Genomic DNA, 144,179 nt, shown 5'->3' with positions numbered 1-144,179 from the left:
TTTGCATTAACCTAACACATGCAATACCTGAATACATTTGAACTTGTATTCTATTTCTGCCCAGAAACCTGGCAGCGTTTCTGCTCACACAGCCTTGCCACATTTGCCCTAAAGGAGTTTACGGTGGAAACTTGAGTACAGCTTCAAGATTAGCATCAGTAAACCTACACCTGTACTTGCATTTATTAAAGTTCATAGCTGAGAAAAGTTCCTCACACAGATATGTGCTTCCAAAAAGGCACATTACCTGACTGAACACTTAGGACAGCTCTGGAAAGGATGGAGGTAATTGTCTCAAACTGTCCAGGCAAGTCGGTTTTTCCCTGTGCCTCTATGAACTTAGGTTTTATCTCACCATTGCACTGCAAGTCAATAACAAGCTTGGAACACTCGCCATATCAGCTGGAAGGTGTTGCGATGTGACCTAAATTTAGCAACACGGTGATCCCTGCAGTAGGTTTTCAATAGCAGATGGATATGTATCACTCCTGAATGCTGTCCCATCCTCCACAAAAGATCTACGTGTTGGTAAATAAATGAGATTTTTGGCAGAAAGCTGTGTTTTCCATAATTTCAATTTTGAGGTGAAGGCTTTCACACTTTCATAAGCTGCTGTGATGAGCCGACCAGGGCCGAGGAGCTCCAGGTTAAGTATGTTCAGCTCCTGTGTAATGTCCACTAAGAAAGCAAGGTCCATGACCCATTGTGGATCTTCCAACTCAAAAACATCCATTCTGCCATCTGCCATGAAAGTTTTCACTTCTGTTCTCAACACAAAAAATCTCTTCAGGATGTTTCTGCTGCTGTGCCAGCACACCTCAGTAAAGTGAAGTACATCACCTTAAGTTGACTCTAAATTTCTTCTAAAAAGGCTCTGAAGTGGTGATGCTGTAAACTCCATGACCTGATGTAATTGATGCATCAGGCCTGAACCTAGGAAATTCTGGGCCCCAAGCAGCTGACAGAGTTCGGGCCCCTTTTGTGTTTCAAATATGTGCGTATATTTTAAAACGCCACTTAATTTCGAAAACCTGGTTTTTGACGAAGGGTTTTGAAAGTCAATGGTTAACTAGGAATAGTTTATTCTGAAAAACTCATTCTGAATATAAAATATCTCTCCATATTGTGTAAACATCATGGTAATCAGCAGTTACTGGCTGGTGGGTTAACCCCTTAATGCTTTGCTGACCATTTTCTAATTTTAATATTTGAAAAATCATCAATGACTTTATCAAAGCTTATGGTATTTGCAAGTTCATGTTCAATGGATAACGTTGCAAGACCATTCAGCCTCTGCTGGGTCATAGTCGACCGCAAATGATTATTTATAATTGCAAGTTTGCTGAATGATCTTTCCCTTTGTGCCACAGAGCCAGGGAGACAACAAAATATCCTCAACGCTATGCATAGTTCTGGATATATGCCTTCAAGTCCAAGCTCAAATATCGAGTTTAGTAAATCAAGACAACTGTTACCGCAATCTTTGAAAGTCGCATCATATACATTTTTAATGTGAAGCAACTGTCCTTTCAAGTCAGTAGTCAGATCACTTGGGTATCTGGCAATCAAAATTCCGCAGGACTCGGATATTTCGTTGGAGCTCATATTCTTAAAATCTAAAACTGGGTGAAAAAGTTTGCATATATTGTTTAAAGTTGTGAAACGCCGGGATAGTTCAATAATTACAGAATCCATAACAGAGTAGAATGGGCCATTCCTAAATGTCTCCTCCGGTCCTTGTTCTTGATCATGATCATCAGATGCATCCAAATCAGCTATATAGCATCTTGGTCGTTTGTGATGCCTTGAAGTCTTGAATTCTGCCAGAATTGCCATTTCATTTGCCACATGCTTTGCTTCAGATAAAATTGCTTGCCAATGCTCTCTAAGACTTGTCATTTTGTTGCCCAGATCTTCGATATTTCATGCTGCAATTTCCAAAGATATAGACTGTGTCTGCAAGATCACACTTCTTTGATTGATGGATTGCAAAACCTTCAATCAAAATGTTGACATAAAAATTGCAACAAATGAAGAAAAATACGTTTCCAGACCTCCTGCTTCTGATCGAATTTCATGTGTATATTTTTGTGATATTATTACTTCATCTAAAGCTTGCAGAATGCTGGGCAACTTTCAAGCAATAGGCCGCACTACGTTGACCCTTGCGCTCCAGCGTGTGTCACTTAACCTGTGTAACGAGCAACCTGTCTTTTGCAGCAAAAATTCCCATCTTTCATGAACTGAAAAGAACGTAGATACGGTTGACGCATCCAAAGAAAGTAATAGCATCTTTGCAACACGAAGCGGTGTTTATGCCGAAAAGATTCATTGTGTGCGCCGCACATGGAGAAAAGAGGGCAGCCTCGTTTTGCTGTAAGATGCGTGCCGCTTTTGGCACCCAATTGTATCCGGCTGCAGGTCGCAGACTCGGCCTTCCACGCCCCCAGCCTTCCACACCTCCAGCCTTCCACACCACGCCCCCAGCATTCGCGTCCGTCCTCTGTTGCATCGCTTTCGTTGAAAAACTAGTAACGTTGATTTACCCTATAACCCTAAACGACGATATTAATATGACTTCCTGCAATCACGAGTTTCTCTTTAATATTATTCTCGTATTTACTTTTAGAAACAAAAACAGTTTTATAATTTTTGAGTCAGGATTCGATATAGTTAAAAGAAAGAGAGCATAACATATTTTTAGATTAAGGAAACACCATAGTAAATACTAATGTGGTTGCTCTAACTGCTATTATAGTGAATTCTATCTTTCAAAATATTTGAAGTTATTTTTACGGTACTTTTGTACTAAACGGAATGTCTGACATTATTTCTGGAACCTCGTTCAATAAAGGTAAATTCCGTTAATGACATTAGTTTATTAGTCTATGTTACAAAATAAATGATGATCAATAACACAACATAACAATCAACAGGCATGAAAATCAAGGTCTAAACTTTGGAGTTCTCAGTAAAAGAAACTTTTAGAATTGTTTGTATTGAACAATTTTTTTTAAATGATCCAGCTTATTATACAGTTCATACCTTCATTTCCATTGTCTGTCTTGAATTGTGTTTTCTTAATTTTGTTCTACGCTGCTTCTGTAATGTTGATAAATTTCAAGTGGAGTTATTAAACTTTCAAACGTTTACCTGGTTTTTAATTTTAATGCATAATTGTTCTCCCTGGGACCCTAACTTATAAGTATGTACTTATCAAACAAAGTGAAGCAAATCTCTTAAATTGCTTAATAGATATTATATCAATTGTTTTTCTAAAGAAATGTAAACATTTGCATCATGGAAAGTTGCACTTCCATTAACCGTCTTTTTTATTTATTTTGGAACTGAACTAACAGATTTTAAACTTAACTTTAAAAATGTTTTGTTTGGGTCGATGCAATAATTACAAGTCAATTTTTAGTGATTTTAAATCCTTTAATCGCCATATACCATTTCTTGTACTGCATTAGGAATTTGTCATTTGTCGCATACCCCAACTTACTCTCCAAATGGTGATATACTTTTTTGGAAATAAGATTACTTTTATTAGGTCATCGGTTTCACTGCTTGCTAAGGATTCATCTCTTCCCATAGTGCGTTCAGCTGTCTTTGACCACTATGAGCTGCATGTGTCATCGTTTCTGTTGTCTGATTTGGTGCAATGCCAGAATCCTACAAATTGCCCCCTGAACTGTGTCCTCTCTTGATTAGCTAAGGGTTTTTTTGATTCTGTCAGACCAAGTATTGTTACCTTAATAAATGCTAGCTTGATTTTTGGTTGTGTTCTTGCTGCCGTGAAACACGCTGTGGTGCAGAAATGTATTATAATAAAACAAAATAAGGACCCTCTAATGTGTCTCATTTCAGGCCAATTTCTAAACTGCCTTTTTTATTTAAAGTCTTAGAAAAAGTTGTCATAACTCAAACATTTCTAGATGAAAATAGTATTCTGGAAAATTTCCAATCCAGATACAGATGTTCTTGCAGCACTGAAACATCCTTGTTAAAGGTTAACAGTGACCTCTTCCCAATTACTAATGCTGGAGATTCTGCCATTCTTGTACTGCTAGATCTTACCTCAGCTTTTGATGTTGTGGATCTTATGATTCTTGTATCCTGCCTTGAACAGTATGTAGGCATCCAAGGTAATGCCCTGAAATGGTTTAAATCTTATCTAAGAAATAGGAGCATTTCTATTCATTTGGGTGAGTTCTCATCCTCTGTAGCTCCTCTTACTTGTGTTGTTCCATCCTTGGACCAGTTCTCTTTTTGATAGGCATGTTACCTTTAGGCTACATTGTTAACAAATATGGCTTCTCTATACTGATGACACTAAAATATATTTGCCACTAAAATCAAAGCGAGAAAATACAGACCCTCCATGCGTGCTTGAATGATATAAAAACTTGGATGGCAATGCATCTTCTTAAACTAAATGATAATAAAACTGTGATCATGGTTTCCAAAAGTTAAGAAAGTTTGAGTGTCTCTGATGTTGCTCTTGGACCCCTTGCCATATACAGTATGTATCATAAAGCTTCAGTTAGCCCAGGTGTGATCTGTGACAGCTCATGGACTGTAAAGATGAAGTTGGTTTGCAACATTTATTACAAACAGTTAAAGAATATATAAAATATAGAAAAAGAGTTGTAGGTTGTAACTGAACAATGTACGTTTGTTACATTTTCTGACAAAACAGTCATTTTCCTTTTTCCTCTCACATTATCTAAAAACAGATGCATGTCTTCCATATGTGAAATAAAGGATGATGAAGGGTCTAAGGACATATTCCCTCTCGTCTTCTTCTGGAAATTCAGATAGCAAATCAAATTTCTGAAGGGCCTCCTCAATGTCATCTTTGTCCATTGACAGTAATGAAGGGAGTGAGATGTGCCCCCTGAAATGTTCTCAGCACACCACTTCTCTGCCTCGGTAAGATGCTGAAGGATTCTGTGTTGCTGTAATACGTTTTATTAAAAAAAAATTCTTTAAATGGTCACCATAAAGCTTATAGCCTTTTCCTCCACATTTACAAGAAATGTAAGGAAAGTAAAAAAAAAAAATAATGTACGGTATATTTAATTTGTTATACATTATTAACATTACTGCTTTCGATCACAGATTCTACAAGTCTTCAATGTTTCTTACCATACACTATTATTAACATATACAGCACACAATGCATTTCAAACGTTTTAAGGCCTTTAAGAGTTGTACTAGTACTCCAGTTTTCAGAAGATGTAAAACAGGCTTTTAGTCTTTTGGGCTTTGACTCCTACTGCTTAATGATTAACAGTCGGCATCTGAGACAAGCATGAAGTCTTTTCATGCACTTTATTCACTACACCATAGGCATTGTAAGCCAGCATCAACAAAATGTAATTCATCTTTCTTATGGAAGTTTATAAAATGAGGTGTCTGTACCTTCTCATCAGTCCCTGTGCTGGATGTTGGAGAAGGGAGGCTGACGTTTCTTCTAAAAGAAAAAATCTGAAACCTGCAGAACGCAGTGCTATGGAACAGAATAGCAAGACATTTTTTTTTTCATTTCAGACGTAGTGCCAAGTCTTTACTCTATTGAGCCATTAATGAGAAGACAAAGTCTAAACCTGAAAACAGAGAAAATAACTTTTACCTAAGGAAATGTTAAAAAAGAACCAAAAGAATAAGCACAATAAATGACCCTGTCCTGGCTGTCCATTATTTCTGTACCTCCTAATTTTTTGTTTGGTTCTTGGCCTTCATTTAGAAGGGCGTTTACTCGCTCAGTCCGATGTGAGCAGTTACTTCAGTGATTACAAAAAGAAGCACTAAGTTTATAATGGGAAACATTAGGACTATTTGTCTTTGATTTACAATATGAGTAAGTTTATTTGCCATATTACCACAGAAGTGAATAAAAGTTATTAAATGAAATTTAAATGTCATTTACCCCTTGAGGCTGGAATTCTCAAGTAACATACTAGAGCAGCACTTCCTCAAAGCTGGCATGTCATTCTAAAGAGAACTGAGCAGAGTCACGTTGTTAAAAGGAATTTAATGTTACAAAAATATTTATGCAAACCATTATAAACATACATTTAAAATATCTGGATTTTGAAAGGTAGGCGTTTCTGGAACTTCAAAAACATTATGGACAGTATGCTGAAATTAAAAAAAAATAATAAAATATAATAAATTAAACATAACACAAATATCCAGCACAAATTGTAGAAAGTGACAAAAATGAGAACCAGCAACCAGATATAATCCTCCCTGTATAAATACTACAATGAAAGAAGAGAGGACTAAAGTTTAGACACACCTTATTAAAATTGAAGGGGGCCTCGAGGATGAAATACAGAGACACCATTAAATGGTCCTTTGGAAACCTGGACACAACATTAAATACAGAAATACACAAAATGATAGTTACAATATGAAATGGTCACACCATCATCATGGAAATTCCACAATAATGGCTATTCATCTGACTTGGAAGGCCCTAATACATCCATCCATCCATCCATCCATCCATTATCCAACCCGCTATATCCTAACTACAGGGTCAGCCAACACAGGGCTCAAGGTAGGAAACAAACCCCAGGCAGGGCGCCAGCCCACTGCAGGGCACACACACACACCCACACACAACAAGCACACACTAGGGAGGCCCTAATACAAGGGGTAAAAAAAATTAATCAAACAAAAATATTAAATACTGACATACAGTAAACTGTTGATAATGCATTTTAAACAAAAACAACAATAGAACTGCCCACTTGTTACACACCCTGTGTTACATCTGTAAATAGTAAAACCTGCCAAACAACAGAAAGTGCTCAGGTTTTTAATCTGTATTTAAAAAAGTTCCAGTTCAGAAATCTAAACGTCAGTATTGTTTGCAAGCACACACTCCTGGCATACACACACTACCTGCATACTTGACAATGTGGACTTCATGACTCTGAAGGCAGGCAACAGGTTTCTGTGGTCTCTTTGCTTTTTACAAAGAGGGCACTTGGATTCATTTGGATATTTAATCAATGTAATCAAAGTTGTTTTTATATTCTCTGCCTTTATGGAGAAATGTGACTGTGGAAATCAAGACAAATATAATATGTAATACTAAATTGGCAGAAAGCGCTATTGTGCTTTTATAAATAGCTAACTTAACTACAGAAAATCAAGTTAAATAAGATATTTAACACACGTTAATGACGACGATAAACAAATACCTTTTATATTGTACACTAACATTTCAGATTCTCTACATAACATCTCATAAATAAGTGAAAAAGTTAATATAGATTAAATAATATGGCAAATATTAAAAAGAAATAATACAAGAGGTAAAAAATAATTAAAACGATATGCATAAAAATAGGATATGTCAGTAATGACGATAAACAGAGAACACTTGGATTTGTTATACAATATATAATCGTACATCTTATTAGTTTTGTTTAATGAATCTAAAGTTTCTTTAAATATACTGAGCTTTTTATTCTGTGAGTCCATACCTGGCTCTGTTGTGCCATTGTTCCGTGTCGGAAAACGTTTTCAGCTCCTTTTCTTTTTCGTATTGGAAAAACTACAGCAGCTCTCCTCCTTCTCTTTCTACGGACTGTAGGCGGTTGTGGGGCGGACTGTGCAAGGCAGGAAGGCGTGGAAGGCCAAGTCTGCGACCTGCAGCCGGACCCTTCTCTTTGGCACCCAGATTTATGTTGGTAGGGCATACTGTACTTTTTACGATCTGGATCCTATATGTAAAATAACGATAAGCGATGGTGCTATTAGAAATATATTGTAAACAAAACACGCTAGTTCAATTTATATCATGTCCGTGTTACTGGACTGGTGAACTAAACAAAATTAAATTACAATGCATGTATTGTCCAATAGCGCGTGTACCTGTCCCTGACTGCTGAGTGAGTCTGATGACAGCCGCTGTTAAGACCAAAAGTCCAAATACAAAATTAACGCAGATAGGCGCTTCTCTTCACTGTTCACATAATAATGAAATAATGCCAAATTATAAGCTTTTGTAAAGTCTAACTCTAAGCGTGCACGGAACAGTAGGCCCTAACTCTTAATACTCACACGACTGCGAGTGCGACTGCCCAGCATTGAATGAATAACTTCCGCAATTCGCTAAGGCAAAAGGTGGAGACTAAACATAAACATTGCCGCACCGCCACCGGCACTCATTCCGTCTTGCATATGTTATCTTGATGATGGACACTGGACAGTCTTTATGAGAATGCCGCTGAAGCTCTCGGTCTTGCATTTTCCCACGGTTCAACGGACGAAATGGAGTTCAAACTCCAAGCAGCTAGATCCGAGATCGTACCCACCGGCGACCGCTGTATGATGTCGATGCGCCCTTCTTGATAATAAAGGACTTTTTGAGAAAAAAAAACAAACTCGAAAAAGAGCGGGTCCCTGACAAGTGTCATGGTTGTCCCCCACCAGGTGCGGGCCTGGATGCATTTCTGAACAACAGACATGACATGTTCAGATTTTATGCATTTGATGCACAGTGCTCGTTGATGAATAATGCAGTGTAAAACTACTGCTGGATCAGCTATTTCCTCTTCTAATTTTTTTTAACCATTTTGTTTGCCTGTTATTGATGGGGCTACATTTGCAGTGATGCCTACCAGTTTGTTCCATGGCAAACCCGCATGCTCAATCGCGTCACAGAGAAGCTGATATACTGTATATCATTGCCTGTGGTGGATCGGACATAAACATAACAATCCTTCAGTCACATCAAAGTGGAAATTAAAACCCGTAATGAAATCGCTAGTTGAGCAGTGTCGGTTTTGTCGGTGCTTTCGTCCTGCACCACGGAGTATGCAGTAAAAACTTTAGCTTTCTCATGTAACTGATAATAAATGTCATTTGATAACTCGCCTATTCGCTGTACCACAGTGTTTGCTGATAAGGAGATATTTTTGAACAAGCTCATCTTTTCTGGATAAAATATTACAGCAACTTTTTAACATACAGTCCTTAAAAAAAGTGCCCCCTGTGAATGGCTTTCCTGCCTTAGTGATTACCGTTTTTTTCCGAATTGCTAAAACACTAAACCCCATTCTCTGAACCAAAAGCTCAGTGGTCTGAACTCATTTATTGAATCATTCACTCTTTTGACAATACTATAAATAATTTTCAACTTGTGAAAAACAATTTGCAGATCTCACTGACTCTTTTTGCAATACTCTAAACACTTTCTCACGCAATCAAACACGTTTCGCACTACATTGCACTTGTGATGTTTAATGGTAACCCCAAGTAGCAAAAGGTAAACACAAATAAAGCACAACTGCCATTAATTAAACACTATGACTCCAAATTGGTAACGCTTATTTCAAATGATGTGCCATAACCAATATAAGCCAGTACAGAGTGCACACAAGTTGTTGAAGGTTCAGATCAACAATGGACAGAAACAATCAGAGTGGCAGAGGACGAGTGAGTGTAAGAGGTGGGGTACGTGGAGGAAGAGGAGACCAAGGAGGAGCAAGACAAAGGGTAGTAATTTCTGATGCATGGCAGAGTTCTCATCCATTCCAAAAAGGATCCCAATGCCCCATACATCTATACACTTCTATCCTGCACCAAGATTTGAGGCACGCATTAAGTCTTCTAATCTCTTCAGTCTTACCTGGACTGGCGCGTGGCACAGGCAGAACTTTGGAGAAGACTACCTCGTCAGTTCTGCTCCTCAGTCTGGAACCATACTCCTTAAATTTAGATCACAGAACTGAAAGAGATCCCTTATGTATGTCATTTGTTTCAACATTGACAATGACAACTGCATTGAGTAGCATTGAGACAATGATTTTGGAAGCTCAACTTTGCCCTACTGGCCATCTGATTTGCAAGGACGGCTATCATATGCCATGCTAAATACTCTATGGAGTTCTGGCACAGGGTGATAGAAAGACAGGATGTCCAAAGAAGGATTAGAAGGACTTTATCAAAGACTTTATCTGAAATATATCAAAATGACTATAAAAGAGCTTGAACCCTGGGCTGAGAACAGAATTACGTGCTTGCCGCTGAAGACCCCGGGGTCGAATCATCATTCGCCACACGCCGAGGAATCACGGTGAGGTTGTTCCAAACGCCGGGAAATACAAACATTACAATTGCCGCTAATCAGTACCCGTATTCAGGACATTTATTCACGTTCGGACTCAAGTTCACGATCATTCTGTTTGCTAGTCATTTGTCGTTTGTGTGGTGTGTGTTTATATGTTACGTGGACAAGGGAGGGGATTTGTATATACATGTATATATTTTCAGTTTTGCTTTGGGATTGTTGGGGTGGAGGAATATTTGAGTGTGCATTTGTCTTGTGGCGTGTCTTGTCTCATTTAATACATTTATTCCTGTTTAATTTTACATTCTGCCTACCGTGTCTTTGCCTTTCAAACCGTCGATTGTGGGGAAAGTTTATCTGTGTAGGAGTACGGCTTGACAGGAAAGGTTTCTCAGTAAATTATCCAGGCCACAGGTCTTGGAGGTGTAGCTGCCGGCTGGGAATAAGGGGTCGGCCGTTACAACCTTCTCTTAGGCCTTCCTCTTTTTCTCTTGCCTGGGAATTCTATCCTTAGAATCCTTCTCCCAATATACTCAGCATCTCTCCTCTGCACATGTCCAAACCAAAGCAATCTGCCTCTCTGACTTTGTCTCCCAACCATCCAACCTGAGCTGACCCTCTAATGTACTCATTTATAATCTGTTCATCCTCGTCACAACCAATGCAAATCTTAACAACTTTAACTGTCACCTCCAGCTCTGTCTCCTGTTTTTTGCTCAGTATAACAAAGCTTGTCTCACTACCATTCTGTAGACTTTCCCTTTCACTCTTGCTGGTACTCCGTCTGTCACAAATCACTCCTGACTTCTCCGCCCACTCCAGCCTGCCTGCACTCTCTTTTTCACCTCTCTTCCACAATCCCCTTTACTCTGTACTGTTGACCCCAAGCATTTAAACTCATCCATCTTCACCAACTCTACTCCTTGCATCCTCACCATTCCACTGACCTCCCTCTCATTTACACACATGTATTCTGTCTTGTTCCTACTGACCTTCATTCCTCTCCTCTCTAGAGCATATGTACACCTCCCCAGGGTCTACTCTTGCTACAGATCACAATGCCATCTGCAAACATCATAGTCCATGAGGACTCCTGTCTAATCTCATCTGTTAACCTGTCCATCACCACTGCAAACAATAAAGGGCACAGAACCAATCCCTGATGTAATCCCACCTCTACCTTGAATGCATCGGTCACTCCTACTGCAGACCTCACCACTGTGGCACTTCTCTCAGACATAGCATATTGCAGAGTGTCTAGAGAAGAGCTGTGGTATTATATGAGGAAGTCTGGAGTGGCAGAGAAGTATGTAAGAATGGTAAAGGATATGTATAAGTCCACAAAGACACAATGCAACTCCTTCTGTCCTTCTCTCTACTTTTCCATTAACACCCTTAGAGCAAGCATTGCATTTGTAATGCTTTTTCCTGGCATGAAACTGCTCACTAATCATCACCTCACATCTTAAACGAGCTTCCACTACTCTTTCCCATAACTTCATGCTGTGGCTCATCAATTTTATTCCCCTGTAGTTACTGCACTCCTGCGCATCCCCCTTATTCTTAAATATTGACACCAGTACACTTCTTCTCCACTACTCAGGGCATCCTCTCACTTTCCAACATTCCATTAAACAATCTGGTTAAAAACTCCACTACCATCTCTCCTAAACACCTCCATGCTTCCACAGATATGTCATCTGGACCAACAACCTTCCCATTCTTCATCCTCTTCACAGCTGTCCTTACTCCCTCCTTGCTAATACATTTCACTTCCTGATTCACTATCTCCACATCATCCAACCGTCTCTCTCATTCTCTTCATTCAAAAGGGTTTCAAAGTACTCTCTCCATCTGCTCAACACTCCCCTCGCTTGCAAAAATGTTTCTTTTATCACCCTAACCTGCTGCACATCTTTCCTAGCTTGGTCCCTCTGCCTAGCCAATCGGTACAGGTCCTTTTCTCCCTCCTTAGTATCCAACCTCTCATACACCTTTTCTTTAGCCTTCGCCACCTCTCTCTTCACCTTGCGCCTTATCTCCTTGTACTCTTGTCTACTTTCTGTATCTCTCTGACTCTCCCACTTCTTCTTTGACAACTCTCTCTTCCTCTGTATACTCTCCTGTACTTCTCCATTCCACCACCAGGTTTCTTTCTCCTCCTTTCTCTGTCCAGATGTCACACTAAGCACCCTTCTAGTCGTCTCCCTTTCCACTTCTTCTGTAGTTGCCCAACTATCTGGTAACTTTTCACTGCCACCCAGTACCTGTCTTACCTCCTCCCTGAACTCAACCTTACAGTCTTCATTTTTCAACTTCCACCATTTGATCCTTGGCTCTGACCTCACTCTTCTCTTGTTGATATCCAACATCATATCCAACATCATACAGATCACCATCCTAAGCTGCCTAAATATGCTTTTCCCTGCTACTACTTTTCTGTCCTCTATCCTCAGTCATCTCCTTCAGACTGATATATTGACTGACAGATTATATCCTGCAGAGGATATAATCTACCTGTGTGCATCATCCTCCACTCTTGTTATGTTCCACCCTGTTCTTAAAATACATCCATGTCCATCATTTTCACAAAATTCACTACCATCTGATCTTTTTCATTCCCCTCTTTGACACCATACCTACCCATCACCTCCTTATCTCCTCTGTTCCCTTCACCAACACGTCCACTGAAACCTGTTCCAATCATCACTCTCTCTCCCTTGGGGACACTCTCCACCACTTCAGCCAACTCACTCCAGAAACCTTCTTTCTCATTCATCACACATCCAACTTGTGGGGCATATGCACCAACAACATTCATCATCACACCTTCAATTTCCAGCTTCTTAATCATTACTCTGTCCGACACTCTTTTCACCTCCAAAACACTCTCTTGACACACTGTTCCTTCAGGACAACCCCTACTCCATTTCTCTCTTCCCATTCACACCATAGATTGAAATTAAACCTGCCTTCGATGCACCTGGCCTTACTCCCCTTCCATCTGTCTCTTGCACACACAATGTATCAGCCTTCCTTCTCTCCATCATATCAGCTAACTCTCTCTCCCTTTATCAGCCATACTACCAACATTCAAAGTTCCTACTCTCACTTCCACTCTCTTTACCTTCTTCTTCTCCTACTGCCTCCAGACATGACTTCCCTCTCTTCTTCTTCTTTGGCCAACAGTAGCCCAATTTCCACCAGCACCCTGTTGGTTAAAAGTACTGGTGGTGGGGCCTCAACAGATCAGGTATGGAAATCTGTATTGTTGCAGGTTAGGTGCATTGGCAATCCTAAATTGTCCTTAGTGTGTGTGTGTGTGTGCGCCCAGTGGTGGGCTGGCGCCATGCCCGGGGTTTGTTTCCTGCCTTGCACTCTGTGTTGGCTGGGATTGGCTCCAGCAGACCCCCATGACCCTGTAGTTAGAATATAGCAGGTTGGATAATGGATGGATGGATATTTAACTGGCATAATTTTACACCCGATACCCTTCCTGACATAATCCACCCCATTTATCTGGGCTTGGGTCTGGCACGAAGAAGAACACTTGTTTGTGCATCCTCTGTTGCTGGGTTGACAACAGTCCCCACAAATACACACTAGAACTGATAAAAAGAAAGAAAATATCTGACATGGCTAAAGATAAAGAGAGTAGTCAGCATCCATGGAAAGGATTATTAAAGGAGCCTCAGTAGTGCTTCCTGACACACTTGTGCTGAATAATTCACTGGCAGGAAGTACTCAGTGATAGTGTGTCATAAAGCGAATGTGCATTGTTCATAATGGCACAGTTTTGTCTTCATTCTTTTTTCTGCTACTACCTCCAGCCGGTCAACAATGCATCCCATAACTGAGCCAGCCTTTTCAATCAGTTTGATTTGGTGGACCTCTCCTCAAGTGATATTACCAACACACAATGATGTATAAAATCACAGTGGCCATCATAGATTTGTAGAATATGTGAAGGATGTCAGTAACCACATTAAAGGAATCCAGTCTCCTAAGAAAAAGGAGTCTGCTCTTCTCTTTTTTTTATATGACTCCTCTGTGTCACTAGACCTGTAGAGCCTGTCATAGATCTGGACACTGAAATTCTTTTACCAGTGCTGCACCTCCATATTCACTCCTTGAAAAGTGACCGGGCGTTGAGGCTCTTTGGTGTGGTGAAAGTCAATAGTCAATAACTGGTTCCTTGGTTTTGCTGATGTTAAGCTGCAGACAATTCTCTTTGCACCAAAGGTGGAAACAAAGCTCTCCACCTTACTCATATACTCTTTATATCAATACACCCTGTAAATTCAGAATCACCTGTGAATTACTGCAACTGACATGACCTGGTATGTTTATAGTCTGAAGCATGCTGGGTAAAGGGAAAAAGAGAAGAGACTATTCCTGCTACTGCTCACATCCACATCAATACACAGTGCTTGAGCCTCACAAAATGCAGCCTGCACAATAGACAGATCATTATCTAGAACACTATTGCCTCTCCCACCAGCCTACTTCTGAGCTTACCCCTTAACAGGGATGGATAGATGACATTGAAGGCACTGAAGAAATCAGAAAGTACAAGCCTCACAGTTTTGTCCACGTAGCAATAGGTCATATGGAGCAGATTGAAATGGAAGGTGCAATTATCTATCTTTGTCTAATTTTTTTTCCACAGCTGCAGCACTTTTTGGGACATTAGAGACAGACTGGAGAGGTAACAGACCATACCACAGAGTTGGTCAGCACAGCCTTAAGAATTCAAGGTCTTATTCCATATAATCCTGCAGTTTTCTTGTTTGAACCCTCCTCAGGTATCTCTTCAAATGGTCATCAGTTATGAACAGTCCATAATGATGAATAGAGGTTTACTGATCACTTGCCATACTAACTGAAGGGGTAGTAATTGTTGATGAAGTATTTATGACATGTTCAAGCTAGGACAGAGCTGAGATATATAAATAAATCACAAGTTTGAGTGAAATCCAATTGCCCATTTTTGGCAAATAGTGCTAAGAGCAACTCTGTGAGAAAGTGGGGCACAAATCTCTGTGATACAATGGAGGTCAATGTTTGATAAAAACTTTTTAATTTTTTCATGGGTCAAAGTATATTCCGATTAAAATAATTGGAGTAGTAGGACCAAAACTTGGACTAGTTCAAAGCATCTTAAAGAAATCAACTCTATTTACAGTTTTCCACAATTGCTTTGATGCAATTCTCACATCAGTAACATCATTCTTCTTCTTACTTTTAATGCAGTTCTCAAATCCGTAACACATTTCCCCACCCGCATTAGCATTTCTCATTGTTTCTATACACATACTTCACTACTAAAGTTGTTTTGTCATTGTGTCGATGCGTCTCTCTTCTCACAACTCATCAAAACAGTTTGTACTTAAGTCAGTCAGTACTGCAGATGTTTCACTCTCCTTAATACTGTCCAGCATTAATGGATACCAAATTAGACATTACTGTTCAAGGATTGTGCACATTGCTAAAAGACTTGCGCTTAATGCAGTGAAATGTAACGTGTAATTTGTAAGCTTTTGTTAAAATTGTTTTGTATATTTTAATATCACTGTGACTATTCAGTCTCGGTTTCCTATAGAATGTAATTTAATGCCTCCCAGATTATCATCTATCTTGCCTTTCACTTAACCTTCTCATTTTTGGCAATGAGTCCTTTGGGTTTGGTGATCACAGTAGATCTTTTCTTCAAAGGGCATACATGCTAGGTGGCATTTTTGATCACTCAAGATGACTTCTACTCAGTTCCACTCCTCAATTATCTATCCATCCATTTTCCAAATATGCTGTATCCTTAACAAGGTGCAAGGCAGGACTGATCCCCAGACAGGGCGCCAGTCCATCGTAGGGTGAACATACACACCATACTCGCATACACTAGGACCAATGCAGCATCGGCAGTCCACCTAACTTGCATGACTTTGGACTGTGGGAGGAAACTGTAGCACACTAAGGAAACCCATCCAGGCACAGCGAGAACATATAAACTCCATGAAGGGAAGACCAGGGACATGAAGCATGGTCTCCTTACTCCTTACTGCCCTACTCCTAAACTATTACATTAAATGGTTAATAATAATGCTAATGTCAATTTATTTATACAAGACATTTTAAACAACATCAGTAATGCTGTAGCCAAAGTGCTTTACAATGAAACATACAATAAACATAAATAAAATAAATAGAATAAAATACAATAAAACACAATACGACCAGCAGTAAACTGAAGCAAACCAATGACTAAGAGGAGGGCAACTTCATGGAAAGCGAGGGACTAGTAATGCATCTTCAATGCAGTTTTAAAGAGTTTAAATGAAGGCGACTCCTTAATGTAATTAGGTAACGAATTCCACAGATGAGGTGCACAAGATGCTAAAGCCCCGCCCCCTCAGTTTCACATGCAGTATGAGGACAACAAGAAACACCTGACTAATAAGAATAAAAATAAAAATACATTTTATTTAAAAGCACCTTTCAAGTAACCCAAGAACACTGTACAAAGGATCAAGAAAAAAAAACACCAAAGAGTAGGAACAAAAGCAATACATAAAAAATAAATGCATATATGTGTATAAATATTTACAAAACATACATATATAAATACCATAAAGCTTACAAAGATCGCTATATAAAAAATCTGGACAATTGCATAAAAATTACAACTTTGAAGGTAAATAGAAATTGAGCTTAAAAGTATGTATGTTTTTAGTTGTACTTTAAACGATGTTAAAGTTGCAGATGCCTGCAAACTAAAAGGCAAAGCACTCGAGAGTTTTTGACCAGCAAACTAATTGCTCAGCCACCCGCAGTGTGAAGCTTGGCGGAAGGAATAGAAAGAAAGCAAGACTCGGTGGAACAGGCAGAACATTGTGGCTTATATAACTGAGGGAGACCGCTGAGAAATGTATGGGCTACACTGTGGATAGACTTGAAAATAAGCAGAAGAATCTGATACGGAATCTAAAATATAAAGGGTAGCCAATGAAGCTGTTTAAGTATGGGAATAAAATATTCCCAGGATCTAGTACAACAATGAAAAACTTTGGTAGTTAAATTTTGTACATACTAATAACTCTTAAATCCCTGGGAATAAGCACCATTGCAGAACAGCATTACAGTAGTCCAGAGCAGATGTGATAAAATAATCAAAAAATAATCAAAAAGTGCGTCAACAGCACTGTACTAGGAAATGTTTTATTTATAAAACAATGCTGTCTTAGTAATACTCTTTATATGGGACTCAAATAAGTGTGGGGAACCTAAGAGAACCCCAAGAATCCTCACGTTTGTAAAGGAGGATGTAATAAAACCAGCAACACACAAACTAAAACATTCACTCTTCCTCTGGACACTAGAACTGGCAGAAAAGAGCATCTTAGTTTTATGACCATTTAGCTTTAAAGAATTAAACACCTTCTAGCTGTTCATGTACTTTAGAGAGAAAATCATGTTAAGGGGTAATGTATGGAAGGATTTGGCTTGAATACAGATGTGTGTATACTACAAATGATCTGACCAAGAGGAAACATAAATATTAAACAATAAGAGACCTACCACGATGCTCTGTGGAATACCCTGAGTGACTGAGGCAGGTCTGTGCCAAAGACATCTATTGAATGACATTTAGAAAATGAACATACTGTATAAGATTAAAACACTGTAATGAGTTCAGAAAAACAGTAGAAAAAGTATAACTTCTTTACTCAATATGAACGTTTATGTCACCTAATAGCAGGACATTTGGACATAAAGAACAGACCACTAGCTAACTAAGAAATAAAATTGGTGGAAGGTTTAGGAGGGCAATAAATAAGGCAGATTAAAGCTGTTCAATACAACATATTCAAATGAGAATACAATTTTCACTTGGACATGTGCAATCTTGTTCACAGAAGAGCACAACAGGACTGCTGCTACATCCTACTGAGTGACGTGTATTAATATTGGTAGTCTCAGGAGGAGTTTCATTTTTAAAGAAGAAGGCATTAGGCTGCTGCCAAGTTTCAGTAAAGCACAGAAAAGCAACACCCTGATCAGTGAGTTGTTGTGATAAGGATGTACACTTTGAAGGGATATTTTATATTAGCAGCAATTGGAGGAGCATCACAATAAATATTGCTTTCGGCAACAGAGGAAATTTATTGAAATTTACACCATGGCATACTTTTAGCAACAATCATCTATTCCTACTGAAATTGCGAGATGAGATGATAAAGTTACCAGCCTCACGCCCACATCAAAATGATCCTGCAAGAGCCTAATGGGTACAACTGACAAAGGGATATTTTTGCATATTTTTATATCTTGCAACTGATAAAGTTCAGCCTTCTAGTAACATATCTCCATCTTGGACTGTGGGCAGTACAATAAAAGTAAGAAGTACAGAAATTCTAAATCACAAAGAGATGGCAGCACAGATGACACAGAACCGTATTTCTTGGAAATCAAAAAGTTCTGGGTCAGAAACACATGGCTAGTTTGAGCAAGATGGGTTTAGTCAAAACTGATCAACTGACAAAGTGGCATCATCCTTAGAAAAAATATCCTTTCAGCGTCAGATAGGATATTACTAATAAAGCAGATCCAAAGCCAACAGAATAAAACATCATAAAATCTATAACAACAATAGGTAAGCACAAAACAAAAATCGAATACAGAAAACGTGGCAGCCAACTACACTAGTGCATCTCTCCATTTTGCGGCAGACTTTTCCATTACTGCTGTCAAAAACCCAGTTTTCACAATTTCCTCTCACTAAAGTTAAACTTGCATGCACTACTGTCCCCTCTTTATTCTTCTCTGTGCTTTATTAGGTCTTTTATTTCCAGTTATCATTCTAAGATCGTCTCTTTGAAGGTCTCTTGTCTGTCGTGTCTTTCTTTTCTTGGCTCTATCTGCATTAATTCTTTCGCTAGTACTCCTGCTCCTACTCCTACTCCTACTACATTGTGGGCATTCAGTGTGTCACAGTGGTCTTTGTGTTTAGTCAGTTTACCTTTATATAACTTCTTATGAAGTATTATTCTTTTGTTTATCATATGCTGTATATTTTATAATTCAATCACATTATTTATGTTTCTTTTGACATGTAAATGGAAGTTTGGTGATGGGGTCAAAAATTCACTATTAAATTAAGTTCAGATGATGATTCTATGATGTTGAAAATGTTAAGAAAAATCAACATAAACTTATGTACAATCATCATTTCCAAAAAAAATGACCTACGTTTTCCAAATAAGGGGTGTATTTATTACTTTCTCTTCATCACCCAGCATGTGCCCTGGTAGGGCAAACAAGCTGTCGTTATCTTCACTGATGATAAATAAATTTCCATGCGAGTGCATGTCAGTGCAAAAGTTTGTGTGTTTATGTGTGCACACATGCACTTGTGTATGTCTCCGTGTGTGGACATGTATATTTAAATAAATTATATTGTCTTAAAAATTACTTGTGCAAAAACTTTTCAAAACAATTGGCCTGGTCCAATGACTAAATCAAAAATCCCCAGTTAAATTAAATAATTTCTAAGGCAGATGTCGTTGGACATAGTTCAAACTATTGTTGAAGGCTATGGAGATATCCTGTTACAAGACAAACATTATGCAACATTTTTGAAAAAGGAAGTTCTGTTTTTTCTCAGAAGTTATTATTGTACATAAGTGTACACAAACATACGGTTACCATTCTAAAATCAATTTTTCTACAGGCTCCAAGCCATTTTGAACATCATAGAAACGAAATCTGAATTTAACTTGGTAACAAATTTTTAACCCTATTAGCAAACTTCCACTTACATGGCAGTAAAATCACTCTTGTGATGCTGAATGCAGCATTGCCAAATATATTATTTACTTTTCATTGCTATTCCCTGTTTGCTGTGTATTCTGCTGAGTAAATATTATTTGTTAAAACACAAGATAATGTCTACATATTATACTGTATACTGGTATGCAATTTAAAGTGAAGTATGGCCTTTGTAAATACTTTGGGTGATTTTTGGGAAAGGCCTGCATTTTGTTAATGAAGATGGCCTCCATTCTAAACCTATCCATGGTAAAACCTTGAGGTCTAAATTTAGAAGCTGTCCGAGACTGTTTTTCTATGATATTCTTCAGCAGCTTCTACCCAAAATCCCAGCAATGCGAGCAACTGAAAAAGTGACTTTGTAACAGAATCCAAAATCAACTGGCAGCCAAACAGAAGCTAGAATAATTAGACCTAGATTTAAAATCACATTCTCCATCAGGTTTGCCTGCCATTTGTGATCCAATTTACTGTATATCTGTTACTACACATAATACAATGCAACTGAAAACCTGCTTATTCTAGTTAAAACCATGGGGAATGACATTTTTATTGAGCAGGATATAAAGAAGATAATGAATGAATTCTGTTTGTTCTGTGTCTAATTAATTAAAAGTAACAATATCCATAAAATAAACTGAATATTTAAAAATGTCTTAGCTGTTACTATGGCACAATTAAACAAACTCTGTTTACATATCAACCTAGATTACTAAATGTTTGTACGTCTCTCAATGTATAAATTTATAATAAGACTAGAGTAGGAGGCATAGCTTAACTGATATAGTTAGGTCCATAACTATTTGGACAGTGACACAATTTTAATAAATTCTGGCTCTGTACACCACCACAATCAGTTTGAAACAAAGCAATCAAAGATGTAATTGAAGTACAGACATTTTGGCTTTAATTCAAGGGGTTTAACACAAATATTGTATGAGCTGTTCAGAAAAGACAGGCATTTTTATACATGGTTCCCTTAGTTTTAGGGGCTCAAAAGTATTTGGATAAACTAAAATAATCATAAATAGAATGATCATTTCCAATATTTGGTTGATAATCCTACATAGTCAATGACTGCCTTGAAGTCTGGAACCCATGGCCATCTCCATGTGCTGGGTTTCCACTCTAGTTATTTTTTGCCAGGCCTTTCCTGCAGCTATTTTCAACTGCTGCTTGTTGGTTGGACTTTCTGTCATCAGTTTTCTCTTCAGCAAGTGAAATGTATGTTCGATTGGATTGAGGTCAGTTAACTGACTTGGCCTTTTAAGTATATTCCACTTCTTTGGCTTGAAAAGCACTTAGTTTGCTTTCCCAGTATGTCTTGGCTCATTGTCCATCTATATTGTGAAACATCATCCTATCGGTTTTGCATTATTTAGCTGAATCAGAGCAAATAGTATTGACCAATACACTTCAGAAATCATCTTGCTACTTCAGCCAGCAGTCAAATCGTCAAAAAACACTAGTGACTGACTTCCATTCAAAGTCATGCATATTAATGCCATAAAACCTCCTCCACCATGTTTCACAGATTATGTGGTATTCATCAGATCATGAGCTGTTTCTTCTCTTTCCAACATTCTGGTATATATTTATCTTAGTTTCGTTTGTCCAAATAAAATTGTTCCAGAACTGGACAGTGGTTTGCCCCTTATAGTAAACCCTCTGTCTTTACTTTCAAGAAGTCTTCTCTTGATTGTAGTCTTTCCCAATGATAGGTCTACCTCCTGGAGAGTGTCCTTGGTTTAGCTAAATGTTGTGAAGGGGTTCTTTTTCACCAAGGACAGAATACTGCAATAATCCAGCACAGCTGTCTTCTGTGGTTTTCTAGAACTTCTGGTGTTGCTGAGTTCACCAGTGTGTTCCTTCTTTTGAGCCAGATGGTTGATCTGACCACTCTGTGTTCCAGCTGTCTCTCTAAAGGGTTTGTTTTGTTTTCTCAGTCTAATGATGGACTGTTTTAATTTGTATGGACAGCTCATTGTACCTCATGTTGAGAGTTCACAGTGACAGCTTCCAAATGCAAATTCCACACTTGGAATCAATTCCAGACCTTCTATCTGCTTAATAGTTAATGAAGTAATAAGGTAACTGCTCCCACCTGGCTATGGAACAGCTTGTCAGTCAAATGTCCAAATACTTTTGAGCACCTGGAAATGGTAGGTGGGGGATATGTAGAAAAATTGTTGTCATTCCTAAATGGCTCATACAATATTTTTGGTAAACCCCTTAAATTAAAACCGAAAGTCTACACTTCAATCAAATAATGATTGCTTTATTTGAAACCCATTGTGGTGCTGTAAATAGACAAAATTATTAAAATTGTGTCACTGTCTAAATACCTATGGACCGAACTGTAACAGGGGACATTTAGTATTTGATTGAATGCTCAAGATCATTTACCTTAGCCTAGAGTATCCAATTAAAATTGCTGATTAGACTGTTCATAAAACAAATGTTCTCATTAGTCTCCCGGGTGCCCAACTTTTGGCCATAAAAGAAGAAATTTAAGAGGTTGAAATCCCTTTATAACCACTGTCATAAATATTATATTGATAGTTATAAACTTACACAAGTTTTTTTTTTTTATAATTTTTTAGATGCATTTCTTCTAAGACAAGAGCATGTGAAAAATGTTATGACACATGACCATTCCTCCCTGTCTAACTTTTTACTGTGGATACAAGAATGAAATGAACTGAGCCGAGTTTAGTAATATCCATATGTAATACTAGTTTTTAAACATGTTGGCTTGATTTAATCAAATATCTTATGAATTCTATCCTATTTGGTAATTTGGGATAGAATCAATAAAGATTTTTTTGTGAATAGACTTTTGCAAAGTAATAATTTCCAATTATCATTATCATTAATTTCCAGCTTGTATGTTTATAGCTGGAACATCATAGCCGCACAGCTGCAAATCCCAGGCTGGGAATTGTCTGCGCAGTTTTCACACTTGCCATGGCTTTTCTCAGGAGTGTGATAACAAACAAACAAAGTACTCTTAGTTGTGCAGATAGTTGAATTGATTTGCAACTCTACTTTGTGCCTATATTATCTTACCATTTAATTTGCAAATCAATTTCTGATAATGTAAAAATATTGCATTGTTATAACATGAAAACAATTATTTTCATTTGTTTTCTATGACTACTGTATGATTCTTAAAAAAATTAGGCTGATATTTTAGTTTTAAACTATTCAAATGTACTATTAACCTTATTTCCCCAAACTATAACATAACCCTTTTGTTCTTTGACACCGAATATATTTATTAAATTATACCTTTAGAATTATTGGTAATGCAATCATAACTTTTTTTTTTTGTAAAAATAAGAACATATAAAGTACTTTAAATATTGTTCCATTGCCATGAATTTCAAATTTAATATCACATGTCCACAGTAAAGTAAAATACTCACTTGCATGTCTGACAATGGATTAATTAAAATCTTCAAATGCTGTATGTTGTAAATTACTTCTGTATACTAATATACAGATATCTGGTCAATATTACACAATATACATTGACTGTTAAAAAAACAATGAATCAGTGCTGCTTACTAGAAAGTTGCCATAGTGTTCATTTTTACTCTGTTGCCAAAAACTATAAACAAATACATGATACCACTTAGTTTTCTCAATTATGACATATCAATATTTTGTATGAATAATTATTTTCAAAAGGAAAGATTTTTTGCTGGATGCTATTACATCTGGGTTTTGTCAAGTACTTTTAGGTTTCTGTTATCTGATGTGCAGTTACTATTGTGCTCCACTTGGGCTGTTGAAAATTCTTCCTCGTAGTCAGGAAAGAAAATAGTGTTATCTGTGTGCTGTTTATTCAGTTTCTGAAAAAGAAAAAAGAAAAAAATAATAAATTAACTGGACATCTATCAACTATACAATAGTATTTTGTCTCATCAATCATTTGCTTTCAGCTAAAATTGAGAGAATAAACATTTTGGGCATTTGACAGAAATGTTTTCGATCCATCACTGTATTTGCCATTTTCATTTTACAGTTTTTCTCAGTTACATTGGGCAATTTCTCTAAATAGTCTGGAGGTTCCCTGAACTACTTGTCCATTTCTCAAAACAGTCTGTACATTGCAGCACAATAATTTGGAACACCAAATTCATTAAAACGCTTTCATTCATGTATCAAAATGCAATTTTCCTGTCAGCCATTTAGTAAGTGCCACCAAAATGTGAAATTTCTGAATTACTGCCTACAGACATGCCAGTCAAAACATTAAGTCATGTTCTCAACATAAAAATATACTATGAAAGTACAGTGTTACCTTGGTATACGTCCGCTTAGGAATAAGTCCAACTTGGTATTGTTTACCTCTCTTGAGACAAAGCCACGACTGCCCATGAGTGTCAGTACGCCAGTTGCTAACATTCAGTGAACAACCCGTGCTATAACTCTATGTGAATTTTCAAGTGATTTTGTGTTTTTTTGCGTAAATTTGAAAAGTATGAAGGTGACATGCGTATCCGGGACTTGGCTGCTGCATACCGTATGCAGACAACGACGGTATCTACGATTGTGAAAAACAAAGACGTTATTAAAAAGTAAAGTAAGGTTCAATTTTCATTTATTTCATCTAATTGCTTTTGTATTTATGTATTTTAGTATTAAGCAGTGTTTAAATTATTTTATACAACCCCATCAATGTATAATATGCCAATAACAATAGGATTGTTTTTCATGGGAATGGAATAATCATTTTCCCGTTATTTCTTATGGGAAAAATTTGTTTGGTATAAGTCAAAGGATCTGGAACGGATTAAGGATGTATACCGAGGTACCACTGTACTGAAAGATTTAAACTTGATCAGCTGTCTATAAGCAGCTGACATTGCTTGTGCACCAGAGCACATGCACTTATGTTCTAGAAACCTTTACAATGTTCTACCACATTGGTACTTTCCGTAAGACAGGAATAATATAACATTTGTAAGGTGACTTTTTTGTTTTATTTAGGACAACAGAAATTACAATGCTATACATTGAACCAAATACAAACCTGGAAGTTAAATATTACAGTACAAATGTGCAGTATTTAGGTAGTTATTTTGGAAAGAACAAGGCCAATTCTACATCATGGGTTGTCCTGTTGCTCTTGCTGGTCTGGCCACATATTTTCATCTACATCATATCTTATATTCTCCTTTGCAATACATCAAGGAAACAATCTTGCGTACCTCAACCACCCTCAACAAGAATATTCTGGGATGTCATCACAGACACATCCCCATACCATGACAGACTAGTTGACATAACAATCTAGATGGTCCATTTCATCTTTGGTTCAGAGCACACAGCGTCCACTTCTTCCAAAAATGATCTGGAATACTGATTTGTCTGACCACAATAAACATTTCCACAGTTTGATGATCCATCCCAGATGCCCCTGAGGCCAGAGAAGGCAATGCTGCTTCAGGACATGGTTAACATAAGGCTTCTTTTTTGCACAGTAAAATTTTATGTGGCATTTGTGAATGCAACAGCATATTGTAATGCTTCACAGCATATTGCCAAAGTAATCCCTTGCCCATGTGGTTACATCAGCTATTGATGAGTGACATTTCTTGATGGAATGCTGTCTGATTGATCAGAGATCACGGGCGTTCAGTTTAGGTTTATGCCCTTGTCCTTTATGCTCTAAAATTCCTCCAGATTCCCTGAATTGTTTAATGATATTATGCACTGAAAAGGGAGAAATATGTAAATCCCTTCCAATCTCTCTTTGAAGAACATTGTTTTTAAACATTTCAATAATTTTCTCATGCATTTGTTGACAAACTGGAGGCCCTCTGCCTGACTTTGCTCCCCAAAGACCCAGCCTTTCGAGGATACTGCTTTTGTAACAAATCATGATTACAACCTCCTGTTGACATCACCTGTTTGAAATCACATATTTAATTTTTTACCTCAGTACTGGCCCCAATTTGCCCCGTCACAACTTTTATTTAGAATGTGTGGCAGGCCTGAAATTCAGGAATTGGTGTTTATTGACAAATTATACGAAGTTGACCAGACAAAATGCAAAATATCTTTGACTTTTATTTCATTGCAGACAGTATGGACCAAAGTAAATTTAAGAATCACTGCATTTTTTATTTGCATTTTCTATACTGTCCCAACTTTTTCTGATTTAGGGTTGTATGGACAACTGGTCTGTTTAATGCAGCACAGTATTTTCCATTCTTGTTTTTGGTATGCAGAAATTCGATTATTTCATGAAGCTGGTTAGGGGGTTGTCCCTCTTGGTTATTTCAGGGCATTTAAATTAGATTGCTTCATATACTGAATTATCATTTTGGCACATGTCATGCTATCATTTTGGCACATGTCATAGACAGTATCATTTTATTGAGAGGTGGGTTGGTAGGGGTGGGGAAGTTTGGGGGCTAATTAGAGGCTATAAAAATCTAAGAAACACTATGTAGATGGCCGGACAAAATCCTTAAAAACAGGAATAGAAGGTTTATGGTGAAAGGAACATTTTTCTGTATTAGATGAGGTTAAAAGTGCTGTCCCTTAAGAATCAGTGCTGGTGTCACTGTCATTTTCAATATACATTAATGATTTTGATAAGAATATAAATAATAATAGTTTGCTTGATTTAGTAAGGAGCTGATAGCAAAATAAGCGCAGTGGATATAGCATACTAGTGAGACCTAATCTGAAACATTGTGTACAGTTTTAGTTTCAAAATTACAAAAACACATGGTAGTGCTAGAGAATATCCAGAGAATAGCAGTCATCCAGGTTCCTGGACTGTGGGGTATTAACTATGAAGACAGAAAAGGAACTAATACTGATTTAAATTAAACAGATCAGGTATCAGACAGACCCTACTGTATATAATCCACAAGTGAGACATTTTCTTAAGATCTTCTGAACTCAACTACCATTCAATCACCTTTTATACAATACCTGAAAATTGTTACACTTTATGTTCAGAGGTCTCCCAGTAAAATACAGTAATCCATGCTTTTCTACAGTACAAACTTACAATATACACTTATCTCGGTATGCTACAGCAGTTCCTTGATAGAGCAGTAGCAGCTTGAATGTTTGCAGAGGAACATGTATTTATCATTTATTCAAGCACCTATTCCCATATCAAAGTTACATATACTTTATTTCTGAAATTCCCAGCCCATCAGCTTTTCATAGAGCCCAAACCTACTAATCAATTGAGATTGACACAAATATAAATCTTCCCCTAAGGTAAGCCCAAGCAACTAAATCAAAACGTGAGTTAAAAATTTGTAGTTAAAAAAAACAAAAACAACAAGAAACAACATCAAAATACTAGAATCAAAGACAGAAAAGGTAGCAAAAGCAATAAGAAACTTGGTTGTTCAATCCACAGCTCATTGGTAACCTTTATCATTTTGTGTTGCAATCAAAGACCAAAACCTTTGAAAATGAATGCAAAATTAATGAAATGGTGGATAAAATGGTCCAAAAAATTTATTAATTAATTAAAAAACAGAGAGAGAAATTTTCACACTAGAAATATATATTCAGTGAACAAACCTCCCTCCCCCAAAACAAGGGTAAAACCCCAAATCGATGCAGGAACACCTATAAAATTAGGAAAAAGAAACTACCTCATGTTGATGACAAAACCTCCAGATCCAACTTTTGAGGGAATTTTCTATGAAACTGGTCCAACTGGTGAGGTGCCCAAAGAGAATTGAACCAAACCCAGAAATGATTCTTGGGTCTGTAGCTCTTCCAATGTACAAGCAACAAACAGTGTTCCTCCACCCTGTGAATCCAAAATAGACTAAACCTCGTATTCCCCTCAACTGTCAAAAGACAGCACTGAATGCGGAGTAGTAGGGATGTATTACGGTCTGCACTGAACCAATCTCAGCTGAGACACGAGACATATGAAATGTTGAGTGTATCCTAAAAGTGTGCAGGCAGAGACAAACTATATAACACTTGACCCACACATCACCATATGACATAATGTACAATATTTGCGGGTGCTAATTTACATGACGGCAATCCTATATGAATGAACCTTGTCACCAACTAGATTCTTTGTTCTACTTTAAAAACTAAAGCCACCCTATTTTTTATAAAAAGCAAAGCATCTGATGAGAATACAAGCCATTTTAAAAATAAATGCAGCCAATTTCCATTTCTTTTTGATGCAGTGGACATAACTTGAGACATGAGGCAAAGCAGATGGACAGGAAGTGAGATCAAAAGTCTTGTATGAGATCCGTATTGGTCCTCAAAGATGAGAGTTTTAATGGTAAACGAGTTAACAAGTTCCTGGAGTATTAGAGAGATAGGTAGACAGACAGACAGACCTTTTTTCTCCAGGTTGAAATTTTGCTGTTTACAGAAGCTCTTTAAATATTTAAATAGATAGATGATTATACACACACAACAGACTGACTAAAAAGGAAGACAACTTAGAAAGAAATAAAAACCTCTAACTTGGCAGTCACAGTCACAGTGAAGCATTATGCAGACTTATTGGCACTGGTATAAAAGAACCCCAGTACCATTTCTTGACACACTCCTGCCGAATAATTTGTTGGCTGAAAGTACTCAGTGTTTCAGAGAGAGGATGTGCAGCATTTGTCATAATGGGACTTAGTCATATTTTAATTCTTTCCTTTGCTGCTGTTTCCATGGGATTCAGAGTGTACCATATAACGGAGCCTGCCCTTTAAATTAGCTTGTCGATTCGGTGGGCCTGTCTTGAAGTGATGTTACTAGCCCAGAACACCATGGCGTAGAAAATCATACTGGCCATCACAGAGTTGTAGAAGATGTGAAGGATGTCACTTTCCACATTAAAGAAACACCGTCTTCCTAATGAAAAACAGCCTGCTCTGCCCTTTCATATACACTTCATCTGTGGTCCAAGACCAGTCCAACCTGACATTGCACACAAAGAAGGTCAGCCCCACAAGTAAGGAGCCATGTTGCCAATAAGGAAGCGGGCATTGCCCTTTAGCTTGGCTAGATGATTGGTTAGTATTACAAAGAACTCTGCTTACAACTGATGGTGGCATTCGGCAGGTGTGTAGAACTGTTACTGCATCTGTCATCTATCCTTAAATAATCAAGCTTACAGTTATAGAAACTGGCCATTCAAAGAATTATTTTATTATCAATTCCCACTAATTCAATTCTGCAATGGCCCAGCGTGCCAGTCCACTGTGGCTCACACTCAGATATATTAGACAAAGTTAAACTTCCATTTAGCCCATCAAACATTGTTTGGGTTGAGAGAAAAACAGGAAACCAGCAGAATGGGCCATTTTTGGATAAATATAATTTTCTTTGTCTTTATTTGCAATAATAATTAAAGACTTAAGATACAAACGCATGGTAGTAGGGGTGGGCAAAAACTAGGACATCTACAGTATATGGTTTACACAGTTTTAGTATAAAACACTTAGTAACAAACATATAAACTTACCAGCAGCTCTCCATTTTTACCAATCATTCCTTTTAAGAATTTGCTAGGGTCTGGAACTGGCGGAAGGAGTAGCATTCGTAGCCTTTAATTGAAAATATTAAAAATGTAAAATGAATTAGTAACAATTATCAACATAATTCAAAATTATCTCTTGCATTTACAATATGATTTAAAGGTTTTGATAAAGCAAAGCTAAAACATATTTGACTACTTTAGGCTATATGTGAGCCAAACCAAGGTTCTACGGATAATAACCTAACATACATTGCTAGTTCAGTATGACTATTAAGGCTAATTCAGCATCACCAGGAGCCTATCCTAGCAGCATTAGAGAAAGGCAAGGCAGGCAACAATGTCAGATTGGGCACCGGCACACTCACTCAAACTAGGCTGATATAATGTTACCAATTAACCTAACTAGTATATCTTTTGGAAAAGCAAGAAAATGAGCACACAAAAGTTAAACCCAATAGAACATCAGATGAATGCAGAAACAGGACTGGTGTCTGAACCTCTTTTGCTGGAAGTTTAAAACTGCAACAGGAAATTTATACATTTGCCAAAATAAAAATACTTAATATTAAGAGTTACAGCATTTAAACATCAATTTACCTTGAAATACAAAAGTGTTCTTTGTGGGGAGAAAAAATAAAATAAAAAAGTGACTTATAGGTATCATAACATTTTTAAAAATAGGAATATTATAAGACTGTAGTTACTGATGACTGTATTGTGTGATTTATGTGCTTTCTATTAGCTCTTTGTACACTTTTGTATTTTTTTTCTTCTGCGAGGCATTGTCAATGGGTACTCTTTACCGATTTTCTTGGGAAAAAAAGTGGCAGAATTATAAAAGAACAGTTTCTGTAGTGTCCGTCTGTGTTCAAATTCTAAAAAAAACCATCTTTACCCAAGTTTCAACAGCTTTCCCAATGTGGAAATATAGTGAAGAAAATTAATCCAAGTAATAAAAAGAGACAAAGGACAAAATTTGTTATATGTCATGGCAGCAATTATGTTTGTACCTGGCACTTTAAATCTGATGAGCACATAAAGTTTACATGCTGCATTATAAGCTTGAAGCTGTGACTTTTAAACGGGAATAAATTTGGTGTCATATTGACAAAGGAAATCAGCTTTTTTTCAGGAAAATGCCTTTTTCCTTAAGTTAATGTAAAAGAGTCTGTGTTGATGGAAAGTACAGTATATAAAACATAATGTGATTAAAATGTTTTTTTTTTCTGATTACGAACCTCAATGAGTTTAAATGATATATGTCTGCATATTTCATAAAAGAAACTTAATAATTCACATATAACAAACATGAAAAAACTTTTTAAATAAATGTGAATGTAAATGGTCACTAGGTAAATATAGATCAAATAGTTTTCATAAGATTACAGTTAATGTACCTGGTTTGTTTGTCAAAACAGAGCAAACTAAAGTTACATTTAAGAAATAGCTTTGTAGAAACTGTCATTCTAAAGTTCTCAAACTTACCTTGACAAATATACAGGAATTTCTCCATGAAAGATTTATAGCCTTTATCCAGTTTTGATGGTTTTTCTATGTACAGTGATCCCTTGCTATATCGCGCTTCGACTTTCGCGACTTCACTCCATCACGGATTTTAAATGTAAGCATATCTAAATATATATCACGTATTTTTCGCTGGTTCGTGGATTTCTGCGGACAATGGGTCTTTTAATTTATGGTACATGCTTCCTCAGTTTGTTTGCCCAGTTGATTTCATACAAGGGACGCTACTGGCGGATGGCTTAGAAGCTACCCAATCAGAGCATGTATTACGTATAAAATAAAACTCCTCAATGATATACGATATGCTTCTCGCGCGGTGCTTGATTGTTTGCTTTTCTCTGTCTCTCTCACTCTCTCTGCCTGACGGAGGGGGTGTGAGCAGAGGGGCCGTTTGCACAGAGGCTGTTTGCCTAGAGGACACGGATGTTCCTCTAAAAAATGCCGCTTTATCGCGGTGCTTCGGCATACTTAAAAGCCCAAAAGCACGTATTGATTTTTTGATTGTTTGCTTTTCTCTCATTCTCTCTCTCTCTGACATTCTCTGCTCCTGACATGCATTCTTTGAAGAGGAAGATATGTTTGCATTCTTTTAATTGTGAGAAAGAACTGTCATCTCTGTCTTTTGACTAAAGGGTGTTATTTCATGTCTAGAGGGCTCTAATAATGTTAACAGTGTGGGAGAGTTTATAAGGGCTTAAAATCTATACAGTATATATAATTCACTAAGGCAAGACACCCATGGAAAACACGCTGGAAGGGGCGTAGATTCACTAAGCCGCCGACAAGTAAGACACCTATGGCGCACGCAGGGAGAAGCCACGCCCACCAACTCCAAAACCATTGGATACGACGATAACTCGCAGAGCCACGTCCACCAATTCGGACGTGACGACACAGAAAGAACGGCGTCATTTATATTCGTCTGTCGTAGAGGCCTCATGTACCTCCAAGCCACCTTGACTGTTCATAGAGGCATGTTTCTCGCGAAGATGAGTCGCCATATGCAGCATGTAAAACGGTTTGCGAGGGGTATCCAATGGGATCCTTAAAACAATCCTTTACAACTGAGGTTAAAACACAATGAAGTAAGCAGTCTTTAAAAACTGGGTTTTCGGTTACGACGCACTACCTCGTGCACCATAGCAAACTGTTTTACACGCTACATCCAGCAATGCGCATCCGCGACAAACATGTATCTTCTTCACTCATGGACAATTATATGTTGCTCTCTCCAGAGTTCCATCTTTTCATTCACTTTCTGTTGTATCCTCAAACCCTCCCTTTTTAGACAACTGTGTCTTTCCAGAAGTGTTCAACCATCAATAAATAATTATGCAGCGTTTGTTATGCCGCAGGTTCACTATTGTGTTGTATTTTGCTCTCTCCAGAGTTCCATCTTTTCATTCACTTACTGTTGTATTCTCAAACCAACCCGTTTTAGACAACCGTGTCTTTCCATTGAGCGTGTGTCCACCCGGCGCAGAGAGGCGTGGGTAAGTCGTTGAACCCCATTCAGGCTGCAAACGGTGGAATTCCCACTAAGTGCGACTCATACACTCCCACTGGTTACGTCCCTACCCTTTATACACACCCCCCCTCCCACCTCGCTACTACCGTGGTTGGGTGTTTTGGTGGATTATATATAGAAAAGCAGCCAAAACCGCACAGAGCAATGAAACGTCTACGTGAGTCACAGGTGCATCTGGACTGTGTTAAGACGACAACGACTCAAGTGACGAGTTGGAGGTGGGCACATGAGCGGGCAGTGCATACTGAACGAGAAATCAGCAGACTAGCATGACGGAGGGAGCTGAATGGACGTCCTTCTCCTCTCCTCCCATTCCACACTCCATGACTGAGCGCCGTGCACCCCCATCCCTCCGTCTGGGAGGAGAAGGCGCGATGGCAAACCGCCAGTTTTCAGTCACGGACGATTGTGTGTTGCTTAGTTCCGTGCATTGTTACAATGTTGCTTTTCTTGCTGATTTATTACATTACCGATTTTTCAAATGTTAATTTTCTCCCTGTGCTTAAAAATCATTAAAAAACCGGCCTAATGATGCGGCGTATGGTGCGCCGCGGGTTGGCTAGTATATAAAAATAACCATACAAACATACGGTTTCTATTTCTCAGATTTTCACCTATTTGGGGTTCTGGAACGCAACCCCCGCGATGGAGGAGGGATTACTGTAGTTGTTTTCAACAATACTTCTTACATTGCAAAAATCGATTATTGTAAAATAATAGACAAGTCAAATAAACACTATCCATTGCTGGCTAAATTCCAGGGAATGGAACGCATTGATACATCCGAATTTTGTGAAAAGGGCTAACTGTACAATGCCTTCCAAGTAATTCTCACAGAGTGGTTTCATATAAGCTGCAAATTAATTTAATTTCTGATTGAATTTTATCTAGTACTGGGTAACAGGAGACTTACCCTGGCAGAATCTGATGCAAGAATGAAAAAAGTCTTTAATTACCATATATATTTGCAGATAAGTCAGGACTTGATTTTACAGTATAATTTGTTATTTTATAATGTCGCTCATATAAGTTGAATATATATATATACACCCGCGCTTCGCAGCGGAGAAGTAGTGTGTTAAAGAAGTTATGAAAAAGAAAAGGAATCATTTGAAAAATAACGTAACATGATTGTCAATGTAATTGTTTTGTGACTGTTATGAGTGTTGCTGTCATCAAGGATTTGATTATCATTATTTCTTTCAATCAGGTTCGTATTTGGAGGATGTGTTGTGTTCAAGTTACATTCCGTGTTTGTCAACCGTAGTAAAGATAACAGGTTTCATTCATCGATTCCTTTCTTACTGCATCAATAAACAGCTAGTCTTGCTCTTTATTTGAGACATCACACACTACATGCACGTTTTTTTTTTTTTACGCTGTCTTCCTTTAGCTGGACATTGACTTTTTCCACCGTGTGCTTTGTTTCTGCAGTAGCTGCACTTATGAATATGCTTGTATGTATCACACGCTTCATATTCTTTTGCTGCCTTCTCAATTGTGTAATGCGTTTTTTGTTCAGCACTCTTTGGAGCTGTTGCTTGTTTTTTGTTCAGCGCTCTTTGGAGCTCTTCCTTGTTCTCTGCGTACTGCGTTCACAGTCAGTTCACGTGAGCCACTCGGAGTACATGCATTGAAGGTTCTCAGCTGTGCTTGTGCTATCTCATGCGATCTTGCGATGTCCACGGCTTTCTTTAATGTTAGCTAAGACCCTGCACTTAAAAGATTCTCTCGCAGTTTCGCCGAGTTTGTGCCAAACACCACCCTGACCATCTCATCTTCGTCTGCATTAGCACAGTCCTTCATCCGCGAATATTTAGTGGCAGAGTGTTTCTATTGGATTGCCGCTGACAGACGGCCTTATATGGGCAGGCACTCAATTATGTGGGAGGAGCGACGATGAGGGACGCAACTCCGCCTCACATGGCAATTGAGCTGCAGGCTATGGCCGGTATATATGTACATAAGTAGGTTCCAGTTATGACCGTTACGCGTTGAATTTCGAAATGAAACCTGCCTAACTTTTGTAAGTAAGCTGTAAGGAATGAGCCTGCCAGATTTCAGCCTTCTACCTACACGGGAAGTTGGAGAATTAGTGATGATTCAGTGAGTGAGTGAGCCTTTTATTAGTATAGATTTTTGAGGTTTCAAGACCCAACTTATATTTGAGTATATACCATACATGCACCAATCAGTTTCTTTTATTTTGTAAAAAGTTTTTGATTGAAAGCATATCATTATAATATATACCTGGATATTCTAACTGTCAACGAGCAAACAGACAGGTTTATTTCATACATTACCTTTCACATATCACACTATCACAAGGGACTTTACAAAACAAAAAAGAACACAAATTAAATCGGCAAGATTAATAACTTTTTTTATTTAACTAATTCTTTCAAGTATTTGACAGTGAATATGTTTGTACGCTTCCAAATCAGAATTTTGTTATCCTCCCACAATCAGGTACTAATTAAAAGAAATTGTGAGATGCACATGGAGAAATACTGTGACAGTGCTCACTTTATGTAGTACTGGCTTAAATGTAGTACTGTAATACTGTGCTTATATGTAGTACTGATAAGTTGCAGGCATTTCTAGTGGTGGTTGTCTTCTTGTGGTCACAGGTAGAGAAACGCAAGCCTTTTTCTATTGTTTTAAAGTTCTTGCAGTACTTTCATCAATAGATAGCAACTGTGGGCACAAGTGATATGACGTGCTTAAAAAAAAACTACATTATGCCAGCAAATGTAAATACAAATGTGTAACAAACATTGTAAATGCAGATTCTTTAGAACTGAACACAATATGTTATTGATCTGTCAGAGTGAACGTTGCTCTTTGAAAATAATTCAAATGAATTACAAAAAGGTCTTATTTGAAAGTATCATCTGATGTTTGAATGTGAAAAAAATGGCTGTTCACTTTGCCTAACTGTAACCTCGGCACTGTATTACTCCAGACACACTATGCAACACTGCTCGATTGTACTATTCTGTTTGTGCACATCACTTCCACAATCATCTTTCTGTTTCTGAAACATACCCCTACAGTACACATTTTAATGTACTGCTCCTGGATCTACAGTTATACTAAGAGCAACTTTTTAAGCAGTTCTCTGGCATTTCTGTTGCTGATTTTGCTCTGATTCAACTCTGAACCTAAGATCCTATGGCTATTTTATGGTAAAACTGTTAAGCATCCATCATACCAGTACAAAACTGGTTTCTTTTTTATTAATGACAATGGAATATAACTAACATAGTTCTGATTTGGATTTTATTATTAAAATTGATTAAAAATGTACATGCTTGCGGATATGCCAATTCTTGAATTTAAATTTACATACCATGGCAAAAAATACATCATTCGCAGATAAGATGAATGTGAAAATTTTAAAATAAATTAGTTCTGGAAAGCATATTACTTTTTAAAGTAACAAGTAACCTAACAAAATACTTACTTTATTAAAGTAAAAATACCTGTATTACTCTGTTAGCATCGTTCACATGTGTGTGCTTCAGCTGTCTGGTGATGACTAGTGAAGGAGTTAAGCACATGCATAGCATAATACAATCAAGTGAAAAGAACTGAATAAAAGATATAAGTATACATTTACTCCTGCATGTGCTGAGGGATAAATTTAATTCACTCAGTTTGGCGACACGGAGGGCAAATAATTACAATTGCAGCACTGAGTTAAGGGCAAGACGCAAACATGGTATACCGCTGCTTTGGGCACAACTTCACATAGAAGCAAAAAAGGCTGCAGCATACAATCTAGTAACAGAAACATAAAAATGAAGTGTCAAGTCAAGTCAAGTTGGGGAGCATGCACTGGTACGGTGCATTGCCACACCCTTTACACGACGAAACAACTCGGGATCCCGGTTGGCAACCCCCCAGGCAGACCTCCAGTCCCACCCTCTGGAAATGACTCTCTATCTGCCACAGCCAGGTGTTATGTGGGTGACTCCTTGGCCCGGTCCAGCTACTCGGGTCCCCAACAATGAGGTTCTTACGAGCTGGATTACCCTCGGGGAAACGCGCCACATGGCTGTAGTGCCGTAACTGATGCTCCCTCACAATGCAGGTAATGTGCCTCATTTGGGACTCCATGAGCAACACAAAGTCAAACCAACAGTACCCAAGGATTTTCTGGAGAGACAGAGCACCAAAGGAGTCCATTCTCCGTCTCAGGTCAGTGGATAGTGTCCATGTCTCGCAACCATATATGAGGCCACAGTGACTAGTATTCATATTGCAAATATTCGGGGGATATTTCTGGTCAGTTTCATGACGGCTTTTGTATGGGCTTAGGATTCAATGAAATGTGCAGTTTTTTATAAAAAAAAACAACAAAAAGTAACACAAAACTAATGCACTGTTTATAATGTGCTACATTATACAAGTAACTATATAACACATTTACAGTACTTTTTTTCCCAAAACGTTACTTATAAAATTAATATTCCCCAATACTATTGACACATGACTGACTTTAATACTCTGTCATAATTGTGATAAGAGGTCCATGGCCACATGCAACTTTAAATAAATAATTGGGTCCCGGAGCATGCAGGTGCTCGCTCTTGAGTTGATTGGGGTGCTTGGCTGCGTATTCACATGAAAATGCGAGCAGGTCAGACAGGTGGCAGAGGACCACACCTACACCCATTTGGGCAGGATATAAGGGAGCTGGCAAGGCAGAAAGGGGAATAGAGAAATAAAACGAGTTCAGCTGAGAAGACTGAGTGAGGTGCCTGTGCAGAACTAACGAGTGAGCGAGCGAGAAGCAGAGCGCTTGTTAGCCCTGTGGAAGAGCAAAGGATAGGCACTCTACAGTCAGATTGTTCCCATGGATTTTTCAGATGAGCGAGGTTCGATGGCAGTGGAGTTGTCTTCAGGGATCTGCGGGATGCCATGTGTGTGAGAAGGAAGACAGGAGGACAATCAACTCCAATCAGTCTGGTAGATGCCAACAGAGGCAACCAAGATGGGGGTGGTAGGGAGGACCATGGCTGGTGAAGTCTCTGCCAGCTGAGTGAGCTACAGAGACAGAGGAGGATTTGTGCTGGGTTCAATTTGGGAAGAACAGAGAAAGATTAAGGATCTGATGACTGTTTTATACCCATTCAATGGCTGGATTTTAACTCAATGTCTATTCATTGTCTTTAAAGGTTATTTATGTATTTATGAAATATTGTTTCACACTGCACTTGTTTTTCAACACTTTTCGCCAGTTTTGATAAAAGCAACCCCTTGCTAAATGTGCATGTTCTCATTTCCCCTGGCTTATCTCAGTCAACGAACGGTTTTGGGGTTCAAGAAGCTCCTGGAAGTGACCAGGTAGTGTGGAGACAACCTAGACCGTCACCATACTTTGAAGAAGAGTACCATTACCGAAAAAAAGCAAGTGTCTTTATCGGCAGTTTTATGTAAACTATTCTTGCAGTCAATTTGCCTTACATGTTAGTTCCACAGTTGTCTAGTGAGCATCATTTACAAACTCTTTTTTTTTACTCATTGGCAGCCACATGTAAATCGAACACTTTTTTTTCCCTTTGGTTATATTCTTGAATAAAAACACACGTGTTTATTTGATATTTGGACTTCTTCACACATTATACATTACACATCATTATTAGTATAACATAGAGAACGTTTCTGTTTTAGCTATGTGTTCAGCCGTTCCTGTCATCCTAAATTTGTAGACACGGAACACACATGAAATGTATGTATTCCAAATAACGATATATTATTTACCCTATACAACTTCAGGAACCTCACTGCCAGATAAAGAGACCTTAGCTCTGAGAATTTTGTGGCTGACCTCAGCTCCATCAGAGGAGGGGGATGGGATAGTAGACTGCTTGTTGCTTGTGCTGATCAACACATTTGCAAAACAAAAGAGGCTGATGGAGAGGTGCGAAGCAATTTAAGATTGGTACTGGTAATATGTTTTTTCATAGGCTTTAGGCATTCTAGTGTTAAAGGAATACTATATTGCAAAAATTATATATTTTTTAAATGTTACTTTCCTCATATAATTTGTAGTGATGTGAAAAAAATCAAGAAAAAATTTTGAATCTCATATTTTTATGCAGAAGGAGGGAAAACAGTTGTGGTCAATTGCAGTGTGCTATGAGCTCGGGATGATCCTGGATTGATCATGCGTATTTATGGTAATAAGACAATTTTTTTGGGTTTAGAGCTGTTTATTTGAGGAACATTGCTATGGTCTAGCAAGAGACCAAGTCTTATGGTATTTTCACATTCCTAGTCTGTTTGGTTTGTTGTAAATCAGGGGATGACCATCCAAGAAGTGTTAATGAGCCATCTCCAATATTATCTCTCTACACTCAGCCGGGATAACCAGCTGTTCAAACAGGCTGCCCCCTACGCAACTGGAAATCACCCAATAAAGGAAGCCACTTTTAACGAGAAAGTGCTGAGTTTTGAAACCAGGGGTCTCACGCTCCTTATAATAGGAGTCACCAGCGGCATAAACTTGCTTGAGCGCAAACTCCAAGGTGCTGTCAGCTTGCTACAAGCGCACAAAATCTGTGTGCTCGCTAGCTGATGCCTCAAGGGCGGGTCAGTGCAGCGACTGCCACTGAAGAGGTTGAAGGACCAGGCAGCTGGTCAAGAAAATCCAAGGAGTCTCTCCGACTCTCACTGGAGAGATCGGGTTCAACTTCCAAGCCAGATTCCTGGTCAACTCTGTTAGCCACCAGCCCCTCCCCTCCCTCCAAAGTGGCAGAGAGTGTTGGTGCCGGTGCTTTGAAGTTGGCCAAGACCCTAGGAAAGAGGGTGTTTCTCTTCCACAGCAGCAAGAGCTAAGAGCAGAAATCAGATATGGCAGTCCAGACTAAAGTTTTGTTGTGTCCAGAGAAAGGGGAGAAGAGGAAGGTAAAGAGAACAGAAGTGAGGGTAGGAACTTTGAATGTTGTCAGTAGGAGAAGAAGAGGGCAAAGGAGTGTCCACAGACAGGGGGAGAAGAATAAGGTAAAGAGAATGGAAATGAGAATGTTGGCAGTATGACTGGTAAAGCAAGAGAGTTGGTTGATATGATGGAGAGAAGGAAGGTTGATATATTGTGCATGCAAGAGACCAGATGGAAGGGGAGTAAGGCAAGGTGTATTGGAGGTGGGTTCAAATTGCTCTACCATGGTGTGGATGGGAGAAGAAATAGAGTAGAAGTTATCGTGAAGGAACAGTATGTCAAGAGTGTTTTGGAGGTGAAAAGTGATGGAGGAGGTGCAGAGTAATGATTATAAAGCTGGAAATTTAAGGTGTGATGATGAATGTTGTTAATGCATGTGCCCACAAGTTGGATGTGTGGTGGATGAGAAAGACGATTTCTGGAGTGAGTTGGATAAAAGTGGTGGAGAATGAACCCAAGGTAAAGAGAGTGTTGATTGGAGTGTATTTTAATGGACATGTTGGTGAAGGAAACTGAGGGGATGAGGAGGTGATGGGTAGGTATGATGTCAAGGAGATGCATGCAGAAGGTCAGATGATATTGGATTTTGCAAAAAGGATGGACATGGCTGTGGTGAACACATTTTAAGAAGAGAAAGGAACACAGGGTGACGTGCAAGAGTGGAGGAAGATTATATTTTATGGAGAAGGTTCAGTCTGAAGGAGACTGGAGACTGCAAATTGGTGGCAGGGGAAAGCATTGTTAGGAGGCATAGGATGGTGGTCTGTACGATGACGCCGGATATCAAGAAGATAAGGAGAGTGAGGGCAGAGCCAAGGATCAATTGGTGAAGGTTGAAAAAGGAAGACTGTAAGATGGAGTTCAGGAAGAAGGTAAGACAAGCAACGGGAGGCAATGAAAAGCTGCCAGATAGATGGGCAAGTACAGCAGAAGTGGTAAGGGAGACAGCTAGAAGGGTTCTTGGTATGATATCTGGACAGAGGAAGGTGGACAAAGAAACCTGGAAGTGGAGATATGCTCTAGAAAGGAGAGGAAGGAAGGTCAGTAGGAACAAGACAGAATACATGTGTGTGAATGATAGGGAGGTCAGAGGAATGGTGAGGATGCAGGGAGTAGAGCTGGAGAAGATGGACGAGTATAAATACCTGGGATCAATAATACAGATTAATGGGGAATGCGGAAAAGAGCTTAAGAAAAGAGTGTAGGCAGGGTGGAGTGGGTGTCGAAAATTGTCAGGAGTGATTTGTGACAGACAGATACCAGCAAGACTTAAAGAGAAAGTCTACAATACGGTAGTGAGACCAGCTACAGTATATTATATAGGTTGTAGACACTGGCACAGAAAAATAAAACGGGACAGAGCTGGAGATGGAAAAGTTAAAGATGTTAAGATTTGCATTGGGTGTGACAAAGTTGGACGGTTGGGAGCAGCAGTGTTATTTTTTCTCTGTCATTTTTTTTTTTTTTAACATCCTGATATATCCTGTATTTACTCAACCCGAGGGGGTTCAATTATAGTACATGCAAGCAAATATATAAGCATGAGTGGCAGAAAAAAGACTTTGAAATTGAAAAATTCAAGTTCAAGCTCAAGGTTATGGCCTGCCAGAGACTGACCTGGAACGGAAAGGTGAAAGTATTGATTTCCCCGTACCTGGCGCTGCATCGTCTCCAGCCGGGAGTAAAAAGTGGGAGCGAATGTGCAAGCAAGTCGGACCAGGAGTACTTGTCGATTTCAGAAGGTTCAATGAAACTAAAAATGGCCTTACCTTCCACACTGTCAGCATTGACTCTAACTGAGCTTGCTCCTTCACCCACGGAACAAGGAAAAGACCGAAATGATCTGTCTAAGCTGAAGGCAATGATCGCTGCAATGGCCACTACTCAAGACATAAAGAAGCTTAAGAATAATATAAAGGAGGATATTAATGATATAAAGAAAGAAATAAATCATTTAAGGAAAAGTGATGTAAATGATATAAGGAAAGAAATAAAGGACATACACAAGACAAATGCAAAGCTGCTTGAGGATATTAAAGACCCGGAAAAACATTTTAATTAATTGCTTTGAGAAAACATTTGAAGGTATGCTAGAAAAAATTGAGATAAATTTTCAGAATAAACTTAGAGCAATTAGTGCTCAGTTTGAAGACGTTAAGCAAACGTTCACGACTCGTATTGAAATAGCTGAACAACTGGCATCTACTGCTGACGGGAAAGCAATGGCTGCAAATTGTGAATGAAAAGTGGTTGGAGACAAACTATCTACACTGGAAAATGGATGCAGACGGAATAATATCAGAATCAAAGGCCTCCCCGAGAATCGTGAAAGTTCAAACCCAGTGAAATTCGTAGCTGAATTATTCTCTAAAATAAATTGGAGAGGACTTCAAATCAGACAACGAGACAGCAGCAGCTTATTGCATCCATGGATCAAATACCTCAAAACCTAGAACTCTCATTGTGCATTTTAAAAAATTACAATTAAAATTACATATAATGTTATTTTGAGACAGAAACAAGAGATTATATTGGAAAATAACCATATTAGTCTTTTCTTTAATTTCTCACCCTCAACAGCTGCTAAATGTGCTGCATTTTACAACATTAAACAGCACTTATGGAAGGCCAAGATCAGATAAAGCCTCTTGTATCCTGACAAACTGAAAGTGGACATTCAGCAAGTACTACATTTTTACTCCTCCAGAGGAAGCAGAAAAAGAGCCAAGAAAACTGATCCTGACACGTTTTGAAATATGATCTTGGCCATAACCCTGCCTGATTGCTATGTCTGTTAATAACGGAGTAGTAGATCCCTCTACAATAAATAACCATGCTGTTCCTGTTTCAAGCTGAATAACGTTGGTTTTGCTAAAGTACTGAGACTGACCCTTGTGTTTTGGGGTGGAGACCCTTTCGAGCGCATTGTGGAGAAGCTTGACCCTAATTTTGATCCAGCCAGCACAGATATTTAGGGTAGCCAGCGCCACAAGTAAGATGCCAGAGAGTGAACACCATAGTGTGGATTAAACACAGCTGCTTTTGCTGAGATCAACTAGAACATCTGGTTCGAGAGTGTCACCTCCCACCTGTGCAAACAATGGCTATTGGTCTGGCTCAGGTATGCAGCTCATAAAATTTTCCCCCAAGAAGTTAAAGGAGGACAATTTTAAGGTCTCTATTACTTTAGCTGGATGGGAATTCTTGGCAATGTTGGACTAATCTTTTAACACAAGAATCCCTGACGCCTATGAAAAAATCTGTAATCCTGGCCCACCTTAAATCCCTTCGAACCTTTCCACATCTTTTCTTTTGTAAATGTGTCGATCAGCACAAGCAGCAAGCAGCCTGCTGTCCCATCCCCCACCTTAAAAGAGCTCAATTCGGGCAAAAAGTTCTTCCCGATCAGATAAAGGGGATTAGCAGAGAAGGACTGGAACAGAAAATCTCATTATATGGAGATGACATGGTACTGTATATATCGGACCCAGAAAATTCTGTGCCTGCAGTCTTAGCAGCACTCACAGAATTTCAAAAGCTCTCTGGTCTCAGAATTAATCTGAATAAAAGTGTACTCTTTCCGGTGAATTCGCAAGCATATAATATTAGATTAGACACCCTTCCTTTTATCATTGCAGAACAGTTTAAATACCTCGGGTAAACATCACAAGTAAACATAAAGCTCTTTATCAAAAAATTTATCGTCTGTATGGAAAAAATTAAACAAGACTTGCATAGATGGTCAACACTTCATCTCACACTAGCTGGAAGAATTAACACTGTTAAGATGAATATTCTTCCTAAGCTCCTTTTTTTATTTCAAAACATACCAATATACATTAATAAATCGTTCTTTAAGCAATTAGATTCAACAATAACCTCATTTATTTGGAATTCTAAACATCCACGCATCAAAAGAGCGACCCTACAAAGACAAAAGGCAGAAGGCGGCATGGCTCTACCTAACTTCCAGTTTTATTACTGGGCGGCAAATATACAGTCGATAAGAACCTGGACACAAATAGAAGAACATACACAGGCATGGACCGCAATAGAAGTAAAATCCTGCAGTACTTCTTTGTATTCCTTGCTTTGTGCTCCAATAAACACACGTTATCGGCAATACACTAATAACCCAATTGTGCTCCACTCACTTAGAATCTGGAACCAATGTAGAAAGCATTTTAAGACGGAGAAGCTTCTTTCTGTGGCACCTGCAAAAGAACCACCTCTTTCAACCCTCACAAACATATGCAGTTTTAATATCTGGAAAAATTTGGAATTAACTTGCTTAGAGACCTTTATATAGACAACGTCTTTGCATCCTATGAACAATTACGTTCCAAATTTAACATTCCAGCTACAAATTTCTTTCACTATCTTCAAATCAGGAACTTTGTTAAACAGAACCTTCCAGATTTTCCTCATCTTGCACCCTCATCCACGCTGGAAAAATTATTGCTCAATTTCAAGGAGTTAGACTCCATCTCTACAATATATAAAATCCTTTTACAATCCCTTCCTTTCAAAGATCCAAGAGGACACTGGGAAAATGACCTCTCAATTAATATATCAGAAAAGGAGTGGAAAGTAGCAATGCAGAGAATTCACTCAAGCTCCATATGCAAAGCATACAATTATACAACTCAAAATTATATATCGAGCACATCTGTCTCGACTAAAACTCTCAAAATGTTTCCAGGGCATGATCCAACCTGCGAGCGTTGCAACCAAGCCCCAGCCTCACTAGGTCACATGTTCTGGGCCTGCTCCAAATTAACATTATTCTGGACAAAAATTTTTAATTACCTCTCAGACAGTCTTGGACTCACAATCCCTCCTAACCCATTAACAGCTGTGTTTGGGGTTCTTCCAGAGGGTCTTAAAGTGGAGAAAGACAAACAAACTGTGATTGCATTCACTACACTGTTGGCACGCAGACTTATTCTGATAAACTGGAAGAACCCAAACTCTCCTCTTTTAAGTCAGTGGGAAACTGATGTGTTATATTATTTAAAATTGGAAAAATCAAATACTCAGTTAGAGGATCTGTGCAGACTTTTTCAAAACATGGCAGGATCTAATCAGTAATATTTTGAAATGATTTATAAAGCACAGAGAATTTGTTGATTTAGGTATTTTTAAAAGCCTTAAATTTTACACGTTTGGCTTGCTCTCTCTCTCAAGGGTGGGGATCGATCTGTTCTTAGCATAATTCTTTTTTTTTTTTTAAAACTTGATTGCTATGTATTGATTGTAATAAAATTAATAAATAAAAAAAAAAAAAAGTTCTTCCCGTCTCGAAACACGGAGGCAGGTTTGTGCCTTCCTCGGGCTTGCAGGGTATTACAGATGGTTCATTCCCAATTCTACGCATTGGGCTGCCCCCTTCACTGATTTGACAAAGGGCAGAAAGAATCATAGTGTTGTCTGGAACAACGCCTCTGAGAAAGCTTTCGTGGACCTGAAAGCCACTTTACCATCATCCCCGGTTCTGCGCAATCCTGAATTTATTCTGCAAACAGATGCTATTGCTTTCAGTTTAGGAGTGGTGCTCTCACAATGTTCTGAGAGGGAAGAATACTCCCATCATGTCTCACAGTAGAAAGCTGCTACCCAGGGAGCGTAGTTATTCGACTACTGAAAAGGAGTGCTTAGCAGTTAAGAGGGTGGTGGAAGCCCTCTGTTACTATCTCTGGGGACAAGGGTTTACCCTGGTGACTGACCATGCCCTGCTACAATGGCTTTACAAACGGTTTGCAGGCTTTTGCTTTTGATGTTCACTACCATCCTGGGGCTACACACACCAATGCTGACGTTCTCTCCTGCCTACAAAAGCCCAGCTTTGATGGTCGCTTTGCCCACACTGGTCTAGACAGAACTGAGGGGGGAAATGTAAGGTTTCTAAACTCTTCTGGGACTTGCCCCAAATGAACGACACACTGAAGAGCGACCTGAAGTGCAACCGATGTGTCTGTGGAAGACGCAAATCTGTTGCCGGGGCAACCACAGGCTCCCAGCGCTGTAGTGGCTCACTTCGAATAAGCACCTGTCATCGATGGGTGATGCAAGGAACATCATAAATTCAGGGAACATTATTACTTGGCCATAACCCTGCCTGATTGCCGTGTCTGTGTATAAGAGAGTGGTAGATCCACTTTTTATTAAATAAAAATGAACTGGCTTTGTATCAATACGGGTGAATAAAACCATTCACATTAGATGGGGAGTCTGCACAAAAATGACATTGGTGTTTCATGTTGATTAGACATGCAAGAAAGAATTTCACTGCACTCTGTTCACATGCTATTGATCATAAACTGAACTATTTCATGCTGTTTTAATTCTGCTCAGTTACTACAGAATATTTTATATGACTGGGATGAGCTGAGCTGAGCAGATGAGGCCAAACACACCAAGCAAGGGGCAATGAAAAGTGTTCAGTGCTTTTATTAAAGCAAATCAAAACATCAGTGTCCAAAAATTGTGCAGTGCATCAAATGTCCAATAAATAAATAATCCATAAAAAAGTTGAGATGTGGATATTAAAAATCAGTCAAATACATATTCCTTTAAAATGAGGTTAAACACAGGCATGGAGCAGTCTTTAAAAACCATGAGCCCTGGTGCACTCTTCTAAAACTACTAACCCCTTGGCTTAACCCTAATGGGTCCTTGAAGCCAAGAAGGTGCCTATACAACAGATCAGCCCACCTTCAGTGCTACACCCAGGCTCTGGCCATTTCTAGCCTTCTCTGGCACCAGGCAGGGCAACCCATTGGGCCTCTGACTGCTATTGTCAAGTCCCTGTTGTCCATGGCACCACCCACAGAATGTCTCTCTTAGCCTTTTTCCCCTGCAGCTGTGCTGCCTCTCTTCAGCGAGTCACTACAACTGAGCAGTGCTTCAGGCCATTCCGGCTCCCAGGTCACTCATGGAGTGTCCATCAGCCATCCGAGTGCTGTTCACACACTCTGAAGGACTTCCTCTCTGCTGTCTGCCTTTTCTGTCTTTCTTGCCCTCACTTGCTCCAGATCTCACCCTCACTCCTGCCTTTTCTCTCTCTCTCCCTTCATCTTTTAACCTCCATCTTTCTTCTTTTTGATTCTACTTTTTTCTTATTCCACTCATGCTTACCTTTTAAAATGTGGCACAGCTGTGGCAATCAGCAGCTCCTGGTGCCAATTACTGTCATGGGCAATCCTGCAACTCTCACTAAGTGAGCTCCTGCATTGTGCACAGGAACCACTCTTGCCCCGCTGCCATGTCCCCGCCTGAAGACGCTTCTGGCTATTATATATTTAAGATGCCAATTAGCCAAACAAAAAGATTATAAAAAATTTGATCAAACATATCACACACAAAAATTAAATTGAAATTTAGGTTTGGCTAATGATTAATTCAAATGATAACAGTTACCTCACCTGATTTAAGTCAGTGGATGTACATTAATTTTTAATTTAAGATTAATAGAAGTTGTAATAAAGGAGGATTTGAACCAGAGGCTTTTTATTCTTGATTCCTTCAGTCCCTAACCTGATTGCAACAACTAAGAATGGATTAAAGTAATCTTAACAAGTCGCAGTTAACACTGGCATAAGGGGGACAGTTATCATAATGCCATGCAACTCAATGCTATATTCTTTTCTTTTGTTGAAAAAGGACCATTTATTTTTATAAAATTTGTAGGCTACATACATACGAAAAAGGGGGCATAGCCAGAGTTTCCCAGCTGTTTCCAGTCTTGCAGAGGGATTATACCAGGAGGACAGAGGCTGCTGTGCTATGTATACTGCTGGCTTGGCCATATGTGGCGAAATTGTCCTAGGAGAGCCGGGGAGGAAGGGAAGCATTTACACAATGTCTCATGTTAGCTGATGGGTACACATGTTTTGTTTTGTTAATCAGTTTCTACTTTGTTTTTAATATATTTGAACCAATTTGTCTCCTTACAATTGACCCCCTTAAATACTCTGTCTCATTATAGGATTCACCTGTGTTTGTAGGTCAGGGGTCACTGAGCTTACCAAGCCAATTTGAGTTCCAATAATTAGTTCTAACAGTTTTGGAATCAATAAAATGACAACGGTGCCCAAATTTATGCACCTGCCTGATTTTGTTTGAACAATTATTGCACACTTTCTGTAAATCCAATAAACTTCATTTCACTTCTCAAATATCACTGTGTGTGTGTCTCCTATATGATATATTTAACTGACATTTTTTATCGTAACAACCAACGATTTATACAGGAAAATAATGACTATTAACAAGGTTGCCCAAACTGTTGCAACCCACTGTATCTGCAAAAAATATTTCATTTGAAAATGAGACGTTTGATGTAATTTTTTTTAAAACAGAAATACAGGCATGAACACAGAAAGAAAAAGAGACATTGGATTTTTTTTAATAAAATGGGTTGTTATACTAGCCTTTTGGGTATATACCTCTAATGTGGCTGGCCTGAAAAATAGACCTACCAGGTTCAAAGAGTTAATTTTTGGAATCTGCTATTGATTATTTAAATAATAAATAATGAAGTTCTCAGCTGGACCAGAATCTAAATTCTGCCAAATAAACAATTGAGTTACTAATGAGCAAAGCCACGTTCAAACAGGTTTTTGCATGTTATTTGTAATACTGCTCAGTGACATTAAATCCATCAGAAGTTAACAAGTCTGTTCTCACCAACAGCTTAGGGCCATTAACTTTAAAATGCTCTTCACTCCAGGCCTTAGGTGGAGACAATGATGGATTATATTATTGATTTACTAACTTTGGAAGTATGGTAATTTTTGTCACTGTACACAGTGTTTGTAAGTCTGCACATTTTATTCTTTTAAAGAAACTCCTCTTGGGACAAAGACTAGTCAAGATATTTCTCAAGTACTCTTTTTAACTCCATGGGTTTCCTATCATCTCAAGTCAGGGTTCACAGTTAGTGTATCGGTTTTGGAAAATATTTTGCAAAAGGACTAATGTTCAAGTTAATCTTCCAGATACAGTAAGTCCAAAATGTGAATGTGCATATCCAATAAATTAAAAATTATTTAAATAAGTGAAAAATTATATTTTTGAAACGGAACTCGTTTGTACGTAGGAGACATACTGTACTAAGCAGAAAGCAATGGTCAACTGGAAAAAACTAATCAGGAATTAAAGATATTTATTAGGTGTTACATTACTGAAACTAGGGAGAACTGAGTAGCCTAGAATGAAACATGTAATGGTTCTACTAATAATGAAAATTGACTATTACCAAGGGGTCCCCATCAACAGACAATATTTTATTTATTGCAGTTTCATGTAAATTGTTTTATATGTGTTTCTGTTTTTGTTAGATCTTATTGCTTTTTTTTAATCCATTTTTAACTTTACCTCAATTGGCCACAGACAGCTGATATTCTTTGTTATGTTTCACAGAGAAGCTTTCATCTACAAAAAACCTCCAAAAATGGAATCTTCTTCCCTGCCATTTCCTTCACTGCTGTCTCCTCCCTTAATGGTAAAATCTTTTATTAATCTATGGAAGAGGTAAACTTGTAATGCAAAACCTTCTGTGTACCTTTCAGTAAGACCTTTTCACCTATACAGAGGCCGCAAGTTTTCATGTTTTGAGACATACTTCTGAGAACTATTCAAACACAACTCTTCCAGCTATAACCTTGTTTGAAGTTTAAATCAAAAAAGCAGTGTGGCTATTATATCATGATCCCCGTAATATAACACTCTGCTGCATATCACTAATACAGTTAAAGTAAGATTGACTACTGCAATTTGTTAACTGGCTGTTGAAATCATCCAGTATTCAGCTTTACTAATTAAAAATATTGCTGCAAGAATCATTACAAGAAATAGAAAGTACAAACACATAACTTCAGTTATTAAGTCTTTACAATGGCTTCCAGTTAAGCTTAGAGTGGATTTCAAAATCTCCCTTCCAACATTTAAAGCCTTAAATTGTCATGGCCCTGGTTACTAATCTCAAATTATTACTAATTACCAGTATTAAGATCTCAAGGACTAAAGGATTAATCAAATAATAGAGGTCAAGATTTCACTTACAGGGACCCAAATATGTGGAACAATCTGCCTGCTCATGGGCCCTGTCATACACATGCACATGGAAAGCAATCTAAGAGCTTAAGTGGGAATAAAACACAGTGTGTGCGGTTAATTCATGGTACTAATGCCTCTTCCCTTCTCCTGCAGACCTCCAGAAGACAGACTTGCCTAAATCTCCTCCCACTTCCAGCAGCATTTTATAACCCTGTTGACCTCACTTCCACCCAAAGACACACCTCTTCCTTTCCCACAACTATAAAGCTGTAACACTTTTGTTAAGTTTCAGTCTATGTTATGGCTCAGTGCTTTGTGACTTCTCGTGGTTTGATTTATAATTTTTTGGCAAAACTGATACTATACGGGGTGGAACCCCCAAACTTTCATATTGTTTCTTGTCTCATATTACAGCACCTTATATCTCAGCTTTTAAATTTAGACTGAGAACTTCTTGCTTTAGTATACTATATTCTGACTAGAGCTGTTGATTAGCTGTGAAAATGACATCCATAGCCATTTGTACAAAAATATAAGTATTACAATAATTATGGACCGCTACTAACCCTTCTCTATTCTTTTTCTCTTCTTGGCATTCTGCCGAGGTACTTGGTGTGACTGATGTTTTTCCAAACTGTTTTCCTGCTCATTGAAATAGATGAAGACATTTGGTATACTGTGAGACTTGTAATTAATGGCTGGTAAGATGCTGTTGTTAGATAGGACAGCCCATTATAAACTCTATTGTAAAATATTGAGGAGGGGTAGGCAAGGACTGTGATGGTGCCTGACTGTGTCTTAAACTTTCTATGTTATTTTGACTGTGGACCCAGCAGAGACTTATTTTCTCCAGAGATGCTGCTGAGTGGAATTTCTCTTTTCCTCTTTCTGTTGACACCTGGTCATAGATGAACAATAAAATTAATGGATAGATCTTGGTTTCATTTATGTTAATCAGTTTCAAAATACTTAGTTTTCCATATGTTTTAAACAAATCTGTCTTCATGTGGACTGATTATGTAATTAGTAATTTGTAAAGTTTGAATTTTGCATTTTCTCTGAGATATTGTCACAACACTTTGTGCCTACACTATCTGAAAAGCACCATACAAAAATAATCTTAATTTAATTGAATATGACTCACTCATTTCTTGTTGCTAAACAGAACCTTTAGCAAGCCTGCACTTGTTCTCACTATTACCATCTCTCTAAAAAGAGGGGTGATTCATGAAGCCAGAGTAAAAGCAAAAAAAAAAAATGAAAACCCAAAGTAATCCAGTAAGAAGAGAACTCAAAAAATCTGAGTCAGGAAGGAGAGAGAAAGAAAGAACAACAAAATCTACACCTCAGTTAAATTGAATTAATATGGTATTTGGTCAAATGACATCTGGCTAGGAAGTGATCACAGACATAGAAAACGAAAAGACAGATGCAAGCAGCCAACTACAGTGGAACCTCTAGATACGATCACCTCTGAATACGAGAAATTCAAGATAAGAGGAAAGTATGAGCGAAAAATTTGGATCTAAATACGAGCATTGGCTCGTGAACAGCCACGAGCCAGGCTGTGGTTATGCGTGACGCTCACTCGGTGTTCCTTGTTCTCCCGTAGCGTGAGGATCGTTTGTGCGCTTGTGATTTCATTGTTTCACTGTAGCAGTTCGCTGTATAAGCGTATCCAAAAATATCGCGGACATGCAGATGGAGAATAAGAGGCGATTGCCTCAAGAGGAGAGAGAGAGGCGCGCGAGCGAGATAAGGAGACAGAGAGGCGCACGCGAGCGAGAGAGATAAAGAGAGAGAGAGAGAGAGAGAGAGAGAGAGAGCGCGCACGAGCGAGCGAGAGAGATAAGGAGAGAGAGAGAGAGACGCGTGCGCGAGCGAGAGAGATACGCACAAGAGAGAAGAACCATCAGCTCAGTTATGCTCACATGACGCTCAGCAGACAAAGTGTATCCATACTACTTGTATTGCTCGTTTTATCAAGTCAAAATTAATTAAAAAATTTAGCTCGTCTTGCAAAACACTCGTAAACCAAGTTACTGTACTTGCAAACCGAGGTTCCATTTGTATATATTATTTATCGGTGTTATTTGTTAGGAAAATAGATTTTTATGTTGATATTTTTGGGGATGCGGAACGGATTAACTGGATTTCCATTATTTTCAATGGGGAAGTTTGTTCTAGATACGAGAAATTCGCTATACAAGCTCAGTGCTGGAACGAATTAAACTCGTATCTCGAGGTTCCACTGTATATGCAGAAGCAAAAGTCAAACAGTGGAAAACATCAGAAATGTAAAGAAAAAACAAATAAAAGAAGTCCTCCTTAAGTGACTCAGTTCTGTATGTATACTATCTTTAAATAGGTGTAATGGTAAAATATGTAGTGGATAATTGAAAGGTTTCATATGCAGGATTATATCAGCTAGCTGGGAAGAGGAAATAGATTGAAAGGAAGTAAAATGGATGCGCACTGGCCTTAAAGGGGCTGGTGTTGTTTCACAAGGACCAACACCCGGAAGATTGAAGTTGGATCAAATGTCTTGGATTTTATTTATAAAAAAATTAGAAAACATAGCATTGAAAGCATAGTACATAATACAACAATTTATATGAGTTAGGAATAAAACTCTGGCTAAACCACTGGAATATTTAACCTAAACAACTGCCATTTCTGGGCTAAAATTTTTGAAAGAATAATTTATAATCAATTGGTTGATCACTTTAACTCCAATAATTTATTTGAGATCTACCAATCTGGCTTTAGACGTTATCATGGTGTTGAGACGGCCCTCCTGAAAGTATTCAATGACATCTCTATTATTACTGGCTCAGGTGGAGCTGCAGTCCTTGTCCTCCTTGACCTGTCCGCTGCCTTTGGCACTATTGACCATGAGATATTGCTGTTGCAGCATGAACATCTTGTTGGGCTTAAAGGGGCTGCTCTTAACTGGTTCAGGTCATATTTAACTGGTAGACACTTTTCAGTGACTTTAAATTCCTATTTTTCGTCTACTGCTCCTCTTAACTATGGTGTTCCTCAGGGATCCATTTTTTGTCCTATTTTATTCTCTATATACCTTCACCCTATTGGAGCTATTTTTAGGAAATTTAACATTTCTTTTCACTGCTTTGCTGATGATACTCAGGTTTATATTCCTGTCTGCAACTCTGCAATAAATCAACTGCACAACTGTCTTTCTGAACTAAGATCCTGGATGGCTAATAATTTTCTTGATCTGAATCAAAATAAAATTGAGGTGCTTATATTGGGTCCATCAGCTAAAGCCCAAATTGGTCTTGGATTTCTCTGCTCTTTCTCAGTCTTTTGCAAACCTCAATTCTGCAATCTTGGCGTTATCTTTGACAGTAACCTCTCTTTTGAGAAACAGATTAATTCTGTAATCAATAGTTGCTTTTTTCAGCTTCGTCTATTAGGTAAGATCAAGCCTTTTTTTATCTTCTAGGGATCTTGAGAAAGCCACTCATGCTTTTATCTTTTCACGCCTTGATTACTGCACCTGAAATCCCTGATACACAGGTTACAGTTGGTCCAGAATGCTGCCGCTCGTTTCGTTTCCTGATTGGGGCAAGAAAGTATGATGTTTCTCCAATATTAGCTTCTTTACACTGGCTGCCTGTCAGATTTCGAATTGATTTTAAAATCTTATTGCTAGTTTTTAAATCTTTACATGGGCTTGCTCCTGCCTATTTATCCGAATTGTGTGCGTACACCAGCCATCTAGAGTTCTTAGATCTTCTGGTCAGTTGTCTCTTGTTGTCTCTTGTACTAAGTGTAAAACTAAGGGGGACAGAACATTTGCAGCTGCTGCTCCTCGCCTGTGGAACTCTTTGCCTCATTACATTAAGGAGTTGTCTACAATTGAACTGTTCAAAGAAAGATTAAAGACTCATTTCTATTCACTTGCATTCCGTGACTTTCAGTAATACTGATGGTTTCCTCACTGTGATTATGTAACATTACTTCTATTTATTATTTTCTTTATTTATGTTTGTATATTTTATTTCTATTTATGTTATTTGTTTTATTTTATTATTGTGCTTCACTCACTCAGAATATGGAACCAATGTAGAAAGTATTTTAAGATGGAGAAGCTTTTATCTGTGGCACCTCTGCAAGAGAACCACATCTTTCAACCTTCACAAACATATGCAGTTTTTAATATCTGGAAAAAATTTGGGATTAATTTGCTTAAAGATCTTTATATAGACAACGTCTTTGCATCCTATGAACAATTACATTCCAAATTTTACATTCCAGCTACACATTTCTTTCATTATCTTCAAATTAAGAACTTTGTTAAACAGAACCTGCCCAATTTTCCTCATCTTGCACCCTCGTCCATGCTGGAAAAAATATTGCTCAATTTCAAGGACTCAGACACCATCTCTGCAATATATAAAATTATTTTTCAGCCCCTCCCTTTCAAAGATCCAAGAGGACACTGGGAAAAAGATCTCTCAATTAATATATCAGAAAAGGAGTGGAAAATAGCAATGCAGAGAATTCACTCAAGCTCCATATTCGCAAAGCATGCAATTATTCAACTCAAAATTATATATCGAGCACATCTGTCTCGACTAAAACTCTCCAAAATGTTTCCAGGGCAAGATTCAACCTGCGAACGCTGCAATCAAGTCCCAGCCTCACTGGGTCACATGTTTTGGGCCTGCACCAAATTTAGATCATTTTGGACCAAAATTTTTAATTACCTTTCAGACAGCATTGGTGTCACAATCCCTCCTAACCCATTAACAGCTGTGTTTGGGGTTCTTCCAGATGGGTTTAAAGTGGAGAAGGACAAACAAACTGTGATTGCATTCACTACACTTTTGGCACATTGACTTATTTTGCTAAATTGAAAGAATCCTAACTCTCCTCTTTTAAGTCAGAAACTGATGTTTTATACTATTTGAAACTGGAAAAAATCAAATACTCAGCTAGAGGATCTGTACAGATTTTTTTCAAAGCATGGCAGGAACTAATCAGTAATATTATAGAATAAGCTGTTAAAGCACAGAGGAAGCAATTATTTCTGTATTTCTTTTTCTTCTCCATTCATCTCTATTGGCTTATCAAACTCATCAATTTAGGTATGTTTACAAACCTTAAGTCTTACTCCGTTGGCCATGCTCTCTCTCTCAGGGGTGGGGGTCGACTTGTTCTCAATCCTACTTTTTGTAAAAATTGATTGATTTGTATGGAATGATTGTAATAAAATTAATAAAATTTCCAAAAAAAAAAAGTAATACTGATGGTTTCCTCATTGTGATTATGTAACATTACTTTTATTTTTTATTTATTTTATTTATGTTCATATATTTTATTTCTATTTATGTTAATTGTATGTTTTTTCTTCTTTTATTGTAAAGTACTTTGGCCACAGCATTCCTATGTTGTTTTAAATGTGCTATATAAATAAATTGACATTGACATATTTAATTGAGAGGCTAATTTGGCACTATTAGGAATCTTGGTGAGAGTAGAATCAATCAAAGCTGAAAAGCTAGAAGGATCAGATGGTCTGGGAAATAGTAGACTTTCTTCTTGAGGGTTTGATTAAAACTGTCCATATCACTAACCCTATGGCTAGTGCTTAAGTTTACCTTCAGTTTTGTACATAATTAACGACTATATGGTCAGACATTCCAATATACGCAGCTGGTGTTCCCTCATACTAATATTGGTTTTACCTAATTCCATAGGTACAGAAAGTTATTTGGTTTCTAAATGAGCATTAATGCTATTGGTTTTACTAATTTCTTACAGTTTTTATTTTCTTTCTGTTATTTGAGTATTCACTTTAAATACCAAACTACAGTATCCAGGACCTTTATCCAGGGACTCCCTTAAATGGAAGCTTGAACGTTCATCTTTAAAGCTTAGAGCTTATTATTATCTGCAAACATTCACTAAGAATGAACATTCACTTAGAGGTCAACCCAAAAGTTAATCTTAGTGTTTTATGATTTCTTTTTGAATTTATGGTGTTCTGAGTGTGTTTTCCCAAGAAATTATGATATTCTGTACCTGCTGTGTCCTGAACATGTAAGAAGGGAACAATGAGATAATTATAATTAAAAACATTTTATTTTTAAGAATTTGGAAATAAGAAAGTTCAATTTACAGGTAAATGTGTCCGTACCAAAAACCTTTAACCCGATCAACTATTTTGGGACCTTTAGATAATATTAAAACAATGATGTGTTAGAATATAACTTTTATCTGAACATTGATTGGTATAAACTGAAATACTTTCTGACTATATGTAAATGAACCTACTTTATTTTAGATGTTGCTTTGGTATTTTAGTGAGTCAGTCACAGTGAAATGATAAGATATGCTTGGCAGATAACTAACTACAAGCTTTTAGTAATAAAAGGACATCTATATTGGATTCAGTTATTAATTTACAGTGTAATTTTCCTAACAGTCACTCATTTTTGTGATCATCGCTTTCGTAATAACTGATAAATAAGTGCCAGAAACAGAACAGTTAATGAACTGAGAAATTCCATGGAACAAGGCCAATGTCAAGGTAAAGAAAACTGAACCAAGCAACCAATACCAAACAATGATCAGAAAATTGTACTAGAAAATATGTACATTTCTGGTCTATTGCATACCCCCAAGAACACTAGTGTGTTCCTCTGCTAGTAATCTTTCATAAAATAATGATTATGGATGCTGCCTGGTCTTCTGTACAGTATTGTTTCAAGATTTAAAAGGATCTTTAACAAGTAAAAGGCATTAAATGTCAAAACATCTCATATGAGCAAAATTTCATAATATTGCTTAAAAAATAAAATCTAGTCCTATTAAGATTTTGCACATGAGCAAAGGCTTACCTTTTGATGTAGAAGAGAGTAATCAAAGCAAATATGACTGCCACAACTGGGGCAATATAGATTATTCTATCCATTTGATAGATGTGTTCTAAAAAAGTAAAAAAATATAGAAAAACAAATTTAACATTGTTACTAATTAGAACATTATCTAGATTTGAACAGGCCATTCAGCCCAACAAAGCATGCCAGTTTCTGCCACTTAATTTGTCTAAAAAAAACATTGTCTAGTTTTGAAAGTCCTTAAAGTCTTACTGTCTACCACACTACTTGGTAGCTTATTCTAAGTGTCTATGGTTCTCTGTAAAAAGAAAAACTATATAATGATTGTGCGAAATTTGCCCTTAACAAGTTTCCAACTGTGTCCCCTGTGTTCTTGATGAACTCATTTTAAAATAACAGTCTCAATCCACTGTACTAATTCCCTTCATATTTTTAAACACTTCAATCATGTCACCTCTTAATCTTCTTTTGCTTAAACTGTATAGGCTCAGCTCATTTAATCTTTCCTTATAATTCAACCCCTGTAGCCCTGGAATCAGCCTAGTCGCTCTTCTCTGGACCTTTTCTAGTGCTGCTATGTCCTTTTTGTAGCCTGGAGACCAAAACTGCACACAGTACTCAAGATAAGGCCTCACCAATGCATTACAAAGATTGAGCATAACCTACTTGGACTTGTACTCCACACATCGTGCTAAATAACCTAACATTCTGTTTTCCTTCTTAATGGCTTCTGAACATTGTCTGGCAGTTGATAGCGTAGAGTCAACTATGACTCCTAAATCCTTCTTATAAAGTGTACTCTTGATTTTCAGACCGTCCATTGCATTTTCAAGCCTAACATTTTTACTTCTTATGTGTAATACCTTACATTTATTGACATAAAATTTAATCTGCCACAAATCTGGCCAAGCTTGTAGGCTGTCCAAGTCCTTCTGTAATGATTTAACGGATTACAAATTATCTGCCAATCCACCTTTCTTGGTATGATCTGTTTTACATGTATTCCTATCTAAATCATTTACATATACTGCTCAAAAAATTAAAGGAACACTTTTTAATCAGAGTATAGCATCAAGTCAATGAAACTTCTGGGATATTGATCTGGTCAGCAGATGGGGTTGTTAACCAGTTTCAGCTGCTTTGGTGTTAATGAAACTAACAATAGGTGTACTAGAGGGGCAACAATGAGACAACCCCCAAAACAGGAATGGTTTAACAGGTGGAGGCCACTGACATTTTCCCTACTCATCGTTTCTGAATGTTTTTTGACTAGTTTTACATTTAGCTATAGCCAGTGTCACTGCTGGTAGCATGAGGCGATATCTGGACCCTACAGGGGTTGCACAGGTAGTCCAACTTCTCCAGGATTGCACATCAATACATGCCATTGCCAGAAAGTTTGCTGTGTCTCCCAACACAGTCTCAAGGGCATGGAGGAGACTCCAGAAGACAGCCAGCTACTCCAAGAGAGCAGGACAGGGCCGTAGAAGGTCCTTAATCTATCAGCAGGACCGGTTTCTGCTCCTTTGGGCATGGAGGAACAGGTTGAGCACTGCCAGAGCCCTACAAAATGACCTCCAGCAGGCCACTGGTGTGAATGTCTCTGACCAAACAATCAGAAACAGACTTCATTAGGGTGGCCTAACATCCTCTAGTGGGCCCTGTGGAGCTCTATTGGCATCTGCCATAGAATACTAGAATTGGCAGATCCACAACTGGCGCCTTGTGCTTTTCACAGATGACAGCAGGTTCTCCCTGACCACATGTGACTGACATGAAAGGGTCTGGAGAAGCTGTGGGGAACACTATTCTGCCTGTAACATCATTCAGCATGACTGGTTTGGTGGTGGGTCAGTGATGGTCTGGGGAGGCATATCCATGGATGGATACACAGACCTTTACAGGCTGGACAATGGCACCTTGACTGCCATTAGGTATCAGGATAAAATCCTTGGACCCATTTTCAGACCCTATGCTAGTGCAGTAGGTTCTGGGTTCCTCCTGGTGAATGACAATGCCTGGCCTCGTGTGGCGAGAGTGAGCAGGTAGTTAGTTCCTGGAGGATCAAGGAATTGATACAATTGACTGGCCCCCACGCTCGCTTAACCTAATCCAGCAGAACACATCTGGGACATTATGTTTCATTCCATCCGATGCCGCAAGGTTGCACCTCAGACAGACACCACTCTTAACATCAGCCAATTCTGATGAGGTTCCATGCAACATCACCCTCTGCCTCCTATGTCCGAACCAATTCTGTACCCATCTACAAACATCTCCCTGAACTCCCACTTGTTTTAGTTTGATGCCCAATCTGTGACACCTTATAAAATGCCTTCTGAAAGTCAAGATAAATAATATCATATGCTCTACTTTGATCATAGCTTTTTGTTGCTTGCCCATAGAATTCCAGCATGTTGGTAAAACATGAACTCCTTTTTCTGAACCCATGCTGACTGTTCAGAAAAACTCCTGTACTTGCCATATGCTGATCCATGTTATCCGTAATAATTAATTCTATTAAATTTCCTTTGATGTATCTTAAGCTTACTTGCCTATAGCTTTTTGGATCTGCCCAGTCACCATTTTTATACAATGGGATAATATTTTCCATTTTACGGTCCTTCAGAATCTCCCCAGTGTGCAATGATTTCCTAAATATGTGTGTCAAGGGTTTATATATGTGCTCGCTAGCCTCCTTAAGAACTTGAGGGTAAGTATTATCTGGTCCTATTTAATCTGAGCAGTACTTCTCCCTGGACAATTTCTTAATTACTCATAACCTTCATTTACTATTGGAAGATTATCCACTTCCTCTCCTATGAAGACCTCAGAAAAATGCAAGAGAGTCCACTATTTCACTATCTTTTAATTTCCCTTTACTATTCCTGATCCACTTCACCTCCTCCTTGCGGAGTTATTTTAAATTTCCTATTAATTCCAAATTTAGGTATGTACCTGTCCTGCATTACATGTAAAACATTTTTAAACCTGCTCCAATAACCCTCGACTGTTTCACAATTTAAAAGCTTATCCCAATATATTTAGACTATTTAGACTTTGCCGCATCAGCACAAAATTTGCCCTACCAAAGTTATACTTAATTTAATCTTTGCATCTGCTCCGTTACAAAACACTGAGAACTTAATTATATATGATTCACTTGACCCTAGTGGTTCAATCACCTCTACAACCTCAATTCTATCCTGATTATTACAAAATACTAAATCCAGACAGGCTTCACCCCGTTTTTGTGCTTTAACATACTGAGTTAAAAAACAGTCACTGATTAGTTCTAAAAACGCCTGCTCTTGTGCTTCGCATTTGCAAGGTTAATATTCAGATACAATTTTTTTATTTTTAGTAAATTTGCAAAAATCTCAAGAAAACTTTCTTCATGTTGTCATTATGGGGTGTTGTGTGTAGAATTCTGAGGAAAAAAATTAATTTAATTCATTTTGGAATAAGGCTGTAACATAAAATGTGGAAAAAGTAATGCGCTGTGAATACTTTCCAGATGCACTGTATGAGGCTTATTACCTAATAAATAAAATCAGCTTGTTTTCTTTGCTATTTATTTTTTATCTCCTTATTTCCCCACTGTAGAGCTTATTTTATTTTGACGTAATTAAACAATCATTCTGTTTTGTTAATTACCTGGTGTTTGCTCCTCTATTGTTTAATTACATTATTCCCTGTGTACTTCTAATTAAAAATAAAGGAGCAAGTCCCCAGTTAAGTAGGTGAGCAATCAAGCAGGTCAGGTGCCTTTAAACATTTTACTTAAGTCATGCTGTGGTAGCATTGATAGATTTTGCAAGCAGAGATTCTCAGATGCACTTCCTTGTGGTTGGTTTCATATAAATGTTGCTATACTTTCTGAAGATTTGACTTGTGAATTTTCTTAGGACAATTTTATAATTGTTGTTAAATTCTGGGGAGGATATATTTTTTATAATAGTTTTAGTGGGTTTATTACATTAATATAATAATATCAATAATATAAATCTGTCTATTAATTGCTTACTTTAGTTGGTTTAGCAGTTCTTCCAATTAACAAACAGCAGATCTTAACAGTCATATTACAGGTAACAGAAATGGTCACCTCAAAATATATGACCATGCCTATGAAAATGGTCACAAAATTGTGGCAAACATCCAAAAACATATTGTAAATTGGCTTTGAATTGATGTCACTGCCATAATGTAAAAAAAAAGAATACATGAATTATAATTCCAAGAACATAAACAAAACAACTCCAGGAAAGCATTTATATTGATCCATTGTTGTGTGGTAATTAGTAAGGTTCAAAATACATACCATTTTGTATACACTGTTTCTTCAAATTTCTTTGGTTGTTATGTACGGACCATTTTCTAAATCAAATTTTTAAAATACTTAATATTTCAAATTGTAGTGGTAATAACCTTGCTAACAATAATTTAATTGTAGGTCTAATAACATTTTGTTTCATATAATCTGGATATTTACTTCTTTGATTAAGCAAACCATTCTTAATCCCAATGAGTTTGATTAATCAACATTCTACTCTACATTCACACAATTTCTTTCCTTAATACTAAACATTTTGCTATACTCACCACTTTCTTTCACATTGCTCCATTCACTCCAGCTGCCATCACCGCAGGTATCATACTTTGAACGCACTTTAAAGGCATACTGTAAGTGAGGATCAATAGGAACAGTTGCAGAGTTTTCTCTTGTAGAAATCTTGAAAGCAACAGAGAGTTAAAAAATGAACATATAAGCAAGACAAAAAAAATGACTAAGTATAAATTTAAATCTCCAAAAGGATAGTGGCATTAAAATCATGAATGTGATTACCCTAAACAGTTATAACAATACCAAGTCCACTTCATTAATTTAAACATATCTTAATACATATAGACTAAAACTTTCACAAACCCAACTCATATAGCAATCACTTAAGCTAACTCCAGATTTTTCACAATGCAACGAATGCCATTTTGAAATCTAAGCATCAGATCTATGCCGATACATACAATATAAATTATTATCAATTTTTCCGAATTGTCACATGACTTTCAGCACCTCTTTCATCCCCAAATGGTATAATTAACAGCATATTTATTATTTTAATTTTTAAACCATACATCTATTAGGATTTTTCTTAAAAATGGTGGTCAATATAGGTAAGCAAACAATAAATATTCTCTAATAAAATTTAGGATTTTATAAAACTCAGTTTCACTTTTATACCTGCATTGTTGTTTCCATGAAATTCTTCTCTGTGACAACTCATGTAACAACCTTTATGAGCATTCTAAATGTCAGCATGTAAGTGCCAGTGCGCTTCACAATGAGTAAAATATGATTAGAATCAAAATGTAATTTAGAAACAACTTTAGCAGAAAGCTAGATATCCAGAAACAGTCAAACCAAAGACAAGTCAAGAAGCATAATCTGTGATTTATATATTGGTTTTTTTTACAGTAAATCTTCCTCTATAGTAACTGTTTTGAACAAATACAGATTAACAAATATGAGATAAAGATGGGGCAGATGTAGGAAAAACCATACAAAAAATGTATTAGCTATGACTGTGCAACCAACAACTTGAATTACAAGCTGGGGGGATGCACTGATAAAATTGCAGGTGTTAAATTACAGCACCATATTCAGGAAAAGCACTCTTCACTTTTTGATGAATGATGCAAAGGTGAGCTGTTAACCAGCAGCACTGAAAGGCAGGCTAAAAGCCAATTGACTTTGGACTCTCTAATCTGAAAATGCAGTACAACACATTTGTTCACATTACACTGAGACACTGAAAAAGGCCTGCTTGGAGCTCGTCACTGTTAATGTCTTCGCTTTTCATTATACAGTAGAGGGACTTGGACAGCACACAGGCTTCCGCAGTTTGGTGACAAATTAAATTTAATGTAAGCAAATGTAAAATATTACACATAGGACATAAACTGGTAAACTACTAATTGTAAAAAGGACATTGTGACTTATACAGAATGCTTCTCCTTGGAATTAATGTCTAGTATACAGATGGTGAGCAAATTATGCTAAGAACACTGTTGGCCAGGGAAATTGCAGAGAAATACTGTACAGTATAAAGCAGCATACAGTGCATCCGGAAAGTATTCACAGCGCATCACTTTTTCCACATTTTGTTATGTTACAGTCTTATTCCAAAATGGATTAAATTCATTTTTTTCCTCAGAATTCTACACACAACACCCCATAATGACAATGTGAAAAAAGTTTACTTGAGATTTTTGCAAATTTTTTAAAAATAAAAAAAATTGAGAAAGCACATGTACATAAGTATTCACAGCCTTTGCCATTAAGCTCAAAATTGAGCTCAGGGGCATCCTGTTTCCCCTGAACATCCTTGAGATGTTTCTGCAGCTTAATTGGAGTCCACCTGTGGTAAATTCAGTTGATTGGACATGATTTGGAAAGGCACAGGACCTGTCTATATAAGGTCCCACAGTTGACATTTCATGTCAGAGCACAAACCAAGCATGAAGTCGAAGGAATTGTCTGTAGACCTCCGAGACAGGATTGTCTCGAGGCACAAATCTGGGGAAGGTTACAAAAAAATTTCTGCTGCTTTGAAGGTCCCGATAAGCACAGTGGCTTCAATCATCCGTAAGTGGAAGAAGTTCAAAACTACCAGGACACTTCCTAGAGCTGGCTGGCCATCCAAACTGAGCGATCAGGGGGAAAGGGCCTTAGTCAGGGAGGTGACCAAGAACCCGATGCTCACTCTGTCAGAGCTCTTGACCTCAGACTGGGGTGATGGTTCATCTTTCAGCAGGACAACGACCCTAAGCACACAGCCAAGATATCAAAGGAGTGGCTTCAGGACAACTCTGTGAATGTCCTTGAGTGGGCCAGCCAGAGCCCAGACTTGAATCCGATTGAACATCTCTGGAAAGATCTTAAAACGGCTGTGCACCGACGCTTCCCATCCAACATGATGGAGACTGAGAGGTGCTGCAAAGAGAAATGGGTGAAACTGGCCAAGGATTGGTGTGCCAAGATTGTGGCATCATATTCAAAATGACTTGAGGCTGTAATTGCTGCCAAAGGTGCATCAACAAAGTATTGAGCAAAGGCTGTGAATACTTGTGTACATGTGATTTCTCAGTTTTTTTATTTTTAATAAATTTGCAAAAACCTCAGGTAAACCTTTTTTCACGTTGTCATTATGGGGTGTTGTGTGTAGAATTCTGAGGAAAAAAATGAATTTAATCCATTTTGGAATAAGGCTGTAACATAAAATGTGGAAAAAGTGATGCGCCGTGAATACTTTCCAGATGCACTGTATATCTTCCACTGTGCACAAAGCCTTGAGGGAATATAATCTAAGTTTAAACCATATGTATTCAATCACCACTGACAATGGAGCAAAAATGATTCAAGAATGGTTTTTGACATCCGAAATGCAGAACAACAGGATGGTGATTTGCACAAAGCAGGACAGTCTGAGTCAGGTAGGAGAAACTTGCTGTTGAGCTGGACAGTTAAGGTAATCCAATAGGCTTTCTGCATAGTTTAAGATTCTCAGCCCATACATTACAGTTTGCAGTAACTCATCACCTTATTGCAAAAGTGAGATTTATCAGAAAATTCTGAACACAAGCTGTGGGTGCAGTTCAAAAGAGAATGAGTCACAAGAGAGCCATAACTGATGGTGTAATATGATGACATTCAACTCACGACATGCTGGAGCATCTGTGCAACCTCAAACCTATCTGTGAGATATTGTCACTACCAACCCAGATCTACACATGAATCCGACTGAATGAGATTGGGAGCAGCAGTCTTGCTGATGCTTTAAAACTGCTGAAGTTGCAACACAGAATCTCCAGTCTGATCAGTTGACTGCAGGAGATTTCTTTAGAATCTGGCTCAAATACAAGCTCACAACAGAGATAGTGGACAGTGTGTTTGCCAAACAATTGGGAAGCTGCCTTAAGACTAGTCAAAAAATGTTTGACAGTGTTGCTTTCACCTCTGCTATATTCCCTGAACAATATTCCAAGGTTACCCTGAGAGCTGACTCTGACACTGTAATGGTGCTTCTTTGCGGAACCTGGATGTAATGCAATCTATTTCTTAAGTGCTCAGATTTTTTTTGAGAAGATGATGAATATCTATTAAAAGGAAAGGAAGTGGGCTGCAGTTGCACTAAGAAACCACTAAATATTTCAATGTGTAATTTGTTGATAGCATACTCCAGGGAAGCACAACTTAAAAGAAGCAAGAGTATCTTTGCATACTGGGCAGGCATGTCTGAGATGAAGTCAGAGTTGTACCAACTTGCAAGAAATGGGCTTCCTGTCCCTGTTGCTTAAGTCAGTGTTAAGCATGCCTTTTTTTGCCTCCATTGCATCTTGCCATCTTTTCACACTAATTTAAACGTGAGGATTTTGGAGGACAATCTGTTTATTTGTTTGAATAAGCAGTTTGGTACGTAAACCATTAGTTTAATAGGCTGAAAATACACTTAAATCTATGTATATCACCTTTTTGTATAATAATGATTTATGATTTTACAATCCCTTTGTTTAAGGGCTTTTGACTGTGTAATTGATTTTAATTGCACATATTACACAATATTTTTGATACAAACTAGTGTAATTAAACCTGCTTAATAAATAAATATACATGTTCCTAAAATAAGGCAGTTAGTCATTAATATAATACTGTAGATATTTGCCATAGCTTATCATATCCAAAAAATGCTATTAATCGTTCTTTTACTTCATTTTAACCAGTTATCAAATAGAAAAAGAGGGGCAGAACACTGGAGCAGAAACATAAAAACACTTCTTCTGTTCAGAACAAAATAAAATGAAAACAAAACTGTTTCTAATCCCTGTTTAAACACAGGAAAGACACAAAGTAAATAAACATATTGTTAAACAATAACACACCCTAACAGAAAGCGTTGCCTGTTTATTTAATATTAAATGGTTACATTTATTTTTCCTTCACACTGGATGCTCTTATGAAGTTGTTTATTTTTAACAACCTAATTGTATTTTTAAGTTGCTGCTGGTAAATGTTTTGAATGTTTTTATTGGCTGCTTACTAATGTGGGCCATAAGCGCAGTAAGAATGAATCAAGCAGAAAGAAGCTAAAATTCATGGAAGTGTTAGTGCTGCTAGTGCTATTATATGTAACCTGGAGATCATTTAAAGTATATGTAGGAGAATATGCGTAGGTTACATGCAAATACTACCCCATTTTATATAATAGACTTGAGCATCAGCAGATTTTGGTATCTGTGGGGGCCCTGGAAGCAGTTCCTCACAGATACCGAGGGATGGCTGTATATTTTCTTGACTGTTTAGCTTACTATTTTTATGACACATTTAGAAAATCTAGGTGTTCACAAAATTAAGATTTTTGTTTTATAACCAACAGATGAAAAATGGAATAGGGCCTGATAAAATTGAATCAAAATGCATGCTTTACTCAGAAAACCTGGAGGTCAAATGATAGAAACCATAAAGAGGAGTCAAAAAGAAAGGTCAGGGAATAAAAAGTTCTGAACTAAACTTGGAGAAACAATTACTTTAACCAAAGATTTTTTAAACATAATGCTAAAACACTTAGAGAATTGTATATAGACAATGTCTTTGCATCCTATGAACAATTACACGTCAATTTTAATTTCCCATTAACACAATTTTTCCACTACTTTCAAATCAGAAATTTTGCTATAAGGAATCTGCTCAATTGTCCTCAACTCAAACCCACTTCTATTCCAAAAGAAATATTAATCAGTCTTGAACACTCAGAAGGAATCACAATCTTCTTCTTCTTTCAACTGCTCCCGTTAGGGGTTGCCACAGCGGATCATCTTCTTCATATCTTTCTGTCCTCTGCATTTTGTTCTGTTACACTCATCACCTGCATGTCCTCTCTCACCACATCCATAAACCTTCACTTAGGCCTTCCTCTTTTCCTCTTCCCTGGCAGCTCTATCCTTAGCATCCTTCTCCCAATATACCCAGTATCTCTCCTCTGAACATGTCTAAACCAAAGCAATCTCGCCACTCTTTTGTCTACCAACCATCCAACTTGAGCTGACGCTCTAATGTACTCATTTCTAATCCTATCCATCCTCATCCCACCCAGTGCAAATCTTAGCAACTTTAACTCTGCCACCTCCAGCTCTGTCTCCTGCTTTCTGGTCAGTGCCACTGTCTCCAGCCCATATAACATAGCTGGTCTCACTACCGTCCTGTAGACCTTCCCTTTCACTCTTGCTGATACCCGTCTGTCACAAATTACTCCCGACACTCTTCTCTACCCATTCCACCTTGCCAGCACTCTCTTTTTCACTTCTCTTCCACAATCCCCATTACTCTGTACTGTTGATCCCAAGTATTTAAACTCATCCACCTTCGCCAACTCTACTCCTTGCATCCTCACCATTCCACTGACCTCCCTCTCATTCACACACATGTATTCTGTCTTGTTCCTACTGACCTTCATTCCTCTCCTCTCTAGAACATATCTCCACCTCTCCAGGGTCTCCTCAACCTGCTCCCTACTATCGCTACAGATTACAATGTCATCAGCAAACATCATAGTCCACGGGAACTCCTGTCTAATCTTGTCTGTCAACCTGTCCATCACCATTGCAAATAAGAAAGGGCTCAGAGCTGATCCCTGATGTAATCCCACCTCAACGTTGAATGCATCCATCGCTCAACAACAACAACATTTATTTATATAGCACATTTTCATACAAACAGTAGCTCAAAGTGCTTTACATAATAAAGAATAGAAAAATAAAAAACACAATAAGAAAACAAAATAAATCAACATTAATTAACATCGAATAAGAGTAAGGTTCAATGGCCAGGGGGGACAGAACGCTCCTACCGCATACCTCACCACTGTCACACTTCCCTCGTACATATCATGTACAACTTTTACGTACTTCTCTGCCACTCCTGACTTCTTCATACAATACCACAACTCCTCTCAAGGCACCCTGTCATATGCTTTCTCCAGGTCCACAAAGACGCAATGCAACTCCTTCTGGCCTTCTCTAAACTTCTCCATCAACATCCTCAGAACAAACACTGCATCTGTGGTGCTCTTTCTTGGCATGACACCATACTGCTGCTCACTAATCATCACCTCACATCTTAACATAGCTTCCACTACTCTTTCTGATAACTTCATGCTGTGGCTCATCAATTTTATTCCCGTGTAGTTACTGCAGTCCTGCACATTCCCCTTATTCTTAAATATCGGTACCAGTACACTTTTTCTCTGCTACTCAGGCATGCTCTCACTTTCCAAGATTCCATTAAACAATCTGGTTTAAAAACTCCACTGCCATCTCTCCTAAACTCCTCCATGCTTCCATAGGTATGTCATCTGGACCAACGGCCTTTCCATTTTTCATCCTCTTTGTAGATGTCCTTATTTCCTCCTTGCTAATCCGTTGCACTTCCTGATTCACTATCTCCACATCATCCAACCTCTTCTCTCTCTCGTTCTATTCATTCATCAGCCTCTCAAAGTATTCTTTTCATCTGCTCAACACACTCTCCTTGCTTGTGAATACGTTTCCATCTTTATCCTTTATCACCCTAACCTGCTGCATATCTTTCCCAGCTCGGTCCCTCTGTCTAGCCAATCGGTACAGGTTCTTTCCTCCCTCCTTAGTGTCCAGCCTCTTATACAACTCATCATACACCTTTTCTTTAGCCTTCGCCACCTCTCTCTTCACCTTGAACCTTATCTCCCTGTACTCTTGTCTAATGCAGGGGTCCTCAACCACCGGGCCGTGGACTGGTACCGGTCCGTGGAGCGTTTTGTGCCAGGCCGCACCGAATGGATAAGGAGGCCGTTTTATTTTAGAAAACAATTCCATCTGTGGCTCATAGGTGTCGATAAGGCAACGCACTTGTTGAATAGTTTATATATTGCACACTTCATTATCTTTGTTACACACCTCGGCACCCTCCCCCAACCCGGTCCGCGGAAAAAAATGACCCAAATTAAAAAGGTCCTAGGTCACAAAAACATTGGGGTAATTTTAATCCACAAGCTAGCAAAATGAGTAAAAAACTCTTCTTTGGAAAGGGAAAAAGGCCCAATGAGGAGTTAGAAGAACAGCCTTCGACTTCCAAGAAAAAGAAAGCTGCATTTAATAGGCAATATCAGGATTCCTACTTAAAATACGGGTTTATCGCTAGAGGTGATTCTCACGAACCAAGCCCATTCTGCATAATATGTGGCGACATGCTAGCAAATGAAGCCTTCAAAACTGCTTCGGCACCAAGAGGCCAAGCACTCTGCATTAAAAGACAAGCCTTTAAAATTTTTTAAAAGGAGAAAACGTGAACAAGATTGACAGAGGCAGCTAATGGCCACCACCTCAACAAATGCGGGTGCACTAAGAGCTTCATACCTAGTGGCTAACCGCATTGCTAAGTTGAAGAAACCTTTTACTATAGGTGAGGAATTGATCTTGCCCGCCACTAAGGACATTTGCCGTGAACTGCTAGGAGAGGCTGCTGTTAAAAAGATAGCACAGTTTCCTCTTTCAGCAAGCACTGTCACTCTGCGAATTGAGGATATAGCAGAGGACATTGAGACACAGTTGTTGGAGAGGATTAATAAGTCACCTTGGTATGCAATTCAGGTTGATGAGTCTACTGATATTGACAACAAAGCAATACTACTTGTTTATGTGCGATATATACAGTATACTGTATATCAGGAGGATGTGCATGAGGACATGTTATGTGCACTGTCACTGCCAAGCACCACCACTGGCGCAGAACTATTCAAATCTTTAAATGATTACATATCAGGAAAGCTGGATTGGTCCTTTTGTGTCAGCATATGCACGGACAGAGCTGCTGCCATGACTGGACAGATTTCTGGTTTAATTGCTCGGGTTAAGAAGGTTGCACCTGAATGTGAGTATACGCACTGTGTCATACACAGGGAAATGTTGGCTTGCCGAAAAATGTTACCTGAACTTAGCGTACTGAACAATGTCATTAAAGTCATTAACTACATCAAAGCAAATGCCCTAAACTCACGTCTGTTCGAGCAGCTTTGTGATGAGATGGATGCAGAGCACAAACGCCTTCTCTTACACACAGAAGTAAGATGGCTATCTAAAGGGAGATCATTGGCCAGAGCTTTTGAGTTATGAGAGCCACTGCGGAAATTTCTTTCAGAAAAAAAGCCACAGCAGGCAGAACATTTCAGTGACATGAACTGAGTCGCAAAACTCGCTTACTTATGCAATATATTCAATTTGCTTAATGAACTCAATCTGTCACTTCAGGGGAAAATGACAATTGTCTTCAAGTTGGCAGACAAAGTAACTGCATTCAAAGCCAAACCTGAGTTGTGGGGGCGCCGAGTGAACAGAAAGATATTTGATATGTTTCAAACATTAACAGGGGATTTGAAAGAAACTGAGACCTATTCAAAATTCTCACAGCTCATGCACGACCACCTGTCTCATAATCATAAACAATATAGATCTAACCATGAATGAGAGCCACAAAACAGCAGCGATTTGAACTAAATGCAAAAAAAAAAATGGTACTGTGGTAAATTCATTATAATTCCTTGAAAAATAACCATCAACTGAAGATAATAAAAAACAAAATGAAATGTTATCAAGGTAGAAGAAGCTGGTACTTTGCTAGCAGTAAATGTTTCTCTTTCCTGCTCTTATGTGTAACGGCAGGCCAAAGTTGCAGATTGGACCTGTGTTACATGCCTAGGGTTTTTAATACTTATTTTGTCTATTCACAATTGTGAGTCAGTAATTAGTTCCATGTTTTATTTTTAATTTCTATACTATTTTCACCGGTTATTTTCAGTTTAGGTTTCAGTTTAATTTTATGCACTTTTTATCATTTCTATTCTCCATATTCTAAGCACTCCCAGGTGCTTTCTGTTTACAACCAATTATTTGATGAGTGTCCATGCTGAAGAAAAACAATCAACATTATTAGTAGGCTAAATAATCATGTAGTTGTTAGCTGTTTAGTGAAACTGGAGGGGGAATCAAAAACAACATCCTAAAAAGCCCCTTAAGTGATATGTGAGGAAAAAAAAACAAACATTGACGGTGAAAAATTTTTTTTTGATGAGAACAAAATTTTTTTTGATGATAGATACTACCAGAAAATATACTTGGAATGACCATGAAGATGATTGGGTGTCAGCGTTAGTGGCACAGTCTCATAGCAGATGCTGAGAGTGTATTCATGTGCTGTGTGGTCAACTTGTCCTTTGAATTGCTTCTACATCTTCTCATAATACCTGAGCAAAAAGTTTTCTTTGTGAGCTCTTTGTGGGGCAATTCTCTGATTCTATGGCAATAGTTCAGACCGGATTGTAAGTGTTTTCTCTGCCTATTCAGGGTTACAATACAGCACTACTTACTATTATGTAATACACATATCTATTCATATGTCATAATATGAAGTTTTTATGCATTATAAAACACATTTGAAAATGATGTTATTAAAGTGAAAGTTATATTTAAACTACTAGCAAAATACCCGCGCTTCGCATCAGCGAAGTACTGCCTTAAAATTTTTATTAAGAAGAAAAGTAAACCTTTTTAAACTGAAGGAAAATATACCAATAATTATTTGTTAAGGATCTCTTTGTATGCCACGTTATCAGTTCGTCCCTCTGGTTGTAATATGACCAAGCTGTGTGCTGAGCTTACTCTTGAGCATGCAACGTACAGTTGGCCACGTGAACAGTAATCTTGCCTCAAATCTCACAGCTTGGATTGCTGCTGTCATAATCGGTTTGAGTTTCATGGTTTGTTTCAATTACGACAGTATTTGCAGGACTTGTTGTGTTGAAGTGACATTCGGCATCTGTCAAGCGTTGTAAGCATACAACCGGTTTCATTGATAACTTCGCATCCAGCTTTTGAGAGTTTAAACATTCATAAACATCAAAGTGTCCACTACTGAAATCATCACCTGTGAATCTAAGATGTTTATGAGGCATTGGCGGTTGTCCATAGGTGTAAAATATTTGGCCATTTTGGTACACGTGAAAGCGACAACTGAACAATTCATCGGCAGCCATCAACTCACATGCAGAACCATAGGTGAAGGGCTTAAGCATTTCACTCTTCTAGTGCTCCTGTATAGAATAATTATCTCCTGTACCGTCATCAGTCCACACCTTGAACCTGTCCCAGTCATTCAATACATAAGACACAATGTTTCTCCGGATATCAAGAGTGAGCCTGATATGGCCGTGAAATATGTAACACAGAGAATGGAAAAGATAGGTGCCATCTCCGGGCATGGAAACCACTCGGTAAGTGACAGTTCTTTGATCGATGGTGATCACCTCGATAAACATGTTAATGAGGGTACGGTTGGAATGATAAAGGAAATGGGCACCTGAACAATGTAAAGTAAGTCTAAAATACCTACACGATAACTACAACCGTAATAAACGAACAATAAAACAGCGGAGAATCTGTGGATTAAATAAAAAGGCTGCAGTTATCAGCAGGGAGACGTGAATCTCGTGGCAACCAAGGAAGGGAATGAAGAGACCGGAGCAATGGATGGCTTTATATAGGCAGGCAGCCAACGACGTGGGAGGCGTGGGGATGGGGGACCCAATGCTGCTTCACACGGTGACCGAGCTGCAGGCTATGGACGTATATATATACGTAAGTAGGATTCAGTCAGCATTGGGAACCTGCGTACCAAATTTCTTGAAGATGGGCCCATAAGTAACAAAGACCGTTGGAAAGTTCAATATGGCGGCCAACAGTGGCGCCATACCACCAAAATAAGTACGTACATTGGTTTCGGTTAGCACAGGGAAGCCACCTACCACATTTTGTGAAGATGGGGCCATAAATAACAAAGTTCAACATGGCGGATGCTGTCGACCATTATGACCATTATGCTTATAATTTTGAAATGAAACCTGCTTAACTTTTGTAAGTAAGCTGTAAGGAATGAGCCTGCCAAATTTCAGACTTCTACCTACACGGGAAGTTGGAGAATTAGTGATGAGTGAGTCAGTGAGTGAGGGCTTTGCCTTTTATTAGTATAGATTTAGGCAGAATTTCTTTGTTCACGCACTCTTCTAGCTGAACAGATATAGGTTTATACTAGGATTACGAGCTGTGCTACCTGGCTAAGAGAGGTTGAAATCAAGGGATGTAATCAATGTAGACCTCAGCGTATTCCGCGTCAAGATTTGCAGTACACCATCTGTTGGAATATATTTTTGAATGTATGTATTTTACTTTCTAACAGTAGGCACATCACAAGCATTAGCACTGCTTTTAAGAATCCCATAACAAATGGCACATAATAGAGACATAGCGACAGGAGACCATACATTTGTCTGAAGAGATTTTTGTGCTGCTTCTGGCACATCGTCTGGGTACAGAAGATGACAGGGACATTGTACTACTGAGCTAATGCCTTGTTTTGGGAGGAAAGCTAGATGGGAGGTGAAGAGGACTATTAGATAGTAGCCTCTGTTGTGGGAGGAAGATTTCTCAGTGAGTGCAGAGGTTGGGGTCAGGCTTTTCTTAATTTTATTCTTTTCAATTTAACTGATTTCTGTGAGGTATTGGTAGCTGTACTGCCCATCATACAAAACACTACAAGCAGTAAATCTAAGGTGGCTTAAATTGCAATTTTCTGAAGAAAAGTCAACATCTATAACTAATATGTGCAGACACATAGTTAAAATGACTCAAGATTTTAAGTGCATATTAATTCACAAAGTTTCTCACCCTCCAGTTCTGTTTAATTTATCCATAGTTGGCACATTTGTGTGATTTGATTGTGTTTCATTAATGTTTTTTTTTTTAATAAAATAAAATGTAAGTAATATTAATAAAATTGATATAGAGAACTATTGGCAAATTGCATAAACTAGTATAACATTCAAAAACATATAGAGAATATCATTCAAAAATCTTAATAGCTGTTAGCTCTATGGGAACAGGTCCTGAAAGCAGCTCATGGAATTTTTTTCATACATCTGAAATGTCTTAATGTTTGTTATAAACCTGTATGTTGAAAAATGGAAAGAATACTGATTTATCTTAACAGCTTCTTAAATTGAACCACTTTTTAAACAGCTGTATATTCAACAACAGCACACATTCCCAGAGATTCATAAAGGATTTATATACAGTAAAAAAACATTCACTTGCCATCGTGTGTCATGTGATCTATTTATTAGAAATTGACTGAATAAAAAAATCTAATTTGCCAGTGCAATATGATATTTTTCAAAATATTTAAAGGTATTTATTTGATGAACAACTGTACTTTTAATCTTGTTGATTCTGTGTTCTTGTGTATGTATGTTTTAAAAGACAGAATCTGTATCATTATAGTGCATTAAGTTGTAACTTTATTTTAGAGCATGGAGCTATAATTTCTCACAAAATAAACAAACACAAATTCTTGTTCACAGTTTTAACACAAAGACATTTCACTCACCAAATCAACACAAGTTCTGCAGGTGCCATTGAATCTGGTGAATTTACTTGTCCAGGGTTATTTTGCACCTAGTAACCACTGCTGCTACGCTACATTCCAACTCTCCACAAGCCTTTGCCTTGGATTTATTTTTAAAGTGTAGCAAAAGCTGTGTGGTATTTATACATCCATCTTTCAATGCTGCTTATTCAGCGCCAGGTCATGATGCAGCTGGAAACTATTCCAGCAATCACTGCACACAAAGCAGGAGCAATCCCTGGACACTGCACCAGCCCTTCACAGGATGAAAACACAAACACAAACACACACACACATACACACTGCATGTCTTTGGAGAATGAAAGGAAACCTGAGCACCAGAAAGAAACCTAAGCAGACACAGGTCAAGACCATGCAAACTCCACGCATATTACATAGAGACTAAATGGTAACTTGATGTTATTTTCAACTTTTGAATTTTGCCAGAAGTAGACTTATAATTTCACAGGACAACAAAGATTTTGCTTCCTAAACACTTTTAGATGTATCGTTCAGAGTTTGAAAATCTGGTCAGAATTATCATCTTTAAATCTTCCAGACTTTTTTATGATTTCCTCTAAATTATACAATAATTACACATATACAGTATATCATCTACTGAAACACATGTGGTGATCTAAAATGATTGGCAATGCTCCTAGGAATGCAGCGCAGATATACTAGTACTGTTGATTGGTTTCTCAGTGGGCCAGTAGTGTTAACAAGTCTCATTACATTGAAAAGAACTGGCCACTCCACATGCATTTGGTTCCAGGGCAAAAACATAGGGCACATAAACCACTTGTTGATACAACAAAGATTATTTTAAGTCTTCTTCTTATCAAATTCTGTTAAAATTATAAAAAATGAAAGTGAAAGATTTTGATATTTGACATAGCTATACCCCAAAATAACATTTGGTCCACAAATTGGACACATCATCAATGACAAACTTTTCTAAGGTCTGCTACTGGGGCTGGAGGAAATCACTTGGAAGTCATTCAAGGATATTGTTGGAAAATGTTCTTTGCACCAAACTATGTCCAGCTTGTTGACATCAAAACCATGGAGTGCAGCATATTGCTAAAGAGTTATTTTTTGCGTTCAAACTTAAGATTTTTTTCCTGCTAATCTTGATGCAGTCAGTGACATACACTGCTCACAAAAATTAAAGGAACACTTTAAAGAAACACATTAGATACATCAGATCTCGATATGAAGTTGGATATCTATACAAATAACAACAGGGCAATGTCTTAGGAACAAAAAGAATGCCAAGTCTTTTAATGGAAATAAAAGTTTTCTGCCTACAGAGGGCTCAATTGTGTAGACACCCTAAAATCAGAGTGAAATGAAGATGTGGCAGGCTAGTCCATTTTTTCAAAAACTTAATTTCTGCTACTCAAAATGCTTTTCAGTATCTTGTGTGGCCCCCACGAGCTTGTATGCATGCTTGACAACGTCGGGGCATGCTCCTAATGAGACGACGGATGGTGTCTTGTGGCATTTCCTCCCAAATCTGTATGAGGGCATCCCTGAGCTGTTGTACAGTCTGAGGAGCAACCTGGCGGCGCCTAATGGACCGAAACATAATGTCCCACAGATGTTCTATTGGGTTTAAGTCAGGGGATCGTGAAGGCCATTCAATTGTTTCAATTCCTTCATCCTCCAGGTACTGCCTGCATACTCTTGCCACATGAGGCCGGGCATTGTCGTGCATTAGGAGGAAACCAGGACCTACTGCACCAGCGTAGGGTCTGACAATGGGTTCAAGGATTTCATCTCAATACCTTATGGCAGTCAGAGCACCATTTCCTACGCAGTAGATGTCTGTGCGTCCCTCCATGGATATGCCTCCCCAGACCATCACTGACCCACCACCAAACCTGTCATGTTGAACGCGTTGCAGGCAGCATATCGTTCTCCTTGTCTTATCCAGACTCTTTCACGCCTATCACAGCTGCTCAGGGTGAACCTGCTCGTCTGTAAAAGTACAGGGCGCCAGTGGCGGACTTGCCAATTCTGGTGTTCTTGAGCAAATGCCAGTCGAGCTCCACAGTGCAGGGCCCACTACAGGACGTCAGACCCTCAGGCCATCTTCATGAAGTCTGTTCCTGATTGTTTGGGTAGAGACATTCACACCAGTGGCCCTCTGGAGGTCATTCTGTAGGGCACGAGCAGTGCTCAGCCTGTTCCGCCTTGCACAAAGGAGCAGGTATCGGTCCTGCTGATGGGTTGAGGACCTTCTACGGCCCTGTCCAGCTCTCCGAGAATAACAGCCAGTCTCCTGAAATCTCCTCCATGTTCTGGAGATTGTGCTGGGAGACACATTAAACCTTTTTGCTGCAGCACGTGTGGATGTGCCATCCTGGAGAAGTTGGACAACCTGTGCAACTTCTGTAGGGTTAAGGAATCGCCTCATACTGCCAGTAGAGATAATTACTCAAGCCAAAACTAGCACGAGTGGAAAACCAGCCAAAAAAGATCAAGAGGGAGAAACTTGAAATGACCTCCACATGTAAAACCAGTCCTGTTTTGAGGGTTTTCTAATTGTTGCCACTTTAGTGCACCTGTCGTTAAGTCCATGAACACCAATACAGCTGAAAGTGATTAACAATGACCTCAGCTGCTTAACCAACCAGAAAATTATCAGACAGGTTTAATTGATTTCATGCCAGGCCCAATAAAAAAAGTGTTCCTTTAATTTTTGTGAGCAGTGTACATGGTATAATCTTTTACCAGAACAAGTAGCATTAAGGCAAGTAGAATTCATCATTAATGACCAACTACTGTTGAACACTAAAATAAGCAGAATCAGATGATGAGTGAAAATGAAAATCAGCAGCAAAACATTTAGGTCAATTGAACTAATGAAATGCATCAGCATCATTAAGCAAATAAACATGCTAAGTTCAATAAAAGCTCATTTTGTTTCTTGGAATTCCTGCATGAAAGTCAATCTGAATTGAAATTTGTGTTCAGCTTGAAATACATCATAATCATTCAAAACGTTTCAGGAAGCAAAACCTTTGAAAACTTTGTTATCCAGTGTTTTCACTTTGTTTCTGTTTTAGGTATTGGCCATTCAACTTTTCTCCTATTTTTCAGTTTTGCATGAAAGTGGAAAAAAAAAACAACTGCTTTGGGTAAGATATTAACCAGCTTTGGATGAGATGGTATTATTTCAAATGTGCAGGACAAAATACCTCTGGAAAAAAGAAATGCTATTGTTGAAATAATGTGAAGAGTGGCATAATGTCATGTAACTTATTTAAAGCCGCAGTTCCTTTTGGGTTTAGTCACGGAGTTTGCTGCAGATAGGTGTATGCCAAGACTGTAGATTAATTTGAATAGTATTTTGAATAGTATGCTGTGGAAAACAAAAAAAATCATTTTTATGTGTAAAATATATTAACAGGGAAAGGAAATTTTGTATAAAACATTAAGTTTAACCTAAATCATTCTTAATTTACTTTAAGTGAAATTAGTGTTGTTCTGGAATTAATAAGATAACAGGAGGATCCCACATTACTTAAATACTATGCTAATTATTTTTGATTAAAAAACTTTTGAGCAGGGGTTACCAACTCCGGTTTCTGGAGGGCCCCAGTGGCTGCAGGGTTTCATTCTAAACTTTTTCTTAATTAGTGACCTGTTTCTGCTCCTAATTAACTTCTTCTAAATTCATTTTATTTGACTTGCTCTTGAAGACTCAGACCCCTTAATTGTTTCTTTTTCCTTAATTAGCAGTCAAACAATAATGAGATACAAAATTAACCAAAACATGACCAGCAAACTGTGTCAATCATACAATATCTGAAAATAAAGAAAGATGAAGGTCTCAGGAATGTTGATCTGCTCAGGTCCCCAAAACATTTTAACAGTGCTCTTAGAAAAGAGAAAATCAACAATTTTGTAAATGTAAGCCATTGCACAATGGATTACAAAGGATACTCAAAAAATCATTGAAAAGTACATTTCTGCAAAGTTACCCTTACAGAGGGAGGGGCATATAACTTCAGAGATAATTTACACAAAGAATTAATAAGGCAGATAATCAACAAAACACAACTTACAGGCATCCAAGTGCTTGCTCTGATACTTTTATAGTTTATTTGATATAACAAACATTCTTTGTTGAATCCAGGTGGCTCCTCCCATTTAATTTGTACACTGTCTTTTACAACTGTTACAGAAAAAATATTTGGTGGTGTAGGTTTCACTGAAAGAGAGAAAAAAACAGTCATTAGGTAATTTTCTGCGAGACAAAAATAATAAAATCAAGTGTTAGAGACCTACAGTACAGCAAACAAAATGGGTCAGTGTGGGTTAGCCACCTTCTGACAGCATTACCATTTATAACTGAAAATGATAACTTATCATGTTTTTCACAGCTATGTTTTACCATATGGCATCTGAACTGATAGAATTTCCAAAACTTTATGTACAGCCATGTTTGTGTAATTTAAAAAAAAATATATCAAAAGGTATGAAAAAGATTTAATCATTTTTGCCTTACTAGATACAGATTAGAAGTAAGCACCAGGCTAGTAAAGTCACTTTTATTTTTATAAAAATAAAGGTCACAGTTCATTTCCTGAAAGGAGAGGGAGCAAAGAGGGTGCTACATGAAACCACAGTCTTGGTTGCATTTCATGTAAGTAAAAGAGATGCAAAGTGTTTTGGACAGGATGATAAACATTTGTTGTTTTTCAGGATCCCACTTTATTGCATCTTACCTTGGTGTGAACATGGTCTAAAACAACACAGAGAAGCCATGCTCTATAGAACCACATAATGAATGAACAGTGAAAACTGTGTCGTGGGTAGCAGAGTTAATGGTTCAGTGGGTCATTGAGTGCATACTGAGCATACTGAATGTATAGAACTGCTGCCAGATGGGATGAAGAAACCAGTAAACTCCACGTCAGCTGTCTCCAGCTTCAACTCATTCTGATTGGTTACACTAGGATAATTATTTGCAAAATGACATTAAGGTTCAACAATGAAATGCCAAAGAGTGTTGTGTTTTTAAATTTTACTTATTTCATTAGTGTATGTGTCATGCCCCTGGCCTTCCTTGACTTTTCCTAAATAACTGCACTGCAAATGCCTGTGTTGTAACTTTAAAACTTTACTCAATAAATGTGAATCATATTATTATTATTTTATTTATTTACTTACTTGTTTATGTGTGTATTTATTTTTACACTAATGTGCCTCTATTTTCACCAAAACTGATGACACTGTAAACAGAGACCATTTTGTTAGTCTCTGTAAGTGTGCAATGACTTGCACTTGATTATATCGTCATGTTCTTTTTATCTTCACAAATTCCCCTATTGCCGATTTTAAAGAAATTACTGAATATTGCTTCCCAAGTGTGAATTGTTGTCCCTGTTCTGCAAACAACTAGAAAATAACCATCCAAAAGGTGTCATACTTATAATCACTCACAAAAATGAATCCCATTTGTAGTGTTTTACACAGTTTGTAATGGATCTGAACTTATCAGACCCATGGAGGTTTTTAAATCCTAACCTTTGAGCATACTCCTTCTTAAAAGTTTCATCAATGTTACTCAAGAATTGATTATTTCTTCATAGACAATAATTTTTTGCCCATTATCAAATCGTGTAAGGACAACACTACAATTTTTTCCGACCAAACCCCTCTGATCATGGAGTTTAACTTACTTTGTCCTACACACTTACCTCGTAGCTTACATCTCAGCCCCCCTGTCTTTAGCTTATGAGCACTGTACTGAATTTATATCCAAGCAAATTGATTATTTTCTAGAGACAACCCCAGAGTTCTCTGCAGGAATACTCAGGGAAACTCTGAAGTCATTTTTAAGAGGACCGATTATTAAATATATTTCTCACAAAAATAAATTGGAAACCAAGAAGATGTCTGAGTTAATCAGTGAAATTAGATAGATAGATAGATAGATAGATAGATAGATAGATAGATAGATAGATAGATAGATAGATAGATAGATAGATAGATAGATACCAGAAGAGATCTGGAATACGCAAATGAGGCACTTTGTAGGAAAAGACCTCTTGACTACTAAAAAAACAGAATAGCTCATCTTTAAAACCGATGCAGTTGTGTTTAATATGCCAAGACAGATCAGAGATTTTTTCGCATATATTTGTCTGTTTGGAACAGCAACTGAACCAGAGAAGCTGTGGGAAAAGTTTAAGATACATATGATTGAAGATTTTTGCATTACATTACATAATGGAGATGGTGAATGTACGCAGTGTGAAATGTATACACTTAAGGAGCTGCATGCTATTTTTCCAAAGTCATGGCCAAGAGAGTAATTCAAATTTTATTTTCCCGATCCCCCTATAAGTCTTCCCATCTTGACTAGGGTTGTATTTAATGGTTCAATTGAACAAAAAACAGCAGAACAAATGATACAAACTTTAAATCAAGAGCAAAGATTAGCATTACACGAAATAGTCAGAGCCATGTCTGACGAGAACAATGCAAAATGCTATTATTTGGATGGTCTTGGGGGAAGTGGTAAGACGTATTTGTATAAGACGCTGATGTATTACATTAGAGATAAGAAATTAAATTGATCTTCCTGCTGCCTCAACTGGAATTGCAGCTAATTTATTAATTGTTGGGAGAACTTCCCATTCTCAGTATGGACTTGGTCCGAATATTGTAGAAAATATAACTTTAACTATAACCGAGAATAGTGTAGCTGCAAATTTATTTAGACAGGCCAAGCTTTTGATTATATAGGGTGGTCCAGATTTAATTATGCAATTTTAATAACACTATAACTTATTAAGTTTATTACATAGAAAATCACCCCAAAAATTCTAGACCATCGAGAAGTGTGCGAACTGACGACATGAAGAATTGTCTTCGTGCCGAACTGGAATTGTCCCCGCATAAATCAAAGTCATCCAGACAATCTGGATCTGCATAATTAGATCTGGACCACCCTGTAGATGAATGCTCAATGATGTCAGGAGTTGCTCTAAATGCGATTGAAAGAATGTTACAGGAAACTGTAATGAGAAAAAAAAAACATCTGGAGGAAAGGTTTTGCTGATGAGAGGCGATTTTCGCCAGTACCTCACTATAGTTAAACAAACAAAACAAGCAAGTCTGCATGACAATAAATTTTTCAAAGACTTCAAAGGCTCACTCTAAAAAATAACATGAGAACAGTTGATCCACAGTTTACTGAATGGTTAATGAAGCTTGGAAATGGAAGACTTACCAATGATTGTGACTTAGATGAAGATATTATAGAAATACCGAATGAGTATTTATGTCATGGTTCATTAGTAACTGAAATCTTTGGAGACATTATTAATCCACAGATGGTTAGGAATATGACTGGAAAGGCAATTTTATGCCCTAAACATTCTGATGTTGATCAATTAAACGAGGATGTTCTTAGTAAAATGTCAGCCAATGTTGTAATATACTTGAGCGATGACTCATTAAAAACTGATGATGAAAGAGATAACTTTCCTGTTGTGTTTTTGAATACCCTTTCAAACCCTATGGGTTTGGTCCATATAGTCGGAAATTGAAGATCAGAGCTATTATTATGTTACTGCGGAATTTAAATAGTAAATGAGGTTTGTGCGATGGAACACGACTTACTGTTAGAGATCTAAAACCGAATGTAATTGAGGCGGAGATTATTACTGGCACAAGTAAAGCTGATGTTGTGCTTATACCAAGGATAGATTTTATTAGCAATGATACCAACTTTCCATTAAGCTGAGAAGAAGACAATTCCCTATAAAACTTGCTTTTGTTATGACAATAAACAAGTCCCAGGGACAGAGACTTTATAGATTTGGAATTTTTTTTACCAGAACCCGTACCTCTATATTGCCTTGTATGACGATCACAAGATGTAAAGGTGAAAGTCCTAGATTAACCATTGCAGGGAAAGCTGATTGAGGGAAGTGAGAGAGTATTTACTAGAAATATTGTTTATCACAAAGTTGTTTGTCACCAAGACTCATGAGTGTTTACATTTAACACTGTAGCTCCCAAACCATTTGACCTATTGATCTATTTAACTAAAATTTGGTATACATTGTGGACTAAGCCCCGGACACAGACATGTTATTAAGCACCACCACACGTTTATTTACAATTATTATGTACAATAATAAAGTGCCACACAACCCACTTTACTCCAAAGTCCAGGCCTCACACTGCCTCTTTGCTTCTCCCGACTCCAGCCATTGTATTGAGGGAGGCGGCCCCTTTTATAGCCACTCGGATGTGCTCCAGGTGTCCTCCAGTAACCTTCCGCCAACACGCCCCTGTGTAGTGGAAGCACCGGCTGTGTACCCGGAAGAACACCGGGTGTCCCCGATCCTCTTCCCCCCAGCACTTCCGGGTGTGGCAGAAGTACTGAGGTCCAGGGGTCTCTAGGCATTGGGGCGCCCCCTGGCGGTGACCACAGGCCCCTACAGGGTTGAGCTTCCAAACCAGGGCGGTCGTCCCCTCGTGGTCTGGAGGAGGCGCAAGCTGGGCATCCCGGCTGGGTAGCAGCCCCAACCACTCGCCACAGCATATTATATTATGTGACCTCTACTGTCCACTTCCAATGTCAAAGGTCAACCGAGTGTTCACTGCACTGTTGTGTGTAATGTGCCTTTACACAGTCACCTGCAGCTCCCAAACCATTCGACCTACACACCTGAAATTTCATACACATATATGGTCCACGAAGGTCAGGGGTCAATGGAGTATAATCTAGTCAAGTGTATTCACTGCATGTTATTGTGCAGTGTGCCGTTACTGGTGTAATATATTTACTAACAAATGCCAAAGTGTTACTATCTTTGGATGCAGGCAAAGCCTTTTATTGAGTTGAAAATGACTACCTATTTACTACAATATACAAATTCAGGTTTTATTATAACACGTCTGCATGGATTAAACTACTTTATACTTCCAAACGCTTCAGTCCATATTGATAACACCAACACAGATTACTTAAAGTTAGAATAAGGTACTTGACAAGCAGTAGCCATTGAGCTATTGACTATTCATTTCCAGAAGAAACCAGAGATACAGGGAATTATTAGAGTAGGATTTGAACAAAAAATATCACTATGCACATATGGTGCTTTACATAGCAAATGTACAATTAGCTCTACCATAAGTCTTAAGCATGTTAGGTGAATATCATAAGATCTCTAGATTCAAAATAATTTTGAGTAAAAGTGTGCCTTTCCCAGTGAATTGTCTAGAACATCATATCAGATTTGGTATTTATTTATTCATAATGTTAAAACAGTTTAATTATCTGGGGATAAACATAGTAAACAAGTAAATATAAAGGCCTGTTACGATCTAATTTTGGTAGTACAAATCAGTTGAAAAAAAAAAAATCAAACAAAATTTTAACAGTGGTCTACCCTCTACCTCACCTTTGGAGGGAGAATTGATAATGTCAAAACAAACATTCTCCCAAAGTTGCTATATCCATTCCACATTATCCCTGCATACAAAACCAAATCATTCTTTAAGAAATTAGACTCAATCATAACATTACAAATGTCAATACATCCCAAAGGCAACTATACTGAGATCTAAAGCAGAAGGTGGTATCACACTACACGACTTTCAGTTTTACTAGTGGGCCGCAAATATACATACAATAAAATCTTGGAAATTGGCAGAAATTCATCAATTTACACCAGCATGGCTTGCTATGGAAAACATATCTTGTTCTAAACCTTTTTGCATGCCCTGATAATACTAATTATCAATAGTATACAAGTAATCTAATTGTCCACCAATTACTTAAAATATGGAACCGACGCAGGACACATTTAAAAGTAGATAAGCTCTTCTGTGTTGCTCATATATATAAAATCACCTTTTTCAACCTTTTAAGATTCACTGCTTACCTTATGGAAAATAGCAGGGATTAAGACATTAATACATCTTTACCTGGACAATGTATTTGCATGTTATGAACCATTATGCTGCAAAGTTAACTTTCACAAATTTTTTTCTGTATAAAAATCAGAATTTGTTTTGACAGAAACCTACCGGACTTTCCATACCTTACTCGCATATCTATTTCAGATGTAATACTAGTTGGTCTGGAAGAAGATTCAGACAGTACTTTAGCAATATATAAGAAAATTTCAAAGAAATTATCCTTTAATGACAATACAGAACAATGGAAAAGTAACCTTTCAATTAGCATCTCAGTAAAGCAGTGTAACTCAGCCATACATAGAAAGTATTCTAGATCTACTTGTGCCAAGAATTCTATAATTCAAGTAAAAATCTTTTAATGATCACATTAATATTGCTCAAAAATGTATTAAACGTATAAAGGGCAGGATCCAATCTGGGAGCTTTGTCATCTAGCTCCAGCATCTCAAGGTATTATACCATACCATACCATATTTATTTGTTGAGCGCTTAAAAACACAGCATTACAACTGACCAAAGCGCTGTACAGTTACAACAAGCAGGACTAAAAGCAAAATATTAAAAATAAACATTAAGAGAGAATTAAAACAGAGATACTAAAAACAGGTCAAGGGACCAAATAAAATAGAGAAAAAGCAAAAGGCAAGTGGAAAATGAAACAGGTTAAGAATTAAAAGCCAATGTGAAGAAGTGCATTTTTAGGCGAGATTTGAATGTGGCGACTGAAGCGGCTTGCCTAACCACTAAGGGCAGGGAGTTCCAGAGCCTGGGTGCACAGACGGAGAAAGCCCTTTCACCACGAGCTTTAAAACGTGCCTTGGGAACGGTTAGGAGCAGCTGATCTGCGGATCTAAGAACACGAGGGGGATTGTGACAATGGAGCAAGACACTCAAATAGGCGGGGGCTACACCGTTTAATGCCTTATAGGTTAGGAGGAGAATCTTGAAATCGATTCTGAATCTAACCGGCAGCCAGTGTAGGGTTTTCAAAATCGGTGAAATGTGTTGGATTCTGCTACTTCCAGTTAGAAGCCTTGCAGCCGCATTTTGAGCCAGTTGGAGTCTAGAAAGCGTGGCTTTACTGATACCAAAAAGGCAGGAATTAGAGTAGTCAAGCCGGGACGTAATGAATGCATGAATTACTGATTCCAGGAGGTGGTTAGAAAGAATAGGCTTGAGTTTGGCGATTCGTCTTAGATGGAAAAAGCAGGATTTTACTTATTGATTATATTTTGAGAATAAAATTTTTGACAAAAAACTCTAAATACTTCTGAAATAGCCTTGGTGACATAATCACTCCTAACCATTAACTGTGATATTTATGTACTACAGGATGAGATTGATGTGTATAGGGATAAATCGATTGTAATATCCCTAGCATGCAGACTTATCTTGCCTAACTGGAACAATCCCTACCCACCTTCTATAATACAGTAGACAGGTGACATTCTACTTTATCTCGGATTAGAAAAATCAAATTCACTCTTAGAGGATGGTCAATTTTTTTTAAAAACAAGACAAGAATTCACTAATATAATTTCAGGATAATCATGCTGGGTCTGTCAGTGACTCTCTTATGGTATTGTTTTTAAATTTTTTTCTTTCTTGTGTCTCTCTTCTTTTTGTCTTTCTCTTGAGTGGACTTTGAATCTTGCCTTGTTTCTTTCTTTTGATTAAATGTGTTATATTATTATTATTTGTGTGATTGAGTGGTATGCCATTGCAATGTTTCACTTTTCAAAAATTAAATAGAAATGAGTAAAAAATAAAGTATCCTAAAATCTTAACAAGCTGAGTGAAAGAACTCAGAAACTGAACCATCTAATACGTTGAACCAGCTGTCTATATAAATAAAATATATGCATTATTTTTATTACAAATGTAGACAGAATATTACATGAATGTTTAAGCAATGTAAGAAATAATACAATCAGCAATGGGATTAAAGAATCAAATCCATAACTTCTCTGTCTGAAATTAAAATTCCACCCACATAAAAGAAAGGAAACACAAACTTGTAGTTGGGCTAAGTGTAGGAGTGGGATATTGTTGATTCCTGCTCTGAGCTAGCACTCCAGTCAGCTCCAGCAGCCCAAATGTAGAAAGGAATACAGTATAGGGAAAGATACAAAAAAACTAAATGAAATGAATGCTTCTATAAAAACTGTTGGGTAAGATAATATTGAAAACAGGCATTATTTATGTTTCCTTATACAATCTGACATTATGTAAAACTGTTTTAAGTCATTCAGCTTTCTTTTTTAGGGCTTATTTTTGAAGTGTGTGTTAGTTATTGTTTACTTCCACATGAGTACTGATTAATAGTGGTAATTATAAAATGATAGGGTGTTATCTACAATCATCAAAACATCAATCATGGTTTGATGAATATGAAAATCTTAGAATAAAACAAAGCTTACCTATATTCAGCAGATTATTCTTGTAGAAGAAAGGTTTGGTAGAATTTTCTTTTGATCCATTAACAAAGATATAAATGATTGTGTCTTTAATGTTTTTCCACATTAGGTCATGTGGCTGGAAGTGACAGCCTTGTCGAATACCACCTATGTAAATGTATTGCTTACAGGACTGAACCTTCTCCAGATATCTGTACCTGAAAAAGAGAGTAAAGTATTATAATACATTTTAAGTGGAACTTAGTTTTACACTTTCTTCCAGCACCACCTGTGACTATGAATTGTATTAAGAGGGTCTGAGAATATATCTGTATATGTATGTATACTTTTCAAATAACAAAATCTTACAGAATAACAGAGAGAGCTTTAACTTGAACAGATGATAATAGTTTAGTATCATTTAGATAAATATTAATAAAGCAAATAATAATTAATGGAAAAGTGACTGTATACAGGTTAGTTTTTAAAAATAAAAGCATGATTGTCTACCATAGGAGAAAGAACAGAAATTTCTATTTTACATCTATTGAAGGTGGGAGTTCAGTTACCTAAGGTATTAATGTAAGGAATAAATATGGAAATAATTAACTAAACAAATACTCTACCCAAAAATGTTTTTATATGTTACTTACCCAATTTAGTTTGTAGCGGTGGCTGAGAAAGAAAAACTGTAATCCCATATTTTCATGGAGAAATTACATATTGAAGACTCAATTTCAGTGAGACATGATTCTTGACCAATGAATGAGGGGGAATGCTAGATATTCAATTCAAACACATACCATTGAGGGAATGGCATCTTTCCTGTTGATATTCAATGCTGAGTTTATTTTAGCAGAAAATACACACATGTTGACCATAAAAATTGAAAAAGTACATGTAGGTTATGGATGTTATTCAGATCGTTTGCCATTGTCCAGAATTGGTCCACCAGGTTCTGTTAAGTCTGAATCTTAAATATGTAAATTCTCCAGAAAAACATAAGATTTAAAAATGTTTTGGGCACCTTTGGGTACTTCTTTAATATATTTTTGGGAGGCAGAATATGTTTCTTTTTATTCAAATATTTTTATCTTAATTGACTGCATGGACCTACATGGTCACTTCTTTTGCTCTATGATGAAAGCTCGTGCAAGTTATTACTGCTGAAATGGCTCACGGGACTTAAGCTGTATGTATATTCTATATGCAGTCAATTCTGATGGATCTTTCATGGTTATTCTAAAATTTTAAAATTAATAAATCTTTAAAAACAGTTGTTAGGAAGAAGTTCCAACAAGGGCTTAGAAAATATTGAAAAAGTTGAGATAACTGACAATTTAGTAATAGTTAAAAAAAGCCAGTGGTTTATAGAAACAAAATAAAGTAAACCATTACTTTATAACAGCACTAAATTTTAGTTTGACTTCACTGGAAATGATAAGAATTGGTCTAAGTGAGAGTAAGTAGAATAGGTGACAAGCATGTGAACCCTTGACATATTTGTAAATTCCATCTCACTAACACCACAATCTTCTGGACATTTTCATGTAATTCAATGTGTAATGCACAGGAAGTGTCCACAAGAATACTCCTACACTTAGCCCAACTATATAAACAAAGTCGAATAGCATTTGCTCACTTTTCTAAAAATATTTTTATGGCAACACCTGGGCATTTTAAGGAGAATAAAAAAAGATCAAAATTATCTGCTTACTTTTTTTTAGACCGAAAATAAACCAGGTCTTGTGCAGAGATTTATTGATAAGGCTGATAAACACCCCTATTTTCATGTGTTACAACAGGCAGTGAACATGAACATAAAACTGCTTTTCCCCCTATTGTCTTTCCAAAGAAAAAAAAAAGATCCTTTGGAATGTGTACCATACAGACCAACTTCATTACTGAATTGTGGTGTCAAGGTATTGGCCAAAGTTGTACCAAAAAAACTGAGAAAGTGCTACTATAATAACACCACAGGATTAAACTGGATTCATTAAAGGAAAGCAACTATTGTAAAAAGTCTACCACTTGTTCGACATACTGTACTTTTTCTCTCTGCTTGAATTTCAGCTATATATACTACTGAGTTATGAATATTCTCGATCAGCGAAATTCACCAAAGCGTTTTTTGCATAGAATATATATCTTAAGTGAACATTGTTTTCATTGTTTCACACATGCCTACAATAAGATTGTTGCTGACTTGGCCATTACTGTGTTGCAAGCATAGTTGGTTTTCCTCGTAAGATGCACTAAACCCCCACCTCCACACACCATCCACCAAATAGTGGTGTGCAAATATTTTTCCCCATTTCTAATCACATAATTTCTTACATTTGGGGTTGTTTCAACACCCCAGGCAAGTACCACGAGTTGTGCCAACGACCATATAACAGTAATCATTGTGTGCTGGCAACACAGCACAACATGGCTAATTAGGCATGCAAATAAACCATATCCTCAGTAACAAACTCAAAATAGAGAGTCATGACTTCAAACAATGGAACTATCCAGTCCCTCACCACCACTTCAGGGTATGGTTAATGTGTGCCCCAAGACTGTGCAGTGATCTACGTTCTATTTGCTTATTTCTAGTTTGTGGCCATTTGTTTTATTTTATTTGTGCTACAGTATTCATTCTGTCTACGTTTTTTGTTATTTCAGGCATGGTGTTGAAATTGTACGCCCTGCTGCCTCAGTGCTCTGATCACATATCTGGCCACAAGAATTAGTCCAGAGTTGGTGGCATTCTTTTCACTAGTTTTGAATACTGTTGATTTGATACAATGGAAAGAAGACATCAGTGCTGAATATGCCCCTGCCCTGTTGGCTCTGGAAAGAAAATCTTTTAAGAATTCTTCTCAATATGCTATGCTCTGGTCATTAACAGTGTGAGTGCTTATGTCCTGACCAGGATGGAGGCAGGGTAGGAGGCTGCAATGGAAGGACAGAAAGTGGCTGTGCCTGAAAGTTATGTTAAACGCTCCCACGCCCCCGTGCTCTGGATGGCAGCATCCCACTGTTGGTACTCCCACCTGGATACCAGGGTAGGCTGGGAATTGCAGTTCCATGGAACAGCCATGTTGAGGATATTGGGTATCACCAGGGTGAACTGCAGGGGATCTTTATATCCTATTTAATGGTTTCCGACTAACCCAGAAATGCTTCCAGTATGCAATGCTGTGGTACTGGAAGTACTCCTAGCTCAAGCATAAAAGAAGCAGAGTTTCCCGGAGTAGCAGTCAGAGTCAGCAGAGGAGAGTGGATGAGACTATGTGGGAGGTATGCCAGGAAGCAAGAGGATTTTGTATTATTCTGTTGTGGAAAGGATTTGAAGGTATTGTAAAATAAAAAATATCTTCTATTTGAACATAGGACACTTTTTTTGTAGTTTTGTCTGAGGATTTTAGGTGCTGCTGCATCCCATGCTGATCACAAAAGATTATCACCAATTTTCTAATAATTACATATTTTGAGTGAGTGAAGCACAATATAACCAAAGTAGAAAACACAGTAAGGAAAAAACACTGCAGACTGTGCTCCATTACAGAACAAGTTGCATTTGTGCCTTCTCTCAAGTATACAGTATTGAAGTCTTGGAAGATAGTTGGAATCTTAGCCTTCACAGATTTTTACATCAATAATATGTTTGCACCTTTTGATCAACTCTGTTTTCATTAGGGAATTCTTGTCATGGTGCTCGCTGTTACATCGTCTTTGGCAATGCTGAGAAGGAGTTTTCCCCAATAATACCTCAAATGCTGAGTGGAAGTTGATAATTTGTAACAAGTATTCTTCTTCAATTTATGCAAAACATGCTGTATTTCAGATGAAAAACCTAACATATATCAGGGATTAGACCTTAATTTTGAACAATACCAGTAAGCATGGAGGGGGGACAATGTGTGGCTCGCTAATAGTGCTACTTGGGTCTACGAGTAGCTAAGTTGTCATTTTAACCTCAATTTTAAACCTATTATACTGTTCCTCCAACTTAAGGCAGCAGTTAAATCAAAGGTTTGCATTTCTAACTCTTTAATCTTATCCGGGATGTTCTTTACTTTGGGATCACCCATTTTAAAGGCCCAACTTATTATTTTGGCTCTGCAGGGATGCACAGAGATTGTATGAATAGACATTAGAGGCACAACCAGTAAGAACTCTTAAATAAAAAGATTTGTACCAAAACACAGCCAAAGTTATCAAAAATCACAAAGTAAGAAAACAGTGTAGCAAGTTCCTCTAATTGCAACATGAGGACCCCAACACACACAATAACCTCCTACCCTTCATAAGAGTCTAATTCTAATAGGTCCGGAAATGGACAGAACTTTAGTCCTAATTTGATCCCCTTCGATGATGGTGTCCTAAACAATCAAAGAAAATCACCACCAGACTAAATTAACCCAATTAAACAAAGATTGTATATATTAGAAAAATCCATATCTAATTATGTACGTATTCCCCTTTAGAAGATCATAAATACTGATTTATATGATCATACCAGTGAACCACCCCCTTTTATAATGAAACTGCACCAAAAACATGAAAACAGAAAAGGAAAAGGTTAAAAAAATAAGCCTACTTAAAGATATAATATAAACAGCACATACATACTGTATATAAGACCCAAACAGCCTGGGTGTTTCACTCTTGAATCCTCTAAGATATAAAGGAGCATTCTCACCATTTTGGAGATAAATCCTGTCCTGGAAGCCAATGTCCGCCACACCCAGGTGTAATGGCATTAAAGTGTTCCTCAAATGGCACACACACCCTTGATTAGGAAAATAAAAGGCAGTGCCATACACACAGACATCCTCTACTGGTCAGCCAGCACTCGTATTCTTGTGCGCCCAAAGCAATCCACACATGGCTTTTTGTATCGCTCCCTTTAACCTCTCTTTCTCAGCTTGTTATCCTCTCTTTTTCAAATGCACACTTACTTTATTTGAAGACAGCCCATGAGAAAATGCAAATGAAAAAAGGTATCCACAAAGCTGGACAATGGAAAATTCAAAATCGACTTTTTATATTGTCGTGTTGACAATGACATACACCTCAACTTCCAGAGGTCTAACCCTAGCAACCTCCAATGCACTTAGCAACTTAATCAGTGAATAATATGGCATTTCAGAACATATTAATTAACATTAATAATTTTTATCTTTTGAAAAAGGTTGCCTAAATGAACTTTCAACATACCAAAAGATTATCTGCGGTTAAAAACATAACAGAGAAGCTTTCTTTTGGAAAGGAAAACTTTATTTCCTTCACAAAAAATGTAAAATGAACCGGAGTTCATGAAAGAACTCTCCCTGGGATGTGGACTCCAAATGCACCCCTTGGGCTTCCTTGGAAATCTTCTGTAAAAAGAGTAAAATAAAGTAGGAGCATGGAGACTATGAAAAGGAACTCAAGATTTTTTATGACCTGGAAATGGAAAATAAGTACAGATGCCACAGAACCTATTTTATAACCTGGGAAAGGATAGACGCCATAAGACTAGCAAATGCAGAATTAGTTTACAGCTTGATAAAGGAAGGATTGTGGATGCACTGTACTTAAAAGACCAAACATTTTGATTAGAGTCATTCATCGGCAGGACAAGGCAGCCAATCAAATACAGTATGTACAATGTCGCACATCCTGAAACCTCCCATATATGCATTTTAATATAAATATGGCTTGTCTAAGGAGAAAAAAAATGAGGCAACAAAGAAGGGCAAGAGAGAAAGTGATGTCAGAGATCAAGACACATGTAGCCATTTCAGCCCAACACTGGAGAACATAATGTATGTAGAACACCAATCGCTAAATCAAAAAGATGCCCTGGAATAATGTTCCACTCCTTAATACCCCTTAGCTTTTCTAAGACTGTTTTATTTTCTATTACATTTTCTTCTATTTGTTATTTTTATACGTTAATAAATACCACATTGCTTTTATATTTTCTATACTCTGTCTTTTATCTAGAGTGACTGAAATAATAAGAGGGTGCCAAGTGAGGGCAAAACTGCCACTTTCTTGCTCATAGGGCTTATCAAGGCTATGGAGGTCACTCCTTAAAACTACATTGTTTGGTTAGTATAACTAAAAGAGTTGCATGTTTCTTAGTGCTAGTGACAGTGAGTCCCTATGTAGAGAATCCTATACAAAATATTGCAGAGTGACTACCAACTGGCATCACTCAAGACTTTGTCTGGCTATGACAATCCTATGTGGAATAATGCAGGGTAAGTGGCAACTGGCACCACCTGAGACTTTGTCTGGACAGGATCTCTGTGTAAGTCTCTGTATCTGTGTGCATATAAATCCTCAAGGGTGGGAGTAGATGAACCCAATAAATGTTCCTAGTTTAGTCTTAAAAACCTCACGATGCACCAATGCACAAGGTATTTGATTCTGAAACCCCGCAAAGGGAATCCAACAAATGCTGGACTTCATACACCAAATCTCTGTCTACTTGTATAGGAACCAGTGTCACACACGTGTGCATGGGAGGCAGCTAGAAGGACCAACAGAAGGTAATTCCATGCCAGGCCGGGGGTGGCGGGGTGCAATAAACCATTTTCTTCTAGCTTTAAAAATTTCTGCACAGCTACTTAGCAGCAACTAAAACAAAGGCTTATAGGAGAAAACTGTATTTTATAATTAACTCTCACACCATAGAAAAAACAACAGCTCTCAGCCATTTCTCTCTTGATTGCAAAGATGATGTTTATAATCAGGATTTGAATCTAAACACATATCCTACCTATCCTGCTAAAGAATAATTGTCTTTGCTGCTCTTTTACTTTAACATTCGTGCCTTCCAGCCCCATAGGTTCACTTTAATCTCTATATGTACAAAGTGTGAATCTATAGAACAAATCTATTACACCCCCAAACTGCTCTTTCAAAACATCTTTTTGATTGACTGATTGGCACTAGTGCCACTTTGCTCCAATGTGCTAGTGGTAACCCGATCTCCTGCATGGATTTTACTCTGCTAATTGCCTTCACTATTTATTACCTGCACCAAACCAAAGTCCATAAAACCTTACAATAGAAGTAGCACTATTGCAAAAGGCCAGAACATTGAAACAGAAATAACTGTTTTCCCTTTCCTGTCTTCCTGTGCTACCCTTCTATTTTTTTTTTTTTGTCATTGCCCGTGTGTCCTTTTTTTTTTTTAATTGTATGGTAACTGCAACTGGAAAGTGTGGGCTAAAACCTCTCCATAATCCAAGTACTAAATCCAGCATCGCTCCTAAAACTGACCTGTGCTCTTTACTAAAGACCAGCTCACTTTTCTCCATTTTATTGCATGGAGATTCATAGGCTGTCTTTTTAAACAACTAGTCAGTCAGGTTTCGAATTACTGAACCTAAGTGTGTGTGCTTTTTAATTACTGCTGGCCCTCACACCCCTGTGCATTCCTGATTTACTGGCTGAGCTTCCTGCTGCACCATCCCCCATCCTTTGTTCTTTGGCTTGTCCTGTTTCATTCAAACCAAATCCTAAACTGGTGCACTTTCTTTCCAACTCAGCCATTCTTGCACTAGCTCATTCAGACGTTTCACACACAAGCACTTGAATCCCTTTCATTTCCATTGTTCCTTGTTTAAATTCCACACTTTCTTTACTCAGTATCCTTAAGCCATTATCCAGTTCATGCTCTTTAGTCAACAGTTGCCATTCACACTCACGAGCTTCTCTGCCTTCTATCTGATTTCTTTGTCCTAAATCAAATTTCAGCGCAGCACTGGTTACCTTTCCTAACTGTGGTGAAATATCTATCAGTGTAGCATATTCTTTAAATACTGGACAGACCTCAGAATTACCTGGAGATTGTGGTGCAATGGAGAATAATGGAACGAAACATCCTTGCTGTTTTCCCTTCCTTTCATCCCTCTCTTTTTCCTTACACTCACATTCCCACTCTTTATCTGAGCACTCATCTGTCTCATGTAAATCACCCACCCTTGTTTTAGGGTTCCAGTCCGATCTGGTTACTATTGCCCTAACTTTCACCATAGGTGGTTTACATTTCTTTTTTCCCATGCTTTCACTGTTTTCTACTTTAGCAGAGTGTGTTCTTCATGCTAACACTTCACAGTTATCATACTAACTGTTACAACTTTCAAAACTCTCACACAACATTCCAGAACTTTCACCTTCATTCACTTTGCTATTTTCTTCCTTATCATGATCTTCCTTATTACCAATAATACATGCTAGTAAAATCCTTATAACAGCAGCTGTCTTGATGTACCTGATCTACCTGATCTACGTTTTCTTACTTTTAATCCTTCCAGCCCCCTTCCATTTTGTGGCATACTCAGCTCAGCTTCTGCTTTCTCTACCTGCACTACAGGTTTCCTAGCTTTAGCCTGCTTGCCTCTGCCACTCCACTGGAAAATGGCTGACTTTAATATAAATATAGGCATTTTACCGAATTTGTTATGGGTTGGCCTACTTTTGCCCCTGTAAGCAAACATACACATACGTACATAAAGATTCTAAACGAATAAGTACTGTATGAATGACGAATGCATGTCCCATCACTCCCTAGCACTTTAACCACTTAAATGCTGTGTGAATGATGCATGCATCTTTCACCACTCCCTAGCACTTTAATTAGGGACTCACTACGACCAGCACTAACAAACATGCGGGTGTCCTTGTGACACACATCAGGTCTCTACACTTTATTGGTTATAATCCATTCAGCAACCAAACAATGTTTTACTTCCACCGCATTTGTACACTGAATGCCCTAAAATTCACATACATAAACAACACATACATCAAAACTGTATTTGCAAACAGGGTACAAAACATGGTTACCCCAAAATACTGCTGACTACATCCATTGTTTTATCTTGGTAGAGTAATATATATATATTGCTCTACTTTCCCCTATTGTATTATTAATATGTAGCCTTAGAATGCCTAATCTCACAGACTTACCACTGTTTATAAGGTATTATTGTTTATAACTTAACCCCACCTTCACTTCTATATCTATAACCTCAGGCAATTAGATGTAGTAAAAAGACAAGCAGGAGTTAAGTTACACATAAAATAATGTATAACTGATAATATTCATAAATAATAACAAAATGCAAAGTACATTTGAATATTGGCAACCATACAACCTGATAAAATGGTGATGTGTAATTCAGGTGGCACACAGACTTGTAGTTACTTAAAATGTCTCTAGTTAAGGCATCATTGGTGCTCAGCTTTCAGCCGCATGTCTGTTCAATATGGCTGAAGCTGTGCTCTTCATTGTGTTGTCTTCATCATCACAGGTTAGTAAGAGAGATGCTTCTTCATCATATGTTGGTTAGAGAGAAAGAATGTGGTTGAGCAAGCAAATTTATAGGTTTTCTGTCCAACCCCTCCAGCCAATCCAGATAGCCATATCTCAGACCAATGGGTAAAATAGAACATCTTATCACCTGCCCCAAAACCATATATTAAAACATCATTGCTTCCTTGCAGGGGGTTTGAAAGACTTTAGCAGAGAAATACTCATCAAACTGATTTAAGACACATCCCCCAAATCCTGTCGTAAAATTACAAAGAGACGGTTGTAAAGGGAGGGGGTGGGTATTGGGGGTGGGGGGTTGCAAACACGAATACCTCTCACCAAAGTAACACTAAATTACATTGGTTTGACCAAATTATAAATAAAGACATACAAAACATTTATCAAGTTATATGCAAAATCTTACATAACAACACTGATATATACTTTATTAATCCCCAAGGAGAAATTCACATACACATCAGCAGCATACTGATAAAAACAATATTAATTAAAGAGAAATAAAAGCACAGTGCAAGTTGAAAAGTGCAAGGTGGAGAGTGCAAGGCAGGTATAACAGTCAATAACATTGTATAGTGTTAATATTTACCCCCCGGGTGGAGCTGAATAGTCACATAGTGTAGGGGAGAAACGATATCCTCAATCTTTCAGTGGAACAGGACAGTGACAGCAGTCTGTCGCTGAATCTGCTCCTCTGTCTGGAGATGATACCGTTCAGTGGATTCTCCATGATTGACAGGAGCCTACTCAGTGCCAGATGCTCCGCTACAGATGTCAGACTGTCCAGCTCTGTGCCTACAATAGAGTCTGCCTTCCTCACCAGTTTGTCCAGGCGTGAGGCGTCCCTCTTCTTTATGCTGACTCCCCAGCAAACCACCACATAGAAGAGGGCACTCGCCACAACCGTTTGATAAAACATCTGCAGCATCTTATTGCAGATGTTGAAGGACGCCAGCCTTCTAAGGAAGTATAGTTGGCTCTGTCCTCTCTTGCACAGAGCATCAATATTGGCAGTCCAGTCCAGTTTATCATCCAGCTGCACTCCCAGGTAGTTATAGGACTGTACCCTCGGCACACAGTCACCTCTGATAATCAAGGGGTCTGGGAGGGGCCTGGACCTCCTAAAGTCCACCACCAGCTCTTTGGTTTTGCTGGTGTTCAGGTGTAGGTGGCTTGAACCACACCATTTAACAAAGTCCTTGATTAGGTTCCTATACTCCTCCTCCTGCCCTCTCCTGATGCAGCCCACGATTGCAGAGTCATCAGTAAACTTTTGCAAGTGGCAGGATTCTGAGTTGTATCGGAAGTCCAATGTATATAGGCTGAACAGGACCGGAGAAACCACAGTCCCCTGCAGTGCTTCTGTGCTGCTAACCACAATGTCAGACCTGCAATTCCCGAGATGCACATACTGAGGTCTGTCTGTAAAATAGTCCACTATCCATTCCACCAGGTATGAATCTACTCCCATCTCTGTCAGCTTGTCTCTAAGGAACAGAGGTTGGATGGTGTTGAAGGTGCTAGAGAAGTCCAGAAACATAATTCTTACAGCACCACTGCCTCTGTCCAAGTGGGAGAGGGATCGGTGTAGCATATAGATGATGGCATTCTCCACTCCCACCTTCTCCTGGTATTCAAACTGCAGAGGGTCGAGGGTGTAGCAGACCTGTGGCTAAAGGTGGTGGGGCAGCAGCCACTCCATGGTCTTCATCACATGTAATGACAAGGTGACAGGCCTGAAGTCATTCAGCTCACCAAGACGTGATACCTTAGGGACTGGGGTGATGCAAATTGTTTTCCACAGCCTCGGGACTCTCCCCTGTTCCAGGCTCAGGTTGAAGATGCGCTGTAGAGGACTCCCCAGCTCCAGCGCACAGGCCTTCAGCAGTCATGGCGATACTCCATCTGTACCCACTACTTTGCTGGCACGAAGCTTCCTCAGCTCTCCTTTTACCTGGGCTGCTGTAATTGTGGGTGGGGGGAAACTCTCTCCTATGCTGGTATCAGCAGAAAGATGGGTGGAGGGTGCAATACTCTGAGGTGAGAATGGGTTGGGGTGGTCAAACCTGCTAATGAAGTTGTTCATCAAGTTTGCTCTCTCCACGTCTCTCTCGATGGTGGCACCCCGCTTTGAGCTGCAGCCAGTGATGATCTTCATCCCATCCCACACTTCCTTCATCCTGTTATTCTGCAACTGCTCTAGCTTTCTCTTGTACTGCTCCTTCTCCTCCCTGAGCTGGACTCAAGAGTTCCTTCTGCACGCACTTGAGCTCATGCTGATCACCACCTTTAAAAGCCCTTTTCTTCTGGTTCAAAAGGCCCATGGCTTGTTGTTAGCATAGCAGTGTACTGTTTTTACTGGAACTACAATGTCAATACAGAAGCTGATGTAGTCAGTAGTGCAATCAACAACCCCCTCAATGTTCTTACTATATGATCCCTGCAGGATATCCCAGCCCGTAATTCCAAAGCAGTCTCTCGGAGCCTGTACTGCTTCAGGAGACCACTTCCTGAAAGAGCATGTGGCTGCAGGTAGCTCCCTCACTATAGGTTTGTAGTGAGGCTTAAGTAGAACCAGGTTATGATCTGCTTTCCCAAGCGCAGGCAACGGGGTGGAGCTGTATTTGTCCTTAAAGTTTGCATACAGTAGGTCAATAGTCCTATTTCCCCGGATGTTACAATACACATACTGAGAGAAGGCAGGTAATGTTTTCTCCAGTGTCACATGGTTAAAATCTCCAGTGATTAGCACAAGCACCTCGGGGTGCTGTGTTTGCAGTTTACCAGCAACGGAGTGGATGACATCACACGCTATCTCCACGTCCGCGCGAGGAGGGATGTAAACAATAACAACAATGGTGTGTCCAAATTCTCTGGGCAAGTAATAGGGACGCAGACTTTCTTGGTCTGTAGTGCATATAATGAATGCCCAATCCAGAGGATTATTATCTAATTATACTGCATAAGCAATCTGGTCTTTATCACCGATATGACTTTGTGGCTGTTGACTAAAAACCACCCAGCATTGAGTCACAAACTGTGGCACTTCCACCACTCTTCTGTGGAGCACTGAAGAATGTCTAGATAATTAGCCTGCAGCAGTGATAGTGAGCAAAAAGCTAACTAAATTCATCCAGTGTATTCATTAAATAGGTAAATATACATCCACTAATTTTTTCCACCCTTTTAGTTAAAGATTTATGTAATTATTGATAATTAGTTATTGAATTGTCAATGCAACCGTTTATATAAATACTTAATGTGTGCCCTATGATATTTGAGAAAGAACACGTTTTTCACTTTAAAGGGAATTAAAAAAAATTCTGGCATCTTCAGTAGTGTAAGTATATCACAGCAAAACTCAGAAATCTCAATTTATTTTATAGCTATCCCCTGCCTAACCTCATGAAATGTTTAAGGTGAATCTAGCAAAGAGATTAACACTTTTACTACATTATTATATTTAAATTCTAAAAGGATAACCATTTGTTTCCATGCACTTCAGCAGATGAAGTCAGTGGTACACACCCTTCACAAACAAATTCTGACAATTTTGAATGGATATCAAAGTCATTTAGACTTCAAATATACATCAAAAAGGATTAAATTACAATGATGAAGAATATGTGCTAATGTTATCGAAAGCACCAATAATTGACTTCATCATCACCCAAATACCAGGAAACAAACATAAAGGGTAAGCCAAATCTCTCAGTCACTAAACATTTCTAAGTTAAAATCAAAATTCCTGTTACAGTGGAACCTCGGGTCACGAACATCTCGGTTATGACCAAAAAGTTCACCAAACTTTTGCATCTGTTCACGACCACATACTCGAGTGACGAACAAGCCAGTTTCCCTTCCGGTTCCTACGCACCGATGATTTCCACACGTAGCTTACTCTTGAGCATGCAACGTACAGTTGGCCGTGTGAAAAGTAACCTTGTTTCAAATCTCACAGCTTGGATTGCTGCTGTCAAAATCGGTTTGAGTTTCATGGTTTGTTTCAATTACGACAGTATTTGTAGGACTTGTGTTGAAGAGACATTCGGCATCTGTCAAGCATTGTAAGTATACAACCGGTTTCATCGATAACTTCACATCCAGCTTATGAGAGTTTAAACATTCATAAACATCAAAGTGTCCACTACTCAAATCGTCACCTGTGAATCTAAGATGTTTATGAAGCATTGGCGGTTGTCCATGGGTGTAAAATATTTGGCCATTTTGGTACACTTGAACTCACATGCAGAACCATAGGTGAAGGGCTTAAGTATTTCATTCTTATAGTGCTCCTGTGTAGTATAATTATCTCCTGTACCGTCATCAGTCCACACCTTAAACCTGTCCATAAGACACAATGTTCCTCCGGAAACCAAGAGTGAGCCTGATATGGCTGTGCAATATGTAACACAGAGAATGGAAAAGGCAGGTGCCATCTCCGGGCATGGAAACCACTCGGTAAGTGACAGTTCTTTGATTGATGGTGATCACCTCGATAAACATGTTAATGAGGTTACGGTTGGAATAATAAAGGAAATGGGCACCTGAACAATGTAAAGTAAGTCTAAAATACCTACACAATAACACAATCGTAATAAACGAACAATAAAACAGCGGAGAAGCCGTGGATTAAATTAAAAGGCTGTAGTTATCAGCAGGGAGACGTGAATCCCATGGCGTAGCAAGGAAGGGAATGTAGAGACTGGAGTGACGGACGGCCTTATATAGGCAGGCAGCCAACAACGTGGGAGGCGTTGGGATGGGGGACCCAACGCCGCATCACACGGTGACCGAGCTGCAGGCTATGGACGTATATATGTACGTAAGTAGGAATCAGTTAGCGTTGGGAACCCGCGTACCAAATTTCTTGAAGATGGGCCCATAAGTAACAAAGACTGTTGAAAAGTTCAATATGGCCGACAGTGGCATCATACCACTGAAATAAGTACGTACATCGGATTTGGTTAGCGCAGGAAAGCCACCAAATTTCGTAAAGATGGGGCCATAAATAAGAAAGTTCAACATGGCGAACGTTGTCAACCGTTATGACCATTATGCGTAGAATTTCAAAATAAAACCTGCTTAACTTTTGTAAGTAAGCTGTAAGGAACGAGCCTGCCAAATATCAGCCTTCTACCTACACGGGAAATTGGAGAATTAGTGACGTTGGAAAGTTCAATATGGCGGCTGACAGTGGCGTCATACCACCGAAATAAGTAAGTACATTGATTTCGGTTAGCGCAGGTAAGCCGCCTACCAAATTTCGTGAAGATGGGGCCATAAATAAGAAAGTTCAACATGGTGGACGTTGTTGACTGTTATGACCGTTACGCGTAGAATTTCGATATGAAACATGCTTAAATTTTGTAAGTAAGCTGTAAGGAATGAGCGTGCCAAATTTCAGCCCTTTACCTACATGGGAAGTTGGAGAATTAGTGACGTTGGAAAGTTCAATATGGCGGGTGACAGTGGTGTCATACCACCGAAATAAGTACGTACATCGGTTTTGGTTAGCGCAGGGAAGCCACCTACCAAATTTCGTGAAGATGGGGTCAGCCTTCTACCTACACGGGAAGTTGGAGAATTAGTGATGTTGGAAAGTTCAATACGGCGGCCGACAGTGGCGCCATACCATCGAAATAAATACGCACATCGGTTTCGGTTAGCGCAGGGAAGCCGCCTACCAACTAAAAAAAGTGTTTACAGAGAGCGGGTCATAAGGCTATAGCGTGAAATCTTGCAATGTTAGTTTTCTCTGTTCAAGGTTTTCTCAGTGTTATTCAATGTTTTTACATTTAGTTTAATATTACACTGTGCATTCTATGGTATAATTAACTTTTTTTGTGCTTAAAAATCTTAAAAAAAAAAATTTTCATACAGCTTGTACGGTCTGGAACGGATTAATTGTATTTACATGCAATCTTATGGGGTAAATTACTTTGGGTCACGACCAAATCGGGTTGCGACCAGAATTTTGAAACAAATTATGGTCGTGACCCGCAGTTCCACTGTATTTCTTTAAGAATTCAAACAGATAGGAAGCATATATATAGATAATATATACAAAAAAGTGCTTGCCTTGACATCACACACATTGACGTTTGTGGCATGGTAATGACATGGTCCCAAGGATACCATCTTTGGGAAATTTCCAAAATGTAAAATTAAAAAAAAAAGGGTATTTTTTGTGAATAACATCATAAACAAATCAAAATAACATTGTAAAATAATTGTTAAACATGACAATATGCTTACAAACCATGGCTATAAATCTTAAACTTTTTCTATAAGAGTAGGTGGTTTTACCGATTTAATTTAACAATTTATGTTAGGATTTGGACAGAAGCCCTTTTCAGTCAGAGTGAGAGTTTGTCAGATGCCTTGGTGAAAAGCACATTTGTAATGGCCACTTCTGTGGCCTCAAAGGAGTAACAAAGGTACACATACAGTGGGATGCTAAGTCTTTACACAGACCAAGGAGACTCAGAAGTAGATATTCTGGGGAGATAAAAAAATAAGCAGGGGACAGTAGGGGACATCACTTAATGGAGAACACAAAAGCAGCTCTGAGGCAAATTAGGAGTTCTTAGCTCTGCACCATTCAAGAATACGTATAAACTCCCTGTCGATTGACAGTTGAGCTTGAGATTTTAACTCATTGACAGCCACATGTAAATCAAATGCTTTTTTTATTTTGGTTATATTCTTGAATAAAACTGCACATGTTTATTTGATCTTTACACATTATACACTTTATGTCATTATTAGTATAACATGGTAAAAGTTTCTGCGGTTGGACGGTCGATCGATAGATAGATAGATAGGTATGTGTTCATCATTTCTTGCCTCGCATTTCCTTTCACCCTACACTTACCCAGATCTTTGTAGACACGGAACACACATGCATTCCAAATAACTATATACTGTATTATTTACCCTATACAACTCCAGATCTCACACTCAGATAAGGAGCCTTGACTTGAGCTGGGAGAACTTTTTTGCCCGAGCTGAGCTCTGTCAAGGTGAGGGATGGGACAGCAGGCTGCTTGCTGCTTGTGCTGATAGACGCATTTACAAAACAAAAGACATTAGTGTTTTGCAGTTTGATCACTAACCTCCCATGAAGCACCTTTCAGAAATGCAAGTTAAGTTATATCGTATTACACCACTATGATGAAATGTCTGTGATGCTTTTCCATACAATTCTAGCACCAGAAGCACCTGGGCAACAGAAAAAAAAAATAATACAAACCAGTAGTAAAGGTTGTAATCTGAGTAAATCCCAGGCATCCAGGTGCAATTCATGTATCCCATCATGTACATCAAACATTCAAAATTCATGACTGATGATTTAAAATCACCTGTTGAATCAAATAAAATAGTTAATCAAATATACTGTCATACTACATATTAGCTCTCTTTAAAAATATGAATGCATATTCCTGTAAAACATTTTAAAAAAGGTGTATTTTTGCCACCATAATATTAATCTACTGTAGAATAAAACACTATGGTATGTGTCTAGTTCCTCAGAGTAATCTGCTTGGTCAGTGTGGCTTTGGTGATGCCCTCAAAAGTGGAACTATGAGTGTGAGACACATGAATATGAGTAAAGGCGTAGGAGGCATGCTGCAAGCCGCTTTCAAATATGGGAAGTATAAAAGTAAACAGGAGATTGAGTAAGGCACCTCAAAATGATCGAGTCTGAGAAGCAGACGTTACAAGAACACGCTCAAGAGTAGGAGCACTAGTGAAGAGATGTTCAAACATACAAGGATACCAAGGAAAGGTGGTGACTGTACATATAGTGCAATAGAAATCAAATATTATTTTTAAATATTCAATTACCTGTTTTTGACAGGTAATATGGCTAGTTTGATATAAAACTTGACTGGCAAAACACTTATGAGAAGAGCTGTAAATCTCATTTCTTAAGTTTGGTCCACTGGCACTACAGGAAGATACTAAAATCATTGCCAGGGCATGTGGCCTAGAGACAAGGCAATATTACACTTCAATTCCCACCAATGACTGTGCAAACCTGAGCTGCTCTGCCTGTGATCCAAATTAGCAGTCTTTTATCTGATTTAGCCATAAATCATGACAATATCATGTTGATGGGAGATTTTAAAATACACTTTGATGTGGAAACTGAAACTTTTACCAAATGTTAAATTCAGCAGGGTTTTTCCAGTTTGTCAGTGGCCCAATTCACAGTTGTAACAACACATCAGATCTAATTATTACTTAAAATTATTTATTACTTAATGTTATTGCATTAAATGGCTATTTCTGGCAAGTATTTAATTACATTTGATTTGGCTTTGCCATTACCAGTATACTTGCAAATTAAAACGAGGACCATCCTTATTGTAAATCTGCATCAAAATTTGTGGATATTTTCAGAAACTCAAGTATAATTATGGAAAGCAATTTGGATTAGATAACATCAACTTCTAAAGTAACTTTGAAAGAAGCCCCCACTAAAACAAAAGTAATTAAAGTACACAGAAAATCACCTTAGTTTAATAAGAATACTCAAGCTCTTAAATTAAAATGTTGAAAACTGAAATATAGATAGAGAGCAACATAACTAATGGTCTTACAAATTGCATGGACAGAGAATGTTAAAAAGTATCCAAAAAGCTCGTTTTACAGCCCGCTCAGACTACTGTTCTAGATTAATAGATAACATCAGTAATAATCCTGTAATAGTACTATAGACTATTTCGAAAAGTAATTGGAGTCTGGAGTTTTTTTGTTTTTTCTGTCCCCCCCTGGCCATTGAACCTTACTCTTATTCGATGTTAATGTTAATTTATTTTGTTTTATAATTATGTCTTTCATTTTTCTATTCTTTAATATGTAAAGCACTTTGAGCTACTGTTTGTATGAAAATGTGCTATATAAATAAATGTTGTTGTTGTTGCTCTAACAAATTGTAATTCTGAACTACAATGCAAACTACCTACTCACATTAGTAGTGCAGACTTTATGAACTTCTTCATTGAGAAAATTGACAATATAAGATCCCATATCTCAGGGTCACTTTGCAAATTTAATGCTGGATTAATAAATCTTCTTTCGATTTCAATTTGGTAACAGTGCAGAAAGTCATAAGTTTAATTTCTACAATGAAACCTACCACTTTTTACTTAAACCTATTCCCAGTAAAAAGTAATAAAATAGTAAACTAGTAAGATGCTCAATGGATGTTCTAAATAGCACCCGTTTTTTAGAATTATCAATAGTTCATTACTGAATGGTGCAATCCCTGATAAAGTAAAAATGTTTATCAGATTGTTACTTAAAAAGTTGGAGCTAGAACCACATATGCTTATTTAATTAGTTATTAGAACCATTTCAAATTACTCTTTCACTCTAAAATACTTCAAAATGTAACTGTCACTCATCTTTAGTCTCACCATCCATCAGAGAAATTCCAGTCTGGCATCCACTCTGGCCATAGTACAGAAATTGTACTAACTCATGTTGTAAACAACATTTTAATATCTTCTGATGAAAGGAATTCCACTAGACTTAAGTGCAGCATTTGACACCACTAACCATTCTCTTTTATTCCACAGGGTGGGAATTGTGTTGGGCTCACAAACACTGTGCTCGCCTGGTTTAGTTCTTACTAGTTGAAACACCCAGCATTGCCCATGAGGGAAATTAAAGTGTTTTTTTTAAACTCTTTTTTTTAACTGTTTGAGAAAAATATAATTTAAAAAAAACACAACTTTAAAAATAAAAATTAATTAACAAACAATAAAGACTCATTAATGTGTTTGTATTGTTTACTAAAGTGATGTTATATACTATGTTTTTAGTTTTTCTATCTTTAGCCAACATATAAAGGTTCTTAGGACTTTGTACCATTGGACATGCCACATAAAGTTGTCCATGTGACAAACAGGCTGTGTCAAAATTGATTCCAACAATTTTCAATGATTATGCAAATGTTCCGAGCGTCAAGTGAATAACAGACATACAAGACCGAATTTAAATATTTTACCTTCTTTCGGCTACTCCCGTTAGGAGTTGTCACAGCGGATCATCTTCTTCCATATCTTTCTGTTCTCTGCATCTTGTTCTGTTACACCCATCACCTGCATATCCTCTTTCACCACATCCATAAACCTTCTCTTAGGCCGTCCTCTTTTCCTATTCCCTGGCAGCTCTATCCTTAGCATCCTTCTCCCAATATACTCAGCATCTCTCCTCAGCACATGTCCAAACCAACGCAATCTCACCTCTCTGACTTTGTCTCCCAATCGTCCAACTTGAGCTGACCCTCTAATGTACTCATTTCAAATCCTATCCATCCTTGTCATGCCCAGTGAAAATCTTACCAACTTTAACTCTGCTACCTCCAGCTCTGTCTCCTGCTTTTTGGTCAGTGCACCGTCTCCAACCCATATAACATAGCTGGGTTCACTACCGTCCTCTAGACCTTCCCTTTCAATCTTGCGGATACCGGTTTGTCACAAATTCTACTGACACTATTTTCCACCCTGCCTGCACTCTCTTTTTCACCTCTCTTGCACAAATCCCACAGATCACAATGTCATCAGCAAACATCATAGTCTACAGGGAATTCTGTCTAATCTCGCCTGTCAACCTGTCCATCGCCATTGCAAATAAGAAAGTGCTCAGAACCGACCCCTGATGTAATCCCACCTTCACCTTGAATACCTTCGTCACTCCTACTGCAGACCTTACCACTGTCACACTTCTCTCATACATATCCTGTACAACTCTTACATACTTCTCTGCCACTCCCAACTTCTTCATACAATACCACAGCTCCTCTTGAGAGACCCTGTCATATGCTTTCTCTAGGTCCACAAAGAGGCAATGCAACTCCTTCTGGCCTTCTCTATACTTCTCCATCAACATCCTCAAAGAAAACATTGCATCTGTGGTGCTCTTTCTTGGCATGAAACCATACCGCTGCTCACTAATCATCACCTCCCTTCTTAACCTAGCTTCCACTACTCTTTCCCATAACTTCATGCTGTGGCTCATCGATTTTATCCCCTATATAATTTATTACCTATATAAATAAATATTATAAGTTAAATATCATAGCTAAACCGATAGTCCCTGAGTTACGGACATCCGACATACAACTTACGAATGGGGCCATAGCTGCTCCTTCATCTGTCTGAGGGGTGCGATGCAGGCGCCTCAGTAACTGCCACTCTGTCATCTCTGGCTTGGGGACGCTGCAAGTGGTGTCTGTTTTGCTGCTCACACAGTGTAGTGTCCGTCAGGCGGCTCCAGTTGATGAATGGGGTGGTGGGGGCTGCACCTCATTCATTCTCAGTGTGTGACTGGGTGCACGGCAAGCGCTTGTGTGCAGCATGAAGGCTTGATGGGGCGGAGGGGGCGGTTCACTGCCCACCCACCACGCCGACACAGCTACTGCTCCTGACTGGATGGAGGCTGGATGTGGTAGAGGAGGGCGTTTCACTGCTCACCTTCCCCACAGCCTTGCAGTGTCCCTTGAACGGCTGCACTGTGCATTCTTGGTGCGCGGCTGGTAATGCTGCAAGTAGTGACTCGGTTGTGGCTGCACGGAGGCCATTGAGGGTGAATGGGGTGGCAGGGGTCAGCATTGTAGTGTGCTTCGAGTGGCTGCCTGTTGAATGGGGGAGGGGCGGTGGTGGGTGATTCGCTACCCGCCTTTGGCCACACCCTGTTCCCTCTCAGTGGGCTAACGCTGCAGGCGACATGCAAGTGGAGGTGGGCGGGTGGTGAACCGACCCTCTCCGCCCCCATTCATTCTCAATAGCAAGCCTGCTTGTACTGTTATGTACATAGCAGGAAGCTGTCTCTCGTCAGTACACCAGACGTGCTGACAAGGGGTGCCTTCCTGCTCTGATAGCGTGTACAGTGCCAGTGCTGTGCAGACAGACAGATGAAGGAGCAGCTGTGGCCCTGTGCATAAGTCACATGTCGGATGTCCGTAACTCGGGGACTACCTGTATATTATATAATATATATATATATATATATATATATAAAATATATATAGTACACTCCCAAAATTCGCGGAGGTTATGTTCCTAGAGCACCTGCGACTTTTGGATGTGGTTAAATAATGCCTTTTAAATGTCTATATTTATAGTTTCAACCCTAAATACAGTATGCCCCCAAAACAGTTTCATTTCGTTGCAAACTCAGCTTAATACATTACCTAAAAAATTACCTTAATACATTACCTAAAAACAGAATGTAAAGGTAAACCTGTGTACTGTACGGTACTGTACTGCTATGTCTCCTGCAGTGATAGAATGTAAAATACCAATGTCAACACTATACGTACTGTAATTAATGCAAGCTCGTTTTCTTTGGTATGCGCTGTCATTTTCTTTGTTGTAAGTAGAGTAAATACATAATTGCATTTAATTAAAATACAGTAAAATGTACGGGTTCTCATCAATGACGAATGATATTGATGATGATGATGAAGTAGCTGTGCAGTACGATGCAGAGGATTTAAAACTCCTCGGGTGGTGCCTCTTCTTCAGGCGCTACAGGAGGAGTCATTTCTTTGTAACGGTCTTCTTCTGGTGGGGTTTTGTGCCGCATTTTCTTGTGAAACAATTATACCATGTTAATTTGCTGAAACTGTGGAAGGGCAGGGACCTTGATCCCGGCTCCAAACAGTCTCATTCCAACTTTGCTCATAAAACAAACATTAATTTTAGAACACATTTAATACCCTAACAATGACAAGAACTCAAAGTAGCCATCTTGTTTGTCCCAGAAGTGATGAATATCACCATATCACCTACCAGAGGAAAAACAAGTTGAAGTGGAACTTGAGATCAGGAGAATGCTGAATCTTGGTGTAATTGAGAAACGTTTTAGTGCCTGGTCTAACCCCATCGTCCTGGTCCCAGACAGCAGTTAGCACTTCTGCAATGGCTTCTGCCAACGTAAGTAAGTGTCCCAGTTCGATGCTTACCTGATGCTGTGAGTGAATGAGCTCCTTCAGTGACTCAGTAAACCTCAAAGTTTAAACATTCTTCACATGGCAAAAGGGTATTGGCAAATTCCTTTAATGGAATCTGCAAAGGAGAATACTGCGTTTAGGATCCCTGCCTGTCACTGGCAGTATCCCTTCCACCCATTTGAATTGCATGGGACACCAGTGTGGTTGCCCTGTTGAGCCAAAGCGTCAATGGTATTGAACACAAAGTCATGTTCCTGAGCCAGAAACTATTGGACTGGGAGACCAGGTATGCAGCGGTGGAAAGAGAAGCACTGGAGACAAAGTGAACTATTAAGTACCTGAGGTTCTACCTCCTGGGATGTGAATTCACTCTTTTGACTGATCATGCACCCCTACAGTGGTTGGCACTTCACAAGTAGTCGAATCTGCAGGTTACCAGGTAGTTTCTAGACCTTCAGCCATATATGTTCAAAGTTCTCTATCATTGTGTTTTCTCCACGACTCTCTGTGGTCATAAAAGAATTCCTAAGCATCTTCCGTTAAGAATTGGGTGTTTCCTGATGTGCTAGCAAAACTACCCATCATAGCCTGGTCATTCTGGCTTCATAATCGTTCCCCATCTTGAATTGGATAAATGTCTCTCTCACTTCTTTGTCAACTAATAACTAATATGTGGTGAGTGTACTGGTGCAAAATTTTGCCACTGCATTATCCAGGTGGATGCTGCACATTGGTGGTGGTTGAAACGACTCCCCCTCTCTATGTAAAGCACTTTGATTGTCTTGAAAAGAGCTATATAAATATAACGTCTTCTTATTCACTACACCGACTTTCCAAAAATAAGAATCAAGAGTGTACACATATACAGTATATTACATCTATAATTTCCAAATCAATAAGTAACTTCTTAGTAGTCCCTGTTACTGCTGGCATGTTATTGATTTCTTCACATGTGAAAACTTCAGAAAACGTAAGCTTAGAGCATTAGCTATTTCACTGCCTGTATATTTTAATTCTGCCTTAGTGTTCCTGATACATTTAATCTTCACTTTCACTGTTCTTTTGCTACTGAAATAGCGAATGAATATCTTTGGATCATCTTTTGCCTTTTCTAAAATATTTCTCCCTAACACCTTCCCTAATATCATTTTAATGGTTCCTCTCATGCTCTAATACAGGATCAAGCACAGGTCAAACGCGTGCCGAAAGAAATTTCTCAGTCCAAAAGTTTGTTTTAAAAGATTTAGTGAAAATCCAAAGCAAACAGTCCACACAAGAATAAAGAAAAAAGGTTGTTATACATGTACAATAAAAGGCAAAAAAAAAAATCAGAAAAAATGTCTCTTTTCTAAACTTTTCTTGTCAAACTTCAGTTGTTTCTATACTTAAAGATGCATTACTTCACCTTCAGTACGCTCTAAACGTATGGCACTGCATATTCAATGGAGTATGTTAACTTTCATGCTATAGGACATGTTAAGGCATGGTTTAAAACCATTTGCCTTCCATGCCTTACTCTCAGCAAGGCATGTCATTAACTGAGACTTTTCCATAGTCAGAGAGACAATAGAAATAGTTAGAATATACAAATTCAGTTCAGCTTGTGGGGGTTATAAGAACCTCCCGTAGACTTTGCACTAATATATATTCAAACATTTAATACAACTTAAATAACTAGCAAATGGCTCTTACAGTTAGCACTAGAGTTACTATTCTTATACAGTATGCATTAAACAGCTTTTCTCTTTTTGCATTTTCTTTTTATCTCCTTCGGTATCAAATGTTGAGTTTTCTTTAACTTCTTACAGCTTCTAAATTTTGAGAGAAACCTGTTCTGCATAATATGCAAAACATTTATAAATCTGTTCCACTGTTCGACACTTAAAAGTCTCAGCTTATTCCTTTTAGACTGTCAGACTGTGTTGTTTGTATTACCACATGAAGCCTGAGCACAGATTGCTATTCAAACTATATGCGTTGTCATAAACCAAAATGCTATTATACTTGTGGAAGCCTGGTTTTGTGAGGGTGTACTATATATAGAGGACATGAAGAAACCACATACAGTAAAAAAGCAATACATACTGGTTTCCTAAACAAAACTAGTTTACGTATTGAAAAGATGAGTAAGTACAGCAACATTAGACTGTTTACTGTGCTAATCAGCCTGCAATGTCTAACAAATGTTGATGTACTGCTTGAAAACAAAAATACACACTGATGTAGCAGGTTACTGTTTTCAACAGACAGGGCTTGTTACTGCTGAGAAAATGGCCTAAAATATTTAGCACCTTGTCAATGGCTTGCATGTTCCAACAATGGTCCTGTCACAGATTTTCAAGGGTTCGTTCAGCTTTAGCAAATGGGCATTAATGTTTCAGGCTCAGGTTTGTAAAGCTGGTAACCCAGCAGAGTATCATATGCATTTACAGTTTGTCCACCTTAAACAACAAAGTCAAAATATATTTACAGATGTTTTTATTGGTTGTTTTAAACGAAAGTACTGTTATTTTTATCACTCATAAACACGTTACAAAACCTAGAAAAAGATGTTATTCGTTTTCAATAGAATACATGATTTTTATGTCCATGCCATGTGTCCTCACCTCTCTTATGGTGTGGTAATTCGTGGATTAATCCGACCCTGCCCCTGTTCAGAAACTATTGTCAACTTTATACACAATGCTATGTAAAGCAACTTATCACTTGATACTGATTAAGACAGAGCAGTAACAAGACCTCCTCTCTTTTCACTCTGCTTCCTGTAATTTTTTAAAAACCGAAATTATCAATGAACCCAGTTAAAGTTTGTTCACCATTTATATAACACTAGCAAAATACCCGCGCTTTGCAGCGGAGAAGTAGTGTGTTAAAGTAGCAATGAAAAAGAAAAGGAAACATTTTGAAAATAACGTAACATGATTGTCAATGTAATTGTTTTGTCACTGTTGTGAGTGATGAGTGTTGTTGTCATATATATATATATATATATATATATATACATATATATATATATATATACACACACACATAAATACATACACACATACATACATACACACACAAATACATATATATATATATACATACATACACACACACATATATAAACATATATATACATATACATACATATCTACATATATACACACACAGCTATTTCGTATCAGTGCAATACGCTGCTTGTTAAAACGGATAACTCCCGCTCTTACGTGCAAGTCTGCGTGGATATTATGAACTATCAGATTTGTTCAAGTTCTATTTAAATTTTAAATAGAAGGAATTTTTATTTAGTCGACAGAAATATCTTTGGTAGGAATGGTAAAAACAGACAGGAATATTATTCGTGAATAAATCAACTCAAACCTTAAACAACTTATAATATTTTGCTCTCCATAAAAATGTATCCTGTCTAAATTATACAAGTTAGAAATAAAGTTAACGTTGGGTTGGTCTCGTCCGATGCGAGAGATGGACGTCTGAAGTGGAGCTCCGCTAGCAGTGGTGCTATTTTTCATATTATTTGCTTATTATTCAGAGATATCCTGTATTTATTCAACCCGAGAGGGACGCTACAGTATATGTAAACACATAAACATGGCCAACAAGAAGGGGGGTCCGAAAGAATCGAAGACTAAAGCTACATCCAAGCTGCGATCACCAAGCCCTAGTTCGAGATACGGCCTCTCAGAGACAGACCTGGATCAGATGGGCGAAAGTACAGACTCCTCGGGACCACGGTCCGCTACATCGTCGCCGGCTGAGAGCGAAAAGGGGAGCGGGCGATCGTGAGTGCAGATGTGGATAGCTCGCCGATTGGAGAGGATTACCTGAAACTGGAAAAGGCCAGGAGGTCCGCGGCTTCAGTTACGCAATTAAGCTGGACTGGAGCAGCGGGACACCGCTTCAGCAGAGTCTGCTGCTTCATCTACGGCACAAGAAGGCACATTTCAGCTATCTGAACTGAAAGTGTTGCTCGCTGAGCTCAGGCAAGATATAAAGAAAAGCGAGAAGGCTAATGAGAAAGCAACGGCAAAGGCACTTGAGAGACTGAAACAGGAATTAAAACAGGAAATCCAACAGGCAAATGAAAGGCTGCGCCAAGAGGTACAACTAGAACTTCGACAGGTGCTGGGTAAAATCGAAGAGCGCATTGAGAAAAACTCACTTAAACTGAGCACGCTTGCTGATCGATTGGAGCATCTTAGTGAGACATTCACGAATCGGATCGAAATAGCCGAACATCTAGCTGCCTGTGCCGAGGAAAGAGCAGTAAATGTCAGTTCGGATGTAAAAACTCGAGAAAAACTTGGAGACAGACTGGCTGCTTTAGAAGATGGGAATAGAAGGTATAATGTCAGAATTGAAGGCCTGCCGGAGAATCGAAAGTTTAAACCCGTGAAATTCAAGAACTGAACTTTTTCTAAAATAATCGGGGCGACTTTAAAGCAGAATCTGAGATAGCAGCGCTTATCACAGACGCTGATCAAACACCGCCAGACCCCGACCAAGATCTTTTATAGTTCGTTTTGAACGATTATCATTTAAGTTAGAGGTGATGGAACTCCTCAGACCCTGTAAAAAAATGGATGGATGGATATGGATATCAGGAAAAAAGGAAGATATTATATATGAAGATTGCCACATTCGCTCTTCCCTGACTTCTCTCCAGCAACAGCTATAAACGCCGCCTTCTATAATATTAAACAGCTGCTACGGCAAGCCAATGTCAAATACGGCCTCCTGTATCCGCAAAACTGAAAGTGGAATGGCAGGGTCATTTCTATGTCTTCGCTAGCAAGGAGGAGGCAGAAAATGAGTTAAGAAAGCTGATCCCGGGACTATTCTGATACATAATTGTGAGTCATGGCGGTAAATGATAACGCTAGGATTAATAATCTACTGTCTGATCTATTTGTTTTAAAATACGGGTTTTTATCAGCATATATTCTCATATTCTTATATTATTATTACTTACTTATTACTTATCATTACTTAGTATTACTAGGGCTAAATGTTTATGTTTTATTGTGCTTAATTACGTTTTCCTCCTCTTTTTCTTTTCTAATTATTTCATGTGTACCCTAAATGAGACTGTTCAATATCATACCCTTGGTTTGCTGTTATTGCTATTACTGCATTAAGACTTGTTATGCTTGTTTTGGACACATCTTTAACACCATCACCTGGGTTTATTATCTGGGGATATCATCTTAATGCACTAAAATTGATGAAGATTATATGTATGTGTATGTATATATATATATATATATATATATATATATATATATATATATATATATAGTATATAAATTCTTTTTTTTTTTTTTTTTTTTCCTCTTTTAAAGACTATATTGGTAACAGATATCTCTATCTTTTAACCTTAAAGCGCCACTGCATGGGGGCTTGATGTGCTTTGGACGTGCTCTGTCTCTGGGTATGTCAGAGGACTGGGACTGCATGAAGTGGGTTTTAGCCTCACCTGGGGAGGCAAAAAGGGAGGGTGGGGGTTAAGGGGAAGAGAAAGAGAGCAGGCTTGATCTATATCTAATCTATCATCTCAATCTTTATAATTATAACTATCAACGTAATAATAAGCTGCATGGCAACAACTCTTGGGGGAATAGGAAATTAAGACCTAAACTATTTCACTTCCAGTTAAGACTATAATATGACACCAAAAACTCAGAATCAGTGTCTCCATGATGGGACAGTTAACTTCGTAAGCTGGAATGTTAAAGGCCTGAATCACGAATTAAAGAGAAAGAAAGTACTTTCTCACCTAACAGGTCTAAATGCTAAAATAGTATTTTTACAGGAAACCCACTTACTAAGTAAGGATCAGTTCCGCTGCAAAAGACTGGACTGGCCAAATGTTCCATTCTAGTTTTACAAAGAAAACTAGAGGGGTGGGAATTCTCATACATAGAACAGTACCATTTGTAGCATCAGATGTAGTATTGGATCCTGAAGGGAGATATGTGATGGTCATGGGAGACTTATCTAACTGTAAAATGATTTTGATAAATGTTTATGCACCTAATGTTGATGATAAGGAATTTATACAAAATTTATTTGCATCCATTCCCAATCTGAACACTCATAAACTTATAATGGCTGGGGACTTTAATTGTGTTCTAAATCCACTTTTAGATAAGACTTCCTCCACAGGGGAACGCAACTAACACCGCAAAGATAATTACAAAGTTTATAACTGATCACAACTTATCAGATCCCTGGAGGTTTTAAACCCAAATTCAAGAACATATTCTTTCTACTCACCAGTACATCATTGCTACTCAAGGATTGATTACTTCTTTATAGATAATAACTTCTTGCCTAAGATTAAATCTTGTAAATACGATGCTATTGTTATTTCAGACCATGCTCATGATCTTGGAGCTGAAATTACTAAGCCCCATACACTCACCCCCAGATGGCGCCTCAATCCGCTTCTATTAGCTGACGAGAATTGTACTGAATTTATATCCAAACAAATTGAATTCTTTCTAGAGACAAATACATCCCCTGAGATCTCTGCAGGAATACTCTGGGAAACTCTTAAGGCCTTCTTAAGAGGACAGATTATCTCATATCTTTCCCACAGAAATAAATCCGCTAAGAAAGTAGCAGAGATAAAAAGCGAAATTACTAAAATAGATGAAGAACATGCCAGACTACCAAGCGAGACTCTACATAAGAGGAGGCAGGCTCTACATTCAGAATTAAACCTCTTGACAACTAAAGAAACCGAACAACTAATTTACAAATCCAGACATCATTATTATGAACATGGAGAGAAAGCTAATAAGCTTTTAGCAACAAATTCACAAGCAAGATGTACGCAACGCAATCTCGTAATTACTAACACTAACGGAGATAAAATCATCGAACACAAAAATATAATGTACACTTTTAGAGACTACTATAAATCCCTATATACTACTGAGTTTAAAGAAGACAATATACAATCTAATGCATTTCTGGATAAATTACAGATACCACAAATTGACGCTTATTAGTGTGGAGGAGCTCGATAAACCTCTGTCATTATCAGAATTACTGGATGCTATAAAGTCACTCCAAGGTGGAAAAGCAGCAGGCCCTGATGGCTACCCTGCAGAGTTTTACAAGAAATTCTCCGCTCAGCTAGCTCCCTCCTATTAGCAACATTTACAGAAGCCAGAGATAACCAATCTCTTCCACAAACCTTTCGCCAAGCACTAATCACTGTCTTCCAAAACAAAATAAGGACTTATTACAATGTGCATCATACAGACCAATTTCACTTCTGAATAACGACGTTAAAATACTCTCTAAAATCATAGCTAGAAGGATGGAGAAAGTGCTCCCTCAGTAATATCACAAGACCAAACTGGATTTATTAGGGGCCGACACTTATCTTCAAATCTTCGACGCCTGTTTAATGTAATATACTCACCAACTAAATCAAACACCCCAGAAATATTATTATCATTGGATGCAGAAAAGCATTGACATGATTGAATGGAAATACCTTTTACTATTTTGGAGAAGTTTGGGTTTGGCCCAACATTTGTGCATGGATTAAATTACTGTATACTAACCCAGAAGCTTCAGTTTGCATCAATAACATTTGCTCAGACTACTTTAAACTAGAACGTGGCACAAGACAAGGATGCCCTTTGTCACCACTGCTGTTTGCAATTGCCATTGAACCACTGGCAATACATTGTCGAAATACTGATCAGATAAAGGGGATTAGCAGAGAAGGACTGGAACAGAAAATCTCATTATATGCAGATGACATGGTACTGTATATATCGGATCCAGAAAATTCTGTGCCTGCAGTCTTAGCAGCACTCACAGAATTTCAAAAGCTCTCTGGTCTCAGAATTAATCTGAATAAAAGTGTACTCTTTCCGTGAATTCAAGCATATAATATTAGATTAGACACCCTTCCTTTTATCATTGCAGAACAGTTTAAATACCTCGTAAACATCACAAGTAAACATAAAGCTCTTTATCAACAAAATTTTCGCCTGCATGGAAAAAATTAAACAAGACTTGCATAGATGGTCAACCCTTCATCTCACACTAGCTGGAAGAATTAACACTGTTAAGATGAATATTCTTCCTAAGCTCCTTTTTATTTCAAAACATACCAATATACATTAATAAATCGTTTTTAAGCAATTAGATTCAACAATAACCTCATTTATTTGGAATTCTAAACATCCACGCATCAAAAGAGCGACCCTACAAAGACAAAAGGCAGAAGGCGGCATGGCTCTACCTAACTTCCAGTTTTATTACTGGGCGCAAATATACAGTCGATAAGAACCTGGACACAAATAGAAGAACATACACAGGCATGGACCGCAATAGAAGTAAAATCCTGCAGTACTTCTTTGTATTCCTTGCTTTGTGCTCCAATAAACACACGCTATCGGCAATACACTAATAACCCAATTGTGCTCCACTCACTTAGAATCTGGAACCAATGTAGAAAGCATTTTAAGACGGAGAAGCTTCTTTCTGTGGCACCCTGCAAAAGAACCACCTCTTTCAACCCTCACAAACATATGCAGTTTTAATATCTGGAAAAATTTGGAATTAACTTGCTTAGAGATCTTTATATAGACAACGCCTTTGCATCCTATGAACAATTACATTCCAAATTTAACATTCCAGCTACAAATTTCTTTCACTATCTTCAAATCAGGAACTTTGTTAAACAGAACCTTCCAGATTTTCCTCATCTTGCACCCTCATCCACGCTGGAAAAATTATTGCTCAATTTCAAGGAGTTAGACTCCATCTCTACAATATATAAAATCCTTTTACAATCCCTTCCTTTCAAAGATCCAAGAGGACACTGGGAAAATGACCTCTCAATTAATATATCAGAAAAGGAGTGGAAAGTAGCAATGCAGAGAATTCACTCAAGCTCCATATGCAAAGCATACAATTATACAACTCAAAATTATATATCGAGCACATCTGTCTCACTAAAACTCTCCAAAATGTTTCCAGGGCATGATCCAACCTGTGAACGCTGCAAAAGCCCCAGCCTCACTAGGTCACATGTTCTGGGCCTGCACCAAATTAACATTATTCTGGACAAAAATTTTAATTACCTCTCAGACAGTCTTGGACTCACAATCCCTCCTAACCCATTAACAGCTGTGTTTGGGGTTCTTCCAGAGGGTCTTAAAGTGGAGAAAGACAAACAAATTGTGATTGCATTCACTACACTGTTGGCACGCAGACTTATTCTGATAAACTGGAAGAACCCAAACTCTCCTCTTTAAGTCAGTGGGAAACTGATGTGTTATATTATTTAAAATTGGAAAAAATCAAATACTCAGTTAGAGGATCTGTGCAGACTTTTTTCAAAACATGGCAGGATCTAATCAGTAATATTTTGAAATGTTTATAAAGCACAGAGAATTTGTTGATTTAGGTATTTTTAAAAGCCTTAAATTTTACACCGTTTGGCTTGCTCTCTCTCTCAAGGGTGGGGATCGATCTGTTCTTAGCATAATTCTTTTTTTTGTAAAAACTTGATTGCTATGTATTGATTGTAATAAAATTAATAAATAAAAAAATAAATAAATAAAAAAAAAAAAAAAGAAATAAAGTTAACGTTAAAAGAACAAACATTCACATTTCTTTACTCTTATGTAATTTTATATAAAAAATAAACTTAGATTTTAAATATCCCAAAAGATTTTGCTCTCCACAAAAATATATCCTGTCAAAATGATACAAATTCAAATATGAACATGCTGCATAACAAAACCTAGAAATATAAATGAAATGTGTTCCTTTCAGCAATAACAAATCAAATCATTCAGTTTTCTTTGCTCATATGTCATTTTAGAGCTGGACGCCTGGCATCTTTTTTTGGCCACAGGTTCGTTTATGTTTGGTGTGAGGTTCTGTGTTGTGGAGATTCTCAGGATGGATTGCAGGTGCTCATCAGTGAGCAACAGGGACAGTGGGGCAAATTGCACTGGTGCATTTGTGTCTCCCATAAAAGCAGCTTCACTTGAAATCACTTTGTGATTGTGCACGGGTTAAAACGTCCGCTGAAGTGTCAGATTCTTATTTAATTATGCTGCTTTCTGTATCTTCTGCATTGCATTCAGGTTAACCTGATGTTTTGTCTTAGATTAAATTCTGTAATTACAGCCACATTAGCTCCACAAATGAGACACACGGGTTCAGTAAACATATACTCAGCCTCCCATCGGTTTTTAAAGGCTCTATTTTCAGAATCAACTTTTCTCTTCAGCATCGTGTGAGCTAGCTTCGCAATAACTTGCAGCATCATAAGGTAGACTTGATTAACACGGTAAGTGTTCAGTAAGGCAGCTGAAGCGCTGCATTATGGGATCTGTAGTTTATTGTGTTACCAGCGCTTCATATACCCGGGCTTTAATAACAATAATACAGTATATAAAATGATCTCGCGGGCCGGATATAATTACACGCCGGGCCGGATGTGGCCCGCGGCCCTTTACTTTGACACATATGGACTAAATAGAACTTGAAAAGATATATTTTTCAAATGTGATCGCGCAATTCAGATAGAGTTGACGCGACTACAGCCTGCATGCCTCAATAAGTCATCCTTCCTCGCTCTTACTTTTTTACCGTTCATCTAATGAATACACTGAGTATGGCTTTACCAAAACAATCATTGATGGCTTAATAAAGTATCCATTATTCGAGTATGTAGATCGGGTTATATATATATACATATATATATACCCGCGTATCGCAGCGGAGAAGTAGTGTGTTAAAAAAGCTATGAAAACGAAAAGGGAACATTTTAAAAATAACGTAACATGACTGTCAATATACAGTATTTGTTTTGTGAGTGTTACTGAGTGTTGCTGTCATCAAGGATTTGATTATCATTATTTCTTTCAATCAGGTTCGTATTTGTAGGATGTGTTGTGTTCAAGTTACATTCCGTGTTTGTCAATCGTTGTAAAGATGACAGGTTTCATTCATCGATTCATTTCTTACTGCATCAATAAACAGCTCGTCTTCTTCTTTATCTGAGACCTGACACACTGCATGCACAGGTCTTTTTTACACTGTCTTCCTTTAGCGGGACATTGACTTTTCCAACGTGTGCTTTGTTTTGGATTTATGAATATGCTTGTATGTATCAAAGGCTTCATATTTTTTGCTGCCTTTTCAATTGTGTAATTCGGTTTTTGTTCAGCGCTCTTTGGAACTGTTGCTTTTATCTGTGCACTCGCGCCAGTTCACGTGAGCGCCGGTGTACATGCATCGAAGTTTCCCAGCTGTGCTGGTGCCATCTCGCTATGTCCATGGCTGTATTTAATGTTACCTTAGTCCTGGCACTTAAAACTTTCTCTCGCAGTTTCGCTGAGTTTGTACCAAACACCACCCTGACCATCTCATCTTCCTCTGCATAAGCACAGTCCTTAACCTGTGAATATTTAGTGGGAGTTTGCTATTGGATTGCCGCTGACGGACAGCCTTATATGGGCAGGCACTAAATTACAAACGCCAGCGGCAGCCTGTCTATGAACTTAATTTCAAGTGTAGGTTTACATCGTGCTTTGTTTCCGAAGTAGCAGAACTCATGAATATGGTTGTATATGTCACTCGGCTCGCTTCTTATTGTTTCGCTGCCTTCTCAATTATATAATGCATGTTTTCTTCAGCGCTTTTTTGAGGTCTTCCTGGTTTTCTATGTACTGCGTGATTACGTGGGAGGCGTGATGATGTCACACGAAACTCCACGGCGTTGAAGCTCATCTCCATTACAGTAAATGGAGAAAAACTGCTTCCAGTTATGACCATTACGCGTAGAATTTCTATATAAAACCTGCCCAACTTTTGTAAGGAAGCTGTAAGGAATGAACCTGCCAAATTTCAGCCTTCCACCCACACGGGAAGTTGGAGAATTAGTGATGAGTCAGTGAGTGAGTGAGTGAGTGAGTGAGTGAGTGAGGGCTTTGCCTTTTATTAGTATAGATTATATTAAAACAATATGCCTGTGGTCTGATCTTCTATCCTTTATGCACATCTTTTGGGATTGCCCTTCAGTGTCTATGTTTTATACTGGTGAATATCATTTTCTGACAGTGATTTTCAATTAACATTTTTCTTCTCCCTCATATTTTTGTACCTCTAAACCTTTATGCACCACCTTTCTGTTATCTAGCAGAAGCTCTTTGTTTTAAGGACAACTGATGCAACTCATGTTCTAGCCTCTCATGGAAAACTCTTGGTCACTGGGAATTGTCCTTTTTTTTAATTCTTCTCTATGGATAGGATCAACAGGGAGTCTTATCCTGACTTTGCTGCAACCCTAATCCTTAGCTGTCTATCTCCTTGCCAAGGATGATGCTATTCTGCAGGGCTGGTTTGGTGGTTTAGGGTAGTATGTGTTGGCTGGGAGTCTGTTTGGAGGATGCTGGGAATTGGCTTGTAATTTTATAATATGTTAAAACTGGTGTTTGCATCTGTAAGATGTTGTTTTTTTCTATTGTTGTAATAAGGCTTTCATTGCCAAAAAAAGCTTTAAGACAAATTTACACCCTGACAGTAACTTTGATAAACAACCAAATTAAATAAAAATATTAAAAAATTACTTAATTCCTTGGCATACAAAAAAAATCTGATCACATAACAAAATAAATAATACATGCTCTTGCACATACTGTAATAAGAACAAAACTGTAAGTAACTGGTACATAACTAATAAGTGCATTACACCTTTTTTTTTTTTAATGTCTGTCACTTTGCAACATGTTGCAGTGTTATTTAACTATATTTGTTCTTACCTGAGGGTGGTGGTATAAATATTGTGGCCCATTCTGCAGCCATATGATTTTGGCATGTATTTGAAGCTTTCACACGAAATTCTGTTCCATTATTTAAATCTAAATCTCCTTCACGAAATAGCTGAACTGTCCATTCAGGACTATTCTAATAAATAAAAAATAATAAAAAAAAATAACTGACTTGAAATTTCTAGTTTCACACAATCATAAGTGCTGTCAAAAATAATGAAAATCTGTTACCTTATTTACTTCTGAAATATATTCGATTAAACAGTTGTTCAGTCCTGCTGGGGGGCTCCATGACCATTTAGCAGTGAAAAGATTCCTCAGTGAAAATGTCAAGTTTAAAGGGGGTGGTACTATTTGTGGAGAAAGGAAAAAATGGTGTTAATTAATCTTATTGCAAAAAGTAGCATTTTAATCTAACAAACTAAACAAATGAGGAAAATATTCTACAGTATGTATGCTAAGGTACTGACTAGTGAAAAATATTATTCCAACTCATCACTTACTGCTGTTCAAAGATGTTACCACCATCAGAAAATATTCCACTAGGCGTGTGCGATATACAGTACATCGTTTACGATTATATCTTAATTGCTGTTTTAACGATGTGCAAGTTTAAATTATCGAGTATGTAACTCGCTTTGCAAAAAAAAAGAAACACAGAGTTCATTCACTAATGCAACAGTATAGACCACTGCATGTGCGCAAAGCGAGTTGCGTAGGCGTGCACATCGAGCAACTACAAGTTAGCGCCGCTCCCTGCCTCAAAATGAGTGAAGAAACAGCCTCGCCATCTGCGTCGTCAGAGTTAATTGCCAGACGTGGTTCATTCTCACTCGCATGGCAGAGGTTTGGTTTTGAAAAGACGAATGTTGCTCAAAAGACGGAAATCTGCAAACTATGTGGTAAATCGGTTGCCATTAAAGACAGCTTGACAACTAACTTGTTTCACCATTTGCGAACTAACCACCGAACAGAATACAAAGAATACGAAAAGCTTAAGGAATCAACTGTCCAGCACAAGTCTAAAGTAACCAAGGTACAAGCACAAAAACACACTCAGCAAACTTTAGCGGACTCATTCTGCAAAAATGTGCCTTACGACAAGAAAAGCAACAGATGGCATGACATAACAAACGCAGTCACCCATTACATCGCAAAAGATATGGTGCCAATTCAAGTGGTTGAGAAAGATGGTTTTAAACAACTTAGGTACACACTGCCTGGCCGAAAATATTTCAGTCAAACAGCTCTGCCTAAGTTGTATGATTCGTGTTGCCAAACTCTGACACATAAACTGCAAAAAGTTTCACATTTTGCCACAACAACGGATTTAAGGTCAAGCCGAACATCCAAGCCATACCTCTCCCTGACCGTGCATTTCATTGAAGAAAACTGGCAACTGCAAAGCTTCTGTTTGCAAACATCCTACTTCCCACAAGATCACACTGGCGACATCATTGAGCAAGGTCTGAAAGATGTGATGGCATCATGTCACTGCGAGAACACCGGATGGTTTGCGTGACAACAGACAGCGGTGCTAACGTTGTCAGTTTACTATGGATTAATAACTGGAAGAGGCTACCTTGTTTTGGGCATAGGCTTCATATTGTGATTGGTGAGTAATTTGGGGTTCCTGTATAAAATGCAATTTAGGTTAAATTGATCTTATTTATTATGACGTTTAAAAATACAAAAAGACCTGACAAGTAAAGCTATAGATGACAAAAATATAATTCAATATAATTTCAAATAATACATTACATTATCTTGGAATTATCGTTATCGTCAAAGTCCCAGAAAATAGAGATATTTTTTTTTCCCAATATCGCACACACCTATATTCCACTATGATTTCTTAATGTACCTGAACTGCCCAAAAAAGGCATGTTTGCATTGTGGGATACTGGATGTTACTCACAAAATTGAATCACTGCTAAGTATGATGTTCATATGGAAATTCTAGTCAGGTATTCTTGTAAAACATTGCACTGTACCTAACACTAACTAAAAAAATAAAACCAATTAAGCTATAAAAAACATAAAATGTTCCACTAGTTACCCAAAAACTCTTCTCCAGATTCAAACCTGCAAATCTTAAGTAATACTTTAATTACTGTGAACAGACAGATAAATGTCTGTATAGACAATAACAGAAAAAAAAAAGTTTGCAAATAAACACTTTAGATTTGTCAGATCAGGGATTCTGAACCTGAGGTCCAGTTACAGCCTAGATAAGCTCCTAAAGTTTGCATTGATTATTCCTCCCACATGTTTATGTTTAATGGATATTCAACACATTTTATACTAAATGTAAAGGCCCCTAATCTTATGATAGTATGTGTCAAATCAGTTTAAAACATGTTATGATGCCTCATAAACACTTCCAATTGTGTGTTCTTCTCTTGTATGCCATGATGGAAGATGATTAGGGGTGTGCAAAGGAGGAGGGTATTCAGGGAATCAAGAGGTAGGGCATTCTAAATTCAATAGAACATAGAAAGACAAAGTGAAATGCATGTAAAGTAATTGTGAGGGATATGAAGATGGCAATTCAGTTAGCTGCAATTGGAATACAGTAGACAATCCTCATGCTCTGCTGTCTTGTAAAATTTCTAGCCATAGTGATTTCCAGGTTTTCATACCCATACTCTTTGTTCCACCCCAATGGAAATGTGAGTTGGCATTGAATAATAATTTCAAATTTCATGGGTACAAACAATTTAAAACTGCACAAGATCACAAGTTTTTAAGTTCGCAGTAGTTGCTCAGCTGTTTACAAGCTGCTACCACATCCTGTTCCCCTATAGTTTGTTTACGTTTGCTTGCTAAAAATGTCCCCTCTTGCTGTGACAAAGTAAGGTCTGTGGCTGATCGCTGTCTTTTTAAATAAATAATTACCACACTTGTGGCTTCAGGGAGGGGTAGCATGACAGGAGCAGTTCCCAGGTGCGATGTGGCACAGGCATATCCACACTTAAGTGCACAGGTGCAGAGTCAACCGTGTCCATAAGTGATGCTGGGAGATGGTAATCGCCACATCTGTGCCACGTCCCCACATAAAAAGGAGAAGTGCAGGTGCGAGTGAAAGGCAAAAGACAGAAACAAGGACATGGAGTGGGGCAAGCATGGCTGATGACCTCCTGTTGTGATGTAAGATTTTGCATATAACTTGATAAATGTTTTGTATGTCTCTTTGTAATTTTCCGACAGGATTTGGGGATGTGTCTTAAACCAGTTTGGCGAGTGTTTCTTTGCTAAAGTCTTTCTCTCATCCCCCACATAAAGCCAGGTTAGTTTATTGGCTGTAAAGATTGTACAGAAAACCTATAAATTTGCTTGCTCAACCACATTCTCTCTCTAACCAACATATGACGAAGAAGCATCTCTCTTGCTAACCTGTGATGATGTAGAAGTATCTTTCTCTTGTTAACAACTGATGAAGACCATCACACCATGAACTGACAAGAACAGCACAATGAAGAGCACAGCTTCAGCCATATTGAAACAGGCTTGAGGCCTGTTGTGAAGAAAGCTGAGCACCAATGATGCCTTAACTAGAGACATTTTAAGTAACTACAAGTCTGTGTGCCACCTGAGTTACACATTACCATTTTATCAAGTTGTATGGTTGCCAATATTCAAATGTACTTTGCTTTTTGTTATTATTTATGAATATTATCAGTAATACATTATTTTATGTGTAACTTAACTCCTGCTTGCCTTTTTACTACATCTAATTGCCTGAGGTTATAGATATAGAAGGGAAGGTGGGAATAAGTTATATACAGTGGTAAGTCTGTGAGATTAGGCTTTCTAAGGTTACATATTAATAATACAATAGGGGAAAGTAGAGCAATATATATATATATATATATATATATATATATATATTGCTCTACCAAGATAAAACACCTCCCCAGAGATCTGAGGTATGACCACAGGTGTGTGAAGGATGATGGGAGGAGAGCCTACCTTGGACAGTCTGGCAGCGCTGGAATGAGGTAGCCAAGACAGGGGTCAGGGATGAAGATCGTGGCTGCCGAGTATCCGCCGACTGTATGAGTTATGGTTAAGCTGGGGAGACGAAGGAGGAGGTGGGCTGTGATCATCCTTTTCTGAAGAGAACATTAAGGATCCAGTGACTGATTTTTTAACCTCTGCTTTTAAAGGATTTATTTATTGTGATTTTATCCCCCACTTTTCACCTTGTTTTTATGGATTACTTATCTATGGAGTACTTTTGAAGCACAGTGCTATTTACTTGGACACTGTTTTGTTTTATTTTTAATAAAAGCACTTAGCACTTTTACAACATCCCCTTGCTTCTTGTGTGATTTGTTCCCATCTGCCAGGTCATTTAGTTATGTTATCAACAGTGTGGGGTTCAAGAGGCTCCCAAATGGGAACAGGGAGCCTGAAGTGGGCCTGCACCATCACACTTGGTGCCTTTTTCTCTAGTTTGCAACACAAAGAATCTACAAGGGTACACGGCCTCCAATTTTACACTTTTTTTATCTAATCCCATGCAAGTCTGCAGATAGCCTTCTGCTTATCGAACATAAAAATAGTGAAGTCCATCTTTAGTCCAGTCAAAAAAATACAGCAAACATTTACTGACTCATTCAGTGTTCATTAATTATAAAATTGACATATTTTTTATTGCTTAACATACCTTGTTAGATTGTTATACATGTGTATTAAATGTTTAGCTGGTATTTGGAGCAGCTAGCTTTGGTATGGGATAAACTGGAAATGAAGTATTACTTTTCCCAATTAACATAATGAGAAATACAGTCCTGTTATGCACCTTTTTGAAAACTGAACATTGTTACTCCTCATATTTTGCACCTACCTCCCTACTGCTTTAAATTTTCTGCAACTTGCACTTCAAGGACAACGTAAAAAAATATCTACATTAAAGGCCTAACTTTATTTTAAAAATGATATAGTGCAGTCTACTGGTGAAAGCTCAAAATGTTGAAAAACATGGATAGATTTTTCATGAGAGAAGTGAAGTGTCCAGAAGTAGTAAATAACAAGACGATGATAAAATCCATGGTCAATGTTTAGAAAAAAGAAAAAACAGACAGGCTCTCTGTGAAAAAGGTAACAAAAAGACCAGCATGAGTGGAAAAGCTGCTTTGCAGTTGTTGAATATGAAGGTCAACCCTTATGTATATTATGAAGCATAAAGAATAAAAAAAAAATTTATTTTATTTATATAACTCTTCTAGTAAACTGTAGATGGTACTGTTAATTGCTAATTAGATAAAGAGAGTTGGGTGGAGGTTGGTTTTGTTCTTATTAGTTGAAAAAATACGACCGAAATATTACAAAATTTAGACAAGAAGGGGGCATTGAACCCAACAAAGGTCACCAGTCCTTTGAACTTAATTCTTCCAAAATAAAATAAACTCTAGTTTTGAATGTCAATAAAGTGCTACCGTCTACCAAACTAATTGGTAGGCAGGTACATCTATGTTTATCTGTGTGAAGAAAAACTTCCTAATGTTCGTGGGAAAAATACCTTTAACAAGTTACCAACAGTGTCCCCGTGTTCTTGTTGAATTCATTTTAAAGCAACAGCCTCAACCCACTATACTATTCCATTCATACTTTAAACACTTCATTAATGTCATCTCTTTACCTCCTTTTGCTTATTTTGCTTAAACTGAAAAGGCTCAGTTGTTTAGGAAAATAAATAAACACACACACACACTTTTTTTGCTCCTAATTGACTTTTATGTTGTTTATTTTTCATACGTGTGTTCTCTTAACTGTACAGTTATGTCAGCTATCTTGGCTTTATGCAGAAACATTTCCTGCACCTCCTTCTCCTTTGTTAATGAGAGTTTGTAACTGTTTAAATTTTATCTCTAACTAGCAAAATACCTGCGCTTCGCAGCGGCGAAGTACTGCCTTAAAATTTTTATTAAGAAGAAAATTAAACCTTTTTAAACGGAGGGAAAATATACCAATAATTATTTGTTAAGGATCTCTTTGTATACCACATTGTCAGTTCAGCCCTCCGGTTGTAATATGACCAAGCTGTGTGCTGAGCTTACTCTTGAGCATGCAACGTACAGTTGGCAATGTGAACAGTAATCTTGTTTCAAATCTCACAGCTTGGATTGCTGCTGTCATAATCGGTTTGAGTTTAATGATTTGTTTCAATTACGACAGTATTTGTAGGACTTGTGTTGAAGAGACATTTGGCATCTGTCAAGCGTTGTAAGTATACAACCGGTTTCATCGATAACTTCACATCCAGCTTTTGAGAGTTTAAACATTCATAAACATCAAAGTGTCCACTACTGAAATCGTCACTTGTGAATCTAAGATGTTTAAGAGGCATTGGCGGTTGTCCAAAGGTGTAAAATATTTGGCCATTTTGGTACACTTGAAAGCGAAGTGCAGGGAAGCCACCTACCAAATTTCGTGAAGATGGGGTCAGCCTTCTACCTACACGGGAAGTTGGAAAATTAGTGACGTTGGAAAGTTCAATATGGCGGCCGACAGTGGCATCATACCATCGAAATAAGTACATACATCGGTTTCGGTTAGTGCAGGGAAGCCGCCTACCAAATTTCGCGAAGATGGGGCCATAAATAAGAAAGTTCAACATGGCAGACGTTGTCGACCGCTATGACCATTACGTGTAGAATTTCGAAATGAAACCTGCTTAACTTTTGTAAGTAAGCTGTAAGGAATAAACCTGCCAAATTTCAGCCTTCTACCTACACGGGAAGTTGGAGAATTAGTAATGAGTGAGTGAGTCAGTGAGGGCTTTGCCTTTAATTAGTATAGATAAAAATTGTTCCTCTTCTCAGCTTCCATAGTGTAAGCAAGCCCAGAGTCTTTGTCACTGCTCTGTAAATATGATGATATATTCCACATCAGGAGTATTAAAGAAAACAGTGTGGTCTCCTTTTCCCCACTCAGGGCATCAGTAAATCTATGTAGTGGGTCCAGGACATCTTTTAAAGTTTCATATGTGGTGATGCTTGCATCATTGGGCATCAAATGCCAGTTATTCCTCTTTACGGATAACCTGCAAAGACAACTTCACAAAAGTGGTCCACCATGTCAAAGAATGAATCCCACTAGGTGGATTTAATCTTGATTTGAATTTTGCTCTGGGTGGTGAAGAACCTTCTACTTTTCCTTTAAAGGCCTTGTTATTTTGTTTAATCAGGAGAAGCTGTCTTCCTAACCCTTGATTGAGAAAATGGCACACAACCTAGCCCTATAGCTTCTTTGATTACTGGAAGATGAACATTATAGCCAAACAGACATCCTAGACACCAAGACTGAATTTCCCCTAAGTCTGTAATGAACTGAACTGTAACAGAGAAACATGTATCCACTGCACAATTTGTCCACCGGTCTATAATACATGAGTAGTAGGACCTGTTTGGAATCTCTGCATGAGAGAAGAGTTTCCTCCTTGGTATGCACTATTTTCTGTCAAGCTGTTAAACAAGATTTCTGTTTTTTTATTTCAGCAGTACAAATCGGAACTCAGTCAATGCATATGAACACTGCTACAGCATTGTTAAGTCTTTTTGCTTCTTTAAAATTGTGTTCATATTTTCTTTAACTGGTAAAGGCATCTTCAATGGTAAACTGCTACAGCTTTTTGAGTTCTGTTTTGGTCTTGTTATATTTAAGCCAAGGTGACCCCCTGAGCTTATGTTTAAATTCTTTTTTATGCCTTTTTGTTAATTTAAAATTCTATAAACATGATTTATAATGTTATTCATGCTTATTCTTTATAAAGTTATGCATTTTATCAGTTTTATTTATTATTTAGTTTGTGTTAAAATCTGTTCTACCATGCTCTTTATTTATTGTGGATAGCTTCTTGAGAGGTGGGGCCATATGTCCATTTCCCTTTAGGGATGGTACCCAGCCCTGTAAAGGCTGCGGAAACAGGCAGTTAAATGCAGTATATTGTATGCACTGAGGTTTAGCAAGTGCTTTTTACCTTTTTTTTTTGCATATAGTTTATATTGGATTACTGGATATTTGACATTTTTGTTCATTTTTTTGATCACTCTTTTTGGATTCTGTATTGGATTTCAGTTTGTTACTGGATTGCCTGATTTTTAGGCAACTCCTTTTGTGTCTTTCTGCTCTTTGAATTTTCTGTTGCTGTACTGAGCATTTTTTAAATCTTTTTGTCTCCCAGCCAAGGCTTTGTGGTAATCCCTTGTTTAGTGGGACATTTTTGATGTAACTGGGACATTTAAGAATATATTTTGGAACTTTGATTTAGAGACTTATTTTGGCCCCAGTGTAGGCTGAAGCCAGTCTGTCATCTCAGGCTGCCCGAGTGTGTGCCCCATCTGGGCAGTCTGGTGGAGATTCCGGACTGCTTTACTGACCATTTTGGCGGCCTTAAACCACTTGGGCCAATTTGAGTGAGTGAATCACTACAGGTCTGTGCTCATCTGTGGAAAGGGACATGCACATCTAGACCATGGGTTACCAAGTTCAGTCCTGGGCTCCCTGTGGCTGCAGACTTTTGTTTCACAGTCAATCTTTTTTTTCTTTTAACTGATCTCTGTTAAATTATATTACTTTTATCCTTCTCCTAGTTTGCATTCAGAATAACAGTTTTGTGAGGTTTATATGTAATAAAGACTTTTTGCCATAGGTTTAAATGCTTAATACTGTTTTTTTTTCATTGTCCTTAAAATTATTTTTTTCTAAGGGGTTTGATCTGTTAATTACATCCTGATTCTGACAATTAACGATCAGAAAAATGGAGACAGGTGCAAATGAAACTGAATGCCATGGGCAGCAGCTAGAAGGTGCGCTGTAGAGGACTCCCCAGTTCCAGCGCACAGGCCTTCAGCATTCGTGGCGATACTCCATCTGGACCCGCTGCTTTGCTGGCACGAAGTCTCCTCAGCTCTCTGCGCTGCTGTAATTGTGGGTGGGGATGTCTCTCCTATGCTGGTATCAGCAGAAGGATGGTTGGAGGATGCAGTACTCCGAGGTGAGAGTGGGTTAGGGTGGTCAAACTTGTTAAAGAAGTTGTTCATTTGGTTTGCTCTCTCCATGTCTCTCTCGATGGTGACACCCCACTTCGAGCTGCAGCCAGTGATAATCTTCATCCCATCCCACACTTCCTTCATGCTGTTATTCTGCAACTTCTACTCCAGCTTTCTCCCGTACTGCTCCTTCACCACCCTGAGCTGGACTCGAGTTCCTTCTGCACGTACTTGAGCTCATGCTGATCACCGCCTTTAAAAGCCCTTTTCTTCTGGATCAAAAGGCCCTTGATGTCACTTGCAATCCATGTCTTATTGTTAGCATAGCAGCGTACTGTTCTTACTGGAACTACAATGTCCATACAGAAGTTGATGTAATTAGTAGTGCAGTCAACAACCTCCTCAACGTTCTCACTATGTGACCCCTGGAGGATATCCCAGTCCATAGTTCCAAAGCAGTCTCTCAGAGCCTGCTCTGCCTCAGGGGACCATTTCCTGAATAAGCGTGTGGTTGTAGGTAGCTCCCTCACTCTTGGTTTGTAGTGAGGCTGAAGCAGAACCAGGTTATGATCTGCTTTCCCAAGCGCAGGGAGCGAGGTGGCACTGTATGCGTCTTTAATGTTTGCATACAGTAGGTCGATAGTCCTATTTCTCTGCATGTTACAATCCACATACTAGAAGAAGGCAGGTAATGTTTTGTCCAGCGTTATATGGTTAAAGTCTCCAGCGATTAGCACAAGCACCTCCGGATGCTGTGTTTGTAACTTAGCAACCGCTGAATGGATGACGTCACTTGCTATGTCCGCGTTCGCTCGAGGGGGGATGTAAACAATAACAACAATCACATGTCCAAACTCTCTGGGCACGTAATAGGGACGCAAACATATGGCCAACAGTTCGATGTCCCTGCAGCAAGTGGAGATTTTAACGTTTTCATGTCCAGAGTTGCACCATCTTTTATTGACATAGAGAGCGACACCCCCTCCTTTCTGCAGGTACTTGCGTCTCTGTCCGCTCTAACTGTGCTAAACCCGGGTAGCTCCACGTTAGCATCTGGGATGTTAGTTGTTAGCCATGTTTCACTAAAACACAGCAAACTGCATTCTCTGTAGATCCTGACATTTTTCACCAGTGCAGCCAGTTCATCGATCTTATTTGGTAGTGAGTTCACATTTCCCAGGATCACAGAAGGCACTGAAGGTTTGTAGCGCCACTTTCTTGCTAGACGTTTGGCTTTCATCTTAGCACCGGCTCTGCTGCCCCGATACCACCTTCTTACCTCGTCACATAAATAGGGAAGCACACCAGCGTGTGCATTTGTTATCAAGAAGTTGACTACTTGAATAGATGAGCCTTGGTATGTAAAAATCTATCTCCAAGTAGTAAAAAGTGTCCAGGGAACGAGTCCACATAAAAGAAAGTGGTAGGAGTTAACAGTGAAATAAAGAAAAACAGAGAAAAAGGTAGAAAGATAAAAATAAAGAAGAAAAAGTCATACACAGTGCTGCTGGAAAGGCTGCCACTCGTGTCAGCGCCTGAGATGTCGCTGACGACAATCAAACTAGTATGGAAGAGTATTAGTGCCACAGAGAAAGAAAAAGAATTAGGGACATAGTTAAAAATCTAAATTTCAGAGCGTGTAGCTTGAGGAACAAAAGCTCTATAGATCCTCAGTTGTCTTCTTCACTAAATACACACCTAATACCAATATCATCTGAAACAGAGACAAGAACTAGGAAATTAAAAAAAAAACAATTACTTCAGGGAGAACCCGTCCCATCACTACTCTTCTGACCTCCAAAGGGACCACCACTCAAAAGCTGTACCTATAGATCTTTTTTTCTTTTGTCTGGAACTGGGTTATATTAAGCTTAGAATCATATAAGATGTGCACATTCCTTGAAAATACAATGAATAAGGGAATTCAGAATTGTTCATAACAAATATGAATCTTATATAAAAAATGATAACAAATATGAATCTTATATAAAAAAATGAATCTATGTAAAATGCTTTCATAAAAAGCATGACACTAGATATTGTACTTTAGGCTTCCCAAACACAAATAATGGCATCCTCAAGTTTATTAGATGTTTACTATATGAAATACGAATCATTTCATAGCATCAGTACACAGGTAAGTGGTAATGACTTGTATGCTCAGTCACACTGTGCAATTAGACATTCTTAGGATGGCATACTCCTTCAACAGAGGTGACAACTGGGGCATCTCACCGGTGGCAGAAGTTGCAGTTTTCTTTTTGGTTGCTAAATGCACTAGATACGTTTGCTTAAAAATGCATATCCTAGTAATTCTGAAGTATGGACTTGTATACAATTGTGTCTTGGTGTCAAACAGGCTTCACACTGCCAATAAATATTCACTATTGATTACATCTTGAAGTATGACATTCACAAACAAGTACATTTAATAATCAACTTGGACAATACAAAGGATTTTTTTTTAATTTGAACAATTCCATTAACATTTAATTATGCCATGCACAAATTCACACCCATATTATACTTAGGCAATAGAATGTTCTGCAATAGACAGCCGAGCAGCCTCCCTCGCTTTCTTAACAGCAGGCACATTTTTTTTGTTATTACTGGTCATATATATATCTAGATATAGATATAGATATATATCTAGATATAGATATATATAGATATAGATATATATATATATATATATATATATATATATATATATATATATATATAGATATATATAGATATATATATATATATATATATATATAGAGATATATATATATAGATATATATATATATATAGAGATATAGATATATATAGATAGATATATAGATAGATATATATAGATATATATAGATATATATATAGATATATATATATATAGATAGATAGATAGATAGATAGATAGATAGATAGATAGATAGATAGAAATACCCGATTGGACAACAAAGCTTACTCAAACGAGAATTTTTCATCTAAGTCTCGATTTCATAAGCGCCCTCCGTGGAATATAACCCCAACTACAATTGTTAACTTTTTTCATATCGAAGCTAGGCAAAATATCAACAAAAAAAAGAAATAACAAAACAAGATTCCATTATTACAAATGAGAATAAAAGTATGAAATAACTCCAAAGGTATTATTTATTTTAATCACTTTTCTCAGCACTGTTTTAAAACTTTCTAACTTTAACATAATTGTAACATAAAACAATGTCCATTTAAACCTATATAGTGTGTATATTCATAACAACAGAAATAAGAAAAAAACAAAGCTGTTAACACTACCTGCATGGGAATATGCGTGGAGCGAGGCAGCAACAGAACAGAACAACGCAAAGTAGCTTGTAAAAGGCATGATATTGAAAGATATAATCCCGATTTCTTTCTCTTATCCAGGACACTCCGTACTAATTATAACGAAGACGTTTGATTAAAAGCAAAACATTGGCTGTAAAATATTCATCTTAACTTCACCAAGCTATGACGAGTGACGACTTTACGAAACGAGGAAGTACGTATATTGCGGAAACAAGTAGTAACTAAACCCAGCACGCCCCCAGTCTTGCTGAGGAGGAGACACTTTGAGGCGTATTCCTCGTATTTGAATACTTCGTACTAGTGATGGGCGGAGTGAAGCCTCATGAAGCATCAAAACGTTTGAAGCAATTGTGTCGGAAATCGTATCGAAGCTTCGAAGCATTTGACACTCACCTCTTTAGTGACCCCTCCTGGCCATTTTCATTAACATTACACAAACTCCTGATCCACTTCAATGACGCCTGTTATAACTCTTATTGCTTTTATTTTTTCGCTGTTCAGACTGACAACGAAGAGAAGGGTTCGTCAGCAACTTCTAGTGTCTGATGTCTAAAAAATATAAATATATATATATAACTAACGCCGACAAGCAGAATGCACTATACGATAGCAAGAGTTAAAATAAGACGCCTCACGCATGGATTCCCGGCTCTTTCAATTAGTATTTACCTTTGCACTGTATCATTATAATCGCTCCTGTTATTAGTATTAGAATTAACCCTCATCTTTTCTTGAGATCACATTTAATAGCCTTAAATGTTTTCCTTGGTTTGACTTAATTAAAATGGAGTAGACGGAAAATAATGGTTTATCCCTGTACTTTGCCATGATATAGGTAAGCACATTTGAAAAAGAAAAGGTGAAATCCTTAAATCAGTTGTTATTATTCGATCAAGTATTGAAATATTTCATTTATTAGTACTTTACAATATTTTGTGGAGCACGAAAGTAACGAATTAGCTACAACGAAATGACGCCGTCAATGGCACAATTAACTAAGGTGGTTGCTTTTCAAATTCTGAACGTAGTGCTAGCCCGAGTTCGATCCCACTTAAAGACTCATCAAAATTAACAATAATAAAAAAAATGATCAGAATTGAAATCTTTATAACCAATTTGAACTAAATAATTTTGAGAGATACTGTGGAAGGATCGCATAAGAGATCTGTTCGGGAATCACCAAAATCACCATCAAAATGCGATGTCTAATTGCGGATGGCAGCTCACATATTTACATTAATGCATTTCTATTCATTGCCATTTGACATCCATGAACCCTCCATTGAATAAGGCAGTGGTTCTCAACCTGTGGGCGCGAAGTAACAAAAGGGGCGCGAAGATGTGAAAAAAGAAAACATCTGTTGGAACCAAAACAAATTAACTTAAACTACATTCTGATAATAGAACAATAAATACTGTATAGAGTTAGATAAATGTCGATAAAAGTTAAGTAGGTATAATCAAATATGCATCTACATTTCAAAAATGTTGGGGGGCGATTAAAACTGTTATGAAAACTCTGGTTGCAAATACTTAAAGGTTGAGAAACGCTGGAATAAGGTGATAACAAAGCCACTGTGGTAGATCAGGTTGAATTTGCTCTGCTGCACCAAACATTCAAAGGTGTCAATCCGGAGCACATCAGAGAGGCTGAGAGACACGGCGCAGATCAGTCACCGGCACAGACACACACGGACACCCAAGGTGAGCAGTGCACATATCAAGGTCGGCATTAAAGATTGAGTGCTGAGGCAACAAAAGCAGCGGGATAAACACATCTGGACCTGCTGTTGAAAAAGCATTTGCTTTTAACAGCAGCATCCCTCCCTGGTGAACACATCTTCAAGGTCCGGACAGGTGATCAGTAAAAGTTTTTAGTCACAGCACAGTGCAATAATAAAACATTTCCTAAAACACATAGTTGTCCAGTCTGTATCATTTCTAAGCAATCTTCCAGTAATAGAGGCGCAATCCCAGTTACTAACACATTAACACTCAAAGCAAGAACACATTCCACCTTATCAATTTAATATTTAAAAATTTAAACCGCTAAACCCGCCATCAACAACTACAAAACAGTTGAAATCGTTACTCAAATATTTTTTGTTATAGACATAAAACAAGATGCACGTTTCCATTTGATATATCTTTACTAGTGTTCTCGCCTTGTTCGCTCCCGTCCACGCTGGAATTTGCTGTTTAATAAAAAAGAAAGAAAATCAGACTCTTTTGGGTCATAATTTACAGGAGTGGACGTGGGACCCGAACCCACGTATGCTTTAGTATGAAGCGTAACGCTACCGCTGCACCACTACTATTTTCAGGAGGATGGTATATAATGTATGTTTTTTAATGTATACATGTATGTATGTAGTGAAGACGAAAACAATTATATATAGATGTATACTATATGACATACCTTCAGTGTTGCATGAAAACGTTGAGGAGTAAGAATGGATATTTAGGAGAGTATTATAGTGAGAGATGTGTCGTCACCCGTATTGCTAAAGCTCTTCTTTGCAGCATTATGCATTCAACAAGTCGGCGTTTGTATGATGTATAATTTATAATTTTATTTTTGCCACAACGTATTATCGGGCACGATCATTTAACATGTATTGATCATCTACAAACTTTCATTTCAATGGGAATTCTGTTGAGTTTTTTAACTCTGTTGATGCCATATGTAGCCTACTTCAAACGGGAGCTCGTGAACAAATAATGAGTGGAAGCTTTGCGAGAGTACTGAGATTGCGTCATGACGAGCTTTGAACGGGTCTCCAAGCCTCAGACATGCGCACTAGTTAGATGATGACGGAGCTACGAAGCCTCAGACATGCGTACTACTGAGATGATGACGAGGCAACTGAAGCCTCAGACATGCGTACAAATGAGATTGCGTCATGACAGGCTTTGAACGGGCACGAAGCCTCAGACATGCGTACTACTGAGATGATGACGCGGCACTGAAGCCTCAGACATGCGTACTACTGAGATGATGACGCGGCTACTGAAGCCTCAGACATGCGTAGTACCGAGATTGGATCATGATAGGGCTTCGAGCAGACATGGTCACTGGTTACTGAATCTTTGTAAAGCCTCAGCACACTGAAAGGCATTGACCTCTTAATTTTGAGAGTCTATCTGACACTTAACTCTCTAGTTATATTTTGTAATTCGTATTGACATTACACATTTCAGTTGATATGGTTAAGCTACAATTCAGGTAGTTGCTGAGAATTAATTATTGTTCTTGTGGATTGCTGTGATTTCCTTTGTCTGATACATAGTGTCAAAGATATATTGTCATATATTAACTTTATATATATATGAAAAGATTAGGTAAATCGTTCAACCTTTTTATGGAACACTTAATTTTGTTCAAAACCGCACGTCATATAGTATACATCTATACATATAATTTTTTCGTCTTCATTAGGAGAATACAACAATGATACTCTCGTATCAATTAAACCATTTTAACGTGCATATGTCAAACAACATATTTCATCCGCCGCAGTAAGAACAGTAGTAGTAGTTCAGTTGTGCAGAGCTCGTTAATTATCCGGATTAGGTGGCTCAGTGGTGTTGTCGCTCAGGTTCGTGTCGCTGATCCTCCTCTTGTGAAAGTTTTTTTTCTATTCCTCCATTTAACAAGCTTGGACGGATAGCGAGCGAATCGAGCTATCGAGGGAAGGTTGGGCCACCGTAGTCGGGCAGGTGGCACACGCCCCTAATTATATTGTGTATGTAAAGAGTTTCACTGTAAAATGTAATAAGCTTCATATTTGTGTGTTTGGAGACCCAGGTGTCGTACTGAATTTGTATTGTAGAAAAATATACTACTGTCCATTATGCCTAAATGTGTCTTTTCGTGTCTGATCGCTATATGGCACTTCCAACTTGGGACAATTCGCTATAAACAGTTTCAGCCAACCTTCTAAACATGCAGAACGACAGTGTGAACCTTAATTGTTGCGGCGCAGCATCTTCGTTTCAGTCAGTCATTGTCCTGTTAGACTATTTACTGTTAAGTGCTGCTTGAGCTACCGTTTATAGTACAACAGGTGGCCTACGTAGTTCTTAAATCGATATTGAAATGCACACACAAGTCTCCTAAATTATTTATTGAAATGCCTACATTTACAGTGTCCGTTTTAGGAAGTCGTAGTTTTTACTTGTTCCCGTTATTAAGAATTATAATTTCTCAGTGTCACATATTATTCGTTACTACTCGCGAGTCCCGTATCATTGAGATTCTGTTTTATATTCTGTATAAGGAAACTTTTAAAAGTAGCGTTGATTAAACTGACTATAGCAGACTTGTCATCTTCTTAAAATGATTTTATCGATTTGATATTGACAATTAATCATTAGGTCAAACATCAAGGAGGATTTGAGTTAGCATGGACTGCACTGTTTCTTTTTTTTCGTGACATCGTGTCAGTAGAGAGTGCGTCACGTTAACAATGCATTCTGTCCTAAGTGACAGCGCACACACTTTTTTATATTTCCTAAAGGCCAATGTGTCTCAATTTTCTCATTAATATATTTTGACAGTGTCTTTTAGTGAGAATGATTATAAACATATTACCTGTGTTCATTTCCCATGTAGATCTGTAACGTTTGGTGAGTATAAATAAAAGTAACAACACATATAATAGTTATGTTGCATTGTTTATGATTAACAAAATTCATCGTTTATCTGAAATGTTCTACGTATACAGTCGATTTATTCCACTTCTGAAGGTGTACATTGTCGGTATTACTTTATTACATGTTATTACTTTAACATGGCCTTTTTATAACTTCACTTTAACTTAATCCTGATACTCTGTATGTTCAATTCTTCATAATAACTATTCACAGTGGCTCCAAAATCCATACTGACCCCAACTCTCTCTTCTGTTTCTTTTCCGGTGGCCTGCGCCACCACCACCTACTCGAAGCATCCTGATGCACCAACATTGATGGACTGAAAGCCAGAAGTCTACGTGACCATCATCATCAGGTCCTTCCATGAAAACCCTAAATACAAAGAGGACTGTTTCATTTATGTTCGGTAGATTGCCCAGAGGGGACTGGGCAGTCTCGTGGTCTGGAACCCCTACAGATTTTATTTTTTTTTCTCCAGCCTTTGGAGTTTTTTTTTTTTCTGTCCACCCTGGCCATCGGACCTTACTTATTCTATGTTAATTAATGTTGACTTATGTTTATTTTTTATTGTGTCTTCTATTTTTCTATTCATTTTGTAAAGCACTTTGAGCTACATTTTTTTGTATGAACATGTGCTATATAAATAAATGTTGATTGATAGATTGAATGATATTCTCCATTGCATTTGCTCCCGAGTGTAACGTGTGCCAGTGTAACCGAGGGATGGCAGACGAGCTCACGTAATGGGTGACAAGGCACATTCTCATCCTGATGTCCAGGCTCTTGTCATAAATATTCCCATCTTGTGCTTTTCTCGTTCCTGCAAGTTTACTATTATTATTGGACATGTAGAGGAAATGTGTTTTATTTTATGTCTATGAAAGGAAGGACGGTAAAGCCTTGAATGAAACTGAGTGTTGATGCTTTGGGTAACAAGACAGGTTAAGGAGCAGAGAACATTGAATGTGATATTGACTGCGGGGGATTGTGTAACTGGAAGATGGTTTAAGAATACAGAAACGGCAAAAACTTAGTCTTTCAGTAATTCTATTTACATCAATTATTTACTCTGTTGTGCTGCACTTCGGAAGATTACTTATTTACCCCCCCAGCGCAGCCTTTGATAAGATGAATTCACAACTAAAGGAATGTTCATGACAAAGTCAGGTGCTTTTTTGAAAGTTTGGCTCCAGATGTGCTTATCCAGCTTCTCCTTCTTCTCAGTACTTGAGTGATCTTTACGTTCACCTTTGGATGAATTTGCAAAGTTTCTTTACAACTTTTTTGTCTCATTAACGCAGAAATCCCAAGGCTTTCCTAAAATTGCAGAAGACACTGTTGATGGCGCTGATTCTGTTTTAAAGACAATTGTGATTAGTTATGCAGAACACGCTTTTACTCACATTGCTTTTTGGAAATCAATAATACAAATCGGCAACAGATCTGGGAATCACTGAATAGTAAAACGTTTAATGAGGAATGTCTTGCGCATATACTGGTGTAATGACCACGTCGGCTTTAGTGAAGCATTTCTTAGCCTCTGTGATATGATCGACATGGGGTAGAATAGATTCTGGATTGTTACAATACGTGCTACCTTACGCAAAATATGCTCATCGATTTGTTACAGATTCTTGGTGGACACAATTCCACACCGAGGAAAAAGGTGCCCCATGTAAATCGTTCATAATGTCTCCAAAATATATTTGTTAACTTTCAAACAAGTACTACTTAACTGTTTTATACAAAATCCTTATTTCAACATATGCGAGCCCCAACTAGGATTTGAACTCGGGTTAGCGTATTTTATCAATATAACACAGACAACCGCTATTTACGCTTTGAGCCAAAGCACTTCAGCAGACTAGTTACTGACCAAATCGACTGCTGACTGCGCGGATATCAATGACGTCATTACGCTAGCGTGCTCAAAATCACGTGACGGGCGCATTTGAAGCAAGCCTCGAAGCGGTGCTTCGATCTCCAGTGCTTCGATAGCTCGACACAGTGTCGAAACCTGAGTATCGAGCGGCCCATCACTACTTCGTACTCAAGATCACGTCCTGTCGGCAGCATGAAAGGACCGTGCTGTCTCGTCTGTCATATCCCCATCTAACAAACTGTTTCTCTTGGGCAATGACATACGTCATAAGGAAAATTTTTCGTTAGTCTTTTAAATATTTGGTTTTGAACGATGGTTTGACGTTATGTGTTGACGGACACTAGCAGGAATAATGAGTTGTAAAAGAAGGATAAAACATCCATCCATTTTCCAACCCGCTGAATCCGAACACAGGGTCACGGGGGTCTGCTGGAGCCAATCCCAGCCAACACAGGGCACAAGGCAGGAACCAATCCCGGGCAGGGTGCCAACCCACCGCAGGGATGAAACATAAAAGTAATTAACATAACATTTGCAATTTTACTGATGCCTTCAGTAGGAAACATAACTGTTGTACACTTACGTGTGTTGACGGTAGAAAAATTAAATTACACGAGGAATAATTCTAAATATACAGGCAAAGTTTCAACACCCTAACCAAACTGTTAAATCGTATGGAATGTGCTTGCGGATAGTGATGGTCAGCTGAATACTGACGTGTCGAGCTTCGAGGCTTGTTTCAAATATGCCCGTCACGTGATTTTTTAGGCACGCTAGCGCCTTGACGTCATTGGCATCTCCACACTCAGAAACCCTATTGGTCCAAGTACGCCGATCTTCTATGTCTTTTAACAAGTAATTGTAGTGACTTTTCCTCCATCTGCGTGGTGTCTTGAAATGTGATTGAATCTCTGCGGTTCCCGTAGGTGGGTCTAGCGCATGAGGCATGGTCAAAATTAAAGTAAAGATTTTTTTTAAAAGAGTTACGAACTGTAGTACTTATGTATGATACTTCTAAGAGGCATTATGAAAGATTCACGGGGAATATATATATATATATATATATATATATATATATATATATATATATATATATTGCCGTAAGGCAGCACGTGTGTTATTCTACCTTATGTCGATCATGTCAGAGAGGCGCTTCAAGTTAGCGTTCACAAAGCCTACGTTGTCATCACAACATGCGCAGGACACTCCTCATTAAAAGTTTTTAGTAGGCCTATTCAGTGATTTTCGAATCTGTATTTGATAAATATTGTTGATTTCCAAAATGTAATGTGAAAAAAGTGTGCTGCATTACACATTACAACTGTCTTTCAAAGAGAATCAGTGCCATACACAGTGTATTCTGCAATTTGTAGGAGACTCGGGATTTCTGCGTTAATGAGACAAAAAAATTGTAGAGAAACTTTACGAATTTTCAGGACATAAAGATCACTCAAGTAATGGCAAAAAGGAGCAGCTGGGTAAGCACATCTGGGGCCAAACTTACAAAAAAGCTCCTGACTTTGTCAGTAACATTCCATCCCTTTTGAATGGATCTTGTCAAAGGCTGGCGAGTGTTCAGTAATTAAGAAGTTGTCTGGACTGCAGTACACCAAAATAAATCATTTATGTAAGTACAATTATTAAAAGACTCATTCTTTTGTCGTTTATATACTGTATTCTTAAAACATCATCCAGTTGCACAATCCCAGTCAGTGACACATTTAACGTTTTTCTGCTCCTTTCCTTTCCTGTTACCCAAAGCAGGCACCTGGTGTCACTTGTCACCGATCATCAACAATGAGTTTCATTCATGGCTTTACAGTCCTTCTTGTCATGTACATAAAACAAGACACACATTTTCTCTATACACGTGTTCAACATTAATAACACTAATATGGCAATAATTTGAAAAAGCACAAGATGGAACTATTTATGAGAAGAGCCTGGGCATTACGGCGAGGAGGTGTCTTGTCTCCCATTACTTGAGCTCGTCAACCGCCTCCCCATCTATCAGCCACACTGGCACACATTAGACTGGGACAAAATGTAATGGAGAATACTGACAATGCACACCTTCAGAAGTGGAATTAAGTGGATGTATAATGAAGCATTCCATTGCCAAAAATATAAAGCATAACATTTTAGACAAACGATTATTTTTGTTAATTAGAAAAAAACACAATAACTACAATATGTGTTGTTATTTTTTGTTTATTCTCACCAATCTTTACATACATTATCTACATGGGCAATGAATATGGGTGAAATGTATAAAATAATTCAGATTAAATTAAAATAAAACTGTCAAAATATATTAATAAACAAACTGAGAAGCATGCCTTTAGGAGATAACAGAAACGCTCGTGAGCTGTCATTTAGGACAGAATACATTGTTAACGGCACCCTTACTCTACTGAGACGACACAGTCCACACAAACTCACAACCTCCTTGATATCTGATCTTATGATTGTCCATATCATACACATATGAAATTAAGTCTTTTTAAGAAGATGACAAGTCTTCTTCAGTCAGTTCCATAAAAGCACATTTTAAAATGTTTGCATCCAGCATATAACACAGAATCTCAATGAAGCGGGACTCGTGAGTAGTGACGAATAATGTATTACACTGAGGAATTATAATGCATAACGGGAAGATTACGACTTTCTAAAACGGACACTGTACAAAATGTATAGGCAATTCAGTACCTAATTTAAGAGGAGTGTGTGCATTTCTATATCGATTTAAGAAATAAGTAAGCCATCTGTTATACTAAACAGTAACTTAAACAATGCTTGAATGAAACGTTCGTCTATAACAGTGATGGCGAACCATTTAGAAACCAAGTACCCAAACTGCAATCCAAAACCCACTTATTTATCGCAAAGTGCCAACATGGCAATTTAACCTGAATACCACCTAAAACTGAACACCAGCATAACCAAGGAGCTGGTGGTGGATTTTAGTAGGCCCAGGCCCCTCATGGACCCCGTGATCATCAGAGGTGAGTGTGTGCAGAGGGTACAGACCTATAAATACCTGGGAGTGCAGCTGGATGATAAATTGGACTGAACTGACAACACTGATGCTCTGTCTGTCTATCTACTGAGCTTTTAGTTTAGAAAAGCAACTCATACATTAACATCTTTTGTCTTAAAAGAAAAACATAATAACAGAGCTTTCAATGATACAAACAACTTTTTGTTGAAAGGTTAAAGTTTGCATTCGGTATGCTTTTGAACAATTAATGTGCTTTTTGCTGTTGTATGCATTCTGATAATTGGTCTAACCTTGGCTCATACTTTGTAAGTTTGAGAGCAACACATGCAGCACTCAGGTCATCTGTTAGTCTGTTTCTAGTGTCAGATTTGATTTAATTCAAAGCTGAAAACAGCTGCGCACAAGCATAAGATGTTCCAAACAAAGTAAGGAAAGCAATCTCAAGTGCCTTCATTGATTTAAGATTATTTGGCAGAGAATTCCACACTTTAAGGATTTCATTTTCATAACTAACTGTGCTGTCCTTTGTCATCCCTTCGATCCTCTCAAGTGTTTCACGCAGGTCTTCCCTATTAAGCTCCGCCCCAAAGCTTCCATTATATATTACGGGTCGTGGATCAGGTGTGGCGATTAGCAACTCCGGCAATAATTACAGATGCGGACGACTCCTCACCTGTGCGCTTTGCGAGGACTGCCCGCATCACAAAGCTCCCGGAAACCGCTCCGGCCACTCTACCATAACCCCCTTTAAGCCGCGAGTGCGACAATTATCTGTTAAAACTGGCCTTTTCAATTTTGAGCTGTGGACCCGCTATACCACATCCCCTCCAACCCCACCACGGGAATCACAGACTCAAAAGGCTGCAGTCCGTGCCGCACCCTCAAGCAGCATGTGTGCCCGCCTTACCCCAGACAGGAGAGGAAGGACGCGCTCCCATTGGGCTGCTGGGCAGAGGGGCGAGTGA

The 144,179-nt window shown here is 38.1% G+C and overlaps 1 protein-coding gene across 1 annotated transcript; it reads right to left on the bottom strand.

Annotated features, from left to right (window-relative positions):
- Window positions 1–23,498: 23,498 nt before the first annotated feature.
- On the bottom strand, window positions 23,499–133,891 carry LOC120537109 (interleukin-13 receptor subunit alpha-1-like). The gene is made up of 10 exons (XM_039765769.1): window positions 133,643–133,891; window positions 121,592–121,710; window positions 121,352–121,496; window positions 102,822–102,930; window positions 86,269–86,462; window positions 77,968–78,113; window positions 60,952–61,081; window positions 56,350–56,437; window positions 29,403–29,484; window positions 23,499–23,778 (listed from the first exon to the last, which is right to left on the bottom strand). Exons 1-10 carry the CDS (start codon window positions 133,710–133,712, stop codon window positions 23,638–23,640), a joined length of 1,224 nt encoding a protein of 407 aa, XP_039621703.1. The 5' UTR covers window positions 133,713–133,891; the 3' UTR covers window positions 23,499–23,637.
- Window positions 133,892–144,179: the final 10,288 nt, after the last annotated feature.

The sequence above is a fragment of the Polypterus senegalus genome, chromosome 10, assembly GCF_016835505.1.
Source record: "Polypterus senegalus isolate Bchr_013 chromosome 10, ASM1683550v1, whole genome shotgun sequence".
Lineage (NCBI taxonomy): Eukaryota > Metazoa > Chordata > Cladistia > Polypteriformes > Polypteridae > Polypterus > Polypterus senegalus.
This window is presented reverse-complemented; position numbering and strand designations above follow the sequence as displayed.

What these genes read in the sequence shown, in the direction of transcription:
- LOC120537109 (XM_039765769.1), bottom strand. Translation starts at nt 133,712, where the DNA reads ATGCCTTTTACAAGCTACTTTGCGTTGTTCTGTTCTGTTGCTGCCTCG. An exon ending in GATTACAACCTTTACTACTG is followed by an intron (nt 86,463 to 102,821) that starts GTTTGTATTATT and finishes TCTCTTTTTCAG; the next exon opens with GTACAGATATCTGGAGAAGG. An exon ending in ACTCTCTTCTACATCAAAAG is followed by an intron (nt 29,485 to 56,349) that starts GTAAGCCTTTGC and finishes TTTCAATTAAAG; the next exon opens with GCTACGAATGCTACTCCTTC.